The sequence below is a fragment of the Somniosus microcephalus genome, chromosome 13 (genome assembly GCF_052327205.1).
Source record: "Somniosus microcephalus isolate GS21.2 chromosome 13, FLI_Smic_1.0, whole genome shotgun sequence".
Taxonomy (NCBI): Eukaryota; Metazoa; Chordata; class Chondrichthyes; order Squaliformes; family Somniosidae; genus Somniosus; species Somniosus microcephalus.
In genome coordinates this window covers 173397620-173541798 of record NC_140999.1, presented here as the reverse complement: position 1 = coordinate 173541798, position 144179 = coordinate 173397620, and the positions used below count along the sequence as shown (strand labels likewise).

The following is a 144179-nucleotide window of genomic DNA, read 5'->3' as shown; positions in this document are numbered from 1 at the left end:
TTCCCGAGGCTCTCCCCCCCGTGATTTCCCGAGGCTCTCCCCCCCCGCGATTTCCCGAGGCTCTTCCCCCCCCCGCGATTTCCCGAGGCTCTCCCCTCCCCCGCGATTTCCCGAGGCTCTCCCCCCCCTATTAAATTGTTATTTAATTCCCTAACACATCATTAAAATATTTACCTTAGTTCCCTAACACACAGAAAGTGTGGGGGAAAAAATTGTGAAAAATCAAGATGGCGGCCACTCACCTCGGTTCAGAAGGATAAGGCCCGCCCACACATGCACCGATTGGTCGACCGGTCAGGTCACCGAAGCGTAGGATTGGTCAATCGTCGAGTCACTCGACACTCAACTGTAGGAAGGAACCCGCCGTCCGATTGGTGGACCTCGATGTCACACGGTCGCTAATGAGATGCTAATGAGCGGAACGCTGAACGTTTTTGGGATACCGCGGGCGGGATTTTTGTCCGGCCGAAACGTAAAGATGCCTATGACCGGTCCGGAATCGCAAGCTTTCTTTTGAGGCGACACGCGCGTCGGTACGCTCTGTAACTTTCAAACGTATAGAGAACGGACAGACATCGGGACCGACAGAAGAGCCGCTTTATATATATAGATATGGGGGTCAGAGAGGGTCTGCCCCGCAGGCATATCCATTGTTTTCCACCAGCAGTGGCACGACACCGGGAAGGGGATGAGGTGGGATGGCAGCCGGAAGGTGTGCGCAGTCCCATTCTCCCTGATCCCAGTCAATGCCACTGAGCTTGTAATCCGCCCCCATAAGCCCCCGCCCACGGCGCCGACAGCGAGGTTACCCAGGGAAGGGTACCCCACCACCACCAAGGGACCAGGGAATGGATTGGTACTAGTACCTATCGATCAGGTGCTGTACCAGGGGGTACACTACGCGGTAGCCTCCGTGATTTTAAATCTCACGAGGTACATTTGCCGGAGTGGTGCCCCAAAGAAACAGAGCAGTTATACCAGGCCCTATTAAAGGACATGTTCAGGAAGTTTTATGAGTTCGATTTCGCCCATGTGGACAAAACCGAACTGTACACCACACACCGAGAGTTTTTGGGTAATGCAGGGAGACAAAGAAGGGGAGTATGGAATTATGTTTTTACTGCGTTTAATACTGGGTCCTCTGTCATCAAAAGTTTGGATGACATAGAGCTACAGACCCAGATAAATGGTCTAAAAACACAGTTAAAGAAGATATTACTGGATGAGAATAAAGTAGTGGGCCGGAGTTGCATGAGGACCAGGCAATGACAGTCCATTTAAAGGAGATCATAGCGGAGTTGGAGAAGCGCGCAAAGACCGTAAATGCCCTCATAAGGGAGGACAGAAATGCTTCTGACCAGGCTGCGCAGAATAAAGTGTGCGTGATATACAGGGCGTGGTTACTGGGCGAGGGCCGCAGTAATCTGGAGGATTTAAAACAGGGTTTAGTCTCCTCCTGGATCAGCAACAAACACCTCGCAGTCCTCCACCCGTTTGAGAATGCATTAAGCCCGTGCCAACTCCGGCTAGCCTCCGAAGCCTACCCTGTCCCCGTGGATTGTGGGCGGTCCAACCACACAATCATGGGAGTAGTAGTTAGGATGCCGGTCATGGGTAGGACAGCCCGACCCACGCCGGTATACAGGGTAGAGAACATTGGAGTCATTCAAGGGGGTGCACACATTCGTTTCACAGTGGTCCCACCTTATGTCATAAAGGTACTGACCTCTCAGGGTGCCGGAGCCGGGGAGCACACATAATCCTGTGTCCCCAACACTTGAATGCCTATTCAAAACCGCAGTGTGGGTTCAGAGCTGCTGGCGCGAAGCCTATAAATTGTACCATGGAGGCAATGGCACAAGGCCATGTTCCCCCGCAGGTAGCATATATAGGAGATGGGACATATTGTGTCACCACCGGCGCATCCCACTACCAGCATGGACAGCATAGCTGGTGTCCGGTTAGTGACAGCAGTTTCTGTTTTAAACCCGAGGCAGAAGTTCAAGTGGCCCAGGAGCGAATTGTCCCCATTCCTGAACCCTCCACTGTTCACCTCACTGTGAAGGAGAATTTTACGAATTTGCAAAAGTACGTAGCGCACTTTGGCTATGAAATTCCCCCTCTCCCAGAACACCTTACCAAAATACTCAAGGCCGTTATAGTTTCGCAGAAACATTTTTACACTCTAGAGCAGAAAACAGTAGAGATAGGGACTAAGATATTGGATATTGTGATTCCACCCTGGTGGGACATTTTCAATAATATAGAGGTCCCTTCGTGGATCAGACTGGCTTCCCACATTCTCGTGGTTTGCCAGTTAGGGATAGTGTTGTATCTAGTTTGTATTCAGTGTAAGGGAAAAGGGCAGTTGTTAGAGTTCTGAAACCAGAAGATCTGGAAGGAACATTATGTGACGGTGGAGGGAGATATGCCTGTTTAAGTCTTTTTTTCTTGTATTTCGATTGAAGATTGTTTTTTTTTTGTGTTTGTTGTTTTTAATAAAGTTTTTTCTTCTTTTTTGCAACGCGTTTAATAAAGATTTATGTGTACCAAGTGGTGCAGGGGTGTTGGACCCCTCCATGCTTGGATGTGTGTAAAAAGGTCTGTAATTTATCCTATGTATTCTTATGTACACTACATTTTTGCAGAATGGGAAGTGCATGTGTCATGGGTATGTTAGATAGGTAATTACAGGTGAAGGTTGACTACGGAGGGTCAGAAAAATTTTGCTCACCTTGTAAAAATGATACTTCAAGCAAGTTTTAGTATCACAGGGGGGAGTGTAGGATTTGCAAAATGTCCACATTTCCCCAAGGTTATTAATAAAAGGGACCCTGCATGGACAATTTAAAAAGGGTACCCAAAGATGGCGTCCGCACCTCGTGACCAAAAGCCTGTAAGATTTTAAAAGCTTGAACTCTGCAGCACAGAACAAGCAGCGTGTGGGGAAATCGAAACCTAAAATGCAGTTTCTGTGAAAAGGACTTTGTGTTTTGGAAAAGCAGACAGCAAACATTGAATATGCATTAAGCCAGATCGTAGACAGATCAGAACTAGTTAGGCCTATACTTGAGGCCAAGTTGTCTGCATAAATAATCGGAAACAGCTTAAGGAAGCCATCGAGGCCGATTAGAATGCATTAATAACAATACAGCTCAGACATCAGGCCATTAGGTGCGATAAACGGCCATCTAAAAACAGTTAGTTTAGGTTGCTGTAATTATTTAAAACAGCCCACCAAAATTAGAACAATGAACTAACCTGATTTGGCACACAGATAAGGGATGAAACAACAGGTATAACTGCAGGCCCCGGGTAGCAATCGCTCTCTGCTCTCTCTTGCGCTTGGCCCTCGCTCTTGGTTCCTGGCTCACTTGTGCCCTGGCCTCGTGGCAGCTCTCTCCTCGCTCCCTGCGGTGAGTTGTCAGCAGTAAAGTACACCATACCAACAGCCGGGGAGGAGAACGAGACCCGAGTCCCTCGTCATCTGGGACGCCCAGGCCGCAAAAAGGGGCGAGCCGAAATTTGAGCAGGTAGCCCGAGACGAGTAGAGACGAAGATGATGATAAAACTCGATAAGGGCAGAGCAGGGCAGTGAAAAACGTATCGATAAAGACCAAGCGCTGAGTTATAAGCTGGCGCTTGGGAAGACGAACATCTTGTTGAACATTGCGGTAACGCAGGTGTCTACGCCACCACGAATATACTGTCGTTTGACGCATGGGTAACAAAATCTAAATGGCAAAGACTGTTAACTGTCCAATAAACATAACGTTACCGCCGACGACCGCCCGAGGGAGAAGAAGAGGAGAACCCATCGGGACGAGACGACGACGGTAGGTGAGGAGAAGAAGGTGTGTCGCAGTAGCAGCTCCCGCACTGCGCCCCTGAAGACAACGTGGCAACGGGGTACCTAGGAGGACAGAGAACCCAACCTCAAAATCTGCATTTCATTAACAGTTGACTTTGCTTTGGATTAGTGAGCATGAATTCTGGCCCCTCATAGCTTAATCTAGTTAGATATAGGGGGTGGGATAAGGATAAGGGGATTGTTAATATAGTTTGTTTTCCCTCGATGTGCCGTGTGTTCCCCATTCCCTGTATAAGTATAGTTATTTTGTATTTGCCTGTATTTTATGCTAGTGACTTCTCATAAGACTGTGTTATTCTCTGTTTTAATAAAATCTTGGTTTTCTTATATCCAAACCACCTGTCTACTCGAGTCTTTTCTGTATTGCCGCCTGTATCTAAGTCCGGTGTCTAGAACCCAAGGGGCGTGGGAGCGATTCGAACCGCTCACAAAACAGTCAGGGGCATAACTGACTGGGCGCACGCGCCACACCCGCCACCCCCCTTACAGGTCGTTAAAGTAAATGGCTGTAATCAGTTTAAACGAACCCACCAAAAGTTAGACAAAGGACTGACCTGATTTGGCACGCAGATAAGGAACGAAGAATCGGGTATAATTGTAGGCCCATCAGTAGTGATTACTCTCTTACGTCTCTTAGCTCCCTTATCGTGGTTGGCTCTGAGCTCTTGCTCTCAGTTTTCTCGTGCCCTGGCCTCGTGGCGGGCTCTCTTCTCACTCCCCGCACCACTCAACACCAAGGACGCCCATTATTACACCAAGGGCCGAACGCAGGAGGAGAACGAGACCCGAGTTCGAAACCACACAGGACACACAGGCCACAAACGGGCAGACGAGACGAGACGAAGAATACGGTAAACCGATAAGAGCAGAGAAGGACAGCGAAAGACGCGTTGGGGTACAAACGCCTAGTTATAAGCTGGCGTTTGGTGAATAAGTTGGCGTTGCATGCATGGACAGTAAAACCCCAATTTGAAGAATAAGCTGGTATTCGAAGAGTGGGTAGAAGAATCTAGACAAAACGGCCTAGTTATAAGCTGGCGTTTGTCACATGGACAGTAATAGCACAGTTGAAGAATAAGCTGGTGTTCCAAGCATGGATAGCAACATCATTAGACGGTAAAGACCTCCTACCGACCCCAGACCGCAGCAATACCATCGGCGACCACCCAAAGGAGATGAAGGCCCATCGCGACGAAGACGTTAACGGAGGAAGAGGGAGGGTGCCTTTGCACAATCAACTTCAGCGCCGCGCCCTGTGATCACGTGGTGACGGGATACCCCAAAGGACAGGAAGAGCGGACCTCAAACCCCACCATCTAAAGCGACAGGTTTTGAATTGGTGAGCATGAATTCCTGGCCCCTCATAGCTTAACCTAGTTAGGTATAGGGGGTTCGATTAAGGATAAGGGGATTTTTAATGTATTTGTTTCCCTCGATGTGCCGTGTGTTCCCCATTCCCATATAAGTGTATTAACTGTTTTATGCCTGTAACTATACCAGCACGTGAGTGCAAAAGACAAGGCTGAAGCATTTGCAACTATCTTCAGCCAGAAGTGCCGAGTGGATGATCCATCTCGGCCTCCTCCTGAGGTCCCCAGCATCACAGATGCCAGTCTTCAGCCCATTCAATTCACTCCACGTGATGTCAAGAAACGGCTGAAGACACTGGATACTGCAAAGGCTATGGGCCCTGACAACATTCCGGCAATAGTACTGAAGACTTGTGCTCCAGAACTAGCTGCGCCCCTAGCCAAGCTGTTCCAGTACAGCTACAACACTGGCATCTACCCGGCAATGTGGAAAATTGCCCAAGTATGTCCTGTCTACAAAAAGCAGGACAAATCCGACCCGGCCAATTACTGTCCCATCAGTCTACTCTCAATCATCAGCAAAGTGATGGAAGGTGTCGTCGACAGCGCTATCAAGCGGCACTTACTCAGCAATAACCTGCTAACTGACGCCCAGTTTGGGTTCCGCCAGGGCCACTCAGCTCCTGACCTCATTACAGCCTTGGTCCAAACATGGACAAAAGAGCTGAACTCAAGAGGTGAGGTGAGAGTGATTGCCCTTGACATCAAGGCAGCATTTGATCGAGTGTGGCATCAAGGAGCCCTAGCAAAACTGAAGTCAATGGGAATCAAGGGGAAAACTCTCCATTGGTTGGAATCATACCGAGCACAAAGGAAGTTGGCTGTGGTTGTTGGAGGTCATTCATCTCAATCATATGACATCACTGCAGGAGTTCCTCAGGGCAGTGTCCTAGGCCCAACCATCTTCAGCTGTTTCATCAATGACCTTCCCTCCATCATAAGGTCAGAAGTGGGGATGTTCGCTGATGATTGCACACTGTTCAGCACCATTCGAGACTCATCAGATACTGACGCAGTCCGTGCCCATATGCAGCAAGACCTGGACAACATTCAGACTTGGGCTGACAAGTGGCAAGTAACATTCGCACCACACAAGTGCCAGGTAATGACCATCTCCAACAAGCGAGACTCTAACCATCTCCCCTTGACATTCAATGGCATTAGCATCGCTGAATCCCCCACTATCAACATCCTGGGGGTTACCATTGATCAGAAACTGAACTGGACCAGCCATATAAATACTGTGGCTACAAGAGCAGGCCAGAGGCTGGGAATTCTGCGGTGAGTGTCTCACCTCCTGACTCCCAAAAGCCTTTCCACCATCTACAAGGCAGAAGTCAGGAGTGTGATGGAATACTCTCCACTTGCCTGGTTGGGTGCAGCTCCAACAACACTCAAGAAGCTCGACACCATTCAGGATAAAGCAGCCCGCTTGATTGGCATTCCATCCACCACCTTCAACATTCACTCCCTCCACCACCAGCGCACTGTGGCTGCAGTGTGTACCATCTACAAGATGCACTGCAGCAACTCGCCAAAGCTCCTTCAACAGCACCTTCCAAACCCGCGACCTCTACCACTTAGAAGGACAAGGACAGCAGACGCATGGGAACATCACCACCTACAAGTTCCCCTCCAAGCCACACACCATCCTGACTTGGACCTGTATCGCCGTTCCTTCACTGTCGTTGGGCCAAAATCCTGGAACTCCCTTCCTAACAGCATTGTGGGTGTACCTACACCATATGGACTGCAGCGGTTCAAGAAGGCGGCTCACCACCATCTTCTCAAGGGCAATTAGGGATGGGCACTAAGTGCAGGCCTAGCCAGTGATGCCCACATCCCATAAATGAATTTTTTTTTAAAGTGATTCTCAGTAGTATTGTGTTTTATTCAGCCTTTTAATAAAATTTGGTTTTCTTGCACCAAGCCACTTGTCTACTCGATTTTCTGTATCGCCGCCTGTACCTAAGTTCGGTGTCTAGAACCCAGGGGGTGTGGAGCGATTCGAACTGCTCAAAGGAGTCAGAGGTGAAGCTGGCACACACAAACCAAAAACCCCCTACACTGATCAGGTGTATTCCCCAGACGTTCACCTTCAACTTAAGTTAGATATAGCCGAATTCTATAAGATGCTTGAATGGGTCTAAAGGTTCAGGCTATCTCTCCCTAAAGGAAAGGAATGACTGAAGATGTTACCGTCCTCCAGATAGCACTTTTAATAAGTTTAACTAGACTGTAACCTTCCGGATATTATGAGGGTCCAGAATACCCCCCAGAATTCTGCAACTCCTTACAAAAGAGCGTATAGAAATTGGGTTCGCGAGTTTATACAGAAATACTCTGAGACAATTCTAAAAATATACAGTTAAAGAGCCGACATTCATTTAACAGCTGTTGAGTCAGTCGCAACATTAACAATTCAAAATACAAATAGCTTACATTTCTTATTTCTCAGAGATCCTTATTCTCAAATCTTTACTTCGTTACATTTCTACATTTCTTACTTATCTCTAAATCCAGAACATCCACCAAAATCAAATTATAGTACCGTTTGATCCCCGAGACTCAAAGTTAAAAACTTACAGATGGTGCCTGTAAAGTTGAGAAATGCTTGGCCCGTTCAGCGACTTCTAACTTTCTGTTTGAAAAGATCTATCTTTTATATCCTTTTTGCAGTGGTTTATTCTTTGAAGTTCTCTGCTGATGTAAGCTAATTGTCTTTATTGATACTTCTGTTGAATGCTTTCTATCTTGCTGTCAATTCAACTATTGCATGCGTAATTATGTCTCTACCTTTAGGTGTTTCAAAAACCATCATAAAAACAATATGACAGCAATGGTTTCTGTTTGATTCCATTCTTACAAAATGCTTTCATTCAATTCTTAATATTGGCTTAACTGGTTTTGAGCAGACATTGTGACTCCGTGGTGTTCCAAGTTCAATACAAACACAATGTAATTGCTTGGTGCATCTATTGAAGTCATATCTTCAAAGTATGCTGCAGGTATCATATTTACTATATGTAAATCAAAACCACTTTAACCAGAGTGTTTTACTTGTTTTCTAGCTATCTCAATTGGTTGCATATTTAATCTTATGTTTCTTATCTTCCAAGTTTAACATAAAAACTATTTGACCAGCAGGTGGTTCTTTTACTTGATGTCATCTTTTCAAAGGAACATGCCTCTTTTAATGTTTGTGTTTCTGTTCAACGTGTTGGTTCTTTAACACCTTAAACTGGGCATTTTCATTGTGTTGGTTGCAAACTCCAGACCCTCTGGAAGTGCCAAACTGCCCTTTCAATAGGGTCATTGTTTTAGTATATTTAACCAATTCCCATTTCAAAGCTTTTATGTTTACAACTTTGTTAACAACTGATCTTTATCTCAGAAGCCTGTTTTCTGTTTGCAGCCTGTGTCTCTAAGGCTTTCCAGACTTTTAAACCCAGTATTTCATGTATTAATATCAGAATTCTGTTCATATTATGGTGTATCTTTCTAAAATATGGCTTATTCCCTCACACTTGGACAGATTTGTGTGCACCTTTGGAAGTGGCTTAGTTGCAGTGAATAGTGAGACATAACGGTACCCCCCAAAATGGTGGTGAGTGTGAAAGGAACAGCTTGGGTATTGTAGGGATGCTTTATAATGTTGTTGGGTGGTGCCAACCTGGCAAATCATGTGGCAGCCAGGGTATACAGCGTCAAGTGAAGTAAATCTGGCCATGGTGAGGCCATCCCTGGCCTCCCGGGCAGCAATGTGGTCCGGTGCTGATGACCTGTGTCGTGTGCAGCATCAGTTGATTGCGGAGAAAGTTGGTATTGTTGTTGGTGCTGCTGGTGTGCCTGATGCTGCTGGTGTTGGGGTTGATCATGGTGGGATTCTGAGGACCAAGGTGAGAGTATAAATGGCACCCATGCTGATGGAATAGATGGCAGGTGAAGTAGAGATGACAGAAGCGATTTGTCAATGGTGAGATAGGTAATGAGGTCAGACTGGATGGAGGCTTGTGTAAAGACTTGCAGCATGGTGTATCTTTTGTGGAAATGCAGTGAGGAACAGCTTGTGGCTGAGGGAAGATATCTCTGTAAGGTGGGAGCTTTTACTTTAGCTGTGAAGCTGTCAACTCAACAGCTGATTCAATGGCCACTGAACTCCCGCCTCAACTTGACAGGTGTGGTCCATGACCAGTGTGGACCCCATGGGTGAGCTGTCAAATGCAAAATGTAAGCTGAAAATCATTTTTAAGTGGCTCTAAACAAGCCACTAATTACCTGAATTGGGTCCCCTGCCGCTGCATACCGGGTCTGCTCAGCACTGACAGCCCTGGCATCAGGAAAGGCGCGTGATGGTGGGTTCAGAGCAGGGTCCCGACCCACTGTCAAAAATATCTAATTTCCCACCTGACCCACCACCGATCGTGCCCGCTGACCCCCCGCAAAATTCTGGGCTGAGTTTTTAACAGCGTAATAAGTGATAATTACTGCTGAACAATTTCTCTGGTCCTGAAAAATTAATTTTGAAGTGTGGAGTCTCATTCCCTCAGAAGAATATTAATGTTGCAGATTTTTTAAAATATAAAAAATAAAATATTTTTTTTTAGCTTTTCTGTTTTTCTCTTTTATGTCTCCCCCTTAATCACATGTGTATACCCCAATCTTCTGTCATCTCTACTTCACCTGCCATCTATTCCATCAGCATGAGTGCCATTTATACTCTCTCACCTTGGTCCTCAGAATCCCACCACGATCAGCCAGATTAACTTCACTTGATGCCACATGATGCGCCAGGTTGGCACCACCCCACACCAACACCATAAAGCATCTATACCATGGCCAAGCCACTCCTTTCACACTCATGACCATTGTGGGGGGGTGGGGGGTACGGTTATGTCTCACCATTCACTGCAACTCACTAAGCCACTTCCAAAGGTGCACACAAATCTGTCCAAGAACGCAGTGTTGAAAGTAAAGGTTTCAATGTTTGACACCAAATTAACAGAAACTTTACATGAACATTGCATAAAACATCCAAGTGCCTGCCCTTGTGTGTTTTTTAGTTGATATGATTGCACTAGGATGAGGATGAGTGTGAGGGGTGCCTAGTGAGAAGGGGAAGTGATAATGTAGATAGAGAGGGATGGGTGGAGGTGCAAGGTAAGTTGGTGTGAGTAAGAATGTGCAGTAGTAGGGTAGGGAAGGCAGAGTGATGGGGATGTGATGAGAGGCACAGCAGGATGAGGTTGAGTGTGGCTTTGTACTAACATTTCCTGATCTACTGAGATCATTGAAACATTTGCGGCACTGAACCCAGGTCCTCCTGACCAGAACCATGCTTGTGCCCCCCTCTGCAATGTGCAACCAGGCTGCGTTGATCTCCTGGTTAGGTCTCTTCTGCCCATGGGAAGGGAAGAGGGCCTCCCTGCATGCTCTGACTCCCTCCATAGGCATATGGGGGGAGTCATTGAGAGAGCCTGGGTGCAGCCCTGTGCAGTGCGTGTCAGTGTTTGCAGCACCTCAATGCTGTAGAACACTGACAGCACAAATTTCAAAATAAATTTGGACATGGCCCCTTTAAAGAAACCGACTGATGATGTGTCATCAAATGACGTTACCAGACCCGCTTCCTCTAATTGGCCAGGAAACGCGCCTGGCAGTCTTAACAAGCCGCATCTAGGGAAATTCATTTTACAGAGCGGGATGGAGCCAGCAGCGGGGTCTGGACCCGCCACTGACCTTGCCCGCCATGGACCCGCCGAATTAAGTAAAATCGCGGTCTCAGTTGCTCCAGATTCAACAAGCCCTAACTTTTTCATCCACCTTTAGTACGAGACTAGTGGGGAATTTCCCTAAGTTCATGCCATTACAGTGATTTTTGTGCAGATTCCATTGGCAAACACTGCAAAAGCGCAGCCTAAGGAGGAGCAGGGTATCACTGGCAGCAACTTCCGGGTTTCCGCGTTTAACTGCGCATGTGCGGACGCCAGAAGTTGCTGTCAGTTTTACACAGTAATAACGGCGGACGCTGACAGCCTCGCCATTATTAGTACAGCAAAATCCAATCCATTGTGTGCAGTTTTGGGCTGCACGCTATAAGAAGGATGTTGAGGCAGTAAAGTATAGTACCAATTCACTAGGATGCTGCCTTGTATGAGGAAATACAAATACAAAGAACAACTTGAAAAACTGGCTATTTTCATTAGAACAGAAGAGATTACGGTGTAATTTGATATAGATGTTTAAAGTGATGAAGGGATGGTGCAGAGTAGATAGAAACAGACTGATACAGTGGTTGAAGGTTCTAGAACAAGGGAATATAGATATAAGACTAAATGTAAGAGATTTAGGACAGAGAGTAGGAGAAACCTTTTACACAGAGGGTTGTGAGGCTGTGGAGATCACTATCAGAGTTAGTGATTGAAACAGAGACCATGTCAATATTGAAGAATAGATTAGAGGATGATTGAAGGCAGGGGGAGGGTGGGTGGGCAGGGGTACAATGGGATATTAGAACAGGACAGCCACCTGGAATTAGGACCACTGGTCATGTGGAGGATAAACATCAACATCAACTGATTGGATCAAATGGCCTGTTTCCGTGTTGTAATTTCGATGTAATGTTTAAGGAGAATTAAAGCCAAAACCATGGGGGAAGATTTCCTTCGGTGTGTTATGTGTAACAAAAACCAGTCATCTTTAAGTGGATTTATGTTTGTGTTACACATTGTGCACAGAGAAAATTGTTCCCGTGTGTCATTTTTGACAAGTAATATGATACAATGATGTGTGATTTGTGTAATCCCTCTGTCCAATTGGCTTTTTATTTCTGTTTCTTTTTATCAAACACTTCATGAAAATGGTGCTCCTTTTAAGATGACTAGTGCAGTAGACTGGAATGAGAATTGTGACATACTATGACAGCAGGTCAAACATACGATGGACCCGAGATAATTGCTTTACTCTTCAAAAGCCTCCAGGAAGCTTGAAATGATCTGTTTATATGGGGATGTTTGTGTGTGCATGAACACTTATTTTGTTCTGTGCGCTAATAATTATTATTTACAACCTCCGTCCATTGAACTGAAACAGTAATTTGTCCTGGATTGATCCAAATATAATTGTTTCTGATATTAAATCAGAGCAGAAAACATGTCTAGAGGCATTATGAGCGTAACCAGGTTTAGGTGATGAAGGTACACACCCAGAATGTCAAAACCTAATTTTTTTAATGGATTTTGTGATTCATAATGATCATCTTCATTCATTTTTTTAAAATCTGGTAATCAATATTCCAATAGAGAAGTTGATACAGTGGGAGAAAATAATTATGTAAGTAGTTTATGAAATAATTTCAAGCACTGCTTTTATGTATGGAATATCACAGCAGTCTTGCCTTTCATGTTAAGTGCGATCAGCCAAACATTGAAAACCACTTTTCTTTGTGCTCCTCACACGTGTATTATATATTTATAGAGAACTCTTGGTTTTGAGTACTCCTGAGCATTCTTCTTGTATGAAATGCAATGACAGCCATCCTCAGCCAACTTCCATCAATTAAACTTGTTGACTTTTGAGGCTAGAAATGACTGTTGCTGATATTAGCAGACCAATGCCTAATATGTTTGTAAGATATTCCACTGTCCACTAGTTTAGCTAAGCTATTAACCTGTAAGCAGATTATCAAACTTCAATTAATTAGCTCAGGCCTGTTGGCTGAATTGTCTGGGGACCTGCCTGCCATCATAAAGAAAGAGGACCTCCTTCCTAGCCCTCACTTGCTCCACCAGAACCTCTATGGCAACATTGCCCTGGCCATAGACATTCTTCCTTTAAAAGAAAGAAAGACTTGCATTTATATAGCACCTTTCATGACCACCGGACGTCTCAAAGCGCTTTACAGCCAATGAAGTACTTTTGAAGTGTAGTCACTGTTGTAATGTGGGGAACGCAGCAGCCAATTTGCGCACAGTAAGCTCCCACAAACAGCAATGTGAAAATGACCAGATAATCTGTTTTTGTTATGTTGGTTGAGGGATAAATATTGGCCAGGACACCAGGGATAACTCCCCTGCTCTTCTTCGAAATAGTGCCATGGGATCTTTCATGCCCACCTGAGAGAGCAGATGGGGCCTGGGTTTAACGTGTCATCTGAAAGACAGTACCGCCGACAGTGCTGCACTCCCTCAGCACTGCACTGGAGTGTCAGCCTAGCTTTATGTGCGCAAGTCCCTGGAGTGGGACCTGAACCCACAACCTTCTGACTCAGAGGTGAGTGTGCTACCCACTTTTTTTTTATTAATATACTTTATTGAACATTAAGAACATTTACAACATTGTGATCATTTCATTGTATCATACAATTCCATTCCGCCGCTCTGCACAGCCATTCTGCCACCACATTTTAACATCAAAACCTGAAGTTTAATTTGTCTCCTGTAACATATATTAATCGATTGTACTTTAAAAATTGATTGTAAAATACTATCTTTAAATTCCTTTCTGAATAAAACTTCCACAGAGCCTTATAATGATCTTTTAGCTTATATTTAAAATATTCTTTTAGATTGATTCTCCTCCCCTTAAAAAACAGAGCTTTCCTTCTTTGCACAATCACAAATCTAGCCAAACTGAACATTAAATCAATTGCCGCTCCGCTAGACTCAGGCAGACTCTCCTGCAATCCCCATCTCAAAATTGAGTCCCACGGGATTCCCATTCTCGCTCTTCGGTCCCCACCCAGCAAAAAAATTTCACACAGCTGTCGAACATAGTACTTAAAATCATTTAACTGCGGACATAACACCAGTAAATGGGACAGAGTCTCATCCCGTGTCCCACACACTGGGCAAGTTGCCCCCTCCACTCGTCCAATCTTGCACAAGACCGTCATGGTAAAAATCCAGTTATGAGCCAATTTGAAATCCAGTTCAATCCACTCTGGATATTTAAAATTCGTCCACACTCCTTTCCAAATCCTGTTGAAGTCCAGCTGTGGGTATATACTCTGCCAATACTCCTGACCAGCAGGTGTCTTGAATCTCCATTCTCTAAATACCTCATAGAAATCTCAAGTATTACAGTTGTCAAATTGGACCAACTCTCCCCCTTTCTCCAGCAGAAAGCTTGAAAAAGCGGGACGCATTTTACTTCCTTTGAAGATTTCCGCATTTATTTCTTCCATCCAATCCTGTGGCATTGCCCTCACAATCTTCTCATACATGATCCCTATTGCTTTTTCCTCTACCTCCTGATCCTCCTCCCACACCATGTCCCTCACTATCGCTTCCGGCAAACAACCTGGAATTACCTCGTATAATACATCTTTCACACATATAATACCAACTTTTATAAAAGCTTGATTAAATAAAACCTCTCCTTCGATGTTGATCCACCTGTTCAAAAATAAGGGCTGTTCTAAAAATTCCTCAGCCCCCTTGGGCATAAACTGCACACTTTTAAAAAATTGGGCCCAAGTCTCTACAACCCCCTTATAAATCCTAGGGAGAAGTTTAATCGATTTCAAAAACATATTATTGCATTCCATATACCCCCTTCCCTCCTATCCCACTTCGTTTTGCTCAAAACAACTCTTCCAAAAACTTGTATTTGACTTCTGAAGAAATCTCTTCACCCATTTGATTCTAAAGGATTTTTTCTTCAAATCAATATCTGGGAAATTGAGTCCTCCCTAATTTCTCCATCCAATGATGGTATTGTAAGCCACCAAGGCTGGTTTCCCTTCCCATAAAAACCTCACACAAGCCTCTCGGATGGACTTTTCCGCCCACTCAGGAATATCCTCCACCGTCAATAAGTACCATAGCTTAGATAGCAGGAGAGCAGACACCACTGTCACTCTTCCTTGCACTTTCAACCACCTTCTTTCCCATCTTCCCAAAATCTTTTTAATTTTCATAACCTTTGGTTCCCAATTTAATCGATCCACTTCATCCCTGTCTTTCTTGCACCCCACATGCACCCCCAGAACTTCCAAAACCTCCACCACCTTAAAGGGACTTTCCCCCAACCATTCCCCCCTACGCCTTCCTGCAACCAGGCATTGGGACTTACTATAATTCATTCTGGCTCCTGAAGCTCTACAATATTTCTCCACTACATCCATAGCTTTCCTCACTGACTCCCCATTTCTCAATGTTAAGGTTGTGTCATCTGCATATTGGTGTATCACCGACACCAGCCCAGAATTGGGAACCACAATCCCAACTACACCTTGTTTCTTTCGCATCATGTAACCTAATGGTTCTGCTACCAATGTGTACAACAATGGGGACAGGGGACAACCCTGTCTCACTGATCTCTGTATCAGAAAATACTTGGATAAAAAACCATTACATTTAACACAGCTAAATATGTTTGAATAAAAAATCCTTATCCACTCAATGAAATTTTCCCCAAAACCAAATGCTTCCAAAACCTTCAATAAAAACTCATGAGAGGCCCTATCAAAGGCTTTCTCTTGATCTATCTTTAATACATAAGCCTCCCTCCCACTCTCTTCCATGAGCTCTATCGCATCTCGGATTGAGACCACAGAGTCTGCAATGTCCCGGCCTATGACTCCTTGAGACTAAGAGGGCAAAACTATCTGCGGCAACACCTCCTTCAAATGATTTGCCATAACCCTCGCCAAGATCTTATAATCCACATTTAATAATGTGGGCCTCCAATTCTTCAGATCCCTTCTATCCCTTTATTTTTATATAAGCTAAGCTTATGACACCTCTCCTCATAGATGGGGCCAGGCTTCCCTCAATTTTAATTTCATTAAAAACTTCTAAGAGCAATGGACTTAAAATCTCAAAAAATTCTTTATAAAATTCTGCACTTAGTCCATCGGACCGTGGGCTTTCCCCCCTCCTCATTCCACTAACTGCTACTTTTATTTCCGCTAATCCTACTTCTTTGTCACACATGCTTCTCTCATCCTCCTTTAAACCCTTTTCAATAAAAGCACTAACCTTCTCCATCGCCAAATTGGAAATGTCTTCTTTTGTATATAACGCTTGATAAAAGCTGCTAGCTGCCTCTAAAATCTCCCCACTTTCATGAATGATCTTCTCCCCAACCTTTAACTCTCCAATTAATGATAATCTCTGTCGCAGCTTCTCTTGCTCTAGAAAATATCTAGTGCATCTTTTGCCCTCCAATGCATCTTTAGCCTTTGCACGGAGAATGGCCCCCTTGCATTTTTCAGCTTGCAATAATTCCCACTCTTCCTTTAGCACCTGGAACTTAGTCTCAGCTCCCTTACCCACTCCGTCAACTGCTTTACAGACATCCGTAAACCTTTTGTTTATATTCTCTTCTCGATGCCGGTTAGCTGCTGCTCTCTTTTTCCCATAACGTACCGAAAAAACTTTTACCTCATATTTGAAATTGTCCCACCAAACTCTTCTTTTTCAAGAACAAAGGTTCCTTCCGAGCATTCTTTATTGTATTTAAATTCCCTTCTTTATAAGCAATTTCTTTCAGGTATTGATTGTTTAAAATCCACACCCCTGAACCGATCTTAACTCTGCTGTTCCTAATTCTAAGAACCAAAGTCAAGTGGTCACTAAAAAATACTTTTTTTATAATAAATTTCCATCACCTCAGAACTTAACCCTTCCCGCATTAACAAAAAATCTATTCGGCTCTGTTTTAAAACATCACCCACCCAACCTGTTCTGGAGAACTCCCTTTTTATGGGGTTCCGGTCCCTCCATAAGCCTCTCAAATTTAAATTTGCCATCATTTTTACAATCATCCCTCTGGAGTTATCATCCTTTAAGATCATCTGGGCTGAAATGTCCATCCGAGATAAAAATACATTAAAATCCCCCACTATACAAGGATTTTCCACCTCTGCCACTTCAGTGAATAACCCCCAAAAAAACTCGCGACGCTTGCAATGGTTGTTCGGTGCATAGATATTAAAGAGATCGCAATTAAATTCCTCCATTTTTACCCTTAGCTGTAAAAATCTCCCCTCAGAGTCCTTGTCCACCAAGGCAATGTTCTCTTTTATGGACGGACTCACCAAAAACAGCTACCCCTCTACGGTTATTGTTTGCACAACTTGCAAACACCTCTCCCTTCCAAACCTTCTGAACTCTTTCTAGGATATCCTCATCCCAAAAGGTTTCTTGCAGACACAACAAGTCCGTGCCTTTAAAACCCTGCAACAACTGCTGCAATTTCTTCACACCCCTCAGTCCATTCACATTAAATCAAGACCAATATAATCATGGCTCCGAAGAAGGGAAGTATGCCTGATAATCTCCCCATCATTTAATCTCTGGCCCTTCCCTCCTCTCATGCTCCTTCCCAACTTTTCAGCCAGCTGTTGCTTTTTCCTGCAGCCTCTGACTCTTTTTCACCTCCTGTTTGAACCTTCCCCACTGTTTCAGCCTCTTCCTTGCATTAAGTTTGGGCCTGGGAGCTGCCCTTTCTCCCTCCTCTGCCCCTCACTAACCTTTCCCTTTCCACATGATGCCACCCCAGCCCCCACTTCCATGTCTCTGTCCCCCTCTAATTCCTCACACTCAAGCTCTTCTGTAACCCTCTGTGCCTGCTCCCCGTCAGATACATCATCTCCACCTCTGACCCTTGCTCCCTGATCCTTCTCTCTCTGGGACAATGGCGCACCTATATTGCTCCCTTCTGGTGTCTTTGTCTCACCGCTCCCATCCTGCTGCCCCTTTAAGGCTCCTGCCTCTTGCACCCTCTCCTTGTCTTGCTCCCTCCTGCTCACCGAGATGTCCGACTCCCCGTCTTTCTTTGGCGTACTTACATTTACCACGCACCCTGCTCCCGCCTCCTCTCCCCTCGCGGACACCAGATTCTTTAGGGAGAGCTGAACCATATTAAGGTTCGAGTCTGCACTCGACCCTTGCTGCCTGCTGCTGTCTTCGTTCTTTTCCACTATACTTGGTGTGTTTTCCACCATCTCCATCCTGTTCTCTGCTCTGCAATTTTCTGCCTCTTCCTGTGCTCTTTCCTCCTTCAATTTACCAGCTGTGTCCTCCGACTGCTCCGCTCCTCCGGCCATTCCACTCACACCTCCTGCTCCTTCTCCCATCTCCTCGTCACTCATAGAGCTTCCTTCTGCTGTAAGGTTCTCAAAATTTCCACATTCCCCCAAGGTTATTAAAAAAAGGGACCCTGGATGGACAATTTTAAAAGGGTACCCAAAAGATGGCGCCCGCACCTCGTGACCAAAAGCCTGTAAGATTTTATAAGCTTGGACCCTGCAGCACAGAACAGGCTGCTTTGGGAAATCGAAACTTAAAATGCATTTCTGTGAAAAGGACTTTTGTGTTTGAAGGGCCAAGACAGCTGGGCAAACATTGAATATGTATTACGTCAGGTCAAAACAGACCAACCCAGTCAGGCCTAAGCACAAGGCCATTAGTTTGTCCGCATAAATAATCGGAAACAGCTTATGGAAGCCATCAAGGCTGCACAGGCTGATTAAAATGCATTAATGACAATACAGCCCGGACATTGGGCCATCAGGTGCGATAAACGGCCATCTAAAGCCAGTTAGTTTAGATTGGTATAATCATTTAAAACAGTCCGCCAAAAGTGAAACAATGGACTGACCTAATTTGGCGCACAGATAAGGGCCATCGGAAAAGGTATAATTGTAGGCCCATCAGTAACAATCGCTCTCTTCTCTTGACTCTGACCTTTTGTCTGGTCTTGGGCTACCGCCGCCCGTACTCATGCCCTGGCCTCGTGGTGGGTTCTCTTCTCGCTCCCCGTATTGGGTTAAACAGCCAAGGACATCCATACCAATCGCAGGTGGGGGAACGAGACCCGAGTCCAAAGTCATACAGGACACACGGGCCACAAGACGAAACGAGGCGAAATGAGGCGAGACGAAGAAAAAGGTAAAGACCCGACAAGAGCAGAGAAGGGCAGCAGAAGACGCACTAATAAAGACCGAGCGCCTAGTTATAAGCTGGCGCTTGGGGGAAGAAAATATATGTATGGACAGTGAGAATAAGTTGGCTAGTTGAACTCTGCTTATAAGCTGGCATTAAACGCAGGTGTCCACGCCATAACGAATATACTGGCGTTTGACGCTTGGGTAGTAAAATCAAACCAGCAATAAACTCACCAACCACCCCATAATTGCAACGTTACCACCGACGACCGCCCGAGGGAGAAGAAGAAGAGAACCCATCGCGATGAGATGAAGATGGTAACTGAGGAGAGGAAAGGTGTGTCACAGCAGCAGCTCCAGCACCGCGCCCTGAGACCACGTGGCGACGGAGTACCCCAAAGGACAGGAGACCAGACCTCAAAACTCGCAATTGCTAAAACAACAGGCTTTGCCTTGGATTGGTGAGCATGAATTCCTGGCCCCTCATAGCTTAATCTAGTTAGGTATAGGGGTGGGATAAGGATAAGGGGATTGTTAAAGTCGTTGTTTTTCCCTCAATGTGCCGTGTGTTCCCCATTCCCTGTATAAGTATAAGTATTATTGTTATATGCCTGTAATTTTTTTTCTACCAGTAATTTCTCATGAGACTGTGTTTTATTTCTGTTTTAATAAAATCTTGGTTTTCTTACACCAAACCACTTGTCTACTCGAGTTTTCTGTATCGCCGCCTGTACCTAAGTCCGGTGTCTAGAACCCAGGGGTGTGGGAGCAATTCGAACCGCTCACAGGCAGTCAGGGGCATAACTGACTGGGCACACCCGCCACCCCCTACACTGCCTCACACTCACAGCGGGTGGGGCCTTTGTGACACACCCCACAACTCTCTGCCTTGCAGCTCTGAGTAATGTGTCCAGACTCGCCGCAATTATAACAGTACAAGCCTGGACAGTTTCTTACAAGATGGTCATGTCCAAGACAATAATAACAAACCTTCACTTGGTTATCATGCAGTACTCGGAAATACTGCACTCCTTCCATTATCTCGAATTTCATACTGTACAGTAATGACTTCACCCCCTCTGGGAACCGCACCTTTACGTAATGGGTTCCATCTGTTACCCGTGTTCCTGGATAGCGTCTCCTCTTTATTGCTGAGCACATTTTAATGTCCCACAACTCCAACTTTTTGATTAGCACATCGTCCTCAATATAAACTGGCAAGTTTAAGAATGAGACCACCACCTCTTCCAAATGTAGCAGAGATACCTCCAAGAACTTATCGCCAACTTTTAAACTGAGTAAAAGTCTTTCCACCTCCTCTTGGCCACTGACCATCACCTCGAACCCAACATTCAGCTTTGGTCGGCAGGCAAAGCAGCTTCCCTCACCACAGTCCTCGTGTACCGCTTGGATAATATCCCAAGCTCGTACCTCCTGAACCACCACCGTGTTTTCTTTTCCAAACCTCCTGGAGTCCCGACCCAAATCTTTGGGCCTTTTTCTTTCCCTTCCAACCACAGTTTCTCCCCTAATTAAATTCATCTTGGGAACACTGTCCTCTGAGGGGCCCGGCACTCCGGACCCCTCAGCAGCCATCTGGCTGTTGTTTATGGGCCAAAAAGGCCCTAAAACCTGAAAACAAAAACCCTAAAACCCACCACCAACTTTTTACAAACTCACTCCAACTCTCTGCTGCAATCAGGCAACCTGTAACACCTGCTCATTCCTAGCCCCTCCCACCTAGAGAGTGCTACCCACTGAGCCACAGCTGACACTTCAGCTTATACAAACCAGCGCTAAAATATCACCTCCCCTTTTTAACAATGTTGTCATGGAGGTGCTGGTGGAGCAAGTGAGGGTAGGCCATTCAGCCCCTCAAGCCCATTCTGCATTTCAGTTCAATCGTGGCTGATCTGTATCTTAATTCCATAATTTCCTTGGTTCCCTATCCCTTAATGCCCTTACTTAACAAAAATTTATCAATCTCAGTTTTAACATTTTCAATTGATCTAGTCTCAACAGCTTTATGGGGAGAGAGTTCAGATTCCCACTACCCATTGTGTGAAGAAGTGTGTGTCCTCATAAATTGACCCTTTTAATGGACTAATAATCCAGCGAATGAAACTTCAACTTCCACCATGGCAGTTTGAGAATTTGAATTCTGTTTAAAAAATCTGGAAGTAAAAGGTTGGCATCAGTAAAAAAGTGACCATGTTGTAAAAACCCAACTTTTTCATTCATGCCCTTTAGGGAAGGAAACCTGACATCCTTAGCCTGTCTGGCTTGTGTGTGGCACCAGTCCCACACCAATGTGGTTAACTCTTAACTGCCCTCTGAAGTGGTCTAGCAACTCACTCAGTTACCACAAACTTCTCAGGGCAACTAGGGATGGGCAATAAATGCCAGCCTTGCCAGCAACGCCCATATCACAAGATTGATTTTTTTAAAATTTGATTACACATAGGAAAATCAAATTAGCCAAATTCTGACTGATTGGAAAGATTTTGTAGATGGTCTTCACTATTTTCAGAGCCAACTCATTATCTACTGGACCTGCTAGCCAAAATGATAGTTTTAGGTTGTAGATTATATTAATTGCATTATTTAAATGCCGACAGGAGCATAAATGGAAATTAAAAGTGAAATAAGTCAATACAGTAAACTCTTTCATATCCAGCACCTTCAGGATCGGGATGGTGCCGGTTGATTAAAACTTCCAGATAACAGAGAGGTAGGCAATTTTTAACACCAAAAAAATAAAAACCAGTGACTAACTTGGCCACCGCAGGAAACTCAGACTCAGAAAAATGAAAAATGGATGGATTCGGCATGATTACCGGTTATCTATTTTGCCGGTTATTAAAGAATTCCGGTTGATTAGGTGCTGTCTAAACAAGAGTTTACTGTAATGTGTGACAAACCCACATAACATGGACAACTTTTCTCATTCTATTTAACTTATTTAAAATTAGTTCTAATTTTTCCCCAAGAATGGTCAGCACCGTCTCCTCCATGGGGGTGAGGTTATGCAGGTGCGCCAGTCCCCCACTGGTTAGGTACTGCTGGTGCTGGTTATGCGCCACCTTTTCCTGCAAGAGAAAGGGAAGTGTGTCAGTGAGCGTTGCACAATGTGTTTGGGTGATGTGCCTGTCATAGTTGAATAGCTGTCAGTGTGTGCAAGCTGTGAAATGTGGATGTGAGGATTGCAGCAGTGGTAAGTGTGTGAGGGTGAGGTGAAGTTATAAATGTGAGGTATGAGTTGTGTTTGGTAGAGATTATTGGTAGGTGAGTGATGGGGGTATGGTGCATTGAGCAGCATGTGAGGCGAGTGGTGCAGATGGTGGGATATGGCATTTGAAGATGAATTCACTGATCTTGACCACTCATGTGAGGTGATTAAAGTTCTTCCTGCACTGCGTCCACGCCCTCGGGGCTACACTGCTGGCATTCACCACAGCAGCTATTAGCTCAGATTGCACTTTGCACTGTTGCCTGGAGGGCCTCCTGGTCCCTTGTGGAAAAAGCACCTCTCTCCTCCTAACCACCTCCTGCACCAAGGCCTCCAGTGGTGCATGCTCTCTCCCCTGTTTTGTCATCATTAATTGTTGTTCACTGTCTTCCCCAGGCAGTTCAATGACCTGCTGTAGGCAGAATGCACCTCCCCTTTAAGATGTGCAGACTGCCTTTAAGTAGTGCAGTCTAGCATTGAGTGGTGCTAGCTTTGCACAAACTTGAGTCCCCTGCTGAGCGTTCAGCCACTCAGCAATTCGTTCAGCATTGGGCTGAACGCCCCAATCATGGAAATCATTCCTCTGAACAGGTGCGGGTTGGTCACATATCCCCCCCGCGTGTTTTTGGGGGCAAACTAATTTCTAGGCTATGAGTCAAGAGGCTACTTAACACAAGAACTGAACCTGATCCTGCACTCATCTGATGTCCAAACGTTGCATACTGATCAAGAGCAGGAAGCCCGGGTAATGTTTCCCTCACTAACCCAGAGCAATTAGGCCAATTTTAGCATCCTAACTGCTGCCATAGGCTAACTCGGCACAGATTAGGAGTCAAGCCTAGGACCATTGCCGTATGTATAGCATCTAAGCCATCTAGGAGGCATTTTTTTAAATTATAAAGTCTGGTTGTGGCCTATTTAATCTATTTAGGTAATTCCGATTATTACAATATTGGAGTGAAGAACATCTTTCACGGTTTTCTGACTCTGTCTTTAAATAGTTAACAGCTCAATTCCCCGAAAGCTTTTCCAGGCTGCTCACTCCATTCCAATATTCCATAGTGGATACTTCAGGCTATGCTATCACAACAAAATTTGCAGGCTTTTACAATACAATACAATAGCTGGTGCTTCAAGTTTCTTAGCAGCAATACTGAAGGACTCCCTGTCGAATACTCCTTGGCCACCTACACAATAAGCCTTTACTTCAGTGGATGTTGTGGTTTGCCAGAATTACTAAAATAAATTAGAATGTCATTGAGATAACCTCAAGAAATCTGGGGGGAAAATTGCAAGAATTCCTTTCCTGTTTTGAACTGAGCTTTTAAACACAAGCAACTGTGGCCCATTCTTTCCAAAAAGGACAAATTCAGATTCATTTTTTTCATGCTCACCCATAATAAATGGATTAATATGGAATCAAATGGTCCAATCTATATTTTCATTTTGTAGTGTAATATGAGTTGTGGTCTTCCACTTATGAAATAAAAATTAGCATTGCATTGACTTTTAGCTATATTTAATCTGGAGGTTTTATTCGATGCTCATACTTTAAATAAAGCCCTTAATTGCCTAACTTGACAGAGAAATAAAGTATCTATCAATCTTCTCGTGAATAGTTAAGATTTATCTTCTGCATTTGTCTTCTAATATTTTTAATTCTAATTTCTAGACATTTTTAAAGTTATTTCTTATCTATATAAATGTATCTGGTTGTATAAACCTGAAAGAAATCAATCTTTTTAAACGTTTTTTGTTTAAGGTTAATGTACTTCCACTAAATATTCAGCAAATACATCCCATTTTTCAACATTTTGACACCACCATGTAGGTGAGACAACAGTGCTGGTTTAATTCATTTCCAAAGAATTCCAATAAAAACTTGAAGAGGTTGTTTTGCGGTTTAAACATACCAGTTAATTGACACTCAAACTGCATGATGAAAAATTCAATTGGTGCGAATGAGTTTTCAGCAAGTCAGCCACCTTGTGGCCCATTAGGAACTGTGTGGAAAAAGTTACTCCTGTATGATGCTGCATTAAATAAATTCATACTTACCTGTAGTTTAATAAAGTTTTCTAGTTCTACTTTATAATATTTGGTGTTTGACATTTTCTAAAAGAACAATTAGCCCGATTAAAGAACAGTTGTGAAACATTCAGATAAATAAATGGCAAGCATAGTAATACAATACAAGGGTTTAGCTCCTTTTTAATCTGGAAGAAATGACTTTAGGTTCTTTGACTAGAAATAGATTTTGTTGTTTTGGAATTCTATTATACAAAGTGGATCAACATACTGTTATATACATGGCATCCAAGCAAAATGAAAATCTTAGCATTACTAGTTCAGTGTATTATTTAATAAGATAAGCAGATAAATGCATTTGCAATAAACTGAGGCAATTTCTATTGTATGTTAAATGAGGAATGATAGACATTTGTTGTTGACAATCCAAAGATTATGTATTAGAATGTCATGGTGTAAATAGGTTAGCTACAGCAGAAAAATAAATTACATCACCAAAAATAGAAAATTCCAAAATGTTTTTTCACAATTTTGCACCGCTCCTCCATCAAAGGCTCAAATTGGTTATAGAGTCATAGAGTCATAGAGTAATACAGCACGGATAGAGGCCCTTCGGCCCATCGTGTCCGCGCCGGCCATCAAGCCCTGCCTAATCTAATCCCATATTCCAGCATTTGGCCCGTAGCCTTGTATGCTATGGCATTTCAAGTGCACATCCAAATGCTTCTTAAATGTTGTGAGGGTTTCTGCCTCCACAACCCTTTCAGGCAGTGAGTTCCAGACTCCAACCACCCTCTGGGTGAAAAAGTTCTTTCTCAAATCCCCTCTAAACCTCCCGCCCTTTACCTTGAATCTATGCCCCCTAGTTATTGACCCCTCTACTAAGGGAAAAAGCTCCTCAGCATCCATCCTATCTATGCCCCTCATAATTTTGTACACCTCAATCATGTCCCCCCTCAGCCTCCTCTGCTCCAAGGAAAACAAACCCAATCTGCCCAGTCTCTCTTCATAGCCGAAGCGCTCCAGCCCTGGTAACATCCTGGTGAACCTCCTCTGCACCCTCTCTAACGCGATCACATCCTTCCTGTAGTGTGGCGACCAGAACTGCACACAGTATTCCAGCTGTGGCCTAACCAGTGTTTTATACAGCTCCATCATAACCTCCTTGCTCTTATATTCAATGCCTCGGCTAATGAAGGCAAGTATCCCATATGCCTTTTTTACCACCTTATCCACCTGTTCCGCCGCCTTCAGGGATCTGTGTACTTGCACACCCAGGTCCCTCTGACCCTCCGTCTTGCCTAGGGTCTTTCCATTCATTGTGTATTCCTTTGCCTTGTTAGTCCCCCCAAAGTGCATCACCTCGCACTTTTCCGGGTTAAATTCCATTTGCCACTGTTCCGCCCATCTGACCAACCCATCTATATCGTCCTGCAGACTGAGGCTACCCTCCTCGCTATTTACCACCCTACCAATTTTTGTATCATCCGCGAACTTACTGATCATACCCTTTACATTCATATCCAAGTCATTAATGTAGACCACAAACAGCAAGGGACCCAGCACCGATCCCTGTGGTACCCCACTGGCCACAGGCTTCCAGTCACAAAAACAACCTTCGACCATCACCCTCTGCCTTCTGCCACTAAGCCAGTTTTGTATCCAATGTGCCAAGGCACCCTGGATTCCATGGGCTCTTACCTTCTTGACCAGTCTCCTGTGCGGGACTTTATCGAAGGCCTTACTGAAATCCATGTATACCACATCCACTGCGTTACCCTCATCCACACACCTAGTCACCCCCTCAAAAAATTCAATCAAATTAGTCAGACATGATCTTCCCTTGACAAAGCCATGTTGACTATCCCTGATTAATCCTTGCCTCTCCAAGTGGAGACAAATTTTGTCCCTCAGGATTTTTTCCAATAATTTTCCTACCACTGATGTTAGGCTCACTGGCCTGTAGTTCCCCGGTTTTTCCCTACTACCCTTCTTGAATAATGGTACTACATTAGCGGTTCTCCAGTCCTCTGGCACATCCCCTGTGGCCAGAGAGGTCCTGAATATATGTGTTAGAGCCCCCACAATCTCCTCCTTTGCCTCACACAGCAGCCTGGGATACATTTCATCCGGGCCTGGGGATTTATCCATTTTTAGGCCAGCTAAAACCGCCAATACCTCCTCCCTCTCGATGTTAATATGTTCGAGCATATCACAGTCCCCCCGCCCTATTTCTATGTCTACATCGTCCTTCTCCATAGTGAAAACAGATGCAAAAAATTCATTTAGAACCCCTCCTACATCTTCCGGCTCCACACACAGATTGCCACTTTTGTCCCTAATGGGCCCTATTTTTTCCCTAGTTATCCTCTTACCCTTAATATACTTATAAAACATCTTCGGATTTTCCTTTATTTTGCTCGCCAGTGTTATTTCATGGCCCCTCCTTGATCTCCTAATTTCTTTTTTAAGTATCCCCCTGCACTTTTTGTACTCCTCTAGGGCTTCCTCCGTCTTTAGCCTTTTGTATCTACCAAAAGCCCTCCTTTTTTTCCTAATCCATTCTCGTATATCCCCTGACATCCAAGGTTCCCTGTGGTTTTTGGAACCACCCTTGACCTTTACGGGAACATGTTGCCATTGTATGATCTCAATCTCCCTTCTGAAAGCCTCCCATTGCTCCGATGCGGATTTTCCTACAAGTAGCTGATCCCAGTCCATTTTGGCCAGATCCTGCCTTATCCTATTAAAATCGGCCTTCCCCCAATTTAGAACCTTTATTTCCGGCCCATCCCTGTCCTTTTCCATGACCACCTTAAATCTTACCATATTATGGTCACTATCACCAAAGTGCTCCCCTACTAGCACTTTTTCCACTTGGCCGGCCACATTCCCTAGAATTAGGTCCAGTACCGCCCCCTCTCTTGTAGGACTTTCTACATGCTGGCTCAAAAAGCTCTCCTGGATGCACTTTAAGAATTCTACACCCTCTGAGCCTTTCACACTCTGACTATCCCAGTTAATATTGGGGAAGTTGAAATCCCCCATTATTATTACCCTATTATTTGCACATTTCTCTGAGATTTGCCTACATATCTGTTCCTCTATCTCCCCCTGACTGTTTGGAGGCCTATAGTACACTCCCAGCAAAGTGCTTGCCCCCTTTTTGTTTTTAAGCTCCACCCATATGGCCTCATTAGAAGACCCTGCTAATATATCATCCCTCCTTACTGCAGTAATTGACTCCTTAATTAATATTGCGACACCCCCTCCTCTTATACCTCCCCCTCTGTCTCGCCTGAAGATTCTGTACCCCGGAATATTGAGCTGCCAATCTTGCCCTTCCCTCAACCATGTCTTTCAAGGACACCAACAATACCTCACCAAGTGACCACTCATCAGCTGTGAGCCTAGACAGTGACTGTTGACTTTAGAGTGGCAATACAGTCATTTCCAATCCTGCCCACACCCAACATCCACATGGGCATACTTCCAAGCACAGCTCGTTGAATAGTGATCAGCTGTGGGAACCCAGGCTGATTTTCTTCTCCTTTTGAAAGCAGTGACATTAAAGTCAACCACAGCATCCATATTTCAGGGCTGCATTTAAATATAAAGAATTGGGCAGACACATCCAGAGATACATCATGGTCCTCCCCGGCAGTGGATGCACCTATGCCACCCTCCCTGAGATCAGCTAGCTCAGTTCAGACCACCAATTCAAGGTGGGACCTTCATGATCTATATGGCTCAATTCCAAATCAGGTGGTGCTTTGGTCCACTGACCATTTGGAGGAGCCAGAATTGGTTAAAGGGCAGAAAAACATCCACAGCCTGGAAATCAAATAGATTAACAGTGTGATTACATAGTTTATTATATAGAATTTTACAGCACAGAAACAGCCCATTCAGCCCAACAGGTCTTTGCCAGTGTTTATGCTCCACACGAGCCTCCTCCCACCCTTCTTCGTCTCACCCTATCAACATATCCTTCTATTCCTTTCACCCTCTTGTACTTATCTAGCTTCCCCTTAAAGGCATCTATGCTATTTGATTCAACCACTCCATGTGGTAGTGAGTTTCACATTCTCACCACTCTTAGTAAAGACATTTCTCCTGAATTCCTTATTGGATTTATTAGTGACTATCTTGTATTATGGCCCCTAAGTTTAGATCTTTTTAAATTCATTTTTATAGGATGTGGGTATTGCTGGCAAGGCCAACATTTATTGCCCATCCCTACTTGCCCTTGAGAAGGTGGTGGTGAGCCACCTTCTTGAACCACTGCAGTCCGTGCGGTGAAGGTACTCCCACAGTTCTGTTAGGTAGGGAGTGCCAGGGTTTTGACCCAGCGACGATGAAGGAACAGTGATATACTTCTAAGTCAGGATGGTGTGTGACTTGGAGGTGGTGGTGTTCCCATGCGCCTGCTGCCCTTGTCCTTCTAGGTGGAAAAGATCGCGGGTTTGGTAGATGCTGAAGAAGCCTTGGTGAGTTGCTGCAGTGCATCTTGTAAATGGCACACACTGCAGCCACGGTATGCCGGTGGTGGAGGGAGTGAATGTTTAAGGTGGTGAATGGGGTGCCAATCAAACGGGTTGCTTTGTCCTGGATGGTGTCGAACTTCTTGAGCATTGTTGAAGCTGCACTCATCCAGGCAAGTGGAGAGTATTCCATCACAGTCCTGACTCGTGCCTTGTAGATGGTGGAAAGGCTTTGGGGAGTCAGGAGTAGAAACAACTCGTTTCATAATTTTTAAGACCTCTATCAGGTCACCTCTCAGTCTTTTTTCTAGAGAAAAGAGCCCCAGCCTGTTCAATCTTTCCTGATAACCTCTCAGTTCTGATATCAGCCTTGTAAAACAGGACTGTATATTTGTATTAAGTGTTCATATGATATAACTTTGTTAATTTCCAGGTGTATATTTACCAGGATGTTGCCTGGACTGGGGAATTTTAGCGATGATCAGCCATGATCTCGATGAATGGCGGAGCAGGCTCGAAGGGCCGAATGGCCTACTCCTGCTCCTATCTTCTATGTTTTTATGTTTCTATGAGGAAAGATTGGATAGGCTGGAGTTGTTTTCTTTGGAACAGAGGAGGCTGAAGGGAGATTTAATTGAGGTGTATAAAATTATGAGGGGCCTAGATAGAGTGGATAGGAAGGACCTATTTCCCTTAGCAGAGAGGTCAATAAGCAGGGGACATGGATTTAAAGTAATTGGCAGAAGGATTAGAGGGGAGTTGAGGAGAACTGTTTTCACCCAGAGGGTGGTGGGGGTCTGGAACTCACTGCCTGAAAGGGTGGTAGAGGCAGAAACACTCATCAAAATTAAAAAGTACTTGGATATGCACTTGAAGTGCCGTAAACTGCAAGGCTACGGACCAAGAGCTGGAAAGAGGGATTAGGCTGGAGAGCTCCCGCAGACAGGATGGGCCGAATGGCCTCCTTCTGTGCCGTAAATTTCTGATATGCTTTCAAAAAGATTGGTTTAATTAAAATTGTATCCTGCAAACCGCAGTGCTTGGATTAAGATTTCCAGCAAAATAACATTCCTTGTGAAAAATCAAGTTTCTTGTTCGGTCGGGGTAGGCAGTTTAAAATAGACACTGAAGATCTGATTAAGGTCAACACAACAGGTGCCATGATGTAGGAAAGAGCAGCCTTTGTTAAAACGTGCAGCAATCACGGAACTAAATGACCTCTTACTGCGCTGCTTCTAATTTAACACAACCTTTTAGAGTTAAACAAATGGCCTCAGAACAAGGGGCTGGTTCTGATCTCAACTGATCGTACAATAAACAAACAAAAAAACTCAGCCCAGCTAAGGGAACAAAGGTGTTCTTTCCCCGTTTTGTTCGATAGAAATTTGAAAACGTTGCTTGGTAATTTATTGTCCTTCGCGCTGAATGACCCCACCCCCCCCAAAAAAAATCTAAAACCAAAGAAAAAAAGATTGTTTTTGCTTTCCTGAATAGTATTGGCTCGGTTCGGGGAGATTAAATCATTCCACTTTGTCTAAACTCACGCTAGCTGTTAAACATGCCCCTGTTCAAACGAATATGAATCTGTGGTTTGACAGGTAGAATTGATGTTTCAAAATTTGCGATGTAAGCAAATGTAACCACAAGATCGGAACGAAAGTATTGCAAGTATTTTAAGGCAACGAAGTGGTTAAATACCGATACTGCATTTTTAGCCATTTAAGTTAGAAGCACAACGTGTGTTGGTAGCAGTACAGCAGCGAGCTTCCATCTGCAAGAGTCCCAATTTTCCAATTCCAGTTGTCATTTACCTTCAAACTCATCTGCTGTTTATTAAATCATCTTGGCTGGCTTTCAGTCTGATGGTGGATGGAGTACAGTTCAGAGGAGAAAAGTACTGGCAAGATCAAATCTCATTTAGTAAAATCTATATTCCGTTAGCTGGTTTCCGAAGCCACGAGAGAGTCCGCTGGGCCATACTGCGCTGTCGATCAGAAGATGTAAGCAGTTTGTCTGATTTTAAAGATTATTTATTTGTTTCTTACCCACACTTAAGAGCAAGAAAAATAAAGTCTGATACTAAGGGACATATGATTTATTTTGTATGACTGAAGGGGTTACTTGAAGCAGTCAAGTGCAGAGTAGCATTTAAAGGACTTTCCGTGCGAAACAGTTTCTAGATACAGGAGCTGGTTAGCATTTAGAAACTGTTCCATTAATCCCCCCATCTTTCGCCAGAGCGCAGAATCCAGGGGAGGGCGGTTACTGTTTTCTGGCCCTGGATTTTATCAGATCTGATTGTATATAAAACCGGCTACACTTCCCAAACAAAGAAAACTTGGCGTTTCATTAGATGCAGATTTCACGAGAACCTAATCCGAAGCCCAGTGCCGAAGCTGCCCAATTCCACTTGGCATCTTTCAGTTAGATTCAAGCAGCAAGTGAATGAATGGAAATGAAATCTGCTCCACCCGCGACCACACCGCTAAGTTTAGGATGCACGAACTAAAGTTGCCAGAATCTCGATAAATAATCCACAATGCGATTCATTCTGGCGAAGTAACAATTTAAGGTCTCTTTTGATGTCTGAGCACGGAGTCCCTGTTTCAGGCCAAGCAGTACATTCTGACATTGTTTAAACTACCCGGAGTGATACCTGTGCACACAAGCGAAACCCTCTCTCGGCTCGGTTTAGGAGCTGGTGACTATTAAAGAAAGCCTTGAGCTAAATCTTGACCTTTTTCACGCCGGGTAAGGCAAAGCTCAAATGGCTGATCGCCCTCGAGGGAAACGACAATCAGAGGTCCCTCTTCCAGAACGTGCAGTATTCCTGGTGTAGTGTGGCTGTGAGTGTATCTCCCATCGAACTCCGTTATCGTGTGCAACAAATATGAATTTCAGTACATTGATTTTTTTTTTTAAAGAAAAAAAAATCTGAATCTTCTCAATCTGCCTATTTATTCTGGTCCAGTCCTCTCCACTCAGCGCGTCACCTTCCGAGGTAAGGTACTTGGGGGGCGGGGGAGACAACCCAGATATAAAGAGGGCGCTGGTTCATTCGGCAGCAGCTATTCCATCCCAACAACTGGAATCACACTGAACGCTCAGTCCTGCCCAAGACTTTGCCCCCGAACCATCAGCAAGTAAATCATCATATATATAGATATATAAAATGAGCCTTGTCTTCAACTCCAGTTTGGAGAGGAGCGATGCTTTGAATGGGCTGCACGGTGACAACCTCCAATCGGACGATTATCCAGACAGCAATCGCAGCATTGTGGTCCCAGAAGCCGAGGAAAGCGACCTGGACGTGAACACTGATGTTTACTCCAAAGTGGCGGTCACTCTGATCTACATCGGCCTCTTTCTCCTCGGCTCGCTGGGTAACTCCATCACCATGTACACGCTGGCGAAGAAGACTTTGCAGAACTTGCAGAGCACCGTGCACTACCACCTGGCCAACCTGGCTTTCTCCGACCTCCTGACCCTCCTGCTCTGCATGCCCATCGAGCTGTACAACTTCATCTGGGTCCACCACCCCTGGGCGTTCGGGGACACCGTGTGCCGGGGCTACTACTTCCTCCGAGATGCCTGCACTTACGCCACGGCTCTCAACATCGCCAGCCTGAGCATCGAGCGCTACATGGCTATCTGTCACCCGTTCAAAGCCAAGACCCTGATGTCCACCAGCCGCACTAAGAAGCTGATCTCCGTCATCTGGATCCTGTCTTTCCTGCTGGCCACTCCAATGATATTCACCATGGGAGAAAAGTACGCCAATACAGTCCCTGATCCGGCTGAATTAATCTGTACCACTATAGTCGAGGAATCGACTGTCAAAACAGTCATCCAGGTAAGTAGCTCACTGTGCACAGGTCTGTACTGGAGGCTAATATAATTTAAAGCACTGCAGTGTAACTTGTGGCTATGTTCAGGGAATGTTCTTTGACTATTTAATTGGAGATAGTTTCTGCATTGTTTCTTTTGGATGTTGTAGCTTTCTTAGAGACGCGCTCATCGAAAGCGGGAGCAAGCACCAGCCTTCAAAGTGGGAGGCGGCATTCAGAGATACATGCGGGGTGGGAGCGGGATTTGGGACTGGGAGGGACAAGGATGCACAGCGGGCAGTGGAAGGCTCGGCAGGGAAGCATTTCGAATGGAAGGAGGGCGACTTGGTACCACCAAAGTTGGGGTATAAAGGCACAACTGGACACATAAAGGACACGAGGCAAATGAGACACGAGGAAAATGAGGCTGAGGCATGAACATCATTAGAAATGTAGAGTGAGAGGAAAAGGCGGCGGAATCAGAAATACAGAATGGAGGGAATGAGTGCAGGGTATGGGCAACAGGGGCAATGAATTCATACAGTAGTCCCCCACCCCTACAATGAATGAAACGCCTGGATTTAAAGGCTGCCTCCTGCTACTATTTGGACTACAAGCATCATCGCTCCGGCAACAGGAAATCATGCTTGAGTCCTGGGCTTTAATTGGGGAAATAATAACAACAGATGTTGCTGGGGACATGAGAGATATCAGTACTAAGACATGGAACACTTTACTACTTTTGGAGCTAGTGTCAGTCTCAAGCACTCCCGAGTCAGGTAAAACAGAGGCCCTCTCCACTGAGCTTTAACAATATGCGTTCATCCCCATTTCACTAGAGCACCTTTTACTATTCTACTGTGACATGCCCATTATTCACATGACCGGCCCTCGTGGTTTCTATGAGTAAAAGGGGTAGTTTAGTACAAATTTGAGATAGTTTTAGTTCAAATTTTCTCAGTAAATTAGTTATTGCACAACAGTCATTTTTAAAAAAAATGTTAAACATTAAAGTTTAAAAAGCTTCCAAATGGTTCACCAGCAGGCTTTTAATGTTAGAAAAATCAGACTCTTGTCAGTTCTTTTCAAACACTGGAAATGTCACTGACATTCAGACAGCAGTGAGCAGATCCCTGCTGAGTTTAGGTACACCTGCACAGAACCGTTACATCTGAGTAGAGCTTTCTTTTCACATGCCTTTCAAAGCATGTACTAGTCTCAATCATTTTTTTAACAAGTCAGTCTTGTTGTGATAAAAATGGAATTATCCAATAACTTGAATTAAGCAACATTAAAAAAAACACAGCAAGGTGGGAATTTAGTGCTGAAAATTTGAATTATTAGATCATTTGAATTAAGCAACCTCAAAATAAGAGGAATAGATTTGGAATATGCTCGTGGTTAAGGTTTATCCCTGATTGTGTTTTGTCCTGTTTAAAATGAATCTGAGCTTGCCACTTACACTCTGTAACAGGAATAAATCATATTATTTTCATAATACAGTGCTCATCTGTCTATGAGGAGTATGCATCACAGGCCCTTTTATTTCTACCAAAGAAACGCTCTCAAAATGTATTCATAATTATACTATTCTGTAGTCATTACTTCAAGTTTTCTTTCCTCTATTGAAATTGAACGTTTAATTAATAGAACTTCAATATCTCTTTAGCGATATAACCTCCACGGCTAATTATGAAGATTGGTGAGGCTGCATGAATAACTGAAGAGCTTTTTCCATTATACATCTATAGTGCGTTGGCCTTTGATCTCTGATGCTTAAACAGGAAATGGATTTCAGTAATTTAAGGATTTTTTTCATAGAAATCGATCAGGGTCAAATGTAACATTTGGCTCAAAACGGACGGGCGGTGAGTAGAGTTCGCCGCTCGCCCACCTGTTGCTACCATGAGGCCCCAGGCATTTTGTTTTTTGTCGCTTAACAGTGATCCTGCGATGGTACTGATCTCCATGTGGAGGGCAATAATAATCAATGTGTCATCAGGTTTCAGTTGGCTCGGCAAACTGCTGCTACGGTTAATTTAATGTTAGTTCCGGATTTCAGGAGTCAGTTTTTTAGGCTAAGGAGATATTTGGGAATATTTGAATACTGGGGTATGCTGCTAGGTAGAAATAACTGAGACAGAAGAAAAACTGAGTCTATTTAAGATTATTTCATTCTTATATGTTCCTCTGATAAAATCGAAGACATGGTAAAAGTGAATCCTAAATGGCTCAACAGGAAGGTTGGTAGGGAAATTCATCTAAAAAATATATATTTCACTCTATTAAAAGGCAAAATATTGTCAAGTAGGGACAAGTATAAGAAATGGCTGAGCATAATTAAAGCCAATACCAAATATGCTAAAAAGGCATTGGAAAGGCATTTACCTCAGAGTGCTGAAGGAAATGGGAACTAGGAGGTGCATTATGCAAGCCATATATTCAAGAGCTCTTTGAGGTTTAGGATACTAGCAGTGGACTGAATGGAGGCTCATCTGGTCCAATGTTAAAGAATCTGAAGAAATCGGACTCTGGGAATTATAGACCTGTCAGTTTCATATCAGTTGTAAGGAAGATGCTGAAAAGGTATAAGGGGTGTTTATTTTGAACATGCCAGTTATTAATCTCCCAGGATGGCTTTAGGAAACTGGTGCCCTGCCTTACTAACCTGACTGAATTCTTTGACAAGGTGACTAAATTAATTGATGGCAGTAGTCCAATAGCTGTATATGTTACACTGGATGGGTAACTTGTTGTAATCTCATGGGCAGAAAGTTATCAACAATGGGAATAGAATCTGTATGGGGCCAGCTGTCTGGGGCAGGTCACAAATGGAGTCCCACATCATTGTTGTTCATCATCTTCATTAATGATTTGAATGAGACATTGATAGAACCATTCACAAGTTTGCAGATGACACAAAAATGTGCACAAGGCTTGTGGTGTGAAAAAATCAATAGATTGTATAGAAAAGTTTAGGGGATTGGGCCTATATGTGTTAGACATCCTTCAATGTGGACAATTGTATTTAAGTTTGCAAAATTCCAGGCATAATTATACCATGTTTGGTTAACTGCTAAGACTATGCATCATTTTGATATCCTCTTCTGTACCGTCTCAATGGCTTTGATAGCCCTTGCCCTATGTGGGGAACCACAGATCAAAAGAGGGAGCTGGGTCATAATTAGGAAATCATTAAAAGTCCACCAGCATTTTGACAAGGCCATTGAGGAAGGCATAAGGTTTTAAGTTATATTGCTGGGACAATACAATATAGAACTAAAAACATTGGCCTGGATTTTGCATTCCCCATGATGGCATACACAGTCATAAAAAAGGCCCCGCTAGTTCTGGGTTTCCACATGCACGAAACCCCGGAACTTGCGATCTGTTGAGGTTCGCCTCAACCGATCATCCGCACCGACCCAAACATCACTTTCGCTGGCGCAGAGTTGGGCTACTGCCCAGCAAATGCCCATGAAACCCTTACGCTGGTGAAATATAAATATAAATATAAAATACAAATCTTAAATTAAAAATGTAAAATTTAAAATGTTAAAGTTAGTTTATGTAAATTTTAGCCCAGATTAAAATGTTTTAAATTATTTTTCAAAAAATTACATTTTTATTGTAAATGCTTTATTGAAGGGACTTTTAATTAAATTTGAAAATGGGAACATTTATTTTTATTCTAGTTGTATAAATTATTGAATTATTTGGGGATTTCTCATATGCTTATGGGGATTCCGTTCGTAAATGGAATCCCCATAAGCATATTAGGAATCTTCCTTTCTGATTAGAGGACCTGACCCATGTGATCCCAGGGACGCTTCTGAACTGCCTGCGTCTCTGAGATCCATGGGCCTTTACGCAGGTGTATACCTGCAGGCCCAGGACCTGAATTCTCCGAAGCCCGGGAGCCTGAAGGCAGGTGTGGATTTTTTTTTTTTAATCGGGTCGTAGGCGTACTCCGGAAGTATGCCTCCGACCGCAAATTCCGGCCCATTGTGTTCAGTTTGGGTCTCCACACATGGTAGGGAGTATTGAGGCTTTGGCAAAGGTGCAAAGGCAGGCAACCAAAATTATATCCGGTCTTAAAGCTTTTAGTTATCAGTGTGATCGCCAGGAGTTTGGATGAGAAAAGCAGGCTTATAGGAGAAATTGAGGTTTTTAAAATAACGAAAGAAAGACTTGCATTTATATAGCGCCTTTCACGACCACTGGACATCTCAAAGCGCTTTACAGCCACTAAAGTACAGTCACTGTTGTAATGTGGGAAACGCAGCAGCCAATTTGCGCACAGCAAGCTCCCACAAACAGCAGTGTGATAATGACCAGATAATCTGTTTTTGTTATGTTGCTGGAGGGATAAATATTGGCCAGGACACCGGGGAAAACTCCCCTACTCTTCTTCAAAATAGTGCCATGGGATCGTTTACATCCACCTGAGAGAGCAGACGGGACCTCGGTTTAACGTCTCATCCGAAAGGCGGCACCTCCGACAGTGCAGCACTCCCTCAGTACTGCACTGGAGTGTCAGCCTAGCTTTATGAGTTCAAGTCCCTGGAGTGGGACTGTGAACCCACAACTTTCTGACTCAGAGGCAAGGGTGCTACCCACTGAGCCACAGCTGACCATGTGCATGGTTCCAAGTTTCAACAGCTTGCTGACTTAAACTTAACTGCACCTTTCATTATAGGGATTAGATTCTATCCAGTTGCATATGGTATTTGAGATGGATAGTGATCGTAGGACTACAGGGCATGAGCGTAACGTCATTAAGCAAAGATCTAGGATAGATGTGAGGAAGCATTTCTTTTAGAGTTATCAGCCTCTGGAACAGACTATCAAAGAATGACATGAGTAGGGTTCTATGCAGTCCTTCAAGAGAGAGCTGGACAAGTTCTTGAGAGAGAATGACATTGACAATTGTAGATAGTAAATTGCAGATTTGCTGGGCATAGAAGGAATTATGGGTTACCACAGTATCCTGGAATTTTGCTTGATTGCCTTAGGGAGCTGAAGAGGTATTTCCAAGAGTTTTTCCTAAATTGGCCTTTTTTTTGCCTCTCCCAGGTGATTGTATGATTAGGGGAATGGTGTACAAGGCTGCACCATGCCCCGATGGGGAAGGCTTGAAGGATCAGATGGTCTTTTCTCATCCATCATTTCATATCTCTGTACGACCAGCAGCTGTGGGTAATTCCAGAGTCCCTGGGCTGGTATTTGGTTTTTAAGTTTCCAGCTTTTAACACTGTGATGCTGAATCAAACCTGTTTTTTTGTTTATGATAAACACAGAAACATTGGCATAGCTCTTGAGGGTGGCATTATGGGTAACTGTTGCATATCACTGAAAGGGATTTGTTTGTCCAAAGCCCTCCATAGTGTCACAGAGATCTTACACTTTGGCTTATGGGAAGCTCAAAATCTGTGCGTGGAATTGTGTGATACTAAGGTTATTTGTCAACTAGCAAATCAAAAGAAGGTTCGGCCCAAACACTTCGCCCTTCCAGAATACCAATCCTATCATCTTTCCATTACATCACCTGGCTGGTTTTTTTAAATGACTCCAATGTCCTGTCCTCAACCAGTCTTCCAGGCAACATCACCCTCTGTATAAAGAAATACTTCCTGATTACCGCTGTAAGCTTGGTCTTAACAATCTGTGCCCTCTTTTCCTGCTGCCTTGGTGATTCTGAAAGTATTGTTCTGGGTTTACGTTCCCTATCCTGTATATTATATACACATTAAATATTTTATATAACTCTCTAAGATCCCTCATGAAACATCTCGATTTTAATAGCCCTGAGGAGGTGGGTTTGGAGGCGGGTCTGTTAGGAAAATCGGGAAAAATGGCTTCATACACCCAACCCGCCCCCACCCAATTTTTCTGAGTGTCTGTTTAACTGCTCCCAAACTGACCCGTCTCCAACCGGTGGGACAGGTGGGTAAGGCAGTTAACAGCCTGTTAACTGCCTTGCTAATCCTATTTTTATAGTGGTTTCCCATTTTCCTGCTTCTGGCTCCTGTTTCCCCGACTAGTCAGAAACTGGCCAGGTTCAAGGAGACAAGTTGCTGGAGGATATGATTTGGATGCATTGGTGGAGCACTTTGAAAGCACCCCTGAAACATGGCTGACATTCAAATGCAACAACTTTGCTGTTGTAAGTATGGGATAACATTTAGCACATCTACTGACCTTGTGACTGTTCAAGCTGGCACCCATCTGTAGTGTGTCATGAATGGAATTATTTCAGGCCACTTCGACTGTGCGCTTGCAAGATTGTTACCTCAAATGAAATCTATAGCAAGGGGACGGGAAACAGTTATGCCCTCTCATCCTGGTCCTCATAATCGGGGGAATAGCAGCCGCATGGCTCAGCACAGATCTTCCTGGGAAGAGGAGTAGGAGGAGGACGAGGGAAGCCTTGCATGCTCTGTTGTGACCAATGCAGCATCCCTCCAGTTCACTGCTGCCTGTCAACCAGGGTATGCACACTGCCATGCCACACTACCATAAGCTTACTCTTCGACCATAGGTGGCCACCATATGGCTCTGTAATTGCAGGCGACACTTGTCCAACGTCATACTTTATCTCTGCTAGACCCTCTTATTTCCTATCACTTTTACCATCAACATTACAAATGCAAGTCGCCCTGAGCCCTCAATGCGCTTTTGCCATTTCCCAGAACACATAGGCCACACAATCAACTGTTTGACATAAATTATCTTTAACACAGGACAAAATATACAAGCAAGAGTCAGAAAAAAAAAGAAACATCACCAAAGTGAGTCTGCTTGTGACTATAGGTGCTTAATCTTTCTCTTATGCGTGCTTCTACATGGTGCTTCCCCTGTGGCTTCAGCAGATGTAGAGGCACCTTGCTGACTAGGATGCTGTGCCTGCTTAGAAGCCTTTGGCGGGCATGCTCTGGGTGTGGGAGCCTGGGAGGGCACTTCAACAGTCTGTTCTTCCTGCGGCTGTGCAGGGTCTGAAACGGCCATCTCAGTTGTCTCTGCAAAGTGGATCTCTGTCCGAGGGCTCCACAGTGGCATGGTCGTGCGAGCACTTTGAGAGGAGCCCACACTTCCTTCTGTCCTGCCAACAACATCCCGCTCATGGGTCAGCCGCAACTCAGTGCTAGCAAGTGGCAGGAGAGCATCTTGCTGCAGTTCAGGGGGGCCATGAGGACCTGTATCTGCATTGGCAGTTCTCCTCAAAAGGAAGTCCATGAAGCTCTGGTCTCTCTGCTCAACAGCTGCCCATTGCTCCTCCAGAGATGTCATTCTATGCTGAACAGTCACCATGTTTTCCTGACTCTGGCGACTTATTTCCTCCATGGCCGTAGCCATCCTTTCCACTGAGGTAGCCATCCTTTCCACGGAGGTTGCCATCCTATCCATGGTGGTGCGTTCATGCGCCATTGCCTCCACCACGGCAGTGCTGATGTTATAGATGGACTCCTCCATTCTCTCCACACTCGCACTAACCCTGGAGGCAAACCCTTCCAGAGACACCGGCACTTATTCCTGTATTTCACGAACCGCTCTTTTTCTGGATGGCCCCAGAGGCACAGCGTCTGCATGCAGCTCAGCAGAGCTAGGACAGTTCTGTGAACTCCATAGAGGACTCTCCACTGCTGTCACTGTCTCCACCATCTGCTGATGCTCACTTGTGCGCTGTGATAGACCAGGAGGCAACACTACTCTAACTCGCGATGGCCCCACCGAGGTGTGCGTTGCTGCGCTGGTGCTGGGTGCGCCGAGTCCTGGTGTCGCTGGTCCCTTAGAGGCTTCAGGTTCCTCTGAGGAGATGTCCGGGTCTTCGTCCTAGACCATGGAGAGGGGGGCACTCGATGGTCCTGTGGAAGAGTAAAGGCTTGACTTAGATATCTGATCTTGGTGTAGCAGACACATCCTTTTGAGCAGATGATACAAAGCGATTCTCTATAAAAATCATATGGCATTGCTTTCTGAGAGGAATGAAACTCTATTATGTCACCAGCTTCCTCTAGTGTGCTCGTCTCTCCATCGCCCACTTCCAGGTCCTCGCCACCTCCAACAATCTCGATTGCTGCCTCCTCAGCACTGGTCAATGTTGCAAGGGTAGGTGTTCCTCCTCCAGCCTTTGCTCTCTCCCTCTTATTGTGGGCTATCTTTTCCTGCAAGGAGGGACACAAGTGGTGTTTCAGCCACAGTGATGGAGTGAGTGTGATTAATCCCTACCATAGAAGATTTGAGTGAGATGAAGAGTGGGTAAGGTGCCAAGAGGAAGGTAGCTCCCTGTGCGTTGTTAGTTGTTGTCACTGCATGACAATGAGAGCGAGTCTAAGGGGTGCATAGGCAGGATGCTGAAGTGATTCAGTGCAGAGACAGAGATGGATAGGAAAGGGTGCAAGGGAAGTAAGAGTAAAGTGGGATGTGAAGGAGGAGGCTTACAACGCAGAGTGCTGGTGATGAGAAGAGAAGGGAAGCAGAGTGAAGGCAAGTGAGATGGGATACTCACTTTTGATGTTCTCACAAGATCATTAAACCTTTTGCGGCATTGGATCCATGAGCGTGCATAACTGCACCTTGCGCTCACCTTCTGAGCAATGCACAGCCAGGCTGCCTTGGTCTGCTGAGGAAGCTTCCTCCGGCTATCAGGAGGGAAGAGAATCTCCCTGCGCCCTCTGACAAGAACTTGGAGGGACTCGTCATTAAACCGAGGAGCTGCCTTGCCTCTGGAAGAAGTCATAGCTCTTAAAAGTGCAGGAAACCACAATGGAAAGGCTCAGGCTGGATGGCAGCTTTAAAAGCAGCTGCTATTGTGACATCATCAGAGGCGGCCAGCCGACCCGATCCCATTCATTGGACCGGCCAGCGCGCCTGCATGAAACTAACAAGGTACATGAATAAAAATCGCAACTCTGCAGCTGTTCCCGCCGGAAGCAGCTCCCGAACCCACCCACCACGCAACCTGACTCCAACCCGTCTCGGGAATTAAAATCGAGCCCCTCCTTTTGAAGCAGAAGAGCTCCATCTTGTTGTTACTCCTCATAACTCATCCCTCTAACACAAGGGATCAACCTTATTGCTCTTCTCTCCGCTGCCTTTAAAGTGTGAGTCTCCACCTGACATCATGGCAACCAAAACTATATGAGGTACTTCAGGTGCAGCTTTATATTTTGGGGATTTGAACTCTGTTCTGGACCAATGGACTTTTTACATGCAGTGAACATTTTATGTGTGCAGATAGCACCCTCTGGTGGTGGTTATTGTGTTAACAGTTTGTATGCTGGAAAGGTCATCTGATTTTTCTTCCTGTGTGAGGTCATTTGACCTTTGTTCCTTTCTTCCTGTGTAACACAGGAAGTAGAATTCCAGGAAGAACCTGGCAGTAATGGAGGATTCCATAAGGGTTTTACAATCCAATGTAATCTGATTTCATATGTTAGGCCAAGCGCAATATCTGTGAGTATCTTTGTTCCTTAGCATAATAGCAACGTTGTCAGAGTAATATTTTGATAACACTATGTTTATAAAAGGTTAATATTTGATAGTTATAGAAGTTAGTCCAAATGTTAGTTATTTATACAATTAGTCTATTCTACTGTTGTAAATATGTTTATATCTTATGTAATATCGAATGTATAGTACTCAGTTATGTACAAAACATACTTTGTCTTTGTTTACAGTTTCACAAATTTGTTCAAGTAAAGCTTCAAAACAGCAACCGGCTTCACGAAGAATTATTTTTGAATAAGTGTTTAACTTGCTGGATAACTAGATAGGAGCACGTCTTGCATGGCCAGTACAGTGAAAAGATAGCAATACGGCTAGCAGTGAAAAGATATCAGTGAAAAGATAGCAATACGGCTAGCTGTGAAGAGCGGAGCAGGGGGAACCCAGAGTAAGCCTTAACCTCATAGAGCACATCTACCTCACATCAACATGTCAGAAGATAATAACGAAAATGCTTTGCAGCAAGTAGAAGACCTTAAACAGGCAGACGAAACTGTAGAACGTGACAATCGGTCTATAAGCTCCGGTTACTACAGATCGCAAGTTGGTTCACGGTCATCGGGTGGTTCTAGAGTAAGCATAGCCATCGCCAAAGCACAGGCTAAGCTAGTAGCAGCTCAAGCCAGAGCTGCGCATGCGGACAGTGAAATAGAAATAAAAGTAAGACAGGCCCGTCTCCAAGCTGAATCACAAGCCGAACAGGCCCGACACCAAGCTGACCTGGCCAGTCACCAGGTTGAACGACAAGCTGAACAGGCCCGTCTCCAAGCCACATTAGACGCTCTGCAGCAACAAAAAGAGATAGATGCTGCATTAGCCGAGACACAAGTATTCGAGGCAATTTTGGAGGGAGCTGTTTCCGAGACAGCTTACAAACCTTTAATTCCCGTTCCGTGGCAGAGTCCACGACAGCGCACCATAGATTACGTGAGCGACCATGCCGACATACAGTTTACAGGAGAAAGGGATGGAGGCCCGCACATCCCTACAGACGCAAACACTTCGTATAACATGCCACAAGTTGCCAACCAAGGTCAAAGCAGACAGCGTGCCTCAAGCCGCAGAGTCTCCCCCAGCAGAACGGAAGACACGGTGCAAAGGAATAGGACGCCGAATAGAGAAAGTCAGAGGCAAATCCCCTCTCGGTCCCTTGAGACCCCCAACAGAGCCCCCAGCCAAGGCAACCCTGGCACAGGTCCCAGCACCTACGACCTCGCCAAATACCTTGCATGCACCCAGCTGGTGACTTCGGGGTTAATCAAGTTTGATGACAGGCCGGAGAATTATCGGGCTTGGAAGTCCTGCTTCCACGATGCCATATCGGGCTTAGACCTGTCGGCAGGAGAAGAGCTCGGCCTCCTTATCAAATGGCTCGGCCCAGAGTCCGCCGGACAGGCCTGCAGGATAAAAGCGGCCAATGTGGGACAGCTGCCAGAGGGGTTGAAGAAGGCTTGGGCGAGGCTGGAAGAAAGCTACAGCTCACCCAAAGCCATTGAAAGGGCTCTCTTTGACAGGTTGGAGAACTTTCCGAGGTTGACGAGTAAGGAACCCCAGAAGCTCCGCGACCTTGTAGATCTGCTGTCGGAACTCGAAGCCGCAAAGCAGGACGGCTACCTACCCGGTCTATCGTACTTAGACACTTCCAGAGGGGTAAGTCCCATCATTGAGAAGCTTCCATTTAACCTGCAGGAGAAGTGGATAACGTTTGGATCAAAGTTCAAGCTAAAGCACAACGTGGCGTTCCCACCATTCTCTGCATTCGTTAAATTCATCCGTAAAGAAGCCAAAGCCAGGAACGACCCCAGCTTCAACTTCTTCTCCTCCCACCCAGCACTTGCCAGAAGAGACAAGTTCGACAGACATGGAAAGACACCAATCTGTCCACAAAATACAAGTGTCCTCAACTGAGCACACAAAGATTCAGAAGAAACCTGAGGATATGAGCAAACAATGCCCTATCCACAACAAGCCCCATCCTTTAAAGAAGTGCAGAGGCTTCAGGGAGATGTCCCTGGAAGATCGGAAACAATATCTTAAAGAGAACTCTATATGTTTCAAGTGCTGCTCTTCCACGAGCCATCTCGCCAAGAACTGCAAGGTAGATGCAAAATGCACAGAAGGCGAAAGTGATCGGCACGTTTCAGCACTACACCCAGGCCCAGCTCCTTGGAAGTCAGAGACGCCTCCTCCCGCTTCAGAGCACGGCGGGGAGAGAGAGGGAGCTGCTGGTCCAGAGATTACATCCAGGTGCACCGAGGTGTGTGGAGAAGGAGTGAGCGCAAGAGCATGCTCCAAGATATGTCTCGTTAATGTGTACCCTGTAGGACGTCGCACACTAGGGAACAAGCCATCTCAGGCGAGCACACTCAAGACTTCCATCTTGGAGAATGGTCATCCAAGCTACCTTACCCCATGCAGTAGACAGATCCACGTGGTGTTTGACTCCAGTGCACCATATCAGGGAGTCTCACTCAACGACGTACTCCTCACAGGGCCCGATCTTAACAACAGCCTCTTGGGAGTGCTCATGAGATTCAGGAAAGAGCCCGTCGCCATCACTGCCGATATCCAGCACGTTTCATTGCTTCGTGGTGAGAGAAGACCACAGAGACTTCCTCCGCTTCCTGTGGTATCAGGACAATGACCCCAATAGAGACATTGTGGACTACAGAATGCGTGTCCATGTCTTTGGGAATAGCCCATCCCCTGCTGTCGCCATATATGGACTAAGGAGGGCTGCCAAGGAAGAAGACGACGACTTTGGCAGTGATGTGAGAGGGTTCATCGAACGAGAGTTCTATGTCAACGACGCACTGAAGTCATTCCCGACCGAAGCAGAGGCCATCAGTACCCTCGGACGAGCCCAGGAACTACTTGCACTATCCAACCTCAGGCTGCATAAGATAGCCTCTAACAGACCAGCAGTGATGGAGGCATTCCCCCCTGAAGATCGTGCTAAGGACGTCAAGGACCTAGACCTCTTCACTGATGACCTCCCCCTACAGCGTAGCCTAGGGGTGTCGTGGAACATAGCAACAGACACGTTCACGTTCCAAGTCCTAGATGCCAAGAAACCCTTCACACATAGAGGAGTGCTCTCTACAGTCAACAGCCTATACGATCCTCTCGGCTTCTTAGCCCCTGTCACCATACAAGGCAGGCTGCTCCTCAGGGAACTCTCCACACGCGCTGAAGAGTGGGATTCACCTCTCCCTGAAGAGATGGAAGCAGAGTGGGACAGATGGAGAGACTCACTCCAAAACTTACAGGAGATCCGAATACCTCGCTGCTATTCGTCTTTCTCTCCCTTAAATGCCCAATTCAAAGAACTTTGTGTCTTTGCAGACGCATCCGCTAAGGCCATTGCAAGTGTGGCTTATCTGAAGGTCACCACTCAAGAAGGACAAAGCAAAATCGGCTTCGTCTTTGATAGAGGCAAGTTGGCGCCCCAGCCAGACCTCACCATACCCAGATTGGAACTGTGCGTAGCAGAATGCAACCTATCCCCTCGCAGCAGTCTAATGAAGCTGCATCCTATCATCGACACCGACAGACTGTCTCCAAGGTGGTTCTTCTTTTGTCACCAGAGGACTCCAGTGACAAGTAGAGTTCGGACTATGTGGAGTCGTTAACGACCCCAGACGGGGAGTGTTCTGGACCAATGGACTTTTTACATGCAGTGAACATTTTATGTGTGCAGATAGCACCCTCTGGTGGTGGTTATTGTGTTACCAGTTTGTATGCTGGCAAGGTCATCTGATTTTTCTTCCTGTGTGAGGTCATTTGACCTTTGTTCCTTTCTTCCTGTGTAACACAGGAAGTAGAATTCCAGGAAGAACCTGGCAGTAATGGAGGATTCCATAAGGGTTTTACAATCCAATGTAATCTGATTTCATATGTTAGGCCAAGCGCAATATCTGTGAGTATCTTTGTTCCTTAGCATAATAGCAATGTTGTCAGAGTAATATTTTGATAACGCTATGTTTATAAAAGGTTAATATTTGATAGTTATAGAAGTTAGTCCAAATGTTAGTTAGTTATACAATTATCTATTCTACTGTTGTAAATATGTTTATATCTTATGTAATATCGAATGTATAGTACTCAGTTATGTACAAAACATACTTTGTCTTTGTTTACAGTTTCACAAATTTGTTCAAGTAAAGCTTCAAAACAGCAACCGGCTTCATGAAGAATTATTTTTGAATAAGTGTTTAACTTGCTGGATAACTAGATAGGAGCACGTCTAGCGCGGCCAGTACAAACTCCGTTGTACTTGCCTGACTAGGCACTGCACCTAAGAGCCGTTTCGCTGTTTGTTAATGACTGGAAGATTTAGTAATTGTGCTAAAGTGAATTCCTTGCAAGTTCAGTTCAGAGCAAGTATTTTGGGGGAAATTAATTTGCTGGTTGAATATATAGTGGTGCTTTATCGAACCTACCATGCTTTGGAAATATGACTGGAATGTATATTCAGTGAACCAATTTCCTGAATATTATCAAGTCCCTAGCCCCTAGCCAATTAACATTATTATTTGAATACATTCAGTATAAATAAGATTTATGCTAAACAGCAACAAGCTGCACTACATTATTTGATGGTCACTGGTTGCTGACTGTGAAGTTAAAATAATACAAATGTTTTTGTACTGGCACCAGTTACATTTGTTGGTTTAATTTTTAAGCTTATTCACTATGAGTTCTTGACACGCAAGCTTTAAATACATCACCAAGATGTTAGATGAGGGAAGCCCAGTAGATATTGTCTATTTAGACTTCCAAAAAGGTACCACACAAGAGGCTTCTCTACAAGCTCTGGTATTAGTGATAATATATTGAGCTGGATTGAGAACTAGCTGAACGGACGTAAGCTAAAAGTAGTTATAGATGGAATTGGATCTGTTTCGAGACTGTTGCTCTTTACTATTTTTATTGATGATCTAGATGTAGGTGTTGGGGGCACGATCTGCAAACTTGCAGATGATACTAAGATCTGTGCAAGTCGTACGACTAGATGATGCTCGACCGCTTCATTGAAGGCAGTGAAGGTGACAGTGGCTCTGAATTTTTATGCCAGTGGCTCCTTTCAGGCTTCTACTGGGGACATAGCGAATATCTCCCAGTTCACTGTTCATTGCTGCATCCAGGAGGTGACAAAAGCTTTGTATAAGAGGAGACGCCAGTACATCTCTTTCCCCATGACCCGGGACAAACCGCACGAACATGCATGTGGCTTTGCGAGGATAGCGGGCTTCCCCAGGGTTCAGGGTGCCATTGATTGCACACATGTGGCATTGCGGGCACCGCATGAAAATGCAGAGGTGTTCCGAAACCACAAGGGCTTCCATTCTTTAAATGTGCTGTTGGTCTGTGCCCACAGACAGCTCAAACTTGCCATCAATGCCTGTTATCCTGGCAGCAGCCACGATGCTTTTATCCTGTGCCAGACTGGTGTGGCAGACCTCTTCCAAGCACCGCATCAACCAAGTGGATGGCTCCTCGGGGACAAAGGTTATCTACTCTGCACCTGGCTGATGACACCGCTCCGTAACACCAACACCCCTGCCGAGCTACAGTATAATGAGAGCCATATCGCCACCAGGAACCTCATAGAGCAGACGATTGGCATCTTGAAACAACGGTTCCGGTGTCTGGACCACTCCGGAGGAGCCCTGCAGTACTCTCCCGAGCGAGTCTTCCTTTTCATTGTTGTGTTCTGCATGCTGCATAACATTGCGATCATGAGGACCCAGCCATTGCCACCAGGGATTGGTGGACCACCTGAGGAGGAGGAGGAGGAGGATGAAGAGGAGGATCAGCAGCACCAACGTGGGAGGGAGGCGCACAATGTTGCCACTGCAAGGGCCGTCCGTGAACATCTCATAAGATACCGATTCTAACCCTTTACTGAGAAGATGGCTTCTAGGATTAAGAAGCACATCATGGAAAGCATCCCGCACCCCCTATTGCCGGGCAAAGCTGCATTGAGTCAAATGACCAAATATGTAAAGTTAGAATAAAAAAATGTATTTCTATTACAAACTCTGTCATTTATTTAGGACAATTAGAAACCAACAGAACAAATCATGAACTAACAAAACTCGTTCTCACAACATGGAGATAAATGGCAAAACAGTAAACAAATATAATAACAAAAACCTCACGCTTTCCCACAAATACTCCCCCCATTTATTTACAAATTCTACTGTTGGGCCTTCGAGGATGATCTCCCTCCCCTTCGCACTTCCCCCCTTCCCACCCTACTACTCCTCTGTAATGTGGCCCCAGTGGCTGCTGCAAGGCTGGTGGAAGGTTGCTGGATCCAGAGACTGCAGATGGCTTTGAAGGATGCCCTTGACCAGCTCTGGGCCTGGAAGGCCCTGCTGCAGACTGCACCAACTCTGCAAGGGCGGCAGCAGTCTGGGCTGGCTGGGTTACAGGCTGTGGCAAGTGCAATGGGGAAGTGGCAGTGGTGGGAACAGGAATGCTGTCATCCTGAGAGAGGACAGCACCTTCCTGCTTGACTGACACACTGCCACTCCCACGGGGCAGAATCTCAGCATCCAGAGCAACCTGCTCAAGCACAGATTGCTGGCCTGCTGCGGCACCGTGAGATCCCCAGTGGACTGTGGGCGACCCAACGAGGATGGCAGCAGTCAGTACTTGCGTGAGATCAATCTGAGACTGCATGAGAGCAGTCTGAGACTGGATGGCACCAGCCAATGACTCAATTGCAGCACTAAGCCGTTGCGCTGCCTCAGCCTGTGCTGCAATAGATGCTGCCACTTCACCCATTGCACGCGGCATGGGCTCTGGGTCCCCACAGTCTCCCTGCAATTCAGCCATCCTTTGCAACGAGGCAAGGATGGTTTCAAGGGTTTGCGCACAGATGACAGCTGTGCAAGCGGCGGACTCCTCCATGCCCCTAGCCAGTCCATCCATGCTGTCGGGCACCCTTGCCATTGCACCCATGAGCTCAGTGTGTATGCGCAAGGCCTGGGTTTCATGGCCACGATGTCGAGGTCCTCATCTGCAGCAGAACTCATGCACCTACTCGCCCTCCGGGGAGATGGCCCCCGAGCTTCCCTAACCCAAGGTGTTGCTGCAGCCCGCTGGGTCCAGGAGCTTCACCCTCATCAGACCCTACCCCCCTGCTTCCCTCCAGTGAACGCGTGGCCCCAGTGTCTGAATTGTCACCCTCGGGAGATGCAGGCGGTGAGACTCCCTCTTCCTCCTCCTCAGGTGCGTCGCTGTCACTGGCAGGCCGAGGGAATGGCTGGTCAACTGGTGCTTCACTATCTGAAAGCAGGGAAGTACAAGGGTGGCTTTAGCGTGAGGGCAGCGGGGCAGGAAGGGAGCAAGGACTGGAGACAGTTAGTTGAATTGAAAGTTTAAAAGGCTGGTGTTGTGAGGGGCAAGCGGTATGAGAGAGGAGAGAAAGCTGATGAACATACCACTGCTGTCCCCAAGGGGGTCGACCTCTCCAGCAGCCACAGCACCCATGACCTGGCTGGCAACGATCCTGTGCACTCTCGCCTCCAAATCGGTCAGGGGGTGTGTAGGTCAGCCAGTCCTCCTCCTGCATGTTGCTGCTCCCACCTGTTATGAGAGAGCTTGCCCTGCAAGAAAAAGGACAGCGTCTGAGCGAGTGTGCAGCCATGTGTTTACCTAATGTGCCTCCCATAGTTGAATAACCCTTAATGTGTACATTCATTTGTTTGTCTGATGTGCCTCCAATAGTTGAATAGCCCTTAATGTGTGCAAGGTGTGGAATGTGCATGTGTCTTTTATGAGATGGCCATATATTTTGGATGGGCATTTGAGTTTTTAAACCCTCTGGGCACAGAGTGAAGTTGAGCTAGAGGGATGTAGAGGTATTGAAAAGCAGCCACTCACCCTGACGACCCGAGTGAGGTCGTTGAACTTCTTCCTACACTGAGTGTGACTCCTCGACACCAGGCTCCTTGAGGAGACGTGCTGAGCCACCTCCCTCCACACTCTTCGGTACTCTCGGGGCAATGGCCTCCTGCCACTCTCTGGGTACAGCCACCAAGGCCTGGTCGCTAAAGCGACAAACTCTCTCCCTGGGCCTATCCATCAATCCTCTCAGCACAATGGTGGTAGGTCTTTCCAGCACCAGCGTCAACGCTGCAATGAGAAGGGTGTGGCTGGCTAGCAAGATGGACCCTCCCCTTTAAGAATTGGCTGGCGCCAGTCTGTCTGGGTTCCATGCTAATTGACATCGTCTGAGCTATGGTAGCGTTTTGAGCTAGCGCCTCGCTCCCCGCCCGTAGCACCTTAAGAGAGTTGTGTAGCGCTTGATTTACTGCTCAAATCACCTCCAGGGGCGATAGAGGCAAATTTTGCTAAACTTTGCACCCGGCCGATATTAGCGCCCCAAAATGGGCAATACCCAATATTTCCCCCCTGCTCTGTTTACAACCTTCATTGTCCACTTTAGGCTTTTCCATTTTAATCAACTTCCAATTGGCATCTCTTCAGCTTCAGAACATTTCCAGAGGCATGTCAATAAAGTAAATTAAATAAAGTCCATTCAATTATAAAGCTGAGTTTAATGGTGTATTAGGAGTCCACTAGAATGGACACAGATACTAAAAACAACAGTACTTTATTCCAACTACAGTTTCCACCTAATCTCCAAACCTTCCCTAGCCCGGTATGTTAGCATACATTGGTTCCTAGTCTATCTACACACACTTGGTGCTCCTCCTCCCAACCTTTTGGTTTATTAAATATAACTGACTTATAAGAGTGCTGTTGGCGTGTGGCCTGGCTATGTGTTAGCACAGGGCACAAAATCTAGGCTACAATGTTATAAATTTTGAGCAATTTAATCAATGTTTAATACACTCATATCGAATTCCTGTCACCAACATTTTAATGGAGTCATTAGTTCATTTAAAATAAATGGGTTAACACTGCTGTTTAAAATAACAGAGAGAGGAATTTGATATGAGCATGTGTGTTTCTATGATAGCATTACTCAAACTAATTCCTGGACCTAAATCATCAATCAGTGTAGGGGGCTGGGCATGAATCCACAGTGAGCTGTTCTCATTTCAGAACTCTTGTCAGAATATGCAAATAATACCTTTAGTTCATTCTGCAAGCCTAGTAATTGATGACACAGTACTGTACTGAATAGCTTTATGATCACATCCTTACCACCAGATGGCATTATTTAAAATGGCATTGCTTACAACTCGCTTGAAAAGGTACACCTTTTTTAAAATCAGGTATACACCCAATAGCAGTCATTGCAGTGAGAATTGATTTGCATTTCCAGAAAAGCTTTTAGAATTACCGTTCATACATGCTCTGATTTTTAGTCTTTTCTCTGGATAGAGGTATATACGTATTAGAGTTACAATGAGATGGAAAAATTAAATTAGATTGTTATCTGTGCATTGAAGCAAGTTGCTAATACAAATTATTCAGTGTAAATCTATTGACTGGAGAACTACTGGGTTCTTTTAGATCTTTTTAAAATTAGGAGCTAAGTGCACTAAATTAATATTGCTGAGACAATGATTTTCTTTATTCTGTTATTTTTGCATTCTAAACTTTCAATTTCTTTCATTCTTATTCTTCAATACATTTAATATAGTTGATTACCCATTTATTGCCGGGTCAATATTCGTCCTAAAATGTCACAAAATTCATAAATTTGGTGGAGTTTGTATACATTTTAGTCTTATGAACTGTACCTATTGCAACACTATTGCTTTGCAATCCAGGCTTTTTCCCAACGCTTTTAATTTATGTTTACAGCAAAAATGCAGTTTTCTATAAGCAGACCTGCATCCCCTATGAACTGATAATTGTATCCACATTGGTGATATGAATGTCAGCATCGCACAGGCTGCCCAACACACTTGCCTGACTATTCCAAAAGCCAGTATATACCCCACTGTCAGAGAGTTATATACAACTAAACAGGCTAAAACTTAAAGGCCAATTCATTTACAAGTCAGATTATTATACAGAAGCAGAGAAACCACAACATGATACTGATAGAATAGATAGTCATAAAACATAAAATAAGATTGAATCAGTCCACAAAAGTTTAAATATTGTTTCCATATATGTTTCTTACACAGTCCAATTATCTGCAAGACGTTCAGAGGACACAGACTTTCATAAATTTCCTGATATATTCTTGCCTCTGGATGGTTTCAACTATCAGCTTCAGACACAAATGAAATAGAACAAAAACAAAAGCTCTGAAGGTGGGCAAGGAGGTCAGCAGCAGGCGCATTGTGCCACGCTCCTGAATTCAGTGCAGGAAGCACTTTAATGATCTAAGCAGGTCAGGAAAGGTGACTACAGTTGCACATCCACCTACATCCTGCTGTGCGCATCACCACACCTCGCTCTGCCTTGTCAAGCCTACTCCACCACAACACTCCTCACATCCACTTACCTTGCAAGCGCACCCATCCTTCTCTTTCTATGCACTTCCTCATATCCCCATCTATCCATCCACTACTGCCACTCACCCTCATCCTTATGCAATTCATGCCTCTGCCTGATAGTCACCCTCACCAAATGCACTGCACTGGGGTGAACACATGCCATTACAGTCATTAATAGGCCTGTTCTTACCCACATTGCAGGAGAAGAGAGCACAGTACATGAGGGAGCGGGAGAGAACGGAAGGTGATGCTCCACAGACCTCACAGCTAACAACTGCAGAAGAGGAAGTGCTGGAGATTAGTGGCGTTTCAATGTCCCTGGTCGTCGGAGATGGGGAGATGGGAACCTCCCAGCTACCTGGTGACACAATTAAATATCAGCGACCCACATGTCCTACAACACTCAGTCATGTTGACTTCATTTCAACCACGAGTGAAATATGATAATCTTCATAATGATAAGTTGCAACATTCTTACCTTGCCAGTGTTAATTCATATCTTTTTATCTATGCCAGGGCCTTCATATGTGCATCGGCAGTCTATGGACCTCCTGGATGACGAATGCTCAGAGGAGCTGATTTGTCTGATGAGTCACATGACTTATGCTTACCATGCACCAGCTCAGATCCTCACACTTCGGTGGAACCAGTTAGACAGATAATTGGGTTTTTACCTGGTGGCTCACACTTCACAAGTGAGCAAGATGAAAGGTCATTGTCGTGAAACGTTAACTCTGTTTCTCTCGCCACCGATGCTGCCTGACCTGCTGAATATTTCCAGCATTTTTATTTTATACCTTAAATCTGTCTCCTCTGTTTACCAACCCTTTTGCCACTGAAAACAGTTTCTCATTATTTACTCTATCAAAACCCTTCATGATTTTGAACACCTATATTAAATCTCCCCTTAAACTTCTCTGCTCTAAGGAGAACATCCCCAGTTTCTGTAGTCTCTTTGTGTGACAGAGGTCCCTCATCCCTGGTACCATTCTAGTAAATCTCTGCATCCTCGCTCAGGCCTTGACATCCTCTATAAAGTGTGGTGCCCAGCATTGACCACAACACTCCAGCTGAGGCCTAACCAGTGATTTATAAAGGTTTAGCAAAACTTCCTAGCTTTTGTACTCATAGCAAAGGCTATGGGGCCCAAACATGGACAAAGGAGCTGAATTCCAGAGGTGAGGTGAGAGTGACTGGGCTTGACATCAAGGCAGCATTTGACCGAGTGTGGCATCAAGGAGCCCTTGTAAAACTGAAGTCAATGGGAATCGGGGGGTGGGGGGGGGGCGGGAAACTCTCCACTGGCTGGAGTCATACCTAACATAAAGGAAGATGGTTGTGGTGGTTGAAGGTCAATCAAAACAGCCCCAGGACATCGCTGCAGGAGTTCCTCAGGGCAGTGTCCTAGGCCCAACTATCTTCAGCAGTTTTATCAATGACCTTCCCACCAACATAAGGTCAGAAATGGGGATGTTCGCTGATGACTGCACAGTGTTCAGTGCCATTCACAACTTCTCAGATAATGAAGCAGTCCATGCCCGCATGCAACAAGACCTGGACGATGTTCAGGCTTGGGCTGATAAGTGGCAGGTAACATTCGCGCCATCAATTGCCAGGCAATGACTATCTCCAACAAGCGAGCGTCTAATCACCGCCCATTGACATTCAACAGCATTAACCTCGCCGAATCCCCCACCATCAACATCCTGGGTGTCACCATTGACCAGAAATTTAATTGGACCAGCCACATAAATACTGTGGCAACAAGAGCAGGTCAGAAGCTAGGTATTCTGCGGCGAATGTCTCACCTCCTGACTCCCCAAAGCCTTTCCACCATCTACAAGGCACAAGTAAGGAGGGTGATGGAATACTCTCCACTTGCCCGGATGAGTGCAGCTCCAACAACACTCAAGAAGCTCGACACCTTCCAGGGCAAAGCAGCCCACTTGATTGGCACCCCATCCACCACCTTAAACATTCATTCCCTCCACCACCGGCGCACCGTGGCTGCAGTGTGTGTGATGAAATATGCCATTCATCACTCATCGGTATTCTCTGCCTGTGACTGTGGTTTGGTTTCAGTTTCATTTCCCTTACCTCAGTTCCGTTTCCTCACCATTGTATTGTATTGTGTGTAGGGCTCCGCCCATACCTGGCCCCTATGTAAGCAGGCCCAGCCTGCCTCACATCCAGTACAGCAGACCTCTGGATGGAAGATACCTCTCCACTGTGTGTTACCTTCTAAGTTAATAAAAGCCTTGTTTTGTTCCGCTAACATTGAGTCTCGGATTTATTGAGGCACATCAATTTTATTAACTTACTTTTCAACACAATGGATCAACTCTTGAAACCCGAACGTTTGGATTTGGACCAGCATGCTTCGGACGCATCAGCACGCTTCAGACACTGGTTTATGTGTATGGAATTCTTCCTGGACAATTCCGCAGCCGTCACAGGTGCTACGGACGCTGCAAGTATGAAACTCGGAATTCTGCGGAATTGGGTAAGCCACCGGGTTTACCCCCTCATCCAAGACGCCGACACGTACCCGGCCGCCTGCGACATCTTAAAGGCGCATTACCAGCAGCCTACGAATGAGGTGTATGCTAGGCATCTGCTCGCTACTCGCGCACAGCGACCTGGGGAATTGCTGGATGAGTTCCTAGGCACCCTGAAAATGCTTGGCAAAGAGTGCAAGTGCCAAGATGTAAAAGCCGCAGTGTACACTGACGAGCTTGTTCGCGATGCCTTTATCACAGGCCTCAGCTCCACTTACATCTGGCAGAGACTGCTGGAAAAAAACGGGATTGGACCTGAAACAGGCCGTGGACACAGCGCGATCCCTGGATGTGGCCCAGAGAAACTCGGACGCCTACTCTTCAGCCCGTGCCGTCCACGCTGCCACGTGTGCACCAAGGGCGCCGCCATCTTGGAAGGCATCTTCCCTGCCCGGCAGCCCGACACGGTCGGGGCCCCGCTCTCCCCCCAGAAGCCCTATGACAGCCGCGACGCGTCGGGGACCCAGCTGCTACTTCTGCGGGCAGCCGAAGCACACCAGAAACCTGTGCCCGGCGAAAGACACCACCTGCTTTAAGTGCGGTAAGAAGGGGCACTTCGGGAAGGTGTGCAGAGGGAACCCCGCCGGAAAACCCGCCACCGCCGCGTGTGCGCCGTGGGAGCGGCCATCTTGGACGCCATCTTGCCCGACCTCGTGGGGTCCGCCATCTTGTGAGCAGACAGCGTGGACGCCATCTTGTCTTGATCAGGGCCCTACAGTGGCATCGGTCACAGTGGACCAGACCAGGCCGCACCCGCTATCCAAATCAATGGCGGACATCGAGGTAAACGGGTGCGGGGTTAAATCTTTAATTGACAGTGGAAGCACGGAGAGTTTTATCCACCCTGAACTGGCACAACAACTCTCCCTAAAGGTGGTCCCTACTCGGGGTACCATCTCTATGGCTGATAAAACCCAGACATCGACCATTATGGGTTACTGCACGGTACAATTGTCCGTTAACAGAACTGTATACGATAATTTTAAAGTACTAATCATGAAGAATCTATGTGCGAGCGTGATCTTGGGCCTGGATTTCCAGTGCTACCACCAAAGCATCACGCTCAATTACGGTGGGTCCCAGCCGCCCCTCACAGTGTGCGGTCTGGCTACCCTGAAGGTAAAGCCGCCTTCGCTATTCGCGAACCTTACCCCTAACTGCCGGCCAATAGCGACCAAAAGCAGGAGGTACAGCTGGGAGGACAGGCGGTTTATCGCGACCGAGGTAGACAGGCTCCTGAAGGAGCGCATTATTGAACGCAGCAACAGCCCGTGGCGCGCCCAAGTGGTGGTGGTCAAGGGTAGCGAGAAGAAACGGATGGTGATCGACTATAGCCAAACGATCAACAGGTACACCCAACTAGACGCCTACCCGCTACCCCGCATATCAGAAATGGTGAACCAAATCGCCCAATACCGGGTGTTCTCCACCATCGACCTCAAGTCAGCGTACCACCAGCTCCCTATCAGAACAGAGGACCGCCCATACACCGCCTTCGAGGCGAATGGACGCCTCTACCAATTCCTCAGAGTCCCCTTTGGGGTGACGAATGGGGTCTCGGTCTTCCAGAGGGAGATGGACCGCATGGTTGATGACCACCACTTGCAGGCAACCTTCCCCTACCTCGATAACGTCACCATCTGCGGTCACAACCAGCAGGATCACGACTCGAACCTCGAGAGGTTCCTGAAAACCGCACAAAAACTCAACCTCACCTACAACGAGGACAAGTGCGTTTACAACACCACGCGCCTCTGCATACTAGGCAGCGTGGTGGAGAATGGGGAAATCGGACCAGACCCCGACCGATTGCGCCCCCTACGGGAGCTGCCCCTGCCCAACACTCCCAAAGCCCTGAAAAGGTGCCTGGGGTTATTTTCTTATTATTCCCAATGGGTCCCCAACTACTCCGACAAAGCCCGCCCCCTCTTGAAAGCATCCTCTTTTCCGCTCTCTGCTGAGGCCCACGCCACCTTCAAAAGCATTAAGCGGGATATTGAGCGGGCCACGCTACAGGCAGTGGACGAGAACACTCCCTTTCAAGTGGAAAGTGATGCGTCTGACTTTGCCTTGGCGGCCACCCTCAACCAGGCGGGGCGGCCCGTAGCTTTCTTCTCGAGGACCCTCCAAGGGCCCGAGATCAGACACTCCTCCGTGGAAAAGGAGGCCCAAGCCATCGTGGAGGCAGTGCGCCACTGGCGCCACTACCTAGCCGGCAAACGCTTCACCCTACTTACCGACCAGCGGTCGGTAGCGTTTATGTTCAATAATAAACAGAGGGGGAAGATTAAAAATGATAAGATTCTTAGGTGACGGATCGAGCTCTCCACCTTCGATTATGACATCATTTACCGGCCAGGGGCCCTTAACGAATCCCCCGACGCCCTCTCACGAGGGATGTGTGCCAGCGCCACCGGGGATCGGCTACAGACCCTCCACAACGACCTCTGCCACCCAGGGGTCACGCGGCTGTTCCACTTCATAAAGTCTCGCAACTTACCCTACTCGATGAGGAAGTTCGGTCTCTGACCAGGAACTGCCGCACTTGCGCTGAGTGCAAGCCTCGGTTCTACCGCCCAGATAGAGCCCACTTAATCAAAGCTACATGGCCCTTTGAGCGGCTCAGCTTAGATTTCAAGGGCCCCCTCCCGTCCGTCGACCGCAATGTTTACTTCCTGAACATTGTGGACGAATACTCCCGTTTCCCATTCGCCTTCCCCTGCCCAGACATGACCAGCGCCACGGTCATTAAATGCCTCAACAGCCTGTGTTCTGCCTGTTCGGTATGCCGAGCTACATCCATACGGATAGGGGGGCGTCCTTCATGAGTGAAGAGCTACGCCAGTACATGCTGTCCAGGGGGATCGCCACGAGCCGTACCACCAGCTACAACCCCCGGGGTAACGGTCAAGTGGAGTGAGAGAACGGGACAGTATGGAAAGCAGTCACTCTAGCTCTAAGGACCAAGGGCTCCCTGTCTCCCGCTGGCAGGAAGTCCTCCCAGATGTGCTCCATTCGATACGGTCGCTATTGTGTACTGCCACTAATGCCACGCCTCATGAGCGAATGTTTGTCTTTCCCCGGAAATCTACCTCAGGCGTATCCATGCCGTCATGGCTCTCCACCCCAGGTCCGGTATTCGTGCGAAGGCATGTGAGGGGCCACAAGACGGACCCTCTCGTGGAGTCAGTGCACCTACTCCACGCCAACCCCCAATACGCGTATGTCCGGCACGCCAACGGAAGGGAGGACACCGTGTCCATAAAAGACGTCGCCCCAGCTGGTAACGACAACAACCACGACAACAGCAGCAACAACGATCACAGCAACTCTTACCCACCCACTACTCTTTCATCACCCCCGGAAGAACATCGACCAACGGTACCCCCACCAACTACCCCTTCAACAACACCGGCGGCACCCCCGGCAGAGACCCAGGAGGCCACCGGGGACACCCAGCCGACACTCGCGGCACCACAACAGCCACGTCGGTCACAGAGGACTATCAAACCCCCGAACAGACTAAATCTATAGAAGGGGTGAATGTGATGAAATACGCCATTCATCACTCATCAGTATTCTCTGCCTGTGACTGTGGTTTGGTTTCAGTTTCATTTCCCTTACCTCAGTTCCGTTTCCTCACCATTGTATTGTATTGTGTGTAGGGCTCCGCCCATACCTGGCCCCTATGTAAGCAGGCCCAGCCTGCCTCACATCCAGTACAGCAGACCTCTGGATGGAAGATACCTCTCCACTGTGTGTTACCTTCTAAGTTAATAAAAGCCTTGTTTTGTTCCGCTAACATTGAGTCTCGGATTTATTGAGGCACATCAGTGTGTACCATCTACAAGAAACACTGCAGCAACTCTCCAAGGCTTCTTCAGCAGCACCTCCCAAACCCGCAACCTTTTCCACCTAGAAGGACAAGGGCAGCATGCGCAGGGAGCACCACCACCTTCAAATTCCCCTCCAAGTCACACACCATCCTGACTTAGAAGTATATTGCCGATCCTTCATTGTCGTTGGGTCAAAATCCTGGAACTCTCCAGCTAACAGCACTGTGGGAGTACCTTCACCACACGGGCTGCAGCGGTTCAAGGCGGCGGCTCACCACCACCTTCTCAAGGGCAGTTAGGGATGGACAATAAATGCTGGCCTTGCCAGCGACGCCCACATCCCATAAACGAATAAAGAAAAACTCTATGCGTTTGTTAAAAAAGTATAAGGGATCCTTGACTTTATAAACAGCCTTCTCAATTTGTCCTGCGACCATCAAAGATTTATGTACATACGCTCCTAGGTCTCTCTGTTCCTACACTCCCTTTAAAATTGTACCATTTAGTTTATATTGGCTCTCCTCATTCTTTCTATCAAAATGCATCACTTCATACTTCCCTGGTTTAAATTGCACCTGTCATGTTTTCACCAGTCTGCCTGTGTCCTCCTGAACTCTACTACTATGCTCCTCATTGTTTACTACAGATTGAACTGGATCTTCATAAATCTGTATTGTAATTTGTCAATGAAGCAATGGAAAACAAACAATGAAAAGAACGGTTTCCTAATCACAGACTGAACTCTGGCTAAGGTCTGATGAAAATGTTAGCTCTGCAGGGAAGCTTACCTGGTGTGAGCAGTTCTTTAATTGCATTGATGTATTTGATACACACAACTGTACCTACTGGCCTGTCGATGGATATACCCATCCATTCAATTAACTTCATATGAAATGACACCTCAGGGAGCATTATCTTGCCTCAATACATTTTTGCTGTGGCCTAATGCTTGCTGTCAACTCCGGTACAATTATATCTGTTGGGGGCATAGAAAAGAGAAATTCTGAATCTCTGCTTTTGCTGGCATGCTGCTTGTGTGTGACTGACTGATTCTGCCGCACTAATGGTAGCTGATGCTGAGTTGCATTCAGTTTTGTGCTGTAGACTTACCTGGTACTGGGTTAAGGACGGAGAAATGTATTTTATTTAGTTATCAGGGTCTTCGCAGAGAGGAATTTCATGCCATCCTAATGGGATAGATTTGAATCCAGATCCCTGTTTGAGAGGTAGGGCAGGATTTAGCAATGCTGATGGCACTGGGGGAGCACCTCATAGGAGTGTAGGATAGCTTAAAAATAAATTAGGAAAAGCACTATGGGTTGATACTTGGGTGGCAAATGAAGTTAAGGCTATTATGTGTTAGCTGTTAAGTTAAAAAAGGTGATTTTTTTTTGTATCACATTTGTCTGCAGTGTGGTTTCATAACAGATTACGAACCTGTAATGTTAAAATATATATATGGTTGGCCCAGAGGTTGGAGGTACTTTATTGCAGGGTGGAAGGACTGGTAGAGCAGGTAGTGAGGACTGGTAAATGCCTAGAGGGAGTTGGAGAAGATTTGATGGGAATGAATAGATCTAGTGAAGTGCTTGCAATCAACTGATCCTGAGCACGCTGGTATCTTTGCCCTCCATCTTCTGCTCTTTCCTTGCCTTCTTCTGAGTCTTCCTCATCTGAGATCCTCTTGCTATTCTTCCTCCGCGTGCATTCCTCTTTGCGTAGCGAGTTTATGCAAGCTCCAGCACACAACCACAATGCGGGAGCCCCCCAAACTTATGCAGGCTTCAAAAACGTTGCTTGAAGAACCCTACTGTGTGTGTGTGATGATCATCCTGATAGTCCTTGTCTCCTAGTAACCATTGTTAGTGGATGTGGTAAACCACTTTTATCGTTACACTATAGTTATCACTGTTGTATTGTTATCACCGTTATCACTGTTGTATCACGATACGAGGTCGCCTCTTGTCGCGCTGTTATACCTGGGCTGACCACCTCCGACTCCGCCCATGGCTCCACCTACCTGCCCAGGTATAAAGGTAGTCGACTGGCTGGTATTCCTCCTTGTTGGACCCGATCACCCACGAGGGTGGGCTCTGTTATTTAGTCAATAAAAACCTTTAGTTACGTTCCTAACTCGTCGCCTTTTATTGGACGAATTGATAGGTATATCAATTTTATTGACTAAATTTTAAAGATGTTTGCTACTGACCAGCCAGAAGCCCGCCCAGAAGCACAGCCACAGCAGCCTTCAGACACCGGGCTACACCAGTCACGCCAGCCGGCTTGGCTGCAAGCCCTCAAACCACCGTACCTGGACCTAAACCCACAGGCAGCAAACTCAGCCCTCAACTTCAAACACTGGCTGGACTGCTTCGAATCCTACCTGGAAGAATCCGGCGTCCCGCAGAGATCCAAACTAAGACTTCTGAACGCCCAAGCGAGCCCGAGAGTATACGCACTCATCCAGGACACGACTACATACGAGGCCGCTATCAACCTACTGAAACAGCAGTACCGCAGCCCGGTAAATTACATGTACACCAGGCACCTCCTAAGATCCCGCCCGCAACAGCCAGGAGAGTCTGTAGCTGAATTTTTACGGGCGCTAAGAGCACTCGGCAGGAACTGTGACTTTAAAGCGGTGACGGCTGTTGAAAATACGGAAGATAATATCCGCGATGCCTTTGTGAAAGGCCTACGGTCCGACTACTCACGGCAAAGACTGCTTGAAGCTAAAGACCTCGACCTGGACAAAGCTGAAGCCCTCGCTCTCTCCCTGGAGGTGGCCCATCAGGACCAGGAGGCGTTTTCCAGGTACTGCTCGCGACCCTGGGACTCGGGCCCGACCCCTACCGCAATACCCTTCGCAGCGCTGCCCCCGGGACCTACCTCAGCGTCGGCGTCCCGGACCCGACCGGGCCCGCCACCCCCGGTACCGGCTCCGACATCGGGCACCCGCGATCGGGCCGCCGGCTGCTTCTTTTGCGGCCAGGAGAAGCACCCGAGGTCGCGCTGCCCAGCCAGGAACTCTACCTGCGCAACCTGCAGGAAGAAAGGCCACTTCTCTAAGGCCTGCAGGAACGGATCTTCAGAGGCCAGCAGTGCCTCATGCGAACTGTGGGGGCGGCCATCTTCTTTCACGGCAACTGAGGCCAGTATCCCCACACGTGAGTCATGGGGGCGGCCATCTTTGATCAAGGCAACCGACCCCAATAGTGCCTCATGTGAGTTATGGGGGCAGCCATCTTCTCCGCCATTTTGTCCTACCTCATGGGAGACGCCATTTTACCCACCACGCCCGACTGCCACCGGGCCCCCGGACCCGACGACCGCCTCGCCCGCAGACGACAACGACTCGCTTACCTACACACTAGCCTCCGTCACTCTGGATCAAGCCCGCCCACACCACCTGTCCAAGTCGATGATGGACATCAAAGTAAACGGCCACGCCACGACCTGCCTGTTCGACAGCGGAAGCACGGAGAGCTTCATCCACCCAGACACGGTGAGCCACTACTCCCTCCCTGTCCTGCCAATGCGCAACCGAATCTCGATGGCATCGAGGTCCCACGCCACGGACATTAGCGGCTACTGTGCTGTGACCTTGTCGGTTAAGGGTACAGAGTATAAAAATTTTAAACTCCTCGTCCTCCCCCAGCTCTGCGCTGCCGTCCTACTAGGGCTGGACTTCCAATCCCACCTCCAAAGTGTAACCCTAGCATACGGTGGACCCCTCCCCCCACTCACAGTCGACAACCAGCGAAGGTTAAACCGCCCACCGCGTAACACCTGCAGCCTATCCACCCTCAAGGTGCCGCCACCTTCCCTGTTCGCTAACCTCACCCCCGACTGCAAACCCGTCGCTACCAAGAGCAGGCGGTACAGCGCTGGGGACAGAGCTTTCATTAGCTCTGAGGTGCAGCGTCTCCTGAAGGAGGGCATCATCGAGGGGAGCAACAGCCCCTGGCGTGCCCAGGTCGTGGTCGTTAAGACCGGCGATAAAAATCGCCTGGTCATCGACTACAGCCAGACCATAAACAGATACACCCAGCTGGACGCATACCCCCTTCCCCGCATATCTGACATGGTCAATCAGATTGCACAATACCGCGTATTCTCGACCATCGACCTTAAGTCGGCCTACCACCAACTCCCTATCCACCCCGAGGACCGCCAGTACACCGCCTTCGAGGCGAATGGGCGCCTATACCACTTCCTTAGGGTCCCCTTCGGTGTCACCAACGGGGTCTCGGTCTTCCAAAGGGAGATGGACCGGATGGTTGACCAGAACGGACTACAGGCCACATTCCCCTACCTAGATAACGTCACCATCTGCGGCCGCGACCGGCAGGACCACGACGTGAATCTGGAGAAATTCCTCCGTACAGCCCAACGGCTGAACCTCACCTACAATAAGGAGAAATGTGTGTTTAACACCTCGCGCCTTGCCATCCTTGGCTGTGTAGTAGAGAACGGACTCATCGGCCCCGACCCCGAAAGAATGCGCCCCCTCATGGAGCTACCCCTCCCCCACTGCCCTAAGGCACTTAAGAGAACCCTGGGGCTCTTCGCCTACTATGCCCAATGGGTGCCCAATTATGCGGACAAAGCCAGACCCCTCATGAAGTCCACATCCTTCCCCCTTACGGAGGAAGCGTGCGCAGCCTTCTCCCTCACTAAGGGAGACATTGCCAAGGCCACTATGCACGCAGTGGATGAGTCCATCCCCTTCCAAGTCGAGAGCGATGCATCCGACTTCGCCCTAGCCGCCACCCTTAACCAGGAGGGGAGACCGGTGGCCTTCTTCTCAAGGACCCTACAGGGCCCTGAGATCCGACACTCGTCGGTCGAGAAGGAGGCCCAGGCGATTGTGGAGGCGGTACGACGCTGGAGGCACTACCTGGCAGGCAAACGATTTACCCTCCTTACCGACCAACGTTCGGTCGCTTTTATGTTTAATAACAAGCTGAGGGGCAAAATCAAGAATGACAAGATCTTGAGGTGGAGAATCGAGCTCTCCACCTACGATTATGATATCTTGTACCGGCCAGGTAAGCTGAACGAACCCCCCGATGCTCTGTCACGAATTACATGCGCCAGCGCGCAAAGTGATAGACTTCAGACCCTCCACAACGACCTCTGCCACCCCGGGGTCACCAGACTTTACTACTTCATTAAGGCCCGCAACCTGCCCTACTCCATCGAGGAGGTCAGGACCATAACCAGGAACTGCCAGACCTGTGCCGAGTGCAAACCGCACTTCTTTAGGCCGGACAGAGCAAGCCTGATCAAGGCCACCCGCCCCTTCGAGCGCCTGAGCATCGACTTTAAGGGGCCCCTCCCGTCCTCTGACCGTAATGTGTACTTCCTCAACATTGTTGATGAGTACTCCCGTTTCCCCTTTGCCTTCCCCTGCCCAGACATGACCAGTACCACGGTCATTAAATGCCTGAACGACCTCTTCGCCTTGTTCGGGTTCCCAAACTATATACATAGTGACTGGGGCTCCTCTTTCATGAGCGAGGAACTCCGTCAGTTCCTACTAGCGAGAGGTATTGCAGCAAGTAGGACCACCAGCTACAACCCCCGAGGGAACGGCCAGGTGGAAAGAGAGAACGCGACGGTATGGAAGGCCGTCCTCTTAGCCTTAAAGTCTAAGGGCCTCCCAACCTCCTGCTGGCAGGAAGTCCTCCCGACAGCGCTGCACTCCATCCGGTCACTACTTTGCACTGCCGTTAACGCCACCCCCCATGAACGAATGTTTGTTTTCCCCAGGAAGTCGACTACGGGAACCACTCTACCAACCTGGCTGACCTCTCCGGGGCCCGTCTTGCTGCGAAAGCACGTGAGGGCCCATAAAACAGACCCCCTGGTCGAGAGGGTGAACCTCCTGCACGCCAACCCCCAGTACGCCTACGTGGCTTACCCAGACGGGCGGGAGGACACTGTCTCCTTACGAGACCTCGCACCCTCGGGCACTCCGGAGACACCACCTTTACCCCCCCCCACCACCCCCCCAATTCCAGCCCAGGTAGACGGCATGCCGGAACCCCACGAGCCTTCGCCGACCACGCAGACACCAGCACTAACACCGGATAATGCAGCACCGCCGCTGCGACGATCGGAGAGGCTTACGAGGCCTCCGGACAGACTGACATACCAGAACTGGTAGGACACTTCACCCCGCCGGACTCAAATCTAAACAAGGGGTGAATGTGGTAAACCACTTTTATCGTTACACTATAGTTATCACTGTTGTATTGTTATCACCGTTATCACTGTTGTATCACGATACGAGGTCGCCTCTTGTCGCGCTGTTATACCTGGGCTGACCACCTCCGACTCCGCCCATGGCTCCACCTACCTGCCCAGGTATAAAGGTAGTCGACTGGCTGGTATTCCTCCTTGTTGGACCCGATCACCCACGAGGGTGGGCTCTGTTATTTAGTCAATAAAAACCTTTAGTTACGTTCCTAACTCGTCGCCTTTTATTGGACGAATTGATAGGTATATCAGTGGATTTCCAGTGGTTACAGTCGCAACAAAGGGTTGTTAGTCCTGCAACAATAACCTCCGCGTGATTCAGGCCCGAGTGGTTTTAAACAACAAGCTTTAATATACATTGACTAATAACAATATTGGTTTTATACAACTGTTCTACAGTATTATTAACAATACTCTAACTTTTGGAGGGAACAGGTTCTATTCTTTTACAAATCAGCTGCACATACTCATATGCTGATGCCAGGCTGAGCTGTTTACGCAATGTCCTAATTGTTATTGTTCTCCCTCTTATCTGTAAGTATCTGGTTCTTCACGTTATCATAATACCGGCCCTTGATATGGCCTTGCATGTTAGGTTGTTGGTCTCCTGGCGACCAATCCCTTATCTAGGTATAGTTTTGAAACTTCAGTATTTTTTCCACATTTGCTCGCTGGCCAAAATGCTAAAGCAAAGCATGCTGGGATAATTTGACCATTTAAACCACTTTAAAATATTCTAACAGCCATCCACTGATGTTCTGTGATGGTCAAAATAGTGGGGGGATTGTTGATTGGTGAAGAATGAAGGAACTGGCTTCCATGATCCTGTAACTAGCTGCACATTGATTGAATGATAATCTTTCCTGTCAAAGAAGGCTGCCAGCTGATTATCAGGTGCCCTGATGGCTATGGATTTATGACACTTTGAACTCCTGGGAAGCCAACAACTGCAGCAAACCCCACAGTCCTTCCCTGCTGACTGCTGGGGGGGGGGGAATTTTTTGGGGGGTGAGCAGGCGCGACCGGTGGTGGGTCGGGTGGGAAAATGCTTTTTTTTTGACAGCGGGTCAGGACCCCACTGTCATCCCGCCACCACACGTCTTTCCCAAATGTCGGGTCTGTCAACGCTGAGCAGACCCGACACGCAGCGGCGGGGGAGTCAATTCAGGTCATTATCACTTTGTTAGCAGACCTTTATGAACTATTTTGAGCTCACCTTCAGAGTTTACCAGGTCGCCCACGGGAACTACGCTGCTCGGGGATCACGACAGGTAAGCAGGTTTGGAGTTGAATGGCCATGGAATCAGCTCATTACTTGACAGCTGTAAATGTGCTATAAAAGCTCCCATCTCACAACTGTTCACTTTCCAAGCTCAGAAGCTGTTGCTTACTGCATTTGAAAGACAGATTGTGCTTTATGCAGGTTGCAAATGTTTGGAGTAAACTCTCTATCCAGTGTCACCTCATTGGAACAACCTCTCACCATTAACAGATTGCTTCTGTCATCTCAAGTTTACCTGCCATCTATTACATCAGCATCGGTGCCCTTGAAACTATCTCACCTTGGTCCTCAGAATCTCACCACGATCAGCCGCAACACTAGCAGCACCAGGCACACCAGCAGCACCAACAACCACAACAACCTTCTCCGCAATCAACTGATGCTGCACAGGACACAGGGCATCAGCACCTGACCACATTGCTGCCCGGGAGGCCAGGGATGGCCTCACCATGGCCAGATTTACTTCACTTGACGCTGCACACCCTGGCTACCACATGATGTGCCAGGTTGGCACCACCCCACACCAACAGCATCCCTACAATGCCCAAGCCATTCCTTTATACTCATGACCATTGCAGGGGTACCATTATGTCTCACCATTCACTGCAACTCACTAAGCCACTTCCAAAGATACACACTAATCTGTCCAAGAACACAAAGTGTTGAAAATAAAGGTTTCAATGTTTGATAGCACATTAACAGAAACTTCACATGAACATTGGCTAAAACACACAAGTGCCTACCCTTATTTGTTGTTAGTTGCTATGATTGGACTAGGATGAGGGTGAGTATGAGGGGGAGCTAGTGAGATAGGGGAAGTGATAATGTCGATAGAGAGGGATGGGTGGAGGTCCAAGGTAAGTTGGTGTGAGAAAGGATATGCAGGAGTAGAGTAGGGAAGGCAGAGTGATGGGGATGTGATGAGTGGCACAGCAGGATGAGGTTGAGTGTGGCTTTGCAATAACGTTTTGTGATCTACTGAGATCATTGAAAGTTTTGTGCCACTGCAGCCTGGTCCTCCTGATGACATCACTACTTGTGTCCTCCTGTGCAATGTGCAACCAGGCTGCGTTGGTCTCCTGGGGAGTTCTCTTCTGCCCATGGGAAGGGAAGAGAACCTCCCTGCTTATGGCATATGGAGGGAGTCATGGGAGAGCCTGGGTGCAGCCGTGCACCTCTGTGCAGTGCTTGTCGGTGTTTGCAGCACCTCAATGCTGTAGAACACTGACAGCACAAATGTCAAAATCAATTTGCACATGGTCCCTTTAAGGAAACCGGCGATGCGTCATCAAATGACGTCATCAGACCCACTTCCTTCAATTAGCCGGCAAACGCACTGGGCGGGCTTAACAAGCCTAATCAGGGGGAAATCCCTTTGGACAGCGGGCTGGAGCTAGCCGTGAGGCCAGGATCCGCCACCGACATCGCCCGCCACTGACCCGCCGAGGTTGGTAAAATCCAGCCCCCGGTGTCAATTGGGAAACTGATGCAGTCATTGGCCGTAGCAAAGAGGGCATTGGTGAACAGTTTGATGCATTTATGGACTGCAGACTGACTGATGTGAGAAACATTACCTGTTCCAACCTGGACGGAGCCTGAGGTAGAGAGACTTTCACTGCCACAGGCAAAGCATGGCCACCTGGCCCAGTAGGTCTTGCTGTACAGGTGTGTGACAGCCTGTCTGGAGAAGCATAATCTCTTAATGTACTGCTCCACAGACAGTTCCAGGAAAGTAACTTTAGACCCTTTGGGCTGGGTAAGGCCTTCTTCGAGCAACCCCCCCACCCCCCCAAACCCTCAAGTGTCGTCTCCTGAGTGGCCCAGCTAATGCTCCTGTTGCTCTTGTCCCTCCTCTTAATGCAACCAAACTAAAGTGGCAAGAATGACATCCGTCATAAGGTCTGTGCTTATTGAGGATGTAGAGCAGAATAAATACAGTAAAAATAAATCTCCAAGGCAAACACTCTTGTGGAAATCTAAAAAACGCTGTAGATATAATAATGAGAGTGCTTGCAGGTGAGTGCCCCTTTAAATATTGCTTCCACTTGCATGTTGGAAAGAATCCTGCTAGGCTTTACTACATTAAAGTTGCCTCGGAGTCCTAATGACATCATAGGACCTCAAATTACATGTAGTAATGAGGCAACGCAGGCACCTCGGACACCTCAAAAAACTGCACGGTTATGATGGCAGGAGTCAAGCGGGAACAGGGTGATAGGCCTCTGATGCCATTTTAACTCCACTACTGCCCCGATCCTACCAGGCTGAGGAAGTTAACATTGCCCCTATAATTTTAAAATGATGAAATTAGAAGTAATTCGAGCGTAGTAGACAAATGAAGTAAGCAACCAAGGAAGGTTACTGAAGAAAATCATACAAATAGGTTTAAGTAAGAATGAGATGTGTTTCTGGAGAAAGAACCGACAGATGGATGTGGTGTGAAGGCAGTTTAAGTTCAATCAAAAAATCTTGTTGGGCCAAATGTTTTTTTCCCATTCCTAATACTCCTTGTACTTCCTTTGAAGAATATCATCTCAGCAAAGGAAAATATTTCTGTTCTATAACCAATTTTTTTTTATCCGATTGCTGTTATAATTGATATCAGAGAAATGTTTTTGGAGTCTATGATCAATGTTGCCAAGGTAACTATGGTGGGCTAACAGAATATGGCATAGTTACTCTTCACTGTACTTCAGCAAATAGATGTTATTTAACTCACAGAAGAAATTTGTTTACCAAAGAATCTGTCACGTTCTCCATTAAAGAGTAATTTCTAAAGCTGATCGTCTGAAGTTTCTTTGACAGACACTTTCATGCATTCTGATGATGTCATGGGATGGAGGATTATTGCTACTTGGTTTTTCAGTCCTCTCCGTCGGTCTGTTTTTGAAACTACATTTGTCACTGAGGAGCCTTTGCTGCAAATGTCTTAAAAAAGGGCATAAAGAGATATGATTGGTGGCATGTAGCTGTAGTTGTGTTAGTGTAGTAGTCTACATTTTGAATATTCAGCGGAATTTTTAAACTGTTTTTCACCTCTCACTCTATTTTACAAAGAGTTGGCTATTTCACATCAGTACCAATACCTCTCATTACAGCAAGTGAATAGCTGCTAGAGCATAGTATTCCCATAAACCTCTGAATATGCAGGAGAGCATGAAAGGGTGCACGATCTGTGAAGTAATGACAGTTCAATTAAACATCTCCTGAAGAGTTTCTTTCTCAGCTTGTAGCTTACATTTAATTAGTTCAAGTGAAGGACGTAGAGTAAATATGAATTAATTAAAAGTGTTATCAGCTGGGCATTACTGGCAGAGTACAATCGGAACTTGGTTCCCGATTATGCTGTTAATATATCACATGGATCATTAGTGCTGTATTCATTGGCCCAGAAATTCGGGTCGGGGGCTTCCCGCGGGTGCAAGCCCCCGACCTACACTTACCTATCGCGCCGACATTTGAGGCCTGGGCCTGCGTGGATTTCCGCTCTGTGACCCGGTCCAGCTCCTTGCGTGATCCAGCGGCGTAGTTAGTTCGATGAGCCGGCTGGGATCACGTGAGCACTGGGCAACCAATCGGAGGTTGCAAAAGTTCATTCATGAGTTTGATAGTAAGAACTGTCAAACTCATGAAAACTCAGGGCGCCCAAAACAGCACTTAAACTTCAAATAAAAGTTTTTAAAAATCCCACTAAATAAATGAACTATGAATAACTGTAAAAAAACTATTTTAAACAATTAATCAAATTTTAACAAATCGGGTCTAAAAATACACTTACCTTACTGTAAATTCTTTAAAAATAATAAACCTGTGGAAAAAAAATTCTAAATTTTATTAATAGACCACTTACCTTTTAAAACTAAGTACTTACGTCTGCTTTTTTCACACGTAAAAACCGGAGGCCTTTACGCACGGGCAACTCTTTAAAAAAGATAGAATTTCAGCGTGCACGCGCTGCCTGAAACGTCGCACGCGTTCCGCCTCTCAACCCCTTGCTTCAGAGGACAGGAAATGCTGGTTTTCAGCGCATGCGCTGTGCATCCTGAAAACTGGCACTTCCATTGGGCCCACGCGTGAGTACCCCATCCGTACTCACGCGTTGGGACCCGAATTACTGGGCCAATAGTTACTGTAGTGTAGGGAAATCTGAAGGATGTATGGTGGCAGTAATACAGCCTCTTTTACATTCATTACCCATATATAGAGACATAAAAGTTATCTACTGTTTGTCATTGTTTGACCCCTACAAACTACCGTCCCTTTTGCCTTAAATGTCATTAGGATCAATGGGTGGCTTAGTCTTGTGAAGTGCATCTTTTTTCTCAGAATATATTGTTCTACAGTACTTGCAGTAAATAGTTTCTACGATGTTCCAGGTATCTTAATATTTCTTTATTAGCTATCGAAACTGCGTTTTGGAGCACAGTAGTGATTCAAATGATAAGCGTATGCTTTTAAATCCCTTACAATAATCATATCGCTCAAGCTCATCTTTTTAGTGCTTTGTATACCTTCGAAGCACTTTTTTAAAAATTCCTTTGTTGGCTTATGAGCATTTTGCTGCAACATTTTGCCATTTACTCTCTGTGCTCGTCCTTCATGTTACATCCCAGAGCTAAGACACCGAGCGCAACATTAATTGAGTGCATCGTATTTAGGGGGGAGTTTTCTCAGCTCTGGGGAGGTGGGTTTGGAGGCTGGACTGCCGGGAAAATGGCAGAAACTTGGAGCGGGTACCGACCCCGCTCCCAACCCGCCTCCGTGCCTTCTTCCCGGGAGTCGGGTCCCCGACTCACGCAGGGACCCGTCTCCTTGAGGTGGGAAGGGGATTAGAACTACCTGTTAACAGGCAGTTTTGAGGCTTATCCCCATTTTACGCCTGCAAGTGCGGGCTTCCTGATGGCTGCGAACCTCGCCAGGGTCAGCGAGGCGAGCAGTGGGTTTGCGGGGATGAGAGGGGTCGAAAAGTCTGCTGTAGAGGTGAGTGATGAGTGCAAGTGTGGACAGGTAAGTATGAGAGGTGAGTGTAAAGTGTTGGAAAAAGTTTCCTTACCTTTGGTTCTTTCTGCAGGCTTCAACCTTTGAGGATCCGGTGGTGCCTCATCTCAATGGCAGAGATGACAGAATGGCTGCTGCATTCTCAGATGCAGCAGCCATCTGCTTTCTGCTGAGGAGAGAGGTTTTGGTGGGCCTTCTGCGCAAGGGCTCACCTTAAAACAGAGATTGTCAGTGTTTGACAGCTTCTCAAAGCTGTCAAACGCTGACAATTCATCTGTCAAAAAAATGTTGACAGATGAAACATCATACAGTGACGTCCTCTGTCATCGGCTTTCCCTTAATTGGCTGGTAAGCCCGCAGGGTGGGCCTAACAAGGTCAATCTAGGGAAAATAGCATGGGTTGGTCAGACGTCATTGGAGGCGGGACTGAACCTGAAAACCAGCAGTCCCACCCCCAACAAAATCCAGCCCATAGAGTGGGAAGTTGAGAATTTGGTGAGAGTGGTAGGTTGCTGAGTAAGTCAAACTGAAATTTAGTCTGAACATTTAGAACTTAACTTAGAACTTCAAAAACTGCAAGGCAGTTAAACAGTCAATCAGCTGTAAGTGATTGTCTGACTAGGGGGTAATTACTGTGAGCTGGAAGTTTGGGTGTGGCTCAGGAGGTGTATAAAAGTAGAAGGTGTTTGCTAAGGCACAGAGTGCAACATTAACTGAGTTCATTGTAGATAGAGTGTGAAGTTGGTGCAGAGGAGGTAGGAGGTGTTTCTTTTAGTTAAATTAATTAGTTCAGAATCCACCAAGTGACTTAATTAAATAAAACTTTAATTAATTCAATATATAAAACAAGGTTAGATAGAGATGGCTGGGCAGGAGGTGTGCCACATCTGCAGCATGTGGCGAGCAGTGTGATCCCAGGCAACCACACCTGCAGTAAGTGTTTGCAACTTGAGGAACTTCGGCTCTGAGTTGTTGAGCTGGAGTCTGAGGTGCAGACATTGTGATGAATCAGGGAGGGGGAGAGTTACCTAGACGTTTTGACCCAGGAGGCAGCCACACCTCTTAAGTTAGGTAGTGGTTTAGATTTGGTTAGTGGTCAGGGACAGGAGGGTGTGACTGTGACTCAGGCAGGTAAGGGGGCCGCAGATGCAGTGGTGGAGGAGCCTCAGCCTTTGCTATTGTCCAACAATATGAGGTGCTTGCTAACAGAGTGGATGAGAACAAAGACTGCAGGGAGGATGGGCAAATTGACCATTGTGTTACAGGAGGCCAATCAAGTGGGGGGAGCGAAAAGGAATGTGGTTGGGGATAGTATAGTCAGGGGGCTGGATACTATTCTCTGTAGCTGCAACTGGCAATCTTGAAGACTGTGCTGCCTGCGTGGTGCCAGGGTTAAGGACATTTCCTTGTGGCTGGAGAGGAACCTGGACGGGGAGGATCCAGTTGTTGTGGTCTACGTAGGAACCACCAAAATAGGTAGAACTAGGAATAAGGTTCTGCTGAGGGGGTTTGAGGAGCCAGTGTACAAATTAAAAAGCAGAGCCTCAGAGCCTCAAGGGTAATAATTCCTGGATTACTACCTGAGCAAATTGGCGTAGGGACAAAGAGATTAGAGGTTTAAATGTGTGGCTGAAAGGGTGGTGTAGGAGGCAGGGATTTCAATTCATGGGGCACTGACACCAGTACTGGGGAAAGTGGGAGCTGTCTTGTTGGGACAGACTCCACTTAAACGGGGCTGGGAGCAGTGTCCTGGCAAATCAAATAACTAGGGCGGTAGATAGGGCTTTAAACTAATACAGGGGAGGGATAGTTCAGTTGAGGTAAATTTCTAAGTCTTCAGAGAAAAATCAAGGTAGTAGAGCAGTTTAGCGACTTGGGTAAAGTCAAGCAGGCAGTGTCAGGAATGGCCAGAGTTTAATAACAGTAATAGGACATTAGTGACTAAGGCCACATCAGGGAAAATAGTAAAAAGTTAAAATTTAAAGGAGTTATATATGAATGCACAAAGCATTTGTTACAAGATAGATGAATTGATGGCACAAATAGAGATAAATGGGTTTGATCCAGTAGCCATTACTGAGACGTGGTTGCAAGGTGATCAAGGTTGGGAACTAAATATTCCAGAGCACTTGACTTTTAGAAAATATAAAATTTAGAAAAGCAAAATGGAAAAGGAGGTGGGGTAGACCTGATAATAAATGATGAGCTAAAGCTAGTTGAAAGGATCTTAGCCCAGAAGATGAGGATGTAGAATCAGTATGGGTGGAGCTATGAAATAACAAGGGGCAGAAAACACTAATGGGAGTTTATAGGCCCCCCTAACAGTAATCATAGAGTTGGACAGTGTATAAATCAGGAAATTAGATGAGCATGTAATAAGGGTAATGCAATAATCATGGGGGACTTTAATCTTCTTATACACTGGGCAAACCAAATTGGCAAAAGTAGCTTAGAGGACGAGCTCATGGAATGCACTCAAGACAGTTTTCTGGAACAATATGTCGGGGAACCAACTGGGGAACAGGTTATTTTAGATCTAGTATTGTGTAATGAGATGGTTAATTAGTAATCTTGTAGTAAAGGATCCACTGGGGAAGAGTGATCATAATATGTTAGAATTTCATTAAATTTAAGAGTGATGTGGTTAAGTTGGAAACTAGGGTCTTAAATTTAAACAAAGCCACTTACGGCGGTATGAGGGCTGAGTTGGCTGAGGTAGATTAGAAAATTAGAGTAAAGATATGACGGTAGATAAGTAATGGCAAACATTTAAAGAAATAATGCATAATTCTCAACGACTATACATTCCCTTGAGGAACAAAAACTCCACTGGAAAAGTGGTACAACCATGACTAACTAGGGAAGTTAAGGATAGTATTAGATTTAAAAGAAGAAGCTTACAATGCTGCCAAAAAGCATAGTAAGCCTGAGGGTTGGGATGGTTTTTAAAATCAGCAAAGGATGACTAAGAAATTGATAGAAGGAGAAAATAGAATGAGCGTAAGCTAGCAGAAATATAAAAACAAATTGTAAGAGCTTTTACAAGTATGTTATAGGGGATGTTGTATATTTGGATTTTCAGAAAGCATTTGATAAAGTACCACACAGGAGGTTGTTGCACAAGATTAGGGCTCATGGGATTGGAGGTAATATATTAGCATGGATTGAGGATTAGTTAACGGACAGAAAACAGAGTAGGACTAAATGGGTCATTTTTGGGGTGACCGGGGGTAACTAGTGGAGTACCGCAAGGATCAGTGCGTGGGTCTCAGCTATTTACCATCTATATCAATGACTTAGATGAGGGGACTGAGAGTAAAAATATATCCATGTTTGCTGATGATGCAAAGCTAGGGAAAGTAAGCTGTGAGTAGGATGCAAAGAGATATCCAAGGGATATAGACCAGCTAAGTGATCGGACAAGAAGGTAGCAGATGGAGTATAATGTGGGGAAGTGTGAAATTCTCCTCTTTGGTAGGAAGAATGGAAAAGCAAAATATTTTTAGAAGGTGAGAGACTAGTAAATTCAGAGGGATTTGGGGGTCCTTGTACACAAGTCACAAAGTTAACATGCAAGTACAGCAAGCAATTAGGAAGGCAAATGGTATGTTAGCAAGGAAGGTGGAGTACAAGAGTATGGAAATCTTGCTACAGTTGTACAGGGCTTTGGTGAGACCACACCTGGCGTACTATGTCTAGTTTTGGTCTCCTTACCTAAGGAAGGACATACTTGCCTTAGAGGTGATGCAACAAAGGTTCACTAGATTAATTCATGGGATGTGACGGCTGTCCTATGGGGAGAGATTGAATAGAATGGGCCTAATTTGCTGGAGTTTAGAAGAATGCGAGGTGATCCCATTGAAAAGTGTAAATTTCTTAGAGGGCTTGACAGGGTAGATGCTGAGAGGTTGTTTCCCCTGGCTGGAGAGTCTAGAACTAGAAGACATAGTCTCAAGATAAGGGGTTGACCATTTATGACTGAGATGAGGAGGAGCTTCTTCGCTGAGGATTGTGAATCTTTGGAATTCTATACCCCAGAGAGCAGTGGATGCTATATTCAAGACTGAGATTATTATATTTTTGGGCACTAAGGAAATCGAAGTATATGGGATAGGGTGGGAAAGGGGAGTTGATGTAGAAGTTCGGCCATGATCTTATCGAATGGCAGCACAGGCTCTATGGGCTGTATAGCCTGCTCCTATTTCTTATGGTCTTATCCCGCTCTGTAGTTTAAAGTTGTCGGACATTATCGCTGGAACTATTTTATAATGCTGCCATGTGCACCGTACTATTATCCTGCTGGACCATAATCACTTACTTTCTTCCCAGGCATTGTCACTCTATATAATGTACCTGTCATGAAAGTACCTCTTTTCTTTGGCTCTGTCTCTGTTATTCTCATTTCTCTTCATAGAAACATAGAAAAATAGGAGCAGGAGTAGGCCATTCGGCCCTTCGAGCCTGCTCCACCATTCAATATGATCATGGCTAATCCTCTATCTCAATACCATATTCCCACTCTCTCCCCATACCGCTTGAAGCCTTTTGCATCTAGAAATCTATCTATCTCCTTCTTAAATATATTCAGTGACTTGGCCTCCACAGCCTTCTCTGGTAGAGAATTCCACAGGCTCACCATCCTCTGAGTGAAGAAATTTCACCTCATCTCAGCCCTAAATATCCTACCCCATATCCTGAGACTGTGACCCCTCGTTCTAGAGCCCCCAGCCAGGGGAAACATCCTTCCTGCATCCAGTCTGTGTAGCCCTGTCAGGATTTTATACGTTTCAATGAGATCCCCTCTCATTCTAAACTCTAGTGAATACAGACCTAGTCGACCCAATCTCTCTTCATACGACAGTCCTGCCATCCCAGGAATCAGTCTGGTGAACCTTTGCTGCACTCCCTCTATGGCAAGTATATCCTTTCTTAGATAAGGAGACCAAAACTGCACACAGTACTCCAGGTGTGGTCTCACCAAGGCCCTGTATAACTGTAGTAAGACATCCTTGTTCCTGTACCCAAATCCTCTTGCAATGAAGGCCAACATACCATTTGCCTTCCTAACATCTTTCCTAATTGCCTTTCCTCTTTGCTGCTCTCCATGTGAGCACCAATTGACATTGGCTTCAGATAGTTTGCAGCATCTCGGGCATCAATCCACCAGTAATTGCCCATCTGAACAATCCAGGGCACCAAAAAGTCACCTTTCAAAATGACAGTTCTATGCTGTAAGGACAAATACAATGGTCCCAAATGTCTGCTGGGTTTCCACGGCAATTCCGGCAGGAGTCCAGCAGAATCTACCGGGGGGGGGGAAAAAAGGCAGGGGCCTGGTAACATCGGATCCTCGATGACTCCAGCTGGTCCCGGTCAATGCTGTAAAGGGCAGAACCTCCTCCTGCCCCTTACAAGGCCAATGACACAAAGGGGACAGAGTCAGGGGCGGGGACGCCCTATACCAGGAGTTTCTGCTTCTCTGGCACGGAAGGCACCCAGCGTAACACTGGAGACTGAGAGAGGTAAAAGGGTACCTGCCCCGAGAAGAGCACAGGTGACCCGAATGGGGAGAGGTCCAAGCAAGGGAAGGAGCCTGGACCCCAGAAGAAGTCAGTCCTTTCATAAAGCAATATATGGATCAACCCCCCCTTGCACCTAGATATGAGAGGAGCTCCGTGGGCTCTTGAGACAGAGGGTGTGGGTGCTGCGCATCTCCTCAGATAGCAGGCAGGTGTTGGTGATGCACCCCTAGTGGCAAATGAAGCACCACTGGGCACAATCCCAGTGTAACTGCAAGGAGCACAGCCCATGGATTTTCAGGGTCATTATGTAGCTATGTTGGTGATAATTACATCCATTTTTCTATTTTCTAATTACATCTATTTGTCTTATTTGTAGGTGAATGCATTTCTCTCCTTTGTTATACCCATGGTAATAATTTCAGTCTTGAATACAATCATCGCCAATCAGCTAATAGCGATGTTCAAGCAAGCAGCTCAAGACAGCCGGGTATGCACAATTGGGGGACAGCGGACCATGCTTAGCATTTCAGTGGAACCAAACCGTATCCAGTCTCTCCGACATGGAGTCAAAGTTCTCAGTATGTATCACCCTTTCATTATTTGTTTACAAAGGACTTTGTTTGTGTGTCCATGTGTAGAAGCAAGGCAGTCTTCCCCTATCTCGCTCTGACAGTATGTGACCAGCAGGGAGTGTGTTTATATCTAGTTAATAATGTGAGCAGTGTGCTGCTCATAAAAGTGCCACCATCAATTTCCTCGGGATGTTCTCCTGATCTCCAGCTGTTCCCAGTCAATGCTGTAAAAGGCAGAACCTCCTCCTGCCCCTTACAAGGCCAATGACACAAAGGGGGAACAGTCAGGGGCGGAGAACTTCTGACAAAATTATTGCATCTGATTGGGGGAAACCCTGGAGGAAATTCCCGCTGATGTAGAACTAAATTAATATTAAAGGCTTATAGTAGTTCTGTAAAGGTGATGAGTAACAATTGAATGAATCTGATCCAGCACAATTCGAATACAGATTAGAATACATGTCATTGGTACCAACTCAATTTTATAGAACTGTCAGTTTAGAGGAAATATCATGATCTAAATACAGAAGGAACCACAATCCTAGGAATTCCATTAATAGTAGAAGCCTAATCCCATTTTTAATAAAATGAGGAAAGTTTTAGTGCTGGAGAAATGTTCTATTAAATAAACAGTGCAACGTCCTTGGTAGGTGGGGGTGGGGTGGGCGTGCGGTAGGGAGAATGAAGGTGAAGGGGGATGGGAATGTTTGGCAAGTTGCCGAGACGATTTACCTCAAGGCCTCAGGCTCCATTCAAAGTGGGACCAAAACTAAAATGGTGGCTCAACTTGGAATACTTGCCATAAATTAAAAAATATATAACACTGAATTTCTAGGCCCTTAACCTGAAGTAGTCCTTTAAAAAATCATTGCTTTATTTTTGCAGGTGATGATGTATAATATAAAATATATTTAGTTTTAAACCCAGTTAATAGACTCCATTCGACAACCATGACTATTGGTTCAGCTGGTACCACCTGATTAAAAAAAAAACACGGGGAGTGATCCTGGGTGAAGGTTGTTTGATATGCTGAGATGCCAAATCTTAAAACTGCTGCAGAACTTAAATACATACCAAAACATTTTGGTTCTGCAACAAGTCCAAAGCAGGCAATTTTAGGGTGATTCCTGATGTGATATTTCTACTTATTTCCACAATGGTTCACTCTGAGCACACCCATGCATCCCGAGAGTACGCCTCTCTGAGTCGAGCACGTCCGTCCCAGCTGCCCAATTTGTAAGGTGCCAAATTTGCAAATGACCTAAAATTTTTGTAACTTTTTCGAGGTTTCATTCCACCTCTAAATTGTAGTCAATAAAGTGGAAATTGCTGCCACACCAAAATCAGCAACTTTTTTTCCCCCTGTTCACTCTTGCAGTAGTGTTTCGAATGGGCACTGCTGAGATTTCCTGCTCTGGTCTTCAGGAAATCTCTTAAAACATGCGAGTGATACTCTAGTATAGCATCAAAAGCGCTCCTATTTAACTTTTCACATTCCTATTTCTGCATGACCTTTGGTGCATTACTTCCTGCTGGTGTTTGTTGCAGCTTTTTTTGCATTGCAAGATTCCTTTTGCAGATACTTTTTCCCAGTGCATTGGCACTCCAGTGGCAGCGATGGAGTCGGAGGAGGAGGAAGAGGAGTTCATGCACAGGGAACAACGGCAGCTGCGATTGCACCTCCAATGTCTGATACCCGTTCAGCCTTGTCCTACGAACCCATGCCAGTAACTGCGGCAGAAGATTGGTGGAAAGTTTGGGAGCACCCCTCTGAGAAAATTCCCGGTGCAAATCTTTTGGCCTAGGCACACCTGCTTGGAAATGTTAGACGAGACTTGCCTTTGCTGCCCAACCATGCTTCATAAAGGAGACTGCCACAGAGTTATGCTGCTTGCAGAAGCCCAACCAATATTTACCAAAGGGACCTGTAGTTGAGAAGGTTAATTGTTATATGATATCCTTCCAAGCCACCAATGATGACATTTGCCACATTAGTCACTCTTCAGTCCACTGACGCGCAAAGCAAGTGACAGAAAAAGGAAAAGAAAGCCTTGCATTTATATAGCGCCTTTCACGACCACCAGACGTCTCAAAGTGCTTTACAGCCAATGAAGTACTTTTGGAGTGTAGTCACTGTTGTGATGTGGATAATGTGGCAGCCAATTTGTGCACAGCAAGCTCCCACAAACAGCAATGTGATAATGACCAGATAATCTGTTTTTGTTATGTTGATTGAGGGATAAATATTGACCAGGACACCGGGGATAACTCCCCTGCTCTTCTTCGAAATAATGCCATGGGATCTTTTACGTCCACCTGAGGGGCCTCAGTTTAACGTCTCATCCGAAAGACAGCACCTCCAACAGTGTAGCACTACCTCAGCATTGCACTGGCGTGTCAGCCTAGATTTATGTGTTCTTGGAAGTCTTGCTTACCAGGGGAAATATTTTCATCACTTTCCCAGTGGAAAGAAAGCAACAGCAGGCGAGTATACTTCTAACAGCAGTCAAGCTTTTCAAACATGCAGGGCCACATTGGTGGCACACGTGCAGTCATAAGGGCTCCCGGCAATAACACCATTGCATATACAATTAGGAAAGGCTTTCATTCCATTAATGTGCAGATGGCATCAGTCCACAAGAACAGAATGTGCACGAGAACCTGGCAGCAGCCGATTTGTAGCAGTCCACTATGGCACAATTAATTAAATCAGCAGGTAGACTGGATGGCTGGTTGATAAGTGACCAAGTCTACCCAATGCAGCTCTGCATAATTACATCATTGAAAACCTAAGCATAACACGGGTACAATGAAACTCATGCTGCCACCTAAAGTCTGGTGGAACATATAACTGACATGCTCAAGCAGAGATTTTGATATTATTGTGCAGATGGGGGAGGAAGGGACTGCTCTATATCCCTGACAACATGCCTAACATAATCTATATTTCTGTATATTGTGTAACTTGGAGTCCCAGACCTCAGTAGCTGCAGTAACATTCATGAGAAGCCGTGTCTGGCTTTAGGCCGCTGTCCTGGGGGGACTGCTCTGCAGATGGCTATGGATTTGCCATTTAGAGTCATGGGAGAAATTCAGTATCGCCCCATTTGGGGCGCAAAGATTAGTGCCTGGCGCTAATTATCGCCTCTGACTGCAAACTTGGCTTTTATCGCCCCTGGAGGTGATTGGAGCGCTAAATCAGGCGCTACACACCTAAGGCGCAAAGGCCGAGGAGCGAGGCGCTACCTCAGAGCGCCGGCGAAGCTCATGTGATATCGGTCAGCAATGGAACACAGACACACTGGCGCCGGCTAGTTCGGGGTGGGTCGATCTTGCTCTCCATCCACACCCTGCTCATTGCAGCCTTGAATCTCGGCCTGGAGAGACCTGTACATCAAATCTGTTGGAAAGAACAATGGAGAGGCCCAGGGAAAGATCAGAGTGCAGCCCCCATAGCCTCTTCTAAATCGATGCAAGGAAGATCAAATCAGAAAGAACCTGCAAAGTGCTGCTCAGTACCCAAAACTCCTCAACACAGCTTTGAATATCTCCTGCAGTCTCTCTCACTCAGAATGTGTGGTGCAAAAATTTCGCGGACAAAAAAAGGCAGGAAGCGGTCACCATTAAATAGCGCCCCCCCAGAGTCCCTTCCCGACTGCAAAATGCTCCCCTCAACCTGTTGTTGCAGGCGGTAAGGCAGGGGGCACCACTCAATATCCGGTCCGGGGCACTACTGGAGCGTTGCACACTCGACTGATGTCACAATCTGCCGGCACAGGAGATCGTGGCGGTAGTGTTTAGCACCGCCGCAAAATGTCTAGTTAATTTTGTGAGCGGCGCGAACGTCACCACGCATGGGCGCTAGTTGCTTTGCGCCCTCTTAAGGCGCTAATGGGAGGCACAAACCAACCAAATTTTTCCCCCATAGAGTTATACAGCACAGAAAGAGGCCCTTTCGGCCCATGTCCGTGCCGGCCATCAAGCCCTATCTATTCTAATTCCATTTTCCAGCACTTGGTCCGTAGCCTTGTATGCTATGGCGTTTCAAGTGCTCATCTAAATTTGCTCTATTGCGGACTATAAATTTTCTAATTATTCTCTCATTACTACACACATGTCAAAGCAGCACTTCTGCAGCCTTTGACATACCATGCAGGGAGTTTTTAAGATTCCCAAAGCATTGCATGAAGCAATTCTCCACATTAATGAAATTCACTCTATAGGCAGCCCCGCAAGGTAAGAATCCATGCGACCTGCAGCAGAGGGAATACTGCTTCCATCCATTCAGTCACTTTGCTGCCACCTGAAATTGCTTCTCCTCATGTGTGCTTCAACACGTGTTCCCTCTTGACCCGCTCTGATTCCCCTGAGGTGGATGTATCTGAGCTGCTAACCGCATGGTCAGGAATGTGTGACAGATGCTTGTGAGATGGCTCAGCTTCCTTCTCGTCTTTGGTGGCAGTCATTTAATCTATGGAGCCCCTTAAACAAAGAGGAATGGAACATGTTCAAAATCGTGCATGCTTGAAGATGTTCTGCATACTGTCTCAGTACCAATACATCAAGTGCCAACCTGCTGTAGGGCAGATGTTCCCCTGGGTTACTAAGTCAGTGATTTTGAAGGGGACGTTAACATGGAACATGGCCTTGTTGGACTGTGACCGCACTGTTCTGCTCTCCTGGGACCTTTCTTCTCTATTGCTATCACAATTATTTGAAGGGCTGTTTCCTTCATGACACTTCAAAATTCAGAGACTGGCAGGCATGTCATTGGCGCAGCTTCTATCTCTGTGGTTGTGTGAAACCTTCTGCTTTAAAACAGACAAAACATACATTTTCAGCAATTGGAAATAATATAAAGAATCACTCCAAAGCCCAATCTACATCCTGTCTTGTATAAATGAATGTTTACACACAAGGTAATTCCATGACGCCACAACATGAAACCATTATGTCTGACATTGAAAGCATTTTTCTGTGCCGGTCACAAAGTTCAAACTGAAGAATTACAGACAAGGAGGTTTTGATGTGCAAGACTTAGGGATTTATGCCAGTGCTTTCCCATTTCCACTGCAGCCCGATTGAGGCACAGTTTTGTGACCTAATACTATGGCTATAGACTCGATTTGAGTTGTCTACCTCACCACCACCTCTCTCTTCCCCGCCACTGTCTCTAAATTGTCAGACTGCTTGTCTGACATCCAGTACTGGATGAGCAGAAATTTCCTCCAACTAAATATTGGGAAGGCTGAAGCCACGGCTTCTTCAACAGCACCTCCCAAACTCACGATCTCTATCATCTAGAAGCATATACCATGCTGACTTGGAAGTACATCGCTGTTCCTTCATTGTCGCCGGGTCAAAATCCTGGAACTCCCTCCCTAAAAGCACTGTGGGAGCACCTTCACTACACACAGTGCAGCGGTTCAAGGCGGCTCACCACCACCTTCTCAAGGGCTGCTAGGGATGGGCAATAAATGCTGGCCTTGCCAGTGACACCCACATCCTGTGAATACATTTTAAAAAGGCGCTATACAAATACTTCTTCTTTTGTTGTTGTCAAATTGTGGCCAATCTTATCTTGGCACTCTTCCTCAGGCTTGAGATTTTCTTCTGCATCTATTCCCCTGACCTATGGATGTAGGAGACAGCATTCTCTCTATCTATCACTTCCTGCTATGCTTGCTACTCATTGGTGACCTTTTTGAAGGTAACTCCCTCTTTCTCTCCCTTCCAGTTCTCTTCTCTCCTGTAACACTGAACAATGCTCGAGTGTAGTTCCTTGGGCAGTGGGCATTTTCCATTACCTCACAGAGTGTCCATTCTTCAGGTGTAAGCCTAGACAATGAATATCAATAAACTGTTATGATGGCATCACAGTTGGGCTCAATCCAGTCCACACACATTCACTTTCCAGCAGTAGACAAACTATCAATCAGGACCAGCAGCGCTGAGTTTGCTTTTGTTTTCCCTAGCCAGAATTGCTAAAGCTAATTATAATGCCCCTATTATCACCCTGGAAGGGTGTGTGTGTGTGTAGCATCAATTATATAAAGGAAAGAAAACATGAAAAAGATCAAACTGAAGAGATGTTGGAAGGTTTTGCATGCTATTGCATGTGACTTTTAGTTTGGTTGTTGTGAGTGGGATGTTTGAAGTTCCAAATAAGGACTGAATGCATCAGAAGTGGGGTGAGGGGGGATAAGGAACATTGGCATCTATGCTGTGCTAGGATACTCTGACACTAATTGCTCTATTTGTGCACATGGTTCAGATGAGAAGGGAGGGCACGTTATAATACCACTTGCATTCTCGCATTCTGCCTTGATCTAAGTTCAAAGTGGATTAAAATTGAAGAGTTTTTAGATATTTTAGCCATGGGAATCCTTTCATCCAGTAGCTTCCTAGACTGTCAGTAATTGTTGCTTTGCATTAACAAAATAGAGAAAAGACAAAGGGTGGTGATCACTAGTGTAGGCCAAGTCTTTGAAACCAAAGTAACTCATGCATTTTTCATGTTTGAAACTACTGGCAGCTATGAATTACTTTTAGACTGTCCCTGTAGTCTTGTCCAGATGGATTGATTAATATGAGCTCTGATATGAGGTTTTATCTTGACTGTAGCTGGTAGTTTTAAAATTAACCAGCAGATCTGTAGTGTTCCTCGCTTCAAGTCAGAGAATATGTGCTTTCATAATGACAGAAGCATTAGGCCATGCAACACACAATATATTATATAGTACGAGGAGCATGTTTATTTAAACAGCTGCTGCGAACGTATTAATATTTTGCATCTTTTAGTATTTCTATGCTTTTCCACTTCCCAGGTCTCTGCAATGTCACACAATAGATAGTCATTAGGACATGCGAGGCAGCAGTCTGGGTCCCTCTCATTTTAGTTCTCTCTCTCTCTAGGGATTCCTAGCCCATGCTTACAGAGTGAAAATCTGAATCTCACTATGTAGGGAATTATGGACGTGAAACTGTTGGGAGTTCCAGCACCGTTCCATAAAGCTTACAGAGTGCATTCACAGATCTGGGTTGTGAAAGTTTGGAACACTTAGCTTGTTATTAAATTCGATTTTATTTCAAAGTTCTACAATTAATTGAACTTGTGCCCTCCTGGGCCACCTGTTTTCAGGCAGATTTTATTTATATCTTCAACTGAAAAGGGAAATGAATCACCATGCTCCAAAGGGCCAGGATTTGACATTTATCCTGGACTGAAGCTTATATGAAGGTTGTATCAATTTGCATTGCTAGATTTTCTCTAATAGTTAATGATAGGCACATAGCAATGTATGGGGCTAGAAGAGATCATTGTGACCATCTGGCTGGACTCTACATTATCCAGTTGTTTTCTCTGACAAATATATATCCAACATTATCAGCCTGTACTGCCTCCCTAAGCAGTCTGTTCCATATGTTTGCCACATGTGTTAAATTAATCAAATTTAAAGTTGCTTACAATGTTATTATATCAATGCTATGTGGTTTAACTCTTACCAGAAGATTTAGAGTTTATCCTCTGTAAGGAATTACTACAATATTAGATCACTAGGTGATCAGCTACATCATCACAAGCTTGTGACTGGTTGAACTCTGACACTTCCCGAGTAGGCAGCTCACTGGCATTTGGCTCTGTAGCAGAGTTTTCACTTCTGGGCGAAGTACAAGGTTGCAGGATCAGGCTTACCCACCCTGATGCAATAGCCCTCTTGGTTCACATCAGTGAAGCAGTAATGTTAGCTGTGGAGAATTACACACCCTACACATTCCTTCCAGCCCCTTGCCTGAAGGAAGAGATGTGAGGGCAGCGGGAAGTATTGGAGGAGATAATTTTGTTTTACAGCTGAAAGCCTTAACGCTTATAAATTACTTGTGAGTGATAGTTTTCAGAAAAATAAACCCACTAATCCTTCAGACCATTGTTAGAGCAAATGTTCTGAAATTCTTACCCCGATCTTAACGGGGAACCCGAGAGGCTGCGGGGAAGCCTGTAATCAGGCAAAGAACCCGGCAAGGCCGTGGATGTGGAAGCCCTGTCGGTCTTAATGGCAGGGCCTCATTAGAATATTGTTGGGCCCGGCAACTGGCCAAATTGACAGCCTGGCTGGCAGGTGGGAGAAAATACTAGCGGCAGGAGGCCGCAGCCAGGGGCCCGTGGGGACAGTCCCCGGCATTCGGAAGGGGAGGCTGAAGACCGGGGCTGGGGAAGATGGAAGGCTTCCTTGTGAGGCCTGGGGGGGGAGCACCCCTGCTCCTCCTGGCCTACAAGGAGTGCTAAATCTTTACCACTTGCCTTTCAGGAGTCGGCAGCTCAGTTCAGCTGCCAAGCAGCCGATAGTTCAGCTTCCCCCTCACTTCCGGTTAAATTTAAGTTGCGGCACCGATTATGTCACCAGGTCGTGACTTTGGGATGTTAATTAGTCCCTTGCCTGCCTTTTGCGGGAACCTCGCCTAAGGCCTGATTTCTGTATGTTAAAATTTATAGGGTTGGGTTGCTCCACCCTCCAACCCTCTCCCCACCCCGCCCGCCTCCCTGTAGGGGAGTGGGGGGAGGTAAGTCGACACCTAAGAATCTGGTCATAATTTCCTTTGTGTCTTAGTTTTACAAAAATTGTGTTTAAGCAAGTGATCAAGATCAGTAGATAGTTGGAACAGATCTTTTTGAATTTTACCACTGCTCCCATGCTAAGTTTTTTTTGTGAAAATTATTTGCTTGTTAAAGGCCAATCATGAAAAGCTTTGGAAGAATTTAGCAGAAGGAATAGAAATGCACACATGCAAACCTGTGAGTTTGTGCTAAATAGGAAGAGCAAAATTGTAAAGTTAATTTAAATTAAAGGGTAAATTCACCAATCCCACATCCGTGGCAGGGAATAGGGCTCGAAAGGAGCATGGTTTAGAGAATCAATGCTGTTGTAGATCTATCTATGGCCCACACTCCCTTAAGTATGTTAACAGAATGTTAATAACTGGTATGTGTAAGCAACCATGACAGACAGATAATCAATATTTATGTGCAACCTAATGTATGGAAAACTGCTACTGGCTTTTGATAGATTGGTTTCAGGTGCAATTACATAGAAACATAGAAAAATAGGAGCAGGAGTAGGCCATTCGGCCCTTCGAGCCTGCTCCGCCATTAAATATGATCATGGCTGATCCTCTATCTCAATACCATATTCCCGCTCTCTCCCCATACCCCTTGATGCCTTTTGAAACATAGAAACATAGAAGATAGGAGCAGGAGTAGGCCATTCGGCCCTTTGAGCCTGCTCCACCATTCAATGAGATCATGGCTGATCATTCAAATTCAGTACCCTGTCCCTGCCTTCTCTCCATATCCCTTGATCCCTTTAGCCTCAAGAAATATATCCAACTCTTTCTTGAATATATTTAATGAACTGGCCTCCACCGCCCTCTGTGGCAGAGAGTTCCACAGGTTCTGGGTGTCTAGAAATCTATCTATCTCCTTCTTAAATATATTCAGTGACTTGGCCTCCACAGCCTTCTGTGGTAGAGAATTCCACAGGTTCACCACCCTCTGAGTGAAGAAATTTCTCCTCATCTCAGTCCTAAATGTCCTACCCCATATCCTGAGACTGTGAATCCTCGTTGTAGACCACCCAGCCAGGGGAAACACCCTCTCTGCATCCAGTCTGTCTAGCCCTGTCAGAATTTTATGTGTTTCAATGAGATCCCCTCTCATTCTTCTAAACTCTAGTGAATACAGGCCTAGTCGACCCAATCTCTCCTCATAGGACAGTCCTGCCATCTCAGGAATCAGTCTGGTGAACCTTCACTGCACTCCCTCTATGGCAAGTATATCCTTTCTTAGGTAAGGAGACCAAAACTGGTGCGGCCTCACCAAGGCTCTGTATAACTGTAGTAAGACATCCTTGCTCCTGTACTCAAATCCAATTGCAATGAAGGCCAACATACCATTTGCCTTCCTAACTGCTTGCTGCACCTGCATGTTTGCTTTCAGTGACTGGTGTACAAGAACACCCAGGTCCCTTTGTACATCCACATTTCCCAATCTATCACCGTTTAAATAATACTCTGCCTTTCTGTTTTTCCTACCGAAGTGGATAACTTCACATTTATCCACGTTATACTGCATCTGCCATGTATTTGCCCACTCACTCAACTTGCCTAAATCGCCTTGAAGCCTCTTTGCACCCTCCTTGCAACTCACAATTGGACAACGGTCTGCGGTTTCAGTATCCTGTAATATACTGTGTCCATCACCGCATGATGGAGACTTAATGCAAAAGAAAAAAAGACTCGTGCACCTATTTGTGGAATAGGTTCATTGTAATAGGAGTTAATTGTCCTTTGCTGCAAGGTGACCGTTGCCTTTTGAAATAGGTGTCTCTACACTGGCACAGAGTCAGTGCCGTGTGGGTTTCAGTACCTCTCCTTTCATTCTGGCCAATAATATTCACAATATGACAACTGCGCGTGGATGTATAATCATAATCATGCACAGCAATCCATTTGGAGAACAAAGCAAAGTACTGCAGATGCTGTAAATCTGAAATAAAAATCAGAGATATAATTTTACAAAAATGCTTAAATATTTATCGGATGAAAACATAATTTAACACTTTCAACACATTAAAGATTATTCCTTTTCTAAATGTATAAAACTGCTATCAAATATGCATAGAATGTGTTTTTGCATCTATATTTCATTATCCTTTTAATTAAAATTATATCGATTAATGCTTATTGTTTTGATTTTAAAATATTTTCAATGAAACAGGTGATAACACTTTTAGAACATGTTTCTCATTTGGATTTTTGCACAATATACCCAGAAAATTAAATATACAATAGTTAATTAAGACAAATCGATATAAAATCAAAGAATGTCAACCTTTTTAAAAAAAAAAAAAAAATGCTGTAGTCTGGCAGCGTAAATATATTTATCATTTTATTTTTTTGTACTCACTTGTAAGATGATGACAACTCTACCTAACACCATTGTGAGCACATCCTCAAACTGAAGTGGTTTAAGAAGAAGGCTCACTTACATCTCTCACAACACCTAGGGATAGGCAATAAATGCAGCCTTTCCAGCGTTGCCTGCAGCCCGTCGACAAAGAAAAACACACACCGTGTTCTGTTTGATTTTACATACTATTTTAACATCATAACCTTTTTTCCTTCCATGTTGGAAACATAAATACATCAGAGCACATTGTTTTTCTTTGATAGACAGCTACAGAGTGGTCGTGATGATCCGTGCTTTTTCCTCAAACTGGTGCTTGCGATTTTCTCAATGAATGCGGAATATAGGACAGATCAGGACATTAACATATACAGTGAAAAATAGAATTTGTGATTTCATAAACTGTCCAAAATGTTCAATCTGACTTAATCTGACAAGAGGACTGTGCCCTGCCACCTGAGGAACATTTCATTCTACTGGGAGAATACAATTTTTTTTTTTGAATTTTGTTTTTGGGCAGAATGAAACTTGTGGGCAAATTGGCATTTTTTTACATTTTCATGGAGCCTTTATTTCCTCTGGTGGAGGGATCGGGAGCAAGGGGTTCTAATCTTAACATTAGAGCTAGGCCATTCGGAAGTGAAATCAGTCAAGCATTTTTTTCTCACAAAGGGTCGTAGAAATCTGGAACGCTCTCCTGAAAAGGTTGTGGAGACTGGGACAATTGGAGCTTTCAAGACAGAGCTGGAGAAATATTTGCTGGGTAGGAGTATCAAGGGAAATGGATCAAAGGCAGAAAAATGGAGTTGATGTGCACATCAGCCATGATCTGATTGAATGGCGGAGCAGGCTCGAGGGGCTGAATGGCCTACTCCTGTTACTATGGCCGGCATTTTCCAGGTTGGTAGTGGGCGCGATCGGTGGCGGGTCGGGTGGGAAAGTTATTATTTCTGACAGCGGGTCGGGAACCTGCTGTTATCCCGCTCCCACATGCCTTTCTCCCGGGCGTGTCTGTCATCGCGGAGCCAGCCCGACCAGCAGCAGCAGGTGACGCAATTAAAATCATTATCAGGTAGTTTACAATCACTTAAGAGACTTTTTCCCCCTACATTTTTAATTCCCTGCATGGCTACAGGATTCACACTGCTCGGGAACCTGAGGCGGGAGTTCCATGGCCATCGCTGCAGCTGATTACTTGACAATATCAAATGTACAGTAAAAGCTCCCACCTGACAGATGATCACTTTCCTCAGGCAGAAGCTGTTGTTCAGTCCATTTCCAGCACAGATTCTGCAGGCTGCAAACGTTTCCAGCAAAGTCTCCATCCAGTGTCACCTCATTGGAAGAACGCTCTCACCATTGTCATCTGTACTTCACCTGCCATCTATTCCATCAACATGTTTGCCATTTATACTGTCTCACCTTGGTCCTCAGAATCGGACCACGATCAGCCCCAACACCAGCAGCACCAGGCACACCAGCAGCACCAACAACAACACCAACACCCACCTTCTCCACAATCACCTGATGCTGCACAGGACAGAGGGCATCAGCACCTGAGCACATTGCTGCCCGGGATGGCCTCCCCATGGCCAGATTTACTTAACTTTACGCTGTATACTTATATGGCTGCCACATGATGCGCCAGGTTGGCACCACCCCACACCAACACTATAAAGCATCCCTACAATGACCAAGCCATTCCTTTCGCGCTCACCACCACTGCGGGGGGTACCGTTATGTCTCACCGTTCACTGCAACTCACTAAGCCACTTCCAAAGGTGCACACAAATCTGTCCAAGACCAGAAAGTGTTGAAAATAAAGATTTTTATGTTTGACACCAAATTAACAGAAATTTACATTAACATTGGATAAAACACTCAAGTGGCTACCCTTGTGTGTTGTTAGTTGGTATGATTACACTAGCATGAGGGTGAGTGTGAGGGGTGGCTAGTGCGATGGGATGTGATAATGTAGATAGAGAGGGATGAGTGGAGGTGCAAGGTATGTTGGTATGAGTAAGGATGTGCAGGAGTAGGATAGGGAAGGCAGAATGATGGGGATGTGATCAGAGGCACAGCAGAATGAGGTTGAGTGTGGCTTTGTATTAACATTTCCAGATCTAATGAGATCATTGATACATTTATGGAACTGCACCCAGGTCCTCCTGAACACATCCCTGCTTGTGCAGTAAAAGCTCTGCGATCTGTAACCAGGCTGTTTTGGTCTCCTGGGTAGGTCTCTTCCATCCATCAGAAGGGAAGAGGACCTCCCTGCGTGCTCTGACTCCCTCCATAAGCATATGGAGGGGGTAATCGGAGAACCTGGGTGCAACCCTCTGCCTCTGTGCAGTCATTGTCAGTGTTTGCAGCACTCCAATGCTGTAGTGCACTGACAGCACTATGTTAGATAAAAGTTCAAATCTAATGTGGCCATGATCCCTTTAAAGATCCCAGCTGAAAACACGTCATGAATGACATCACCAGACCCACTCCATCTAATTGGATCGGGTAACGCACTGGGCGAACTTAATAGGCCCCATTAAGGTAACTTCATTTTCAACAGCGGGATGGAGCCAGCAGCGGGGTCGCGACCCGCCACGGACACCGCCCGCACTGGACCCACTGAGGTAGGCAAAATTCTGGCCTATGTTCCTATGGAGCCTTCAGCTGCTCCCTTTGGTCAGTTTAACAAATGTGCACTCCAAGTTTGAAGCCCTGCTTGCCAGGAGGGTGTATTAGGAATTCACAGAAGCATTGTTCATAATTTTCCATTCATTCAAATGAATAGACATAAAATCATGGGGAGCACACCTTTAATTTCCTGATATACACTCCTAGGGACTCCACACTGCAAGTAAACACTCATTAAAAATTTGACCTATCTGGAAGCCTGCTGAGCCATTAGGGAAGATCTCTTTGTCGTGGTTGCTATTATAATGTATTTACAGCACAGAAACAGGCCATTCGGCCCAACAGGTCCATGCCGGTGTTTATGCTCCACATGAGCCTCCTCCCACCCTCCTTCATCTAACCCCATCAACATATCCTTCTATCCCTTTCTCCCTCATGTGTTTTTTTATCTTCCCCTTAAACAACAACATCTATGCTATTCACCTCAACTACTCCTTGTAAGTAGCAAGTTCCACATTCTACCCACTCTCTGGGTAAAGAAGTTTCTCTTGAATTCCCTGTTGGATTTATTAGTCTCTATTCAATTTTAATGCTAGGCTGCTCCCTAAGTGAATCAAAGAAAGAAAATGGAAGAACCTGCATTTATATAGCATGTTATGATGTCATCAGAATGATTCAAAGCACTTCATAGTCAATGAATTACTTTTAAAGTGTAAACGGTGGTGGAAAAGGGGCTGGTAATGGATTCGGGTAGGGTGTATATCGGGCGACCAATCTGCTCCCACCCTTTTTCTGCCACCACTGAAAGTTAAAATCAGCCCTTGCGTGTTTATCCAGTGGCTGAACCATAGGGGGCGATTTTCTCACTGGAGGTGAGATGGAGGCGGGTTTCGGTTTGGGTGTGTCAGAAACTCGCCTCCACTGATGAAATTGAGATTTTCCCATGATTGGCCACTTGATTTCAGAGGTGTGGGATGTCTTGCTCAATTAGTGTTTTGGGACTCAAACCTTCCTCTGTTGACAGCACTTTTCCAGTCTGACTTTATGGCTTCTTGCTCCCGTGGCTCATTCCACAGCATTTCTGCGTCTCCTGCACCACATCCAACATCTTTTGAGAAACCACTATGTCCAATTCCAAGACAAGGGTCCACCCGAGGCTCTCGGATGAGGCGCTGTAAATGTTGTTTGAGGGGGTGACAGTTAGCATGGAGGTGCTCTTCCACTCATCTCAGAGGAAGAGGCCTGCCAAAAAAACCAAGGCTGTGTGGGTACAGCTGGCAAGGGATATAACCTCCAGATTTGTGTGCAGATTGGGAGACTGTTTCTGTGTATTGATGAAATATCATCCCTGTTGGAAAGCATTAACATGATTTGATGCCAAAATGTTGGCGTTATGCCATCTGTTACTTAGCCTTAGGCGGCTCCACATTGCGGGCAACGCCACATTTGCATTGTCAGGTTGGTGGCCTGACTGAAAGGAGGCCAGAGAATCATGTCCATTGTTAATGAAGTCCTGGCATGGAGCCAAGGACATGTGCCAACTTGGCCAACCTATACAAATCTGGCCATGATAAGTTAATCCCTTGCATCCCTGGCAGCCATGTGCTCACGTGCTGCCACTGCCGCTGGTCGAAACACCGGCGCTCTGACCTCCCCCTGCTGCTCCTCCTTCTGCTCCTCCTCCTCCAGATCTTCCTCCTCATCCTCATCCTCATCTGAGGTCCAGGGTGAAAGGAAATGAATGTTTCCTATTCTGCTTGCAGATGCCTCCTCTGGGGAAGCGCTCATTGTAAGCGGGGCGAGGTTCTTCCCAGGAGGTCCCACAGTTGATGGAGTCAAGCTGTAGCACCTCCGACTTCAGAAGGCCTTCTAAAAGTGCTCAGAGACCTTTTAAAGTCAAGGTCTGGCACCTGCAAGTGAGCCTTGCTGCAGTGAACGAGGTCTTGTTAGACCTGCAGCAGTGAGGGGGCCACCCACGAGTCAACCCGCCAGGTTTACCTGGCGTGGTTCAGAAGTTGCGTGAAGCATGCCGAAATGATGGTAAATTCAAGAGGGCCTCTCAAAATAGGATTAGAGAGGCCCTTAACAAGCATTTGCAGTAGTTAATTAATGCTATGGCCAGCTGGAGGCGGGAGCGTTTCCCGACCGCCAAAACCGGCACCGGCGAAATCCCACGGAGGCGGGTTGGAGTCAGTGTACACTCAAAGGGTGGACCAATATCAGATGAAGTCTAATCACAAGTCATGATTGCCACAGGCTTTTTTCAGTTCTTAAAGGGGAGGCTCACTGATGCTGCAGAAACTCATTCTCAGCATTGCTGACTGTGCAGTTGCCTCAGCAAGCAGAAGCAGGTCAAGGAGAAGGAGCCAGAGGACTGAAGCAGCTGTACTCATGGCAGATCCACAACCCAGGGAGAGAGCCCGCAGATTCTGCAATCAAACATTGGAGGTGTTGGTGTTCGCTGTGGAGAGATGGAGGGCGGTGGTCTACCCAGCAAGTGGCAGGAGACCCTCACTGCAAGTCTTCCACACTATGTGGAGGGAGGTAGTGCAACACGTCTTGGGCAGCACTATTTTCCCCAGGACCCACACACAGTGCAGGAAGAAATTTAACGCCCTCACTTGGGTGGTCAGGGTGAGTGAATGCTTCAACAAATGCTACATACCATCATCTGAACCATAACCTTCACACACTGGCCAAAGCACCACACCCTCTGCACTCACCCACCAACAATCTCTAGCTACCAACACTCACACCCACATCTCACACCTTGCATACAATGACAGCTACTCAACTATGGCAGGCACATCACTCAAACACGTTGCTCCACACTCACTCACACACTTTCCTTTCTCTTGCAGGCCATATGGCTCACAACAGGAGGGAGCAAGAGCACACAGGCGGGGGACAAGCCAGCACCCAACCACTGTCTGTGCTGGACAATAGAGTGCTGCAGATTATTGGGCACCAGGTGGTGGGCGCCGTGGCCACCGGCGATGTTGACCCCCTTGGGGACAACAATGGTATGTTCATCCCATTCTCACATCCCACCTCCCCACTCACCCCACAAGCGTTTCGCACTTTCCAGCTAATCATGCTGTATACATGCATTTCTCCCTTCCTGCCCCCTCCCCTCACCTTAACCCGACTCTTGTGCCTTTATGCTCTCAGATAATCAGTAAGTACCTGAGCAACCTGTCCCTGAGGGCACCGTAGAGAGTGAGGCGGAAGAAGAGGAGGAGGTTGAATACACTGCGTCACTGCATCTCTCACCCATAGGCACCAGCTCAGATACTGGCACTACACGATCTTTAGAGGCTAGTATAGTAACGAGATCTGCCCAGGGTGAGCTCCCCGGAGGGCAAGTTCGCGCGTGAGTACTACTGCACAGGACTCAGATGAGGACCTCGTTGGGGAGGCCTTTAGAAGAAGTGTGATGAGCATGCACATGGAGATGGTAGGTGCAATGGCAAGGGTGCCTGAGATCCTCTCGGCAATGATAAGGAGCATGGAGGAGTCCGCCTCCAACATTGTACAAGGCTCTGCGCACACCATGGAGCCCATCATTTCCAGTCTGCAAAGGATGGTAGACTCCCAGAAAGACAGTGGCGACCCAGACCTGATGCCACGTGTGCTGGGCGATCTGGCAGCTTCCATTGCAGCACAGGCAGAAACGATACAACGTCTTAGTGCTGTAATGGAACCTATGCTTGGTGGCATCCAATCTCAGACTGCTCTCATGCAATCTCAGCTTGATGCCATGCAAGCTCTGACTGCTGCCATTGTGGCTGAGTCTACCACTGTTGAGTGGGGCTTTCACAGTGTCGCAGCATGCCAGCAATCTGTGTTCCAACAGATTGTTATTGATGCTGAGGTGCTGTCCCAGAGGAGTAGCAGTGGGTCAGTGGAGCAGAAACCTGCTGTCCTCTCTCAGGACGACAGCATTCCTGCTCCCACCACTGCCCCACCGCCATTGCCCTTGTCGCTTCCTGTCATCCAGCCAGCCCAGACTGCTGCTGCCCACGCTGAGGTGGTACAGTCTACAGCCAGGCCTTCCAGACCCAGAGCTGGTCAAGGGCATCCTGCAAGGCCATCTGAAGTCTCCCGCACGGACACTCAGCAGCCTTCCACCAGCCCTGTTGCAGCCACTGGGTCATCACTTCGTAGGAGCAGTAGAGGCACAGTAACGAGAGGCACTAAGGGATTGCACAAGGGTGAATAGTTAATATATTTGTTGTAAATATGTGTTCACTGATTTTTGATCAATTTATTAATTCAGTTTGGATTCTTTTGTGGTGTGTCTCATTTCAGCTTTGTGCTGTGATATGGCCTGTGAGAGGGATGGAATGATGGGGATGTGGTGAGCAACAGGGATCTGGGCTTTAATTCATTCGAACTGCAGTCTGATGATGCGATCACGGACCACCCTTCCAGAAGGCCAATTGAGTGGCTGCCTCCTCCCTCGCTCCTGTTCCTCCTCCTCCTCGTCTTGCTCTTCATCCTCGTCCTCTTTCTCCTCTCCCTCTTCGTCCACCTGAGATGGTCCCGCAATACCTGGTGGCAAGGGCTGGGCCCTCATGATGGCCAAGTTGTGGAGCATGCAGCAGACTGCCAGTACAGCCCCCATTAATGTAACCAAGTGTAGCAGTTTGACTTTTTTTTAAGAATAAATGTAGCTACTTTTTAGTTGCCACAACACTCCTGATACTAAATAAAGTTGAAATTATGGAATGAGACTGTTGCACTATGTGAAGCTGACAAGTAAGCACTGAAATTCCACTAACCTACAACTGCGACTCATTACTGATGATCCCTTTAAATAATGTCCCTGGAGCCGGCTTCCTGTTGCTTCACACCAGCTCTCCCTGTCGCTGCTTCCTCTAGGCGCTAAGGTAGGTGGCGACAATCAATTTTGCAGATCAGGCGGTCAGTGAGCATTGCACACTCACTGATGTCACAATCCACCTGCCGTTGAGGCTCCCGGCGATAACTGTTAGCGGCGGCGCTGCGAGGGGGTGGGATTTGGCGTGTGCCATTCGACTCGTCATCTGCTGGCGCTAACGGGAGGCACTAAGGTACAGAATTTTCCCCCTAAGAATCTATTGGCCCAGAAATTCGGGTCCCAATGCGTGAGTACGCACCGGGTACTCATGTGTAGGCCCAGCGAAAGTGCCGGTTTTGTGTATGCACTGCGCATGCGCGGGAAACCGGAACTTCCGTTCCCCTGAAAGAAGGGGTTAAGAGCTGGAACGCGTGCGCGGGAGAGGCAGCGCATGCGCATTGAATTTACGTTTTATTTCCAAGTTTCTCCGGGAAGGTAAGTCTCCAAAAGTTAGACATGTAAAAAGCAGGCGCAAGGCCTGCTTTTAACAAGGTAAGTGGTGAATTAATTAAAATTTAAAAAAAATTTCCACAGGTTTATTATTTTTAAATACTTTAAAGAAAGGTAAGTTTATTTTTAGCCCCATTAGAGAATGTAATTAATTTTTTCAAAAATTTAAATTATTGTTTAAAATAGTTATTTCATGTAATTTATAGTTATTTTAAAAATGTGATTTAAAAAAAAAATTATTTGAAGTTTTAATGATGTTTTGGAGCTTATAGTATTTATAGGTTTGACAGCTCTTCCTGTCAAACTTATGAATGAAGCATTCCCTGCTACCATTGGCTCTCCATGGCCCACGTGATCCCAGGGGACGTGTCGAACTAACTGTGCCCCTGGGATACGCAAGCACTGCGCGCCGGCAGTTGGAGGAGGCCCAGGATCGGAATCCCACGGGGGCCCACAGCTCAACTGCCGGCGCGCTAGGTAAGTGCAGGTCGGAGGCTTGCACCCGTGGGAAGCCTCCGACCCGAATTTCTGGGCCAATGTCTAAGTTACATAAAAGTTCTAAATCCCTCTGCGTTTGGTTGTATAATTTGACCTATTTCCTATTTTGTTAGCATCTGAAAAACCTGGAGATTTTACTTACTGCACCCTCAAGTAAGTCATCAATCCATTTTTGTAATTATAAAATCCTTTTATCTAAAATGCATCCATAGACTGCACAAATATTGTCTGTCACTAGTCAAACTGCCACAGGCACCTAACTTGCTCAAACAACCACAATCGGTTAAGTTAATCCCGCTAATTCACTCAAATATGGATAATTAGTAAAGCTACCAGTTTTGTACAAGCAATCCATGCAAAATTGATTAATGGAGACATTCCAATGTTTTGAAAGCTACCAATCAGGAAATAGCAACTGCTACAACATAAATTAATCAGAATGCTCAAACATTTTTTCCAACTTCCTTTTGATTCCTCAGCTAGCTATATACTATACACAATTCATAACCTACAAAACACATAAAAACTTAAGCGATGCACACAAAATCTTCAAAATGGTCTGACCCTGCCCAGTTTGATCCCCTGGTCATCCCAACCCAGCACTCACGACTTTCTGGCCCAGTACAACGCACCCTGACTTTGTCCAAGTCTAACCCAATCCTCCCATTCCTTTCAGCTCAACCCAGCCCTGCCTCAAGTACTGCAGCTCCACTCCTACTCTCGCCATCATATCTGACCAGTCGACCTTTCAGTCCCTCTGCTGTACCCCTCCTTCACAGTACTGACTCCCGGGTGCAGCTTTCCTCTCTCCCTGACCAGTTATCCCTGCCTCCGGACATTCCAGCCCAAGAGCTGCGGCACAAGGATCCTCTAGTTTTGTGCTGCTGTCCCCCTTCCTCTCAAGAAAATTGTGATTGTAACAGAGAAAAAAAATCTTAACCGTTATTGCACTTTAGAACATAAGAAAGAAAGAGGAGCAGGAGTAGGCCATTCGGCCCTTCGAGCCTGCTCTGCCATTCAATAAGATCATGGCTGATCTTCTACCTCATCTCCACCTTCCTGCACTATCCCCATATCCCTTGATTCCCTTAATATCCAAAAATCTATCTTCATTGGCTCTAAAAACGCTTTGGGATGTCCTGAGGTTGTGAAAGGCCCTGTATAAATTAAGTCCTTTCTTTAATTTACTCTCTAACCGTTCCCAGTAATCTGTTTCTCAGTAATGGAATTCATCTGTGCAAATCTTATTTTCATACTGCAAAATTAATGAAAGCAAACAGATGTGCAGTATCTGTTTAAACTTCATTAAACATTAGTAAGGAGCTTCAATGATTCATTGTATAATACTTTAATCAGAATTGCAATCTGCGTATCTCATGAATCAACATTCAGATCACAATGACTGCCTCCAGATGGTATCGGCACAATCTTTCTGTCAACATATTCATTCTCTTAGCACAGACATATAGGCAAACTAACCTACTTCTTCATAGTCAATGAACACCAAATTAGCAGATCGCTTATTTGAGAACAAGTATGGGGAGCAGGCATTCTCTTGTGATATCAGAATTGTCCAGCGTCTAAATTTATAGCACAAGTTTTAACAGCCAGTTTTAAAATTTGAAATACTAACTAATTTCCTTGTAGACTAAAATAATTTGATGGCTGGACTTCTCTATTTGTTTGCAATGTCTGCAGGGAAAATTATACCCAGGATTGTGAGCTTAAATTTATTGACCAGATTACGAATTCTATCATCTCATCAACCTTTATGTTATTTCTTCCAGCTACAGTTGCACAAACTGGATAGCTTGACTACTTCCAACACCTGTGTTGCTCGTGTGCTAATCAGCAGATTATCGAGAAAATCGTCTCATAGAAACATAGAAACATAGAAGATAGGAGCAGGAGTAGGCCATTCGGCCCCTCAAGCCTGCTCCGCCATTCAATGCGATCATGGCTGATCATCCAAATTCAGTACCCCATCCCTGCTTTCTCCCCATATCCCATGACCCCTAGCCTCAAGAAATATATCTAACTCCTTCTTAAATATATTTAATGAATTGGTCTCAACTGCCTTCTGTGGTAGAGAATTCCACAGGTTCACCACTCTCTGGGTGAAGAAATTCCTCCTCATCTCAGTCCTAAATGGCTTACCCCTTATCCTTAGACTGTGACCCCTGGTTCTGGATTCCCCCGCCATCGGGAATATCCTTCCTGCATCTAGTCTGTCTAGTCCTGTTAGAATTTTCTAAGTTTCAATGAGATCCCCTCTCATTCTTCCAAACTCCAGCAAGTATAAGCCCAATCGACCCAATCTCTCCTCATACGTCATTCCTGCCATCCCAGGTATCAGTCTGGTGAATCTTCGCTGCACTCCCTCCATGGCAAAGATTCATCTCGGGTGGTGGCGCGGAACGGGCCGCCCGTGACACGCAGCACCTGATATTCCATTCCATTGACAGTGTCCGATCCGATACCGTCTGTTTAGCACCACCGCCCAAGGCGAACTTCTAGGCCAAAGTAATTTCACAAGGAGTTTTTATTATGGCAAAATGCCTCAATTATCTTATCCCAGATTTTCTTTATCTCCTCTTTAAAGATTGATTCAGTAAGCACACTAATATAATATTAAGAGTAAGAGTTAAAAGTTCTTGGTTTTTTTTTCCCTGCAGGGGCTGTGGTCATTGCCTTTGTGGTCTGCTGGCTTCCATATCACATACGCCGACTGATGTTCTGTTATGTCCCCAAACATCTCTGGACAGAGTGAGTACTTCGCAAATGACTAGAGTTCTAGTTTGATGACAATATTCACGTTTAATATTGTATGAGGAAACCATAAGAGTGATGACATAAATCGTGCCATTCATGTAGAAAGGACTTATGAAATATACTGGGCGGCCTGCTGGTGGTGCTGTCCAGGGAGAGTATAAATACTCGGGCACGGGCCCAGCTTGCTCAGGGACATTTTGTAAACAGGAACTAGTGAAGGATAACTAGACTTCCATGTTGTGAAACAATCGATTAAAGCCTTGTTTAATACTCTGACCAAGTGCCTAGTAGTTTTCTTACGTCAAGTGACATTTCTATTATTTTTATATGTATTTTGTTATGGTTTATATAGCTTATAACTCAGATTATGAATGAACGTACTGAGCAAACCGTGGTTTCAGTATTGAGTTTATTGATCCAAACTGAGTTAAACTTCTCAAACCCAAATCTAGAACGAATTCACTTAAGTCTCATTTTCCTTTATGAAACTCAATGTTCAAAATTAGAAATATGTCAGGTAGCAGAACTGCGTAGCAAATAGCCAACACAGACATGATGCGCCAAATAGTCTCCTTCTGTGCTAAACAGTCTACGGAACCGGATTTATGAATGATTCTCCACCCCAAACCATTTACTACACCCATTTCATTATGATTGTCACTTGTTTTGGCTTTCTTTTCAAGCAAAACAGGAAAATTTAGTTTCAAAATAATTATATATATATATATATATATATATATATATATACATGCATAAGATGTGTGCACCAATTTAAAATATTGTACCTAATGGATCATCACAAAACATAGCCAATAAATAAAGTTTTATTAAGCAGTACTCAGAAATTAAAACCCCAATTATAGCACTGGTTCCCATCATAGTCGATGCATGTAAAAGACTTTGGCCATGAAATTCGGCTCCTTTGCGCCTGCCGTTAGCGCCTATGACGTTAACGGGGGCGCAAAGGGCTTATCACCCGGATGGTGTCGTCGCCGTGCATCACGACCCCTTACCGCCCCGTGGCAGAAATTCAGCTGTGCCCTGCGAGGCTGCCATGGGTGGTGTCAGTGTCAGCTTCGCGGGTCGCGAGCCAGGCTGACCTCTGCTCACAGGGCACTATTTAAAGGGTGTTGCGGCCCACAACACCATTTTATTTCTTTTGGCCGACCTCCAGGTCGGCCCTCCGTGGCAGCCCTCGACGTGGTCCATGGCCGCCATCGCACAGCCCGGCAATGCGTCTTGGTGCCGGGCTGCAGCCACGGCACCACGCCACCCTGGTGGGCTAGTGTGGGCCATCGGAGGCCCTGCAGAGCTCGCAGCTTTTAACGGAAGGGGAGGGGCGCTGAAACGCGTCAGCACTACATGGAGCGGCGGCGTAGCGCTACCGTGCTTTGCACCCCCGACACCACCCCGAGAGGAAGTGGAGCACCCGGGATAGCGCTCTGCTTCCTCGCTGGGGCAGTAAGCCGAATTTAGCGGCCGGGGCGGTACTTCGACGCTGGGCGCCTAATCTCCGGCGATAATTCGGTTACCGTCCCCAAAGATTTACTAATTTAGTCTGGTGTCTGTGATTTTGATGGCATTTGTAGATTTGCAAATTTGTAGATTTGCAAAAATTACATCTCCTTGCTTGGTGCCTTCACTTTAACTCACTTTGTACATTTATACAACTTACAGTAGATAATGAATTGTTACAATTCAACTCTTCCCAGCAACTGGGTGCAAGACTGTCCTTTCATACTTGGCATCTAGGTGCGACTGATAAAGAAAGCCTATATGAAATCAGCTCAGGCCATCTGAAGATAGTTATTAGTGAATAGGAATCCACAGCAAAAATCTGCACTGTGCCTGCCTAGAAATGTTTGTGAAGTGAAAATGTGTTCTATTCTTTCGCACTCACCAAATTAGGACCAAAAAAAAACAAAGGCCCATAAATTCCGTTCCCTACGGGTGTGTATGCGCTGTGTACTCACCTGTAGGGCCAACGGAAGTGCTGGTTTTAGGCATGCACTGCGCATGTGCTGGAAACCGAAACTTCCGTTATTTGAAGAAAGGGCCTCACAAGTCAAACGCCTGTGCCGGAGAGGCTGGAACTTCTGATTTTTTCCACAGTTGCTTCAGTCCAGGTAAGTCTGAAACAGCTGTGCCTGGAAAAGCAGGCGCAAGGCCTGCTTTTACCAGGCTAAGAGGTGAAGTAAGTAAAAAAAAAAAAAAAATTTTTTCCACTGATTTATCATTTTAAAATACTTTAAAGAAAGGTAAGTTTATTTTTAGCCCTGTTAAAAACTTTAATTATTTTTTTCAAAAATTAAAATTTTGTTTAAAATAGTTAATTTATGTAATTTATAGTCATTTTAAAAATGTGAAGTTTTTAAAAAATGTATTTGAAGTTTTACTTATGTTTTGGGGCTGATCGCTATTCATAGATTTGACAGGTCCGCCTGTCAAATCTATGAATGGAGATTCCCTGCTCTGATTGGCTCCCCATGGCCCACGTGATCCCAGGGACACTGCGAACCGCCTGCGCCCCTGGGATACTTGTGCCCTGCACACCGGCAGTTTGAAGAGGCACAGCAACGGAATTCTGTGCGTCCCGAGAGCCCTCCGGTCCAGGCGGAGATTTTTTCCAAATCGCAGCCCTCCGCCCGCGGGAGGCCTGCGAACGGAATTCCTGGGCCAATTTCTCCTCTACTCAATGGGGATGAAATTGCTCTTCGTCAAAAGCGCGAAACAGTAAATCGGGAGCCCCTTTTACACCGCGCCCGATTTTCTTTTCTTTTCCATTGAAGTCAATGGCTTCAGTTGGTTTCACTGTTCACCAACACAATGGGCCAGAAATTCCCGCGGGTGCAAGCCTCCGACCTGCACTTACATAGCGCGCCTGCCGTTGTGTTGTGGGCCCACGTGGGATTCCGATCCTGGGCCTCCTCCAGCTGCCGGCGAGCAGTGCTCGCGTATCCCAGGGGCGCAGTTAGTTCGAAGCGTGGAATCACGTGGGTCATGGAGAGCCAATCGTAGCAGGGAATCTCCATTCATAAATTTGACAGGAAGACCTGTCAAATCTATGAATAGAGATTGGCCCCAAAACCTAACTAAAACTTCAAATAAATTAAAAAAAAAAACATTTTTAAAATAACTAAATTACATAAAATAACTATTTTAAACAATAATTTTAATTTTTGAAAAAATTAATTACAGTTTTTAACAAGGCTAATAATAAACTTACCTTTCTTTAAAGTATTTAAAAATAATAAACCTGTGGAAAAAATGTCTTAATTTTACTTAATTCACCACTTACCTTGTTAAAAGCAGGCCTTGCGACTGCTTTTTAAACGCGCAGCTGCTAGAGGCTTACCCTCCCGGGAAAACCTGTTAAAAAAACGGAAGCTCAAGGTCTACACGCTGCCTCTCCTGTGCACGCGATTGACCTGTGAACCCCTTCCTTCAAGGGAACGGAAGTTCCGGTTTCCAGCGCATGTGCAGTGCATGCACGAAACCGGCACTTTCATTGGCTCTATGCGTGAGTACACAGTGCGTACTCACCCATGGGGACCCGAATTTCTGACCCATTATAGTCAGTGCTGTGATGAAATATGCCATTCATCAGGCACTCTTTATTCTCTGTGTTTGATTGTGCCTGTGACTGTGACAAGCAGGGGAGTTTAGTTTCAGTTTCATTTCCTTACCTGTATTGTATTGTGTGTAGGGCTCCGCCCATACCTGGCCCCTACTTAAGCAGGCCCCAGCGTGTCTCACAGGCAGTACAGCAGATCTCTGGATGAGAGACACTTCTCCACTGTGTATTACTTTCTGAGTTAATAAAAGCCTTGCTTTGCTCCGTTAACGTTGAGTCTCGGATTCATTGAGGCACATCAATTTTATTAACTCAATTTTCAACGCAATGGATCAACTCTTGAAACCCGAACGTTTGGATTTGGACCCGCATGCTTCGGACGCATCGGCACGATTCGGACACTGGTTTAAGTGTATGGAATTCTTCCTGGACAATTCCGCAGCCATCACAGACGCTACGGACGCTGAAAGTATGAAACTCGGAATCCTGCGGAATTGGGTAAGCCACCGGGTTTCCCCCTCATCCAAGACGCCGACACGTACCCAGCCGCCTGCGACATCCTAAAGGCGCATTACCAGCAGCCTACGAACGAGGTGTACGCTAGGCATCTGCTCGCTACTCGCACACAGCGACCTGGGGAATCGCTGGATGAGTTCCTAGTCACCCTGAAAACGCTTGGCAAAGACTGCAAGTGCCAAGATGTAAAAGCCACAGTGTACACTGACGAGCTTGTTCGTGATGCCTTTATCACAGGCCTCAGCTCCACTTACATCCGGCAGAGACTACTGGAAAAACGGGATTGGACCTGAAACAGGCCGTGGACACAGCGCGATCCCTGGATGTGGCCCAGAGAAACTCGGACGCCTACTCTTCAGCCCGCGCCGCCCACGCCGCCACGTGTGCACCAAGGGCGCCGCCATCTTGGAAGGCATCTTCCCCGCCCGGCAGCCCGACACCGTCGGGGCCCCGCTCTCCCCCCAGAAGCCCTACGACAGCCGCGACGCATCGGGGCCCCAACTGCTACTTCTGCGGGCAGCCGAAGCACACCAGAAACCTGTGCCCAGCGAAAGGTTCCACCTGCTTTAAGTGCGGTAAGAAGGGGCACTTCGGGAAGGTGTGCAGAGGGAACCCCGCTGGAAAACCCGCCACCGCCGCGTGTGCGTCGTGGGAGCGGCCATCTTGGACGCCATCTTGCCCGACCTCGCGGGGTCCGCCATCTTGTGAGCAGACAGCGTGGACGCCATCTTGTCTCGATCAGGGCCCTACAGTGGCATCGGTCACAGTGGACCAGACCAGACCGCACCCGCTATCCAAATCAATGGTGGACATCGAGGTAAACGGGTGCGGGGTTAAATGTTTAATTGACAGTGGAAGCACGGAGAGTTTTATCCACCCTGAACTAGCACAACAACTCTCTCTAACGGTGGTCCCTGCTCGGGGCACCATCTCTATGGCTGATAAAACCCAGACATCGACCATTATGGGTTACTGCGCGGTACAATTGTCCGTTAACGGAACTGTATACGATAATTTTAAATTACTAATCATGAAGAGTCTATGTGCGAGCGTGATCTTGGGCCTGGATTTCCAGTGCCACCACCAAAGCATCACACTCAATTACGGTGGGTCCCAGCCGCCCCTCACAGTGTGCAGTCTGGCTACCCTGAAGGTAAAGCCGCCTTCGCTATTCGCGAACCTTACTCCCAACTGCCGGCCAATAGCGACCAAAAGCAGGAGGTACAGCTGGGAGGACAGGCGGTTTATCGCGACCGAGGTGGACAGGCTGCTGAGGGAGCGCGTTATTGAACGCAGCAACAGCCCGTGGCGCGCCCAAGTGGTGGTGGTGAGGGGTAGCGAGAAGAAACGGATGGTGATCGACTATAGCCAAACGATCAACATGTACACCCAACTAGACGCCTACCCGCTACCCCGCATATCAGAAATGGTGAACCAAATTGCCCAATACCGGGTGTTCTCCACCATCGACCTCAAGTCAGCGTACCACCAGCTCCCTATCAGACCAGAGGACCGCCCGTACACCGCCTTCGAGGCGAACGGACGCCTCTACCAATTCCTCAGAGTCCCCTTTGGGGTGACGAATGGGGTCTCGGTCTTCCAGAGGGAGATGGACCGCATGGTCGATGACCACCACTTGCAGGCAACCTTCCCCTACCTCGACAACGTCACCATCTGCGGTCACAACCAGCAGGATCACGACTCGAACCTCGAGAGGTTCCTGAAAACCGCACAAAAACTCAACCTCACTTACAACGAGGACAAGTGCGTTTTCAACACCACGCGCCTCTGCATACTAGGCAGCGTGGTGGAGAATGGGGAAATCGGACCAGACCCCGACCGATTGCGCCCCCTACGGGAGCTGCCCCTGCCCAACACTCCCAAAGCCCTGAAAAGGTGCCTGGGGTTATTTTCTTATTATGCCCAATGGGTCCCCAACTACTCCGACAAAGCCCGCCCCCTCTTGAAAACAGCCTCTTTTCCGCTCTCTGCTGAGGCCCACGCCGCCTTCAAAAGCATTAAGCGGGATATTGAACGGGCCACGCTACAGGCAGTGGACGAGAACACTCCCTTTCAAGTGGAAAGTGATGCGTCTGACTTTGCCTTGGCGGCCACCCTCAACCAGGCGGGGCGGCCCGTAGCTTTCTTCTCGAGGACCCTCCAAGGGCCCGAGATCAGACACTCCTCCGTGGAAAAGGTGGCCCAAGCCATCGTGGAGGCAGTGCGCCACTGGCGCCACTACCTAGCCGGCAAACGCTTCACCCTACTTACCGACCAGCGGTCGGTAGCGTTTATGTTTAATAATAAACAGAAGGGGAAGATTAAAAATGACAAGATTCTCAGGTGGCGGATCGAGCTCTCCACCTTCGAGTATGACATCATTTACCGGCCAGGGGCCCTTAACGAATCCCCCAACGCCCTCTCACGAGGGATGTGTGCCAGCGCCACCGGGGATCGGCTACAGACCCTCCACAACGACCTCTGCCACCCAGGGGTCACACGGCTGTTCCACTTCATAAAGTCCCGCAACTTACCCTACTCGATTGAGGAAGTTCGGTCTCTGACCAGGAACTGCCGCACTTGCGCTGAGTGCAAGCCTCGGTTCTACCGCCCAGATAGAGCCCACTTAATCAAAGCTACACGGCCCTTTGAGCGGCTCAGCTTAGATTTCAAGGGCCCCCTCCCGTCAGTCGACCGCAATGTTTACTTCCTGAACATTGTGGACGAATACTCCCGTTTCCCATTCGCCTTCCCCTGCCCAGACATGACCAGCGCCACGGTCATTAAATGCCTCAACAGCCTGTTCTGCCTGTTCGGTACGCCGAGCTACATCCATACGGATAGGGGGGCGTCCTTCATGAGTGAAGAGCTACGCCAGTACCTGCTGTCCAGGGGGATCACCACAAGCCGTACCACCAGCTACAACCCCCAGGGTAACGGCCAGGTGGAGCGAGAGAACGGGACAGTATGGAAAGCAGTCACTCTAGCTCTAAGGACCAAGGGCCTCCCTATCTCCCGCTGGCAGGAAGTCCTCCCAGATGTGCTCCATTCGATACGGTCGCTATTGTGTACTGCCACTAATGCCACGCCTCATGAACGAATGTTTGTCTTTCCCCGGAAATCCACCTCAGGCGTATCCATGCCGTCATGGCTCTCCACCCCAGGTCCGGTATTTGTACGAAGGCATGTGAGGGGCCACAAGACGGACCCTCTCGTGGAGTCAGTGCACCTACTCCACGCCAACCCCCAATACGCGTATGTCCGGCACGCCGACGGAAGGGAGGACACCGTGTCCATAAAAGACGTCGCCCCAGCCGGTAACGACAACAACCACGACAACAACAGCAACAACGATCACAGCAACTCTTACCCACCCACTATCCTTTCATCACCCCCGGAAGAACATCGACCAACGGTGCCCCCACCAACTACCCCTTCAACAACCCTGGCGGCGCCCCCGGCAGAGACCCAGGAGGCCACCGGGGACACCCAGCCGACACCCACGGCACCACAACAGCTACGTCGGTCACAGAGGACTATCAAACCCCCGAACAGACTAAATCTGTAGAAGGGGTGAATGTGATGAAATATGCCATTCATCAGGCACTCTGTATTCTCTGTGTTTGATTGTGCCTGTGACTGTGACAAGCAGGGGAGTTTAGTTTCAGTTTCATTTCCTTACCTGTATTGTATTGTGTGTAGGGCTCCACCCATACCTGGCCCCTGCTTAAGCAGGCCCCAGCGTGTCTCACAGGCAGTACAGCAGATCTCTGGATGAGAGACACTTCTCCACTGTGTATTACTTTCTGAGTTAATAAAAGCCTTGCTTTGCTCCGTTAACGTTGAGTCTCGGATTCATTGAGGCACATCAAGTGCAACGCCTCAAATTTAAAATTCTCATCCTTGTGTTCAAATTCCTCCGTGGTCTCGCCCCTTCCAATCTCTGTAACCTCCGCCAGCCCTAAGCTCTGAAATTCCTTCCCTAAACCTCTCTGCTTCTCTCCCTTCCTTCAAGGCGCTCCTTAAAACCTACCTCTTCGACCAAGCTATTGGTCGCTTGTTCTAATATCTCCTCATGTAGCTCGGTGTCAAATTTTGTCTGATTTACGCTCCTGTGAAATACCTTGGGACATTTTACTATATTAAAGGTGATATGTAAGTGCAAGTTATATGGGCTGGGCGGGTTGGTGTGCTAAAGAGATGAGCTTCAATGGAACAAATGTTCTCCTCCTTGACTGTTCTTATGTGAAACTGTTTTTGTGAAGTGAGTTGTATATTGCCAGCACAATCTGATTTGTTATGATTGAAGAGTTATTCCAATTTTGATCACTGTGGGCTCTATCCTGTAAAACCGTTTTAGAAGGCCCAGTGCCCCAGTGGCAATTTAAATGAAGTATTTATTCAGATAATTAGACACATTTGTCAATATTCTGGTGAACTGGCTAGCTGCAAGCTGTGAATTATTGCAGCACAAACTTGGGAATCTAAATTTCCCACTTTATAACAGCTGAAAAATCTCACTGAATCTCTAAGTGACGGCTGACTGCCGAGATTGATGCATCCTTTCGCTTGCACTGGCAGTTATGAAAAATACTTTTTTTCTTGTGATTAAGTGATCATGTTCAGATTTTGTAACTGGGGAATTAAAGATGAGGGAATCCAAATGAAACACAACACATGCATCACATTTTTATGAGGTTGTTGTATGGTGGAACTGAGTACTGCATTTGGGAAAGGTAACAAGTCAAAAGATAGAGTAAGATTACTAAAATGTTAAACCATGCCATGTTCCAACTATTCTTGAATCCGGTTATACTTTTAATTTTGAATCAGAGATAAATGACATTTCAGGCTACAAATTACTGTTGGCTCTGATAGCAAATGAACACAATGCACATATTTGATTTTCCTCTGTCATCTGTTTTAACCTGGGCGTTAACTCATTTATCATAAGCGGATTAATACCTCTGCTAAAATAGCAGCAGAATGTCATTTGTGTTTATTCACCGATATTGTTGACAGTAATTTCTAAAATAATCAGTCATTTCAGACCATAGCGATATCCTCCATTTTCTTTACTGCTGGTGCTGGGAGGTGGAGGAACTCTTTGAGTCCTGGGAAAGCAGGTTAACGTTCTAGGTATAGTCCCTTCATCGGCACTCAATATGTACTTCCAACATTTCCTTTTCCATTTCCATTTAGGTTATCTTTAATTCACTTACCTTTTTCCTTGGGTAGGCCTCTCAGTGTATTAGTTATTTGCATGTTCTTTTGGATCTTTAGGCCTTGAATTTCATTGGGCCGTGAGGCAGGCTTTTAGGCATGCGGGGGGTTAAAATCGCAAAACCTAGGGGTCGCGACCCCCCCGCCTGGTTCCCGCCTCCACGCCATTTTAACCTAGGTGTGTCTGATTGAGCCGAATCAGTCCCGCCTGCAAAAGGCGGGACTGGTCTTTAGGGCCCTTAAGCAGCACTGACTGGCCTTTATAATCCCATTTTAACAGGCCCTTGCCTGTTTAACCCTTTTCCCACGCAAAACACGCCTGGTGGGGATGACGCCTGTGAAACCTGGCGTGAGCACTATTGGCTTGCTGACTGTCAGCTGCAGGTCCAACATTAAAGAGGATATTTGATCAGTCATCATTTGCAGGTGGCAGGAATTTGTTGTCTCAGGCCTGGGGGAACTTTTAGAAGGCATTGTAAGAGCCATAAAAGCTTAAGAAAATACTTTAAAATATTGGTTAAATAGCATAATACAGTTAATTTACCTGATTGACTTATTGTATTAAGAAACCCCCTATTTTCTTGCTCCAGTAGTATAGTCCGAGACACCCCCTTCATTCTTGCCACAATGGTACAGTCCCTAAGCCACACATGGTATGCAGCCATTTTACAGTTTAAACTCCACGTGGCTGAAGGAGGCAGAAGTTGTGAGGTTTGGAGCAATACAGTTTTTGACCGTATTCGTTTATACGTGTTTGCTTTGTAATTCTGTTCGTAAAGTGTTATAGTAAACAGTTTAAAAGACAAAGCTACGTTTGGGAACGTTTTATTTCGACACGCGTCTACTCGTTGTTAACAGCCCCACAGCTCAGTGGCTGCCTGTTTGGAAACTAAGAAGCGCCACTACATTAGTCAAAAACTTGCTCCCTAAGAAGGAAAGGACGGAATCGTCGGCGAACGTATACATGAATGGTCACGGAGCCAGACGACAATATAAGAAAGCGAAGGTACAGTGACTGTTACTTGCTTTGTTCATTCTATTGAGAAGCTAAATAAGAGCTGCGGGTAAAATGGCCGAGGCCTTACGGAGCCAGGAGCTTCCCCCAGCCAGAAGGATTGCTGGCCAAAAGAGGGAAATAAAGCTCCCCCCAAAGGCAATGGAAGAGAAGTTACATAGAAGCATAGGTGCAAGGAAGGCTAAATTAGCTCAGATAACTGGAAAAATGAAGATAATTGATCGTCTCATGGAAGATAATGCTAATATTAAGAAAGCTGAAGACATAATGTATTACGATTTCTCCAAGCTGCATGAAGAATTTAATGTACTCAATGAAGATGTATTAGCACTTCTGTCTGAAGAAGAGGGAAACGCTGATCAGAACAACTGGTTTGATCTTAAATCAACCAGCATTAAGGACTATATCAAGGCCACAGAACAGTGGATGTTAAAGATTCATCAAGATGCTGATACAGCAGAGAAAGATAAAGTTGACGATGAAGTCGGACCAGACGATAGCATTTCAGAGACTTCCGCCAGACCGAGCAAAAATCGAAAAGAAGGTAGCTCTGTTTCTGGACGCAGGTCAGTCGCTTCTACCACAAGCTCGTCACGACGCATGAGAGAGGAGGTTGAACGGGCGGCGTTGATGGCGCGCGCAGCATCTTTAGCGGAGAAGCAAGCTCTTGAACGGGAAGAGGCCCAACTGCAGGCCCAAGAGGCCCAACTGCAGGCCCAACAGGCCCAACTGCAGGCCCAAGTGCAGGCCCAACAGGCCCAACAGGCCCAGGTGCAGGCAAAGAAAGAACAGCTGGAGATAAAAACAGCTATCGCGGTCTCAGACGCCAGGTTGAGTGTGTATGAAGATTATGAAGGCTCACGGGATGGCGGGAGCGAATACTGCCAGTCAATGTTGTCACATAGAGTTGGATCCAGGGCACCTTCAAGAGTTACAAGAGAGTCCGAAGGCAATCCCCTGGCATTACAGCGTGGAAGAGTGGCCTCTCCACTAACAGGAGCATGTGATGCTACCCCAGACGTCAGACGGTCTAGACTAGACCCTGCTGATGACCACCAGAGGCCTGAAGACACAGGGAGAAGCCTATACCGAGTGATGCAACATCAGAACGAAATTGCAGAGATGCTTGTAAAACAACAGAATCTGTTTCAACTCCCTCAAAGAGACATACCAGTGTTCCAAGGCGACCCACTCAAGTATAAGCCCTTCATCAGATCCTTTGAACAAGCCATTGACTCCAAAACAGAGAGCAGCAGTGATAAGTTGTACTACCTGGGACAGTACACCAGTGGTAAACCACAAGACCTGGTCAGAAGCTGTGAACACATGAGACCGGACCGGGGATACATAGAAGCCAGGAAGTTGCTGCAGGAGCACTATGGTAACGAGCTGAAGATAGCCACTGCATATATTGAAAAGGCTACCAAGTGGCCACAGATCAGATCGGAGGACGGAGAGGCATTGAACGCATATGTTCTTTTCCTCATAGGATGTCGCAACACCATGGAGGATGTTGAATTCATGGAAGAGATGGACAATCCTACGACTATGAGAATCATCATCTCTAAGCTTCCTTACAGGATGAGAGAACAATGGAGAAGAACAGCCTTTGAGATAATGGAGAGACGGAAAAGTAGAGCCAGGTTTGCAGACTTAGTGAATTTCATAGACAAACAGGCTAAAATTGCTAGGGACCCATTGTTTGGAAACATCCAGGACGCCAGCCCGACCACCGATGGAAGAGTGAAAGCCAAGCCTGTTGAATCAAAGACTCTCAGGAAAGGTGGTTCCAGGGGAAGCAGCTTTGCAACTATCGTCACTCAGGCCGAGGAAGAAAGGCCCCAGAACTCATCTCCCAAAAAGAGCAGCACAGTGACGCCTGCTAGTGCCTTTCAGAAGCCATGCTTATTCTGCCAGAAGAATCATACATTGGATTTCTGCAGCGACATCAAAGCACAGCCACATAAGGACAGAATCGAATTCCTGAAGTACAACGGCCTATGTTTTGGATGTCTCTCTCAGGGGCACCTGAGTAGAAACTGTAAGCAAAGAACAACATGCAGAGAGTGCACTTGGAAACATCCCAGTCTGCTGCATATCCATAAAGAAGAACAAGTCTCTAAGAAGAGTGAAGAAAACAATACCGACGAGAAGGTTGTTTCAAGTGCTCTGGTGTCGCTAGAACCAGAGACTTGTGGACTCACTGGGGCCGGTGACAGTGATTGTATTCTTGCCATCGTACCAGTAAAGATCAAGTCTAAGAGGAGCGAGAAGCTTGTGGAGACTTACGCCTTCATGGATCCAGGTAGTTCAGCAACGTTCTGCACAGAATCACTCATGCGACAGCTGAACGTTAGAGGCAGAAGAACAGAAATCCTATTACGCACCATGGGTCATGAGAAGTCAATGCAAAGTTATATCCTGTCAGACCTAGAAGTGTGTGGACTTGAAGAGAAGGACTTCATAGACCTGCCTAATGTTTTCACACAGAGGGAGATTCCTGTTAGAATAGGGAACTTAGCCCTGCAGAAGGATGTGGATAGATGGCCTTACCTAGAAAAGGTGCATCTCCCATACATTGACGCAGAAATTGGCCTATTAATTGGAACCAATGCCTACAAAACTATGGAGCCATGGCAGGTGATAAACAGCAAGGATGACGGACCCTACGCCGTCAGGACAGCCCTTGGATGGGTAGTCAATGGACCGGTAAGGAGAGATGATGGCAACAAGTCGAACAAGGAGGAACGACAAAATGTCACAGTTAATCGCATCTCTATCGCAAGCATTGAAGAGCTGTTGATACAGCAGTTCCACGCAGACTTTTCAGAACGCAGCTGTGAGGAAAAGACAGAGATGTCACAAGAAGACCATCAGTTCATGGATTTGATGACAAGGTCTCCACAGTTCATTGATGGCCACTATCACATTGGTTTGCCACTGAGAAGACAGACCGCGAAGATGCCGAACAATCGCTGCATAGCAGAGCAACGCGCCATCAGTCTAAAGAGAAAGCTGAACAAGAACCCCGACTTTCACGAAGACTACAAAGGCTTCATGAGAAACATCATAGCGAAAGGCTATGCTGTAAAAGTGCCCGAGGAACAGTTGAACAGAGACGATGGAAGGGTCTGGTACATTCCTCATCACGGTGTGCATCACCCAAAGAAGAAAAAGATCCGTGTAGTGTTTGACTGCGCCGCCTCATTCAGAGGAACTTCACTGAATGACCAGCTGCTTCAAGGTCCTGATCTTACTAATACCCTCATTGGCGTCTTGACTAGGTTTAGACAAGAGCTCGTTGCCATGATGGCAGACATAGAATCAATGTTCTACCAAGTCAGAATCCCTGATGAAGATGCTGATCTTCTGCGTTTCCTTTGGTGGCCAGATGGCGACGTTAGTCAAGCGATGGTGGAATGTAGAATGGCCGTACACTTGTTCGGAGCCACATCATCTCCCAGCTGTGCAAGCTACGCTCTCAGAAAAACTGCAGAAGATGGCAAAGGCAAAGCACCATCAGAGGCTGTGGAGACAATCTTCAGAAACTTTTATGTCGATGACTGTCTGAAGTCCGTGCCAACAGAAGACGATGCCATCGCACTGTCAAGAGACCTTAGAACTCTGTGTTCGAATGGAGGATTCCATCTGACTAAGTGGATAAGCAACAGCAGAGCAGTTCCAGCTTCTATCCCAGAAAAGGAAAGAGCCACTGAAGTCAAAGATCTGGACCTGAGCCACGATGTCCTTCCTATCGAGAGAGCTCTTGGTGTACAACGGTGCATTGAGTCAGACACGTTCAACTTCAGGATAATGGTGAACGAAAGACCATCCACAAGACGAGGGATTCTCTCCGTGGTCAGTTCCATCTACGACCCTCTTGGATTCCTGGCACCACTCATTCTGCCGGTGAAGCTGATGCTACGAGAGCTGTGTAGAGACAAGAGAGGATGGGATGAAGATATCCCAGAAGGTCGAGCTCAGAGGTGGCACAGATGGTTGACAGATTTGCAACAACTTTCTAGCTTCAACGTCAGTAGATGCATCAAGCCCGTGAGTTTTGGAGTTACAAAGACGGCTCAACTACATCATTTCTCGGACGCCAGTGAGGACGGCTATGGCACGGCTACTTACCTCTTGCTGACAAATCAACAGGGCCAGAAACATTGTGCCTTCCTCATGGGGAAATCCAGGGTGGCTCCGCTGAAGCAGGTCACCATCCCGAGACTGGAGTTGACGGCAGCGGTTGTTGCAGTTAAAGTTGACCAGGCGATGCGGAAAGAGTTACAGCTCCCACTAGAAGAATCCGTCTTCTGGACGGATAGCACGACGGTGCTGAAGTATATAGAGAATGAGAAGATACGCTTCAAGACCTTCGTAGCAAACAGAATCTCATCCATTAGAGAAGCTACACAACCATCTCAATGGAGGTATGTAAACACCTCATTAAACCCAGCAGATCAAGCCTCACGGGGATTGAAGGCTGAAAACTTCATGAGGAGTGAAACTTGGATACAAGGCCCAAGTTATCTGCTGGAAACAGAGAGATCATGGCCAGAAAGACCAGATATGCCAAGTCAGATTGCTGAAGACGACGTCGAAGTCAAGAGATCAGTCACAGTAAATCTCATAACTACGAAAGAGAACTTTGACACAGTGAACAAGCTTGTTAACCATTTCTCAGGATGGCACCAGTTGAGGAAAGCAGTTGCATGGTTTCTAAGGTTGAAAGAGTTGCTGCTACACCTGAGCGGTAAGAGAAAAGAGTACCGAGCCACTATCAGTCAGTCTGAAAGTAACCCCGATAAGCAGAGAATGCTTCTACAGCAGTATATGCATCAGCACAAGACCACATTGGGTAAGAATTCATTGACCGTGGAGGATTTGGCCAAGGCTGAGATGGAGATAGTTTGCTTCAGTCAAAGACAAAGATACCCAGAAGAAATCGAAGCTTTACAGCGAAATACTCCAATCAAGAAAGGTAGTCATATCTACAAGCTGGACCCTACACTGCAAGATGGAGTACTGAGGGTGGGAGGGAGACTAAACAAATCTGCTATGCCAGAGGAGGCCAAGCATCCTGCTATCCTTTCTAAGGACCTCCGGGTTGCTACTCTCATTCTTCAGCATATACACCAGAGTATTGGACACAGTGGGAGGAATCACGTGCTTGCGAAGCTAAGACAAAGATACTGGATTCCAGGAGCTAATTCTGTAATAAGAAAAATACTCTCTGAATGCATTGTTTGCAGACGGTTACACGCTAGAGCTGGGGAGCAGAAAATGGCAGACCTGCCTGAAGACCGTTTGTTACCAGACAAGCCCCCATTTACAAACGTAGGGGTGGACTATTTCGGGCCTTTCGAGGTAAAGCGAGGACGGAGCCTTGTCAAGGGATATGGTGTGCTTTTCACTTGTTTGACCATCAGAGCAGTTCATATTGAGGTGGCACACACGCTTGACACTGATTCCTGTATTAACGCCTTGCGGCGCTTTGTCTGTAGAAGAGGACAGGTGTCCATTATGCGTTCTGATAACGGCACTAATTTCGTCGGAGCGGAGAGAGAACTACGGGAAGCTATTGAAGGTTGGAATCAGCTTAAAATACAGGAAGCCATGATGCAAACAGGAATTAAGTGGATCTTCAATCCTCCGGCTGCATCCCACCATGGAGGTGTCTGGGAAAGACAGATACGCACCGTAAGAAAACTACTCAGTTCTGTACTGAAGCAGCAAGCGCTTGATGACGAGGGACTCCAAACCGTTCTGTGTGAGGTCGAAGCCATCATTAATGACCGACCGATAACTAAGACATCAGATGATCCCAATGACCTCGAAGCCCTGACTCCGAACCACCTGTTGTTGTTGAAAACACAGCCAGCCATGCCCCCGGGAGTCTTCAAAAAGGAAGATCTGTATGCCCGTCGGAAGTGGAGGCAAGTTCAGTATATGTCGGACCTTTTCTGGACCAGATGGACAAGAGAATACTTACCTCTGCTACAGGAGCGTCAAAAATGGTCCAAAATAAAGAGGAACTTCATTGTCGGAGACATTGTCTTAATCGTGGATGATTCAGCCCCTAGGAATTCTTGGTTGATGGGAAAAATAATTAAGACCATGCCAGACTCCAGAAGCGTCGTTCGTCGCGTTTGTTTGCAAACCAAGACCAGTACCCTGGAAAGACCGATCACAAAGCTCTGCCTGCTACAAGAAGCAGCGTGAAAAGTTCCTGAACGAAAAAAGTGGACACTTATATTGTAAATATGTTGAACTCATTAGTTTATGACTCTTAATGTTTGAGTAATTGATACGCTTCATGTGCCTAGTCAATTAGGGGCCGGAATGTAAGAGCCATAAAAGCTTAAGAAAATACTTTAAAATATTGGTTAAATAGCATAATACAGTTAATTTACCTGATTGACTTATTGTATTAAGAAACCCCCTATTTTCTTGCTCCAGTAGTATAGTCCGAGACACCCCCTTCATTCTTGCCACAATGGTACAGTCCCTAAGCCACACATGGTATGCAGCCATTTTACAGTTTAAACTCCACGTGGCTGAAGGAGGCAGAAGTTGTGAGGTTTGGAGCAATACAGTTTTTGACCGTATTCGTTTATACGTGTTTGCTTTGTAATTCTGTTCGTAAAGTGTTATAGTAAACAGTTTAAAAGACAAAGCTACGTTTGGGAACGTTTTATTTCGACACGCGTCTACTCGTTGTTAACAGCCCCACAGCTCAGTGGCTGCCTGTTTGGAAACTAAGAAGCGCCACTACATTAGTCAAAAACTTGCTCCCTAAGAAGGAAAGGACGGAATCGTCGGCGAACGTATACATGAATGGTCACGGAGCCAGACGACAATATAAGAAAGCGAAGGTACAGTGACTGTTACTTGCTTTGTTCATTCTATTGAGAAGCTAAATAAGAGCTGCGGGTAAAATGGCCGAGGCCTTACGGAGCCAGGAGCTTCCCCCAGCCAGAAGGATTGCTGGCCAAAAGAGGGAAATAAAGCTCCCCCCAAAGGCAATGGAAGAGAAGTTACATAGAAGCATAGGTGCAAGGAAGGCTAAATTAGCTCAGATAACTGGAAAAATGAAGATAATTGATCGTCTCATGGAAGATAATGCTAATATTAAGAAAGCTGAAGACATAATGTATTACGATTTCTCCAAGCTGCATGAAGAATTTAATGTACTCAATGAAGATGTATTAGCACTTCTGTCTGAAGAAGAGGGAAACGCTGATCAGAACAACTGGTTTGATCTTAAATCAACCAGCATTAAGGACTATATCAAGGCCACAGAACAGTGGATGTTAAAGATTCATCAAGATGCTGATACAGCAGAGAAAGATAAAGTTGACGATGAAGTCGGACCAGACGATAGCATTTCAGAGACTTCCGCCAGACCGAGCAAAAATCGAAAAGAAGGTAGCTCTGTTTCTGGACGCAGGTCAGTCGCTTCTACCACAAGCTCGTCACGACGCATGAGAGAGGAGGTTGAACGGGCGGCGTTGATGGCGCGCGCAGCATCTTTAGCGGAGAAGCAAGCTCTTGAACGGGAAGAGGCCCAACTGCAGGCCCAAGAGGCCCAACTGCAGGCCCAACAGGCCCAACTGCAGGCCCAAGTGCAGGCCCAACAGGCCCAACAGGCCCAGGTGCAGGCAAAGAAAGAACAGCTGGAGATAAAAACAGCTATCGCGGTCTCAGACGCCAGGTTGAGTGTGTATGAAGATTATGAAGGCTCACGGGATGGCGGGAGCGAATACTGCCAGTCAATGTTGTCACATAGAGTTGGATCCAGGGCACCTTCAAGAGTTACAAGAGAGTCCGAAGGCAATCCCCTGGCATTACAGCGTGGAAGAGTGGCCTCTCCACTAACAGGAGCATGTGATGCTACCCCAGACGTCAGACGGTCTAGACTAGACCCTGCTGATGACCACCAGAGGCCTGAAGACACAGGGAGAAGCCTATACCGAGTGATGCAACATCAGAACGAAATTGCAGAGATGCTTGTAAAACAACAGAATCTGTTTCAACTCCCTCAAAGAGACATACCAGTGTTCCAAGGCGACCCACTCAAGTATAAGCCCTTCATCAGATCCTTTGAACAAGCCATTGACTCCAAAACAGAGAGCAGCAGTGATAAGTTGTACTACCTGGGACAGTACACCAGTGGTAAACCACAAGACCTGGTCAGAAGCTGTGAACACATGAGACCGGACCGGGGATACATAGAAGCCAGGAAGTTGCTGCAGGAGCACTATGGTAACGAGCTGAAGATAGCCACTGCATATATTGAAAAGGCTACCAAGTGGCCACAGATCAGATCGGAGGACGGAGAGGCATTGAACGCATATGTTCTTTTCCTCATAGGATGTCGCAACACCATGGAGGATGTTGAATTCATGGAAGAGATGGACAATCCTACGACTATGAGAATCATCATCTCTAAGCTTCCTTACAGGATGAGAGAACAATGGAGAAGAACAGCCTTTGAGATAATGGAGAGACGGAAAAGTAGAGCCAGGTTTGCAGACTTAGTGAATTTCATAGACAAACAGGCTAAAATTGCTAGGGACCCATTGTTTGGAAACATCCAGGACGCCAGCCCGACCACCGATGGAAGAGTGAAAGCCAAGCCTGTTGAATCAAAGACTCTCAGGAAAGGTGGTTCCAGGGGAAGCAGCTTTGCAACTATCGTCACTCAGGCCGAGGAAGAAAGGCCCCAGAACTCATCTCCCAAAAAGAGCAGCACAGTGACGCCTGCTAGTGCCTTTCAGAAGCCATGCTTATTCTGCCAGAAGAATCATACATTGGATTTCTGCAGCGACATCAAAGCACAGCCACATAAGGACAGAATCGAATTCCTGAAGTACAACGGCCTATGTTTTGGATGTCTCTCTCAGGGGCACCTGAGTAGAAACTGTAAGCAAAGAACAACATGCAGAGAGTGCACTTGGAAACATCCCAGTCTGCTGCATATCCATAAAGAAGAACAAGTCTCTAAGAAGAGTGAAGAAAACAATACCGACGAGAAGGTTGTTTCAAGTGCTCTGGTGTCGCTAGAACCAGAGACTTGTGGACTCACTGGGGCCGGTGACAGTGATTGTATTCTTGCCATCGTACCAGTAAAGATCAAGTCTAAGAGGAGCGAGAAGCTTGTGGAGACTTACGCCTTCATGGATCCAGGTAGTTCAGCAACGTTCTGCACAGAATCACTCATGCGACAGCTGAACGTTAGAGGCAGAAGAACAGAAATCCTATTACGCACCATGGGTCATGAGAAGTCAATGCAAAGTTATATCCTGTCAGACCTAGAAGTGTGTGGACTTGAAGAGAAGGACTTCATAGACCTGCCTAATGTTTTCACACAGAGGGAGATTCCTGTTAGAATAGGGAACTTAGCCCTGCAGAAGGATGTGGATAGATGGCCTTACCTAGAAAAGGTGCATCTCCCATACATTGACGCAGAAATTGGCCTATTAATTGGAACCAATGCCTACAAAACTATGGAGCCATGGCAGGTGATAAACAGCAAGGATGACGGACCCTACGCCGTCAGGACAGCCCTTGGATGGGTAGTCAATGGACCGGTAAGGAGAGATGATGGCAACAAGTCGAACAAGGAGGAACGACAAAATGTCACAGTTAATCGCATCTCTATCGCAAGCATTGAAGAGCTGTTGATACAGCAGTTCCACGCAGACTTTTCAGAACGCAGCTGTGAGGAAAAGACAGAGATGTCACAAGAAGACCATCAGTTCATGGATTTGATGACAAGGTCTCCACAGTTCATTGATGGCCACTATCACATTGGTTTGCCACTGAGAAGACAGACCGCGAAGATGCCGAACAATCGCTGCATAGCAGAGCAACGCGCCATCAGTCTAAAGAGAAAGCTGAACAAGAACCCCGACTTTCACGAAGACTACAAAGGCTTCATGAGAAACATCATAGCGAAAGGCTATGCTGTAAAAGTGCCCGAGGAACAGTTGAACAGAGACGATGGAAGGGTCTGGTACATTCCTCATCACGGTGTGCATCACCCAAAGAAGAAAAAGATCCGTGTAGTGTTTGACTGCGCCGCCTCATTCAGAGGAACTTCACTGAATGACCAGCTGCTTCAAGGTCCTGATCTTACTAATACCCTCATTGGCGTCTTGACTAGGTTTAGACAAGAGCTCGTTGCCATGATGGCAGACATAGAATCAATGTTCTACCAAGTCAGAATCCCTGATGAAGATGCTGATCTTCTGCGTTTCCTTTGGTGGCCAGATGGCGACGTTAGTCAAGCGATGGTGGAATGTAGAATGGCCGTACACTTGTTCGGAGCCACATCATCTCCCAGCTGTGCAAGCTACGCTCTCAGAAAAACTGCAGAAGATGGCAAAGGCAAAGCACCATCAGAGGCTGTGGAGACAATCTTCAGAAACTTTTATGTCGATGACTGTCTGAAGTCCGTGCCAACAGAAGACGATGCCATCGCACTGTCAAGAGACCTTAGAACTCTGTGTTCGAATGGAGGATTCCATCTGACTAAGTGGATAAGCAACAGCAGAGCAGTTCCAGCTTCTATCCCAGAAAAGGAAAGAGCCACTGAAGTCAAAGATCTGGACCTGAGCCACGATGTCCTTCCTATCGAGAGAGCTCTTGGTGTACAACGGTGCATTGAGTCAGACACGTTCAACTTCAGGATAATGGTGAACGAAAGACCATCCACAAGACGAGGGATTCTCTCCGTGGTCAGTTCCATCTACGACCCTCTTGGATTCCTGGCACCACTCATTCTGCCGGTGAAGCTGATGCTACGAGAGCTGTGTAGAGACAAGAGAGGATGGGATGAAGATATCCCAGAAGGTCGAGCTCAGAGGTGGCACAGATGGTTGACAGATTTGCAACAACTTTCTAGCTTCAACGTCAGTAGATGCATCAAGCCCGTGAGTTTTGGAGTTACAAAGACGGCTCAACTACATCATTTCTCGGACGCCAGTGAGGACGGCTATGGCACGGCTACTTACCTCTTGCTGACAAATCAACAGGGCCAGAAACATTGTGCCTTCCTCATGGGGAAATCCAGGGTGGCTCCGCTGAAGCAGGTCACCATCCCGAGACTGGAGTTGACGGCAGCGGTTGTTGCAGTTAAAGTTGACCAGGCGATGCGGAAAGAGTTACAGCTCCCACTAGAAGAATCCGTCTTCTGGACGGATAGCACGACGGTGCTGAAGTATATAGAGAATGAGAAGATACGCTTCAAGACCTTCGTAGCAAACAGAATCTCATCCATTAGAGAAGCTACACAACCATCTCAATGGAGGTATGTAAACACCTCATTAAACCCAGCAGATCAAGCCTCACGGGGATTGAAGGCTGAAAACTTCATGAGGAGTGAAACTTGGATACAAGGCCCAAGTTATCTGCTGGAAACAGAGAGATCATGGCCAGAAAGACCAGATATGCCAAGTCAGATTGCTGAAGACGACGTCGAAGTCAAGAGATCAGTCACAGTAAATCTCATAACTACGAAAGAGAACTTTGACACAGTGAACAAGCTTGTTAACCATTTCTCAGGATGGCACCAGTTGAGGAAAGCAGTTGCATGGTTTCTAAGGTTGAAAGAGTTGCTGCTACACCTGAGCGGTAAGAGAAAAGAGTACCGAGCCACTATCAGTCAGTCTGAAAGTAACCCCGATAAGCAGAGAATGCTTCTACAGCAGTATATGCATCAGCACAAGACCACATTGGGTAAGAATTCATTGACCGTGGAGGATTTGGCCAAGGCTGAGATGGAGATAGTTTGCTTCAGTCAAAGACAAAGATACCCAGAAGAAATCGAAGCTTTACAGCGAAATACTCCAATCAAGAAAGGTAGTCATATCTACAAGCTGGACCCTACACTGCAAGATGGAGTACTGAGGGTGGGAGGGAGACTAAACAAATCTGCTATGCCAGAGGAGGCCAAGCATCCTGCTATCCTTTCTAAGGACCTCCGGGTTGCTACTCTCATTCTTCAGCATATACACCAGAGTATTGGACACAGTGGGAGGAATCACGTGCTTGCGAAGCTAAGACAAAGATACTGGATTCCAGGAGCTAATTCTGTAATAAGAAAAATACTCTCTGAATGCATTGTTTGCAGACGGTTACACGCTAGAGCTGGGGAGCAGAAAATGGCAGACCTGCCTGAAGACCGTTTGTTACCAGACAAGCCCCCATTTACAAACGTAGGGGTGGACTATTTCGGGCCTTTCGAGGTAAAGCGAGGACGGAGCCTTGTCAAGGGATATGGTGTGCTTTTCACTTGTTTGACCATCAGAGCAGTTCATATTGAGGTGGCACACACGCTTGACACTGATTCCTGTATTAACGCCTTGCGGCGCTTTGTCTGTAGAAGAGGACAGGTGTCCATTATGCGTTCTGATAACGGCACTAATTTCGTCGGAGCGGAGAGAGAACTACGGGAAGCTATTGAAGGTTGGAATCAGCTTAAAATACAGGAAGCCATGATGCAAACAGGAATTAAGTGGATCTTCAATCCTCCGGCTGCATCCCACCATGGAGGTGTCTGGGAAAGACAGATACGCACCGTAAGAAAACTACTCAGTTCTGTACTGAAGCAGCAAGCGCTTGATGACGAGGGACTCCAAACCGTTCTGTGTGAGGTCGAAGCCATCATTAATGACCGACCGATAACTAAGACATCAGATGATCCCAATGACCTCGAAGCCCTGACTCCGAACCACCTGTTGTTGTTGAAAACACAGCCAGCCATGCCCCCGGGAGTCTTCAAAAAGGAAGATCTGTATGCCCGTCGGAAGTGGAGGCAAGTTCAGTATATGTCGGACCTTTTCTGGACCAGATGGACAAGAGAATACTTACCTCTGCTACAGGAGCGTCAAAAATGGTCCAAAATAAAGAGGAACTTCATTGTCGGAGACATTGTCTTAATCGTGGATGATTCAGCCCCTAGGAATTCTTGGTTGATGGGAAAAATAATTAAGACCATGCCAGACTCCAGAAGCGTCGTTCGTCGCGTTTGTTTGCAAACCAAGACCAGTACCCTGGAAAGACCGATCACAAAGCTCTGCCTGCTACAAGAAGCAGCGTGAAAAGTTCCTGAACGAAAAAAGTGGACACTTATATTGTAAATATGTTGAACTCATTAGTTTATGACTCTTAATGTTTGAGTAATTGATACGCTTCATGTGCCTAGTCAATTAGGGGCCGGAATGTAAGAGCCATAAAAGCTTAAGAAAATACTTTAAAATATTGGTTAAATAGCATAATACAGTTAATTTACCTGATTGACTTATTGTATTAAGAAACCCCCTATTTTCTTGCTCCAGTAGTATAGTCCGAGACACCCCCTTCATTCTTGCCACAATGGTACAGTCCCTAAGCCACACATGGTATGCAGCCATTTTACAGTTTAAACTCCACGTGGCTGAAGGAGGCAGAAGTTGTGAGGTTTGGAGCAATACAGTTTTTGACCGTATTCGTTTATACGTGTTTGCTTTGTAATTCTGTTCGTAAAGTGTTATAGTAAACAGTTTAAAAGACAAAGCTACGTTTGGGAACGTTTTATTTCGACACGCGTCTACTCGTTGTTAACAGCCCCACAGCTCAGTGGCTGCCTGTTTGGAAACTAAGATGCGCCACTACAGGCATAACCACAGCTGTGGAAGTTTGGAGCCTCACACACTTCTCCAGTGTGACCTCCTGCGAGACCCCTCTCTCCACCCTCACTCACCGCTTCCTCAATTGAGGCACCTACCAGAAGCATGGGAGGCCTTTTTTTCCTTCCCCTCTTGGCAATAGAGGACCTCCAGCCCCATTCGCAAAATGACACACGCCACAACTGTGGAAGTTGCCATCAGAAATTTTATTTACAATAACCAACTGATGGCATTTTTAAAATAAACACATTTCACCCAAGTGACTACCCTTGTGACTATTTGTGCTTTATTTTCCTCTTACGCGTGCTCCTACGTAGTGGTTCCCCTGTGGCTTCAGCAGATGTGGAGGCCCCCTTGCTCACTTTCCTGCTGCTCCTGTCTCGACATCTTTGGCGGGCGTCCTCTGGGATGGCGAGCCTGTGAGGGCTCGCCAGCAGTCTGCTGTTCCTGCGGCTGTGCAGGGGTTGAGACCTCTATCTCCGTTGGGTGTGGATTCTGGCAGGGCTCTGACCGAGGGCTCTGCAGTGGCATGGAAGTGTGAGCGCTTGGAGAGGAGCCCCCACTTCCTTGAGGTCTGCCACCAAGCTCCCTCTCATGGGTCAGGTCTCCCTCAGTGCCTGCAAGTGGCTTGAGAGCAGTTTGCTGCACATCAGGGGGGCCATGGGACCCGTTTCTACAATGGCAGTCCTACTCAGAGGGCCTGCCATGAAGGTCTGGTTTCTCTGTTCAATAGCTGACCATCGCTCCTCCAGAGATGTCAGTCTAGTCTGAACACTCACCATGTTTTCATCACTCTGGCGACTTAGCTCCTCCATGGCCGTAGCCATCCTCTCCTCTACTGTAGCCATCCTTTCCATGGTGATGCGTTCATGCGCCAATGACTGCACAAAGGCTCTGCTCATGTTTGCTATGGACTCCTCCATTCGCTCCGTACTCGCAGCGACCCTAGAGACAAAACCTGCCAGAGACTCCTGCATCTGTGCCTGGAGTTCCATCACCTCTGATCTTACGGATGGACCCAGAGGCAGAGGGTCGACATGCAGCTGAGCCAAGCTGGCAGAGTCCTGTGCCCTCTGACGAGGACTCTCCACTGCTGTCCCTGTCTCCACAATCTGCTGATACTCACTTGTGAGCTGTGATACACCAGGTGACAACTCTACTCTATGTCCCGAAGGTCCCACCGAGGTGTGAGTGTCTGCGCTGGTGCTGGGTGCAATTATTTCTGATGACGCTGCGCCCTCAGATGTTGCAGATTCCTCTGAGGAGTTTGGCTGCTCAGGCTCTTCCTCCTGCAGAGTGGGGACGGGGGCTCTCGATGGTCCTGTGGGAGAGTCAAGGAAAAAGTTAGAGATGTGATGCTAAGGTTACATGCACATTGCATTCTGCAAATGATCATAAGTCCATATGATGTAGCTTCAGAATCATTATCAGCGACTCATGCAATGCCAATGAGAGAGATGGAAAACTATTCTGTCACCAGCTTGCAGGGATGCTCCTGCCTGTCCTTTCCCAACGTCCACATCTCGGTCAGCCCCGGCAATCTCCAGGACGCCTTCCTCCCAGGGGGTGAGCTGGGCTAATGAGGGCGGCCCTCCTCCTGTCCTGGCTCGCTCTCTCCTGTTGTGAGCTCTCTTTTCCTGCAATGAGGGAGACAAGTGGAGGTTGAGTGAGAATGAAGGAGTGAGTGCAGAGATTGCATAGCATAGATACTTAGAAGGAGACAAAGATGGAGTGAGGTTGCAATACCAAGGGCCCTCCCTGTGTGTTGTCAGTTGTGTTCAAAGCATCAGAGTGAGAGGGAGTGTTAGGGCTGCATGGTGGCATAGTTCTGTGAATGTGAGCATAGAGAGAGAGGGAATGGGTAAGGGTGCATGGATGTGAGTGTCTAGTGGGATGTGCAGGAAGAGATTGCTAAAGCTGAGTGCTGGTGAGGAAAGGCAATGGGGATCAGATTGAGGGTGATGGACACATCATACAGTACTTTTCCAGTGCCAAGAAGGTCATGGAATCTTTTCCTGCACTGCATCCACGTTCTTTGTGTTAGCCCCAAGGAGTTGACTTGACCTGCCACCTCTAGCCACACATCCTTGGTCTGGCTGGGAGGCCTCTTCCTCCCTGAAGAAGGGAAGAGGACCTCCCTGTAGGCCCTAGCACCATCCAATAATGCCTGTAGTGAAGCTTCATCAAATTTGGGCGCAGATCTGGCCCTCCCGCTGGCCGTTCCTCCTGCAGGCTCCTGTGCCATCTTAATGTGGAAGGTTGGAAGCCTACAGAGGAAGCAAAGCTTGCTGTGGACCTTAAAAGCAGCAGCAATGATGACGTCGTATTCTGCGACATTCTGACTGGAAATACTCAATTGCCAAGGCTTCCCACACGCTGGAAATCAATTGGCCAATTGTGTTAAATTTGCATCAATCTCACAGACCCATTTACAATTGTGTCGGAATCACTAAATTCGGGGAAACCGCCAATTCCCCGCACCTGAACGAAAATCGACCCCTTAATGTCTTCCTTACTGAAATTACCTTTTATATCGTCTAACTTACTCCTGCTTTTCTTTTACGTAATCTGCAGGTCAACCTTAAATTCCTGTGATTGATGTATCTGTTTTTTTCCTTCCTCTCCCCTTTTCTCTGGTTCTATTAATATGATTGTTTATCTTTCATTTTTCACTTCTAATGAAAGTTTCTGCTGAAATGTTGATCTGTCTTGTCTCTTACAAATGCTGGCTGATGTGCTTTGTTTTTCCACTTACCTAACTCATTTTCTATCTGTCAATTAACTTTCTTTCCAAGCTGCTACATTTCTTTTTATACCAACTGCCTAAATTTTTCTCATGAGTCTATTGTGAGACATCATTTCAAACACCTTCTGGAAATCCATATACATCATATCTACTGTAAGCCCTTTATCTATCCAATCGATCATTTCTTCAAAACCTGTTATATTTGTCAAACATATTTGTCTTTAACAAATTCATGCTGGCTGTCTTTGATTAACCCATACATTTCTAAATGCTCACTAATTTTATCTCAAATGGAAAGGATTATAAGGTAATTATTTAGATAATTTTAAAGCGACTAAAACTAACAGAAAGGGAGTACTTAAGCAAATAAGTGCTTGGGGGTGATTTTAACCCTGATCGCTCAGCAGAAACCCGGCGGGTGGGCAGTTAAAATCGCCCTGGCTCTTACCTGTCCGAAAGCTGCCATGATCGCAACATCTACAATTTTAACCGGCTCTCCTGAGCAGGCAGCAAGGACACACACCTAGAGCCAACAGGGTCCTTCTTTAAACATAGAAGATAGGAGCAGGAGTAGGCCATTCGGCCCCTCGAGCCTGTTCCACCATTTAATGAGATCATGGCTGATCATCCAAATACAGTACCCTGTCCCTGCTTTCTCTCCATAGCCCTTGATCCCTTTAGCCTTAAGAAATATATCTAACTCCTTCTTGAATATATTTAATGAATTGGCCTCAACTGCCTTGTGTGGTAGAGAATTCCACAGGTTCACCACTCTCTGGATGAAGAAATTCCTTCTCATCCCAGTTCTAAATGGCTTACCCCTTATCCTTAGACTGTGACCCCTGGTGCTGGACTCCCCCGCCATCGGGAACATCCTTCCTGCATCTAGTCTGTCTAGTCCTGTTAGAATTTTCTAAGTTTCAATGAGATCCCCTCTCATTCTTCTAAACTCTAGCGAATATAAGCCTAATCGACCCAATCTCTCCTCATACGTTATTCCTGCCATCCCAGGTATCAGTCTGGTGAATCTTCACTGCACTCTCTCCATGGCAAGAACATCCTTCCTCAGATAAGGTGACCAAAACTGCACACAATACTCAAGGTGTGGTCTCACCAAGGCCCTGTACAACTGCAGCAAGACATCCTTGTTTCTGTACTTGAATCCTCTCGCTATGAAGGCCAACATACCATTTGCCTTCTTAACCGCCTGCTGCACCTGCATGCTTACCTTCAGCGACTGGTGCACAAGGACACCCAGGTCTCATTGCACTTCCCCTTTTCCCAATCTATTGCCATTCAGATAATAATCTGCCTTCCTGTTTTTGCCACCGAAGTGGATAAATTCGCATTTATCCACATTATACTGCATTTGCCATGCATTTGCCCAATCATCCAACCTGTCCAAATCATACTGGAGTTTCTCTGCATCCTCCTCACAGCACACATGCCCACCCAGCTTTGTGTCGTCTGCAAACTTGGAGATATTACATCTAGTTCCCTCATCTAGATCATTTATATATATTGTGAATAGCTGGGGTCCTAGCACTGATCCCTGCGGTACCCCACTAGTCACTGCCTGCCACTCGGAAAAAGACACGTTCATTCCAACTCTTTGCTTCCTGTCTGCCAACCAGTTCTCTATCCAAGTCAGTACCTTACCCCCAATCCCATGTGCTTTAACTTTACGCGCTAATCTCTTATGCGGGACCTTATTGAAAGCCTTCTGAAAGTCCAAATACACCACGACGTAAGAAACTACTAGGCACTTGGTCTAAGGCTTTAATCAACTGTTTTTCAACATAGAGATCTAGTTGTGTCCTTCACTAGTTCCCGTTAAAGAATGTCCTGTGCAAGCGGGGCCCATGCCCGAGTATTTATACTCTCCCTGGACAGCACCACCAGCAGGCCGCCCAGTATCATTTCATAAGTCACTTCCACATGAATGACAAGATTCATGTCACACCACATCCACTGGTTCTCCCTTATCTATTCTACCAGTTACATCCTCAAAAAATTCCAGTAGATTAGTCAAGCATGATTTACCTTTTGTAAATCCATGTTGTCTTTGTCCGATCCTGTCACTGTTTTCCAAGTGCTCTGCTATTACATCTTTTATAATGGACTCTAGCATTTTCCCCACTACCGATGTCAGACTTACCAGTCTATAATTCCCCATTTTCTCTCTACCACTTTTTTTAAATAGTGGGGTTACATTAGCTATCCTCCAATCCATGGGAACTGTTCCAGAGTCTATCGAATTTTGGAAGATGACCAGCAATGCATCTACTATTTCTAGGGCCACTTCCTTTAGTACCCTAGTATGTAGATTATCAGGCCCTGGGGATTTATCGGCCTTCAATCCCGTCAATTTCCCTAACACCATTTCCCTACAAATACTGATTTCATTCAATTCCTCCCTCTCATTAGACCCTATGTTCCCCGACATCTCTGGGAGGTTACTTGTGTCCTCCTTTGTGAAGACAGAACCAAAGTATGTATTTAATTGGTCTGTCATTTCATTGTTCCCCATTATAAATTCCCCATATTCTGACTGCAAGGGACCTATGCTTGACTTCACCAATCTTTTTCTCTTCACATATCTATAGAAGCTTTTACAGTCAGTTTTTATGTTCCCTGCAAGCTTACTCTCATAATCTATTTTCCCCCTCTTAATTAATCCCTTTGCCCTCCTTTGCTGAATCCTAAACTGCTCCGAATCCTCAGGTTTGCTGCTTTTTCTGGCCAAATTATATGTCCTCTCCTTAGATCTTATGCTATCCTTAATTTCCTTTGTTAGCCATGGTTGAGTCACCTTCTTTGTTTTATTTTTATGCCAAATGGGGATGAACAAATTCTGTAGTTCATCCATGCGATCTTTAAATGTTTGCCATTGCCTATCCACCGTCAACCCTTTAAGTAACGTTTCCCAATCCATCCTAGCCAACTCGTGCCTCATACCATCGTAGTTTCCTTTATTTAAATTCAGGACCCTAGTCTCTGAGTCAACTACTTCACTCTCCATTTTAATGAAGAATTCTATCATATTATGATCGCTCCGACCCAAGGGGCCTCGCTTAACAAGATTGCTAATTAATCCTTTCTCATTACATAATACCCAGTCTAAGATGGCCTGATCTCAAGTTGGCTCCTCGACATATTGGTTCAGGAAACCATCCCGTATACACTCTAGGAATTCCTCCTCCACAGTATTGTTACTAATTTGGTTAGCCCAATCTATATGTAGATTAAAGTCACCCATGATAACTGCGGTGCCCTTACTGCACGTGTCTCAAATTTCCCGTTTAATGCCATCCCCAACCTCAGCATTACTGTTTGGCGGTCTGTATACAACTCCCACTAACATTTTCTAACCTTTGGTATTTCTCAGCTTTGCCCATACAGATTCCACATCATCAGAGCTAATATCCTTCCTTACGATTGTGTTAATCTCCTCTTTAACTAGCAATGCTACCCCACCTCCTTTTCCTTTTTTCCTGTCCTTCCTGAATATTGAATACCCCTGGATGTTGAATTCCCAGACTTGGTCATCCTGGAGCCATGTCTCCATAATCCCAATTATATCATATCCGTTTACATATGCATGTTGCGGCCCGATGACATCATTGAGACCCGACTAATTTTAACCTAGGCCTGAGCGGGGAATCCACCTGGAGTTAAAATTGGGGCCAAGCTTGTTTTCTACACTTACATTCAAATATAAACTAGATAGATTTATTTCAAAAAATAATATTGTGGGATGCAGTATGTGAGTAATTTGAGACATGACATGTGGTAAGTATAGCATGATTGGGAGGAACAAGTGACTTTGGACCTATAGGCCTAGAAATTCACTATGGCCCCGCCAGCTGCCTAGCGCCCAAAAGTTAGCGCTGGGCGGGAAGCCTATAGCGATCGTCAGATATTCATTGTTAGCGCCCCAAATCAGAAGCGGGCGCTATACCAGGGTGTGCCCGCCTCCGCTTGGTGCGCTGACACTGAATATCAGCGCTCTTGGCGCCGCTGCGCCAGGCGCTGCGCAGCGGCAGGCTGCGGTACTGCAGGCCTCCTCCTTCCCTTAAGGGGGAGCTGCCTGCAACGGGAAGATCGCCGCTGGATAGTGCCGGCAAATGAGCCCGGCACCACGGAGAAGTGCTGGGCTCACGGAAAGCAGCCGGCAATGCTGCGGGGGGGGGGGGGGTGGAGGAGGCCGGGGAAGGAGGTGCGGGCAGGCGGCCGCCGCAAAAACGTCCGGCCACACCTTCCGCTTTAAAGCGCCCCACTAAGGCAGCAGGACGGCTCCGTTTTCTGGTCGCTGTTTGCGGCCGCTTCGGAGGAGGCGGCCGTAACTAAATATGGGGATCGGCGCGGTTTCGGGGCGGAACCGGGGCACTGCGCACACCGATGACGTCATCGGTGCCGGCCCAGCGCTAACGGCTACCGCCGCCAATACCGCTGTGCTGAATATCTGCGCAAACTCATTTTTGGCGCAAAATCACCCTTTAGGCGTTTACTGGGCGCAAAGCTGGCAGCGCCTTAATGAATTTCTAGGCCATAGTTCCCAAAGCTTTTCACTACTGGGAGTTTTCCTCATCCCCTTGTCTAATTGATAGTGATTGATTGCCATGAGTAGTCAACAATTCCATTAGTGTTGTATCATGCGATTACCAGGATGGTCGATGGTGAATTCGATGGATCTTGGTCTTTTTTTTGTCTAGCAATTCCTGTGTTCCTTCCACTTTAAATTATGAAGAGACTCACAGAATGAAACTTCTCTTCAATATAGAGAAAAAAAGATTAAGAACAGCCTCGATGCAAGTCTTTAAATGCTGAAAGGTGTTAATAATGTACATGTAAGCAAGTTACTTATATTAAACAGTGGTTGTAGAACTAGAACATGAACAGAATTAGTAAGCTTCGGCTGAGACGTTTGCCAGTGTGGAGGACAAACTCTATTTTATCATTTCTATGAAGATTTTTTTTTAAATCCCCTCCCCTGACTAGTAGTATGAATAATAAAGTATCAAAAACTAGTTAATACACATCAATTAAGTCTATTAGAAAAGAGCTAGACAAATATTTGGATAAAAATAGGAATTTTGGCTCCAAAGATAAGCAGAGATAATCAAATACTCTATAGTTGAAGTAGTTGTAGATCTATGAAGATGTAATCTTTCTGGGTTGACTAATGATAGATTGGAATCCTGCCATATTTTGTATCTTTGAAGGGCCATGAAGAAATTTGACAAGAGTTTTCTGTTCTTTGAGGGAGAAATTAGGTGGAGCCCACTTCGGGGTGCTAACTTCGCCAGGGCGCTACTTTTAGCCTCCCGAACAAGTTAGCGCCTCAGCGCCGTAAATTCAGTAGTAGCGCCCCCAAGCAGTATTGGGAGGTAGCACCTCCTTCTTGGGGCGCTACCAGTCAATTTTGCGGTGCTACGTGCAACAGCGCCACGGGTGTCAACAAGTAGCGCCGCGTCATTGCAGGCCTCCCTCCCCTGATTAAAGGTGAGGGACCTAGCACAGCGTGCACCAGGGCTCTGCTGGACCACCGGGGAGCGGGGTGCCGGGTAAACAGCCCGGCACTCAAGAGGAGTGCCGGGCTGACCGATCGCAGCCGGCACCCTGAAGAAAAAAGAGGAAGTGGGCAGGTGATGGCAGTCAGCCAAAATAATATGGCTGCCCGACACCTGCCATTTAACTAGCGCCGCCACGGCTACAAAAACGCCACCCTGACCCTGTCGGACATATCGTCCGGCGATAGGTTGGGGGCGCAATCCAAGTTTGCAGCCGAGGCGCGAGGGGGGCACTGCGCATGGCGATTACATCATCGCCGGCAGCGCAGCACCGCGGGGTGCTACCGGCTACCGCCGCCGCTAACATCCTGCTGAATTTCACGTGAGGTGTTAGCGGCACCGCGCCCGGGTGCTAGGAGCTTTGCGCCCCGTTAACACCCCCCATGGGGCAAAGCAACCGAATTTCGCCCCCTTGATGTTTTACCTGTGGTTATTCCCCTTACCCACGAGTTAAGTTTCGAGAAGGGAATCACCAGACCCATTGATTTCTTTTATATTTCTACCCTTAATAAGAGGATCCTACAATGTTCAGACAGTTTGACAGTATGCAGTTGACATGTTATGGATAACTGCAATTTCAGATGGATTCTGTATATTATGAATTTGTCAAATTCTCTTGCAACTCTCCTTTAATAAGAATGATTCTTGCATCCACAAGATTCTTAATCTATGTTTATTATTAATTTTGCTGCATTTTGTAATCTTAATCCCTATATTATTTCTTCCAGATTTCTCTACGATTTCTATCATTACTTCTACATGGTGACAAATATCCTCTTCTATGTCAGCTCCACTATCAACCCTATCCTGTACAACTTGGTCTCTGCAAACTTCAGACAGAACTTCCTGTCAACGCTCAGCGCCTTCTGTTTTCTCAGGCAGCAAAAGGCAAAGACTCCTGCACTCAGCAGAAAGTCAAACAGCATTTCCAGCAATCATAATTACTCCAGTAACGTCACCAGGGAAACCATATACTAGCAGATTCTAATTGGGGTCAAATAGTTGAAGAAGAAAGTAATGAGATTAATAATTACCACCATGATTTTTGGAGACAATCACACTGGTGAGAAGTTTTTCTGCCTCAATGAGTGTTTAAAAAAAATAATTTCACCAGGGAGCTTTGCAAAAATTGAAAAAAATAGCATCTTCTGTGTGACCTCCATTGTTATGTTGTTAGGATGAAAATACTCAGTGTGACAAAAAATTGGCCCAGCACTGGTGCCTATATTTGTTTCATTCTGCACATTCACAGTAAATTCCTAGTGAACTTCAAATAATTCCCTAGTCACGAATCAAATATTACCCGTTGGCTGAGGTTTTTTGCTTGTGTCACACAGGATGCCCAAGAATCCAAAAGAAAATCACTGTTGTATTTTTTATTAAACAAAAGTGAACATCATTTCTCATGAAGTTCATGTAGGAGATAATGAAAGGCAGTGTGTGGAAATATTACAGTACTCTCCTTGCAATGCACACATATCTTTAAAATTCCTCTTTGTTGACTGTGAAAGGGTTAATTTTTTAAATAGCAGCATTTATATCATTTAAAACTATTTGGTAAAAACCATGATGAGAAGAATGACAGAAGTTTCAAAAACAGAAAGTGCAACTGTAGTACTGCAGCATTTCCTTAAATAATATTACTTGGTAGAATCCTGAACTTTCACTTTTATTACATATGTTTTCATTGAGAGTCAGCCAGTGGCTCAGTGGGAAGCATCCTTGCCTCTGAGTCAGAAGGTTGTGGGTTCACAGTCCCACTCCAGAGACTTGAGCACAGAAATCCAGGCTGACACTCCAGTGCAGTACTGAGGGAGTGGGAGGTGACTAAAGTAGTAGACAGGAGAATGTCTATGGATGTTATTTATATGGACTTCCAGAAGGCATTTGATAAAGTCCCACATAAGAGATTGTTATCTAAGGTAGAAGCCCACAGAATTGAGGGCAAATTATTGACCTGGTTAGGAAATTGTCTGAGCGGCAGGAGACAGAGAGTAGGGATAATGGGTGGGTACTCAAATTGGCAGAATGTGACTAGTGGTGTCCTACAGGGATCTGTGTTGGGGCCTCAACTATTCACAGTATGTATTAACAACTTAGATGATGGTATAGAAAGTCATATATCCAAATTTGCCAATGTCTCAAAGATGGGCGGCAGTGTAGATGAAAGCATAAAATTACAGAAGGATATTGATAGATTAAGTGAATGGGCAAAACTGTGGCAAATGGATTTCAATGTAAGTAAATGTGAGGTCATCCACTTTGGACCTAAAAAGGATAGAACAGGGTACTTTCTAAATGGGGAAAGGCTAAAAACAGCGGAGGTCCAAAGAGACTTGGGGATCCAGGTACATAGATCATTAAAGTGTAATGAACAGGTACAGAAAATAATCAAAAAGGATAATAGAATGCTGGCCTTTATATCTAGAGGACTAGAATACAAGGGGGTAGAAGTTATGCTGCAGTTATACAAAACCCTGGTTAGATCACACCTGGAGTATTTGAGCAGTTCTGGGCACCACACCTTAGGAAGGGGAGTGGGCCTTTGGCGTAGCGGTAGCATCCCCGCCGCTGGGCCAGAAGGTGTAGGGTTTCGAACCCCGCTCCAGACAGTCCCGGCAAGTGGAGTCGGAGCTCCGGCTCTAAATTCTGGGTTGACATCCAGCGGGATACTTGCGTCCATGGGTGTGGGTGCCCCCCCCCCCCCCCGTAAGGGTTGTGGGAGCCCGTAAAACCCTCCCACCATAGGACTAACCACCCTAATGGCTGGTATGTAGATGGTTACGGTCACGGAAAGAGCGTTAATGCGGCCAGAAATACTTCCACCACTTCATACAGTTCCCCAAAGGGAACAGTGTGAAGACACGTACGACGACCTTAGGAAGGATATATTGGCCTTGGAGGGAGTGCAATGTAGGTTTACCAGAATGATACCCAGACCTCAAGGGTTAAGTTATGAGGAGAGATTACACAAATTAGGGTTGTATTTCCTAGAATTTAGAAGGTTAAGGGGCGATCTGATCGAAGTTTTCAAGATATTAAGGGGAACAGATAGGGCAGATAGAGAGAAACTATTTCCGCTGGTTGGGGAGTCTAGGACTAGGGAGCATAGTCTAAAAATTAGAGCCAGACCTTTCAGGAGTGAAATTAGAAAACACTTCTACACACAAAGGGTGGTAGAAGTTTAGAACTCTCTTCCGCAAATGGCAATTGGTGCTAGATTAATTATTAATTTTAAATCTGAGATTGATAGCTTTTTGTTAACCATATCCCTCACTCTACCATTACCATCAAGCCGGGAGATCAACCCTGGTTTAACGAAGAGTGCAGGAGAGCATGCCGGGAACAGCACCAGGCATACCGAAAAATGAGGTGTCAACCTGGTGAGGCTACAACACAGGACTACTTGCATGCCAAACAACGGAAGCAACATGCGATAGACAGAGCTAAGCGATCTCACAACCATCGGATCAAATCAAAGCTCTGCAGTCCTGCCACATCCAGTCGTGAGTGGTGGTGGACAATTAAACAGTTAACAGGAGGAGGAGGCTCCAAAAATATCCCCATCCTCAATGATGGTGCAGCCCAGCACGTGAGTGCAAAAGACAAGGCTGAAGCATTTGCAACTATCTTCAGCCAGAAGTGCCGAGTGGATGATCCATCTCGGCCTCCTCCTGAGGTCCCCAGCATCACAGATGCCAGACTTCAGCCCATTCAATTCGCTCCACGTGATGTCAAGAAACGGCTGAAGACACTGGATACTGCAAAGGCTATGGGCCCTGACAACATTCTGGCAATAGTACTGAAGACTTGTGCTCCAGAACTAGCTGCGCCCCTAGCCAAGCTGTTCCAGTACAGCTACAACACTGGCATCTACCCGGCAATGTGGAAAATTGCCCAAGTATGTCCTGTCTACAAAAAGCAGGACAAATCCGACCCGGCCAATTACCGTCCCATCAGTCTACTCTCAATCATCAGCAAAGTGATGGAAGGTGTCGTCGACAGTGCTATCAAGCGGCACTTACTCAGCAATAACCTGCTAACTGACGCCCAGTTTGGGTTCCGCCAGGGCCACTCAGCTCCTGACCTCATTACAGTCTTGGTCCAAACATGGACAAAAGAGCTGAACTCAAGAGGTGAGGTGAGAGTGACTGCCCTTGACATCAAGGCAGCATTTGATCGAGTGTGGCATCAAGGAGCCCTAGCAAAACTGAAGTCAATGGGAATCAAGGGGAAAACTCTCCATTGGTTGGAATCATACCTAGCACAAAGGAAGTTGGCTGTGGTTGTTGGAGGTCATTCATCTCAATCACATGACATCACTGCATGAGTTCCTCAGGGCAGTGTCCTAGGCCCAACCATCTTCAGCTGTTTCATCAATGACCTTCCCTCCATCATAAGGTCAGAAGTGGGGATGTTCGCTGATGATTGCACACTGTTCAGCACCATTCGAGACTCGTCAGATACTGACGCAGTCCGTGTCCATATGCAGCAAGACCTGGACAACATTCAGACTTGGGCTGACAAGTGGCAAGTAACATTCGCACCACACAAGTGCCAGGCAATGACCATCTCCAACAAGCGAGACTCTAACCATCTCCCCTTGACATTCAATGGCATTACCATTGCTGAATCCCCCACTATCAACATCCTGGGGGTTACCATTGATCAGAAACTGAACTGGACCAGCCATATAAATACTGTGGCTACAAGAGCAGGCCAGAGGCTGGGAATTCTGCGGCGAGTGTCTCACCTCCTGACTCCCCAAAGCATTTCCACCATCTACAAGGCACAAGTCAGGAGTGTGATGGAATACTCTCCACTTGCCTGGATGAGTGCAGCTCCAACAACACTCAAGAAGCTTAACACCATTCAGGATAAAGCAGCCCGCTTGATTGGCACTCCATCCACCACCTTCAAAATTCACTCCCTCCACCACCGGCGCACTATGGCTGCAGTGTGTACCATCTACAAGATGCACTGCAGTAACTCGCCAAAGCTCTTTCATCTGCACCTTCCAAACCCGCGACCTCTACCACTTAGAAGGACAAGGGCAGCAGACGCATGGGAACATCACCACCTACAAGTTCCCCTCCAAGCCACACACCATCCTGACTTAGACCTGTATCGCCGTTTCTTCACTGTCGCTGGGCCAAAATCCTGGAACACCCTTCCTAACAGCATTGTGGGTGTACCTACACCATATGGACTGCAGCGGTTCAAGAAGGCGGCTCACCACCATCTTCTCAAGGGCAATTAGGGATGGGCACTAAATGCAGGCCTAGCCAGCGACGCCCACATCCCATCAATGAATAAAAAAAATTTTTTTAAAAGGTATTAAGAGATATGAGCCAAAGGCAGGTATATGGAGTTAGGTTGAAGATCAGCCATGATCTCATTGAATGGCGGAACAGGCTCGAGGGCTGAATGGCCTACTCCTGTTCCTATGTTCCTATTCTGTACTGTTGAAGATGCTGTCTTTTGGATGAGACGTTAAACCGACATCTGCTCTCTCAAGTGGACACAAAAGATCCCATGGCACTATTTTGAAAAAGAGCACGGGAGTTATCCCCAGTGTCCTGGCCAATGTTTATCCCTCATTTAACATCACTAAAACAGATTATCTGGTCATTACCACAGTGCTGTTTGTGGGAGCTTGCTGTGTGCAAATTGGCTGCCGTGACTCCTATATTACAACAGTGACTACACTTCAAAAAGTACTTCATTGGCTGTAAAGCGCTTTGAGACAACCGGTGGTTGTGAAAGGCGCTATATAAATGCAAGACTTTCTTTTGATAGGGTCCATAATTATCACATTAAGGCACAACCTTTATTAACACCCTAATATAGTACAGTACTTAGAAAAACAACTACAAACAGGTTTTAAAAAAATAAAGGTGTGATGTGAAATTGTTTCCAGGATGCAAATTACACTCTTTGAGCATTATTCCAGTTTGATTGGGATTTGTCTAAGGACTGAAAACAATCAAAATTGTTATTGACATAAGCTCTATTTGTTCTTACACAGTTGAAAAGGATAATGCCAGAGCTGGTAAGAAAAATGTTTAAATGAAAAGATGGACCAGAGTGTATTTTCCCCTTTTTTTGCAGAAACGCTATTTTTTGTAAAAGACTGCACATCAAAATGGCAGCTGGGCTCAATTTTTCTGTGACCGATTTTGTGAAATATTTTTTTGTTAGCGGTAACAGCTGAATGCAGGCAATCAGAACACAGCTCGAATAACATCCCTTTTACGCTTCTCAAATTGCTAAGCAGCCATTTACTTGGTAAAATTGAAGAAGCGTCTAGTAATCCAGCCAAGGTACTTGTTTGTAATGGCTGTATGGGCATCCTAGGATTTATGACAGAAAGCAACTTGAAAACATAAAAACTGTAACCTAGGGGAAAATTACTTAGCAAAAATTTACATTTACACATTACCAGGAATAAATAAAGTAGCCTAAAGGAGACAAATTCTAACATTTACCCATAAATATATCTCTAAAATGAATAATATAACTTCTCCATATGTATGGTTTTTGAGGGGCTGTGATTCTTATATATCCAGGATTTACCTTTTAAAAGAAAACATATTGCCATTTTGTTTTGCAAGAAGAATATTTAAACATTGGTAATATAAATAACTTGCATCAAGATTCATAGCTGTTGTGAATTCCACTCTCTCAGAATTAGCACAAGGTTGGTCTCCCTCAAATATTTTGATCTGATGGACCATCCTTCCTCATAAGTCAGTTATGACCCGATTTGAACTGGGGGCCAGTTTACGGTGGCTGAATTTTGCTTTCAGTTCAAAACTCACTCACTCGTGGAAGGAAAGAGGCCTTTTGTTTAAAGGCCGGGCGGGGAGTTCGAGCGAAGTTGCACGACTGGAGGCTGCCTTCCCGAGTAGTTAGGGGTCCGTGGGATTGGCTGCCAGGCCATGCAGCTGGGGTATGTACAATCAGGAGGGTGAGATCGCCATAGTGGAGGCCTCTAATTTCCTGTAGGGCACAGTGGAGAACTTCTGCTCCTCCTGGCCCCTCAAGGAAACAAAGACATTTTTTACAAACTTACCTTTATGGGCCTCTCCTGGGCCCAATCTATGCCCGTGCTGGGTTGGCCTGGCAGGACACTGGCTGCCATGTTCAAGTCTCTGAGCAAATATTACAGTTGGGTCTCAATTGCCATCATCAGGGCCCCAACATGCATGTGCTAAAAAGGACCCAGCCAGCTTTGGTCTGGTGTCCATGCAGACTGCTCAGGAGAGCAGGTTAAAATTGAAGCCTGTCCTGATGGCTTCAGAATGGGTAAGTAACTTGGGGGAATTTAACTGCCCACCTGCCCAGTTTCCACTGGGTGGGTAGGGTTAAAATCACCCCCTTAGTCTCAGATGCAATATATACAATGTGCACTTCTAATGAGGACTAGAATTATATATTAATATTGTAACAAATCTGTAGCTGTGCTTCATGCTATTCATTACGTATGATAAATGGGCAACCTCAGAGCTGGACATTGCTATGGTGATATTATGAAACCTTGTGCTTAGTGTTTACTGCACTAACTCCAGGTCTGACCTGAAGTTCAGAACTTACTTTTTGTTTTTAATTCCTTCACCACTCACTCCCAGCTCATAATTAGCCTTGAACCTCATTAACAAAAATTAGCAAAACATTGCTTGCTAACACATATTACAAAGGGAGACAGACTCAGGGTAGTGGCACAGTCTAGCAAAAAGGCCACTACCACCTTGTCGGGGTTTGTTTCTTGTTTACTCACATCTGTTTTTATGTTCAATTTATCACATGGAATAAAATATGCCATAGGATCTCAAATTTTGAACTAAAATGCATAAGTGCTAACTTAAGGGGTGTCAGGTGGGCATCTACTGTACCTCACTGGATCTTACGTGATCTCATTGTGTGTTGGTGCAAATAAAGATGAAAATTGATGACTCAAACTGTGGTGAAAAATAGAGATGTCATCAAAACATTGCTCAAAAAATGAAATATTAAAAAAATCAAATGAGGCCAGAAAATGATGGGCCGTATTTTGCATCCCTTACGGATGCGTTTGAGGTGTGTACGCGCCAGTAGGGGCCGCGCAAGTTCCGGGTTTAGGCATGCGGAGCGCATGCGCTTAAAACCCGGAACTTGTGATCTGTCAAGAATCTACAGATCCTCCGCATCCCCTGGAGACGGGCCTCTGTGGGTGGAGAGTTGCGCTATTTGCCAAACTTTCGCCTGCTAAATGCCTGTGAAATTCTTAGGCCTGGTATAAGCAGGTGTAACGCTTGCTTTTACCAACATAAGAGTTTAAAAAAATAGAAAAATAAAATGTTATCACTCATTTATACATTAAAAACCCTGTCCAATAAGGTAAGTTTATTTCTTAGCCCCATTAAAAAACATTTTTTGTTCAAAAAATTAAATTTTCATTTAAAATATTTAATTAAATGGCATTTTAATTAATTTTAAATATGTAATTTTTTTATTTCATGTGTTTGTGTATTTTTTAAGTGATCCCTGACGTAAAAAGACTACTGAGCACTTGGTTTGAGTATAAAACAAGGCTTTAATCAACTGTTTCACAACCATGAGATTGTAGTTACATCACTAGTTCCTGGTTTCGAAATCGTCCTGGGCAAGCTGGGCCCACGCCCGAGTATTTGTACTCCTTGGACGGAGCCACCAGCTGGCCACCCAGTGTTACTTCATGAGTCATTTCTTCATGAATGATAAGATTCATGACAATCCCCATTCAAAGTTATGGGAGTTCCATATGCAACTCCCATAAGTATGAATGGGGATTCCCTTCTTTTATTGGTTGGGCTGGCCCATGTGATCCCAGGGGCGCTTGCGAACCGCATGCACCCTTGGAATATGTGAGCCTCTGCCCGCGCATACCCAGCAAGGCCCAGGATCGCAAGCCTCCGTACCTCGCGGGCCAGCAGGTAAATACGTAGATTTTTAGCTGGTCAGAGGCATCCGCCCGCAGGAAGCCTCTGGTCGCAAATTTTGGGCCCATAAATGAGAACAAAATCTGGAACCTCCTCTCTGTCGCCAGGGTGCACGTATGCACACACATACATGTACACACACACACATGTGCACATACACACATGTACAACACACATGGTCACACACGCGATTATACATGCGCATATGTGTACACATACATGCACATACACACATGCAGGTACAGACACGTACACACGCATACACACACATACATGTATATACACGCACACACACCAATAGGGGTGAGTCCACGATCCGGAGCTACCAGGCAAAGTTTATTAGGAAATCACAGTTATGCAGCCAGTAATTAAAATAAATAGAAGGAAAATCTCCAGCTGCGTGCCAGTGATTTCCTAAGATTAATTTGCTGCATTCACTGCTGCCCACTGGGAGTGTCGGATTGCCAGATTCACCCCTAATCTGTGAAAAGAATATAGGTAGATAGCACTGGGTCCAAAAAGCAAAGGCAATTATTGGTATGTGATAAATGTTACAGTCTGTACTGTAATCCCGCTCCGACATAAATTTTTTGAACTCTTTCGTATTCCAACATTATAACATAAACTCAAAAAGGTATAACATTGTACGTCTATTCTCTGAATGTAATTTTCAGTGTTTCTATAATGAGGAGAGTCCCGCCTGCTCCGTTACTGACATTAATATTTAACCAGTCAGGGAGAGGAGCACGTGCAGAGTTCCTGCATTGTTGAGCAAACTGTAACACTCAGCCAACGGTATAACTCAGTTCTGCTGGCTGTACATTGCACCTAACAAATAGCAGTCTGAGAGTGGTACCTGTATTAATTGACACCCTGTGTAAAGGGGGAAAGTGATATAGAACATAATAGAGCATATTATTTAATAATTTTTACAAATGTTGCAGTGACATTCCTGAGGCACTTTCTGAAAATACTGGAAATGATGTCATTGTATTGCTTTGCTGACTAACATTGATGAAAAGTTATCCCTGTGATTTTGCTGCATTGGAGGAACCCCCTTCAAATCTGTATGATAAATATAGATCAACTACCCATTGAAAGTATAGCAGATCCTCTCCATAAATCTGCTTTTTGGGACCATTCAAAAATCATTTTGTAAAGAGGGTGTTTGACTTTACCAGTTACATATATTTTTTATTATGTGCACAAAGAGATTTTCAGGTTTTGATTGGCTAAAGGTTAAAATTAGTTTTCTAATGCAGAGAGTTCTCTAAACTGTGTCTGTTACATTAGGATTCATGTTAATATATCAGAGCGCTATATATTGTGCATTATAAGTAAAACATAAGTCTACCTTTATCATTAAAAAAATCTGCATTCAGATAGCATCCAGTACACTGAATGTCTTATAGTATAGGTGTTGTTCAATCTAAGAAATTACTTTATGTCTGTATTTTTCAGATTGGTATTTATCTGATTATATCTAATGTTGGTATTAACTTATAACAGCAGGCATTATTCAACTTGTAATGTTGTGCAAATATTTCTATTAGTGGGTTAACGACTATCCAAATCTATTATATGGTGAATTTCCGCGCTCTCTCTATACACTGACATTTTCATTTTGACCCTTTAAATTCACCGGATCTTCTGACCAGTTATTAAGAACTATCTATACACAATCTTGACTGATTATTTGTAATATTGGCTGCCAATAATGTGAGCTTAAAGTTTGTAGTAAATTTTAAAGAAAAGAATTAAAGATGCAAATTCTGAAATTAGTTTAGTTCAATTCAGAGGCCAAAGATCTCTGGTATTTATTTTCTGTCAAATGGTGTGAAGCTTGGGGGATTAAAGGGTTCAATTTACGCACAACCGATGTAATTGCTGCTGATACATCAGTATCTGTTCTCAAGTGCTTTGTTCTTGTCTGAATATTTCTATTAATCCTTTGGGTACTGAAATACAATTTTAGCTTTCAAAATATGCAACTGTGTCTCTCATACTTCTGAAAAGTGACGTTTTTATTGCTCAAGGTGAATGATGAGTACAATTAGAGAAAGCACATTGCTGAACGCACAGTTTTCACGGAATAAACATTGTTTTCATCATTACTTTGCTGTTATTATTCAATTTGATGCCGAAATTATACTCAAAAGAATTGATTAACAGGCAATATTACAATTGGTACTGCTGTGTGACATGACCTATTATTTTGGGAGGCATTTTGTTGAGAACAGGAATTTAGATTTTAGATTTTGCACGTACTAAATGCATCAGCAAAAAGACAACTATATAGTCTCGAAGGAACTAACTTTACCTTCAGTATGAAACTGTTGGTACAGATTAATATTTGCAAGCTTACCTGCAGTGACTAACCAATGAGTTGAGCATACCATGCGGAAAATTTAATCTTGGCTAAATTGGACTAGATCAGTGTGGCAAACTGACATCAGAATCTTGTAGCTTCGTTTAAAAAGGCAGCTGTCGGGCTCCTACATAATATTAGCGTTGCTAAAGATATGCTAACAAAGGTTTTGTTCTAATATGTAATTGTTCAGATCCAGGTTAGCCTGTTCTCAGATTGGGTCAAACCATCCTAAAATTTCCAAACCTTACGAAATGTTATGATCTTAACCAGTTATTTGGACAGAAGTTGCAATAAATTAATGCGCTAACACCTTGGGTTTAGAGTGAAAGTACATCTTTTCCTTTGCAGTAACTCATGTGTTTCTAAGATTCAAAAATAAAACCAAGTTTGGTTCATGTTTTGATTTATTTTTCTGAGTAATTTCTATGATCTTGAGAAAGCACAAAATGGGAAAAGGTCATTTAGTCCATTCCAAGCCCATGTCTTCATTCAGACAATGTACAATTGACTCTACCAGTTCTATTTAATCTGGGAGAAAATCAAGTGCGATTCCAACATAACTATCTATCCACATATCTCCGCAGGCTAACCACTGCTGACAACACTATCCTATTGGGAGCAGATTATTGACAGAGTAAATGCTACGTGCAG

The 144179-nt window shown here is 46.0% G+C and overlaps 1 protein-coding gene across 1 annotated transcript; it reads left to right on the top strand.

Annotated features, from left to right (window-relative positions):
• Positions 1-32048: 32048 nt before the first annotated feature.
• Positions 32049-133723, top strand: LOC147108780 (neurotensin receptor type 1-like). Its single transcript, XM_086004294.1, has 4 exons — positions 32049-32729; positions 77483-77684; positions 99781-99871; positions 132926-133723. Exons 1-4 carry the CDS (start codon positions 32049-32051, stop codon positions 133173-133175), a joined length of 1224 nt encoding a protein of 407 aa, XP_085860420.1. The 3' UTR covers positions 133176-133723.
• The last annotated feature ends 10456 nt before the right edge of the window (positions 133724-144179 follow it).

Coding starts and splice junctions, on each gene's coding strand:
- LOC147108780 (XM_086004294.1), top strand. CDS start 32,049: ATGAGCCTTGTCTTCAACTCCAGTTTGGAGAGGAGCGATGCTTTGAAT. Junction 32,730..77,482: donor CTGTCAAAACAGTCATCCAG/GTAAGTAGCTCA, acceptor TCTTATTTGTAG/GTGAATGCATTTCTCTCCTT. Junction 99,872..132,925: donor CCCAAACATCTCTGGACAGA/GTGAGTACTTCG, acceptor TATTTCTTCCAG/ATTTCTCTACGATTTCTATC.